The sequence below is a fragment of the Strix uralensis genome, chromosome 3 (assembly GCF_047716275.1).
Source record: "Strix uralensis isolate ZFMK-TIS-50842 chromosome 3, bStrUra1, whole genome shotgun sequence".
NCBI classification, from domain to species: domain Eukaryota; kingdom Metazoa; phylum Chordata; class Aves; order Strigiformes; family Strigidae; genus Strix; species Strix uralensis.
In genome coordinates, this window is record NC_133974.1 from 101907556 (window position 1) to 102051734 (window position 144179).

The window sequence follows — 144179 nt, forward strand, 5'->3', positions numbered from 1 at the left end:
TGTTCTGTAAGCAAATAATAATAATAATAATACAGTTTAAGTAATATGAGAACACCAAGAAAGTGGTCAGTTCTACATTCACTTGTGTTCTGCGTTCTTCATAAATTAATATTTATGGAACTATTAGGAGGCTTCAGCCAAAAATAAAGACCACCCAGAGCAAGGTTTCGATTTTAGTATTCTAGGCACAGGTCATTAAAAAAAAACTTACAAAAAAGCCTTCTTCTGCAACATGTACAGTACATGGATTTTCATGCATATCACTCACTAGGCGTGTGAAGCATATTCCATTCCTAAAAAATTACAATTCATGCTTTTATAATTCATTTACTATTTTTCACCAGGGAGAAATCATCCTCTCTACCATGCAGGCCAGAAATAGAACAAGAAAAAAGGCAGCAGGAAGGGGACTGTGTCTTGCAGAATTATACAGACCAGTTTAAAATCTTCCTACTTTTTAATTAGTTATCTAGAAAGTGAAATTGAGACTTTTTTTTTTTTTTTTTTTTAATTGTAACTAAGTATCTGGCACCTTCAATCTTGCTACTTGTATCAATAATTATATTAATCCTTGGCATAGTGACTAATAAACTAGGATATCCCCTGGATCAAGTAATTATCCCCAAAACCTATCTGAAATATTATAGCGTCATTGTGGTCCTCACAGATAGTTTTGGTTAAATGAGCTAGTGATCTCCAAACAGTTCTTGGCAGACAGGCAATCCCAGCTGGTTGCCTTGTTAACTACACCAGAAGAGAGTCCAAATGCAAAACCAGTGAGGAGAGCAACCACCTCCAGCAGGGCTGGGGTGGCCTGAAGTCGCAGGTGGCTCCAAGCTAAGGACCACTTACAAGGCATTCAGGGATAGACTACACGATGTCATAGCGGTGGAGCAAGCACATAAACCCTCTGTCTCCAAGTAGCATTGCAGGATGATTGCGGGAGAAAAGCTAACAGTTATTTTTATAATAACCTCCTGCCAGGCTCCTCAGTCACTGAGCCCATTATGCTTATCACCGTTGTTAGCATGTGATTAACTGCTGGAGTATCTGTGAAGCTGCTCCTCTCATGCAGGGTAGGATTCCACTTAACTTTTTTAATTAAAAGCAGCAGCTGATACCTCATGGAAGGCATTCTTTGTGAAGACAATATGGACCCTGTCTGTGCTACGTGCTTGCCATAGTCCTCTGTCCCTATTTGACATCATTTGGTAGTTTTTCCTGAACACAGTTTTGATATGTGCAAAGAGCAACATCAGTGCTGAGGCAAGCTGAGCACTAAGGCTTTGGCTTGTCTAGACCACAAACAAAATGATATCCAGGAATGATATAAAGGCTTTACTAGAGAATAGTTTTGTCAGATTCTAATTTTAAATGGTTCTGGTCTGAAGTTTGGTAGTGGGGCAGGACAGTGTTGGTCCCAGAAGATCAAGTATTTCAGCTGTCCTCTTATCTCTCTCTTCGGAAGTCTTCTCAAGGCAGTATATTCTTTTCAGTCCTTCTAGATATCTATGCCAGATATCACACCAAAGCCATAACTTTGCTTTCAAGTAAGACCACTCCAACAGCATGAAGGCTCTGCCCTGCCTGTTTCTGTCTCCATCATGCACCAGCCAGGCCTGAATCTTGGGCTCCAAGGAGTCTCCTGAGATCTGCCCTGGATCCAGCTATACCTCATGGAGATCAGAAATGGAGAGGGAGCTGTGTTCCTAACGACGATAGATTTTCTTCTTATAGAAAAATAGGAAATATCTCAGAGTACAAGTAATATGTTTGATTAGAACAACTAATATCCTCAGAACAAATGTCAAACTTGCAGGCACAGAAGAAGCCCTTCTTCAGGACTGGAACAGAAACACAAAATTTCAAAACAAAGGCCAAGTAAATTTGATTCATTATGATATCTTAACCTTTAAGACATCTGAGAGAAAATTAGTCTTCTTCCTGTCTACAGCCACTTGACTGCTGTCTCTGCAGCCTTCAATAGTCTTTCCTCTGCTTTGTAGTGTCTGACTGAAAAGCCTCGTTGTTAAAGTGAGTCTCAGTACACACAGACAAGTCTTACATGTAGGAAAATCCAGGCTTTTCTTCATTTTACCTTTTTTGCTTTACTTAATTTTTATGGTTATAAAATGCCAATTGGTTGGTATTTCTGTTGCTTTGTACATGTCCTGCATCAAAGAGATCTCTACCCCCTGATCAATGATTGCACCAAAAGTTCTGGGAGGTCTAAAGTGCTCCATGGAGTAAAGGGCGGGGTTGGGAATAGAGAATCTGGGGAGGAAAAAAGTTTGGCTTAAACAGGAAAAAAATTATTACACTTAAAAGGAGTTTACTTAGGCAGAGTTATTCATTGTGGACTACATAATTTTGGACATTGAAATTTAGAGAAATTGGACAATCTCAGAACTTGCCCAAATTCAGAGTCTGGTAAACACTGGAGATAAAAAGTCTGTGGTGAGCAGAAAATTCTCCCAACTGCAGTTGGCTGCTCCCATGCTGGAACAATGCATACCCACAAATAGCAAGTAACCAAAACACTTTCCATTTCTTAATAGGCTGTCTGCTGTTAATTATTTTAGTTGCTTACTGGGAACAATAGAGGTGGATTGGAAATGATGGCTCAGAAATTATAAGAAATAAATAAGTAACTTTTTTAATGTTTTGGACTTTACTAGTATATAATGCCTCTCACCAGAAGATCTCAAAACACTTAGAAAAGGGTAACTATTAGTATTATATTCAATTTACAAGCTAGTAGAGAGGGGCTAGGAAGTTAGCATGGTGTTTAACTTTGAACAGGGTGCAGGGATGGCTTTTGCAACAGCTATTTATAGAGGATTTACACGACTGTAGTGTTTATTGTGTCTTTCAATAAAAAGCAGCTGCAGAAACACACAGCTGGCAAGCTTCAGTACCTGTGAGGTACTGAAGACATTATCCAGAAAACTGATGCACAGGTACAAGGAGATTCACATGCTCTCTGTAGCACTTTAAGTATTGCTTTTCTAACAAAAGTCTGAACTAATTTTAAATGTTTATGTTGTTTATGTTCAAAATTCTCTTCCTCCGCCTGTTTAAAGCCAGATCCTCATCCTCATATAAATCATCTGACCACATTGTTCAAGTTCTTTGACTAGGTCTTTGCTGCAGAGTTCTGCAGGCTCTGGTACAGGCATTGTTCCTAGCGATTCTCTCATCCATACACAAAAATATTTCTTCAAGGTTAACAGTACTATTAACCCAGATTTGCTTGTGTAGCTACTCATGTGGGCTAGAGGCTGTGTACTGATTGAGCTCTAGCTGACATGGGACCTACTTTCTCATGAGAAAACAGTGCAAAAATTGACTCTATGACCCCTTCAATCCTCTTACAGACCCCTTTCTATGAGTCCATGATGCCCCTCACTTCTGCACACTAGCAATGTAGGCTCTATACTGTCTCTGTATACACATCATGTAAGAGACACGCAAAGAAAGGATCAAAGATGTGACCATAAGCGGAACATCTGCTTCTGCCCATGATCTGTTTTCCTTGACATTTTCTTATCTCACATGCCTTTCATAAACTCCAGAACTTTCAAACCAATCCCTCCTGTCTTCCACTGCATTATCCTGTCCTGTGCTAAAAGAATGAATGCAATTTATATGTATCTAGAGATTAAGACCTCATGGAGAGGTTGCAAAGGAGATGTGACCACTATTATAGCCAAAGGGCTAAAACAACACTGATGAAATTGCTGCCTAAATAAGAAGATGTGGTAAGTTTTATGTCCTATTTTAAATTGTTTATATTTTTTATTTAGGTTTCTGTAGGAGATGAGTTGGGGCTTAGAACTTTATTCTTTAAGGGAGTCTCTTGTGAGAGGCCATGTATAGGTCAGCAAAACTTGCCTTATTAAGAAAGAATAAAGAGAAAAAAAAAGATGAAAAGAGCCTGGAGATGCTTTGATTGAAAAGAGCATGCTCAACTGCAAAACTGCATCATGTCTTTTTATCTGGTGAAACAGTGGTTTCTGTGCTCACTGACTCTACTTCAAATCCTACTCCTAAGATTTCATAGTGGGGCTCATCCAAAAGCCATCAGGATCACTTCCATGGTTTTCTGTGAGCTTTGTATTGGACTCAGCCCACATGTGTCCAATTAAAATGGTCACTCAGACTCGTGAAATCATCTTCCTTTCATTCTCTTGCAGGTTTCTCAGGACAATATGATATGCATTCTCCATCAACAACGCCAAGAGTAGTGGATGCATAAAAAAAACCACTGGCACCAAACAGCTAATACATTAGATTTTGCCATAACTTCACACTGTGTTCAATCCTATTGACGTCAGTTCTGTGCAGTATTTGGCCCTAGATTTTCCCACAATGGGATCCCATTCTTCTTGCATGAGAATATGTCTTGGACAAATTGCCATGTCACATGCATTCAAAGGGCCATGATAAACCCTCCATCTTTGCACAGGGCTCCCAATTACATCAAAGGAATTTCTGCATACAAAACAAGGGTAAAATATGCCTCTAATTTAAGGTTAAATTATACCGTTAAGGCATGGGCTAAAATAAGAAGCAGCAAAGAAGCTGAACCACATTAGGGAGCACATCCAAAGCACTGTGTCTCAGAAAAAATACAATCCATTATACTACAAGCATTTGGCACAAATAGGGAAGAATTTGTGATGTGTCTTTTCAGGGAACAAGCTATCTCCTTTCCTTCCTACCAGGCATCCCCACTGGAATGCAGAGAAAGAAGAAATTAATGATTTAATATGCTCTTTACCTCTCTTTCACACTGATTCCAGGCAAAGACTTGTGGGTCTGGTCCCCGATTCCCTCACTTCAGCCATCTACAAAGACTGTGAAAAGACAAGGATGCTCTTACTCTCTCTTCCTCCGTCCACTGTATATGCACTTCTAACATGAACAATTTAGTTTGCAGGGGTAAAAAACTCCAAAATTGGTTTAGCAGTGAATATTCTGATGGTATATGGGATTATATGGAAGAAATGTCATGCATGTGTGTATGTTCCCTGCATATGCAAGTATGATTACAAAAATAAAGATGAATTATTATCTGTAAGAGTCTAAGATAATAATTTAAGTAGATGTTGACAACAGCACAAGCTCCCTAAACCAGAATAAAATTTGAAATGCAACTTTCATTTGAGAATATTATGAAAATACAACCAAGAAGGAGATTCTGTAGGGACAGATATTTGCTGTCACTTTTTAAATATTGTGTGCAAAATAAAAGTAAAGGCAAAGGTGGCAGAATCAGCTCCCTGCTCAGTCTTTTATTTCTCTTTTCTTTCATCTTAAATATGTTGTCCAGACACCAGTAGCAGGTACCTCAAGAGTTCATCTATGGAAGACTCACAAGTGACACCATGCCGGGAGCTGCTAGACTTCTATCAGGTTGCATTTTCTGGAGTAAGAAATAGGATCACTACATCCCCCAAGATTTTAGAACTATTCATTGTAACTCAGTTTGCTCATTGCTATCCACAGAGATATCAAAAATATAGTCATTTGGAAGATTTGGGGTAGAAGACTCTAAATTGTGTTATGGGAGGATTTTAAGGAGGATTCAGTGGATTCAAGTAATTTATGATTGCATTTGACCTTAATTGGGGTATCCCAAGGTCATACATATAAAAAGCGATGCCTCTTTCCACAACTTTGGTTTTATTAAAAACTCCTTGTATAGTTCATGACAGTTTTAACTTTTCACAAGACAGTCACAAATTAGAATCATCTTCCTTGCAGGCCTGCTAATGGAAATCCCCTCATAGAGTTATTAGTCACTGTCTTACAATAGCTTCTTGTCTCTAAGTACTTTGATGTTGTACATAAGAGCCGTGGATCAATTACATTCATTTTTCCCATTACCAGGCAAATATTTGGACATTTTCTGTTGAGTTGATTCAAGGCAGAACTAAACCAAAGGAGTTGCATACTGTGCAGACATTTCTAACCTTCAGAAGCTGAAGGTTTTGTGACCTGGGAGAATTAATAGATGTTTATTCTAGCAGGATAAATGGAAAAAGACCATTTCTATTTTAGGGAGATAAATGAAAAGCAGGGAAGATGGGGTTTGTTATGACAAAATTTTCACAAGTGGCATGCCGAAATGAGGAAAAGCAGTTATGTATTTATATTATAATCCTCACGGAATGTTTGTCAAGAAAGACTCAAGTGGCAAAACACATTAGTAATTGTTGTGTTTCCTCACTTATCAAAACAAGTATTTCCGCTAGAACTAGTCTGCTAAGGTTGTCTCCATTTGAAAGGTTCAAAATACACCTATCTTCTGCAGTGAAAATCCAGAACTTTTTCATTAAGATGTGATTTCTTCCAACAAGAAGAACACATATAGCTATTTCTCCTTGCCTGTTTCAAACAATAGCTGTAAGTCTTCCACCACTGTGTCAGAAACATATTCTGAAAATATTTCATTTGCCAGGATTCTTCTGCAGAACAGAATAAGGAAGGCAAGCCAGCTGGCATGCCCAGCAGTGGCAATCTCAAGTGCTTACCACGCTCAGGAATGTTATAAAGCAAGAGCAAACAGACGGCATTCTCCAAACATGGTGCTGCAGTTATTCCTCAGCTGGTACTGCTCTTCTAAACTTACTCAAGTTTGCTACTAACATTTATGGGAATTTTGGCTCAAAGAAGGGTTTCATTGAGAAGAGACTAGTGCTTGATTTGGTCATCAATTTTTCATTAAATCTTTTTTCAGCAGACAAGACAGATTCCCTGAAACCACTTTTTCCATAATATGGAGAGGAATTTCTGTGACTGTGTTATAGACAAACTGTCTGTTAATTCGTCTGTATTACTGCCCTGGTACTGGGGATTAGAGTGTGTCAGCTGCATGGAAAGATGGAACAGCAACTTGTATGTGCTTCGCTCTCTTCCATCAGAGACCAGGAACTGCCGAATGATAGAGGTGGTAGGGGGTAACCCCAAAAGAGGATTCCTCCCCAGGAAGACTGTGTGCTAGCCTGTGAGGCAAAAAGACATTTCATTTTGTCTAAAAATTCAGGAAACTTAGATGATGAAATTATTGTCTATATTATCTAAGCAGGTTTTAGAGACATTCAAAGAATGAACATGTGAATGGATAAAGTATTTCATGTTCATTGCAAAAACATGGTTATGATTTTTTCTGATGGAGTTTTAATATTTTTATTTAAGCCTTTCTGAAATAATTTGAGCTTCTTATCAAGTATTTCCATTGACTGAAAACCCGGCTTTCAGCCAGAAAACATTCTTTGAAAAATGACAGCATTTCAATCAGTCTATAAATTGTATCATTAATGTTGTGTGTTTGGAATAGAAAATTAGTCCAGTTTGAACCGGGAAAAAGAAAACAATTAAAAACTTGGACATGCAATTGTTTACAAGTCCTTAAAATCTGTTTGTGAGCCTTGGTACAAAATTATCATATCTGTCATTTCCAAGAGAATATCTTATGTCACAAATGTCAATGTGTTTGAATAGGAGAAGGTGCAGTTTAACACTGCTATCTGCTGTGACTGCCAGGAAAGGCATAATCATGGTTATCTGAAGGACTGATGCTGTTCCATTTCTGTAAATCTGAGTCAGGAGAAATACCACTGTAATCAATGGACTGTACAATTGTACAGATAGCAGCACAAGGGTGCCCCAAACACATTGTGTTTTGCACATTTTATCTTTCTTTACCCATTTTCCTGGCTTCACCTCCTTTTCTTTATTCCTTAAAATGAAGGACTGTGAAGAGCTACAACTGGAAACAGCCTTATCACAGGAACCACTCTCAAATCAATGTGTCTTCTATTAGGCATTGTCTTGAAACTGCCTGGCAGGACTTGAACTGAGGACAAGAGAAGTCAGTGCATTATTGCATTAAGCCTATTGTGATTTGTAGCTTAAAATGCGTTATTTAATTTTCATTAAAAATGGATTTGCAGCATATGCATTTTCAAAAAATAGGATGAAATTTACTGTCTCTTTCCATTTCTGGCTCAAGCACTTTGTTGGAGGCATCATCATTCATCACAATGTCATCTCATGATTATTATTTTGCCTGCTGGGTAGAGGCATTTTAGTTAAAAGTGAAAGCACCAATTGTGCTAACTATAATTATATGTTTGCAGTACATTGAAGAAAATAGATGTGGTCTGGGACTTAAGTTAAAAGCACAAATTCTGTGAGGTGCTGTGAACATCCTGCCAGATGCTGTGCAACCTCAGTTTCCATCCAGGGTGACGGAAAGCTAACGTGCCTCGTCTTTTTCAGGGTCAGACCACTGACGATTAAACAATTCTAGCAAATATGATCTCATTCTTATTTGTCTGGGACATTATGAAACACAACATGAAGGAAGTTCAGATGTGGTAGCAGAATACAAAGCACTAACACACCCAGCGTGGTGCTTGAAATGTGTTCCTTTATAATCCTATATTTCCCAGACAAACACTTGTAAACATTGAAGTAAAACAAAACACATTTCCTTTTTATGAAAAAAATGCCTTAAAAACCACAGGATTAACAACACCAGGGAAGGACAATCCCCTGAAGGGCCTAAATCTTGTTTCCAAAACTTGGGCTGAGTTAACTGTGTTCAAGCTGAAATTTTTGATGATAGAGCATGAAAACATTTTTTTAAAAAGACATATCATGGTCAAATATACCCTGAATAGATTCTGAAGTGATACCTCATGATTTGATCACTCTTACTGATTACAGAGGACATTCCAATGGTCAGGGTGGGAAATGGACATCCTGGATTTGATTTCTGGCTTGGCTGCAGGTTTTCCTGCATACACAGGAGCAACTCACTTTGTCCTGTGTCATGGAGTCGTGGCTAAAGAAAATAAATCACATTCTGCTTCCTTTGACAGAAGCAATACAGGTGGGAGAACTTACCTGTCACTCCTGTCCCCACCCAAAAGCAAAATAAATGCTGAAGATATAAAAGCTGGTAATACTAAACTATTTACACAGTAAAGCGAATATCATTGTGGAAAAATTCCCTGTGGTCAGTTGTTTTGTTTGTTGAATCACATTATTTTTGAAGGTAGACAGAAAGTGATGAAATTATTTAACAGGTTTTTATCCAAATGTTCCAAAAGGCTCCTCCTTTAGGCCTTTCTTTCATGTTTCTCCTGCCCAGACCGTGCCCAGTCATCCAGTCAGAAAACTATCAGACGAATGAGCATCCCTGGAAATGAGGAAGATTACATAGACAAAAAGACTAGTTCATTGGGTGAAAACATAAGAAATATAACACAGGCCCAGACCAGTATCTCTTTGACAGTGTTTTATCTCTGGCAGCAGGTTCAATTAAGGTTGGGCTCATCCTGTACCTTTCTTCTGAGTGTCTGCTCTTCAGCTATTGCCTACTTCCCATCTTCCAACGTTTAGCAACTTAAGTACTTGCTGAGACAGAGGCAGCATGTAAACCACCACTTACTAATACCCAACAAAGCATACGATCTTCATGAATTTGTCTAATCCAGTAACATCAGGGGAAAAAATCTTCAACTGCTTGTCCTTTACAGCATCCATCCCACAGCAAGGAGTTCCACAATTAATGATGTGCTGAACAAAAAATCACTTCCTTTTTGTATATTTTCCTGTTGTCTAATAAGATGGCCCTTAGTTCCCATACTGTTTCAAAAGTTTCATATCTTCATAATTTTAGATATTTTCACTATGCTACCTTTTCAGTCATCAGTTTTGCAAGTGAAGGGTGTCATCTTTTTAGACTCCTTTATAGAAATAAACTCCTCTGATTATTCTTGTTCCCATTATCTATACCTTTCATGTTATCCTGACACTACTGCTGATTTGATCAATCACAATGACAGTTGATTGACTGACAATTTCATATTTGAATTATTCCAAATCTCCAGTGTGAATACCATCTATTGTTACTGATTTGTGTGGTACTGATTTACTCTAAAATCTCTGATGCTCCGATCTGGGAATTTGCACAGACCCATTTTGTGTAAAGAATGACCCCAGTGTGAAAGACTCCCACCTCATTTACAGCAGGAACCAGTGCAAATAATTCATTTAGCTTTTCCATAATGTCTTTATCTTCCTTTGCTGCTTCTTGTCATCCTGCAAACTGTCTAACTGTACTGCTTCTGATGTATATACAAAAGGCTTTACTGTTAGCTCTCATTACTTCTGTGAGCTGCTTCCACTAATATTTTTGGCCTGCTTTGCTGTGGTTTAACATTTATTTTGCTGGGGATTATACTCTTCCTCTGTTTTCTTTCTTTGGACACAAATTCCATATTTTGGAAGATGTCTCTTCATTTTGAATGGTGTCTATTACACTGCTGTTTAACTATGCCAGTTGCTTCTGGCTGTGGCTCATTCAGGGTCCATTTTTATCCATGCTATTGATGACTGACATACATTTATTGTTTTAAAAATATGCATGTTACCTGCAAATATTTTACTCCTTTAACTGCTATTTCGAATTCTCCCTTAAAGAGCTTCCTCATTTTTACATAATTCCCCAACTCACTGCTTTTCAGAAGTATCTTGCTGGAGACTTTTATGTTACTAATGAACCCAAAAGTCTCCAAATTTCTTTTTAAGTGTTCACTAAGCATAGAAATCAGATAACAAAACAAAGTAATGAAAGGGCCTAAGGAAAGTTGTCATGAAAAACCTTCTCCATCTGATTCACATACTAACTCAGAGGTTAATGTTCCATCAGTGTTTGTTTCATAAATTTGCACAGATCTACATTAACATCATCCATAGAATCTTTGGGGCGGAGTAGCAGGTGACAAATGTAGAACCTACCATTCTATAAGAACTTGAAGTGAGTATTTTTTGTTGCTCCTGAAAGTACAGTAATGTAGATTTCTATTATATTAAATCTTAGCAGACAATATGTGATCAAGGTACCATACTGAATTCTTTGTCCTCTACGAAAGGATTTGTTATTATCTTTGTGAAAACTCAAAGCATAATTAGATTCTGATTCCTGGCTAAATGCAAGCATTGGTTTGGTTGCATATATTTCACCTTTCATGCAAGATGCAGTATGGTAAACCTCCTTCAGCAAATCTGTTTGTGAAGACTACAAATTAAGCCACAATAGTTTCTAACTGCAACTTCAGCCTTTGTGGAGAGCATTAGGAAAATCGCAGAGTTTTTGCGCTGTCTCTCTTAGCAAGTTATACATGGAAATGCAACGCAATGTAAATGTAAGGGGCACATATTACTGCGGCTACTAAAAAGAATGCAATACAAATAATGTCATGTTTGCATAAAACCTGGGACTTGACAGCTATGTTGTTAAGTATGACTTGATCCTTTTGCAGGAATATGACCATGCTTGTGCCATGTCAAATTTCTTTTCTTTAGTATCTGTAAATGTAAGTAAGTATTTATGAAGCTACTTCTCTGTATTTCTATCTGCTTTAAATAACAAGTGAATCTTTATTTCTTTTTAGAGGTCACATTATGTGTCTTTCACAAACAGGAGAATTTATGTAGATAACGTACCACCTACATACTATATGCATATGCAAGTGTATATAAATACATGTTTAAGGTTGCTTATGCATATATGTTCTACATGCATAATGGTGCAAAATAGATGGGGTTTTTTTCAAGAGAGTAGGATGACAGTATTCCTGCCAATGGGAAAGAAGAGCTGACTTAGTTCATTTTCCACTTTGAGATTTGAATCCTGTAAAAAAGCCAGTAATTTTTGAAAAATGGAAGAAATAAGACGAGAAGACTGGAAAAATAGATGTCACTGTACATGACACATAAAAATGCAATCCTATTCAAGAAAAATGTCTGTTCAGAAATTTTCCAATGTGATGTGATTTTTTTGGTATGAAAGCTTGAGTAGAGTATAACACTGAAGTAAATCTCACAATTCAAATAATGTATTATGGACCTAATCAGTTTATTTTAAATTAAATTTAAATTCAATTTTTTTTTTAATTAAAGAATTGCTTACGAGAGCAAAAGACATGCATAAAGGAGAGCTTTTATCAGAGATCTTGTAATAAGCCTAGTTCTGAACTCTGTGAAGCAAAGTGCATAGCCCACAGCCATTGACCTAGAAATCACTGCTCTGAAATGATCTGGGGAAAGCTGACACTATCCTTCCATATTTGTCAGAGATTCTAGTGTCTGGTGATCAAAAATTGCTTGAAACCATTCATTATATTTATGGTTTTGCATCTCACAATAACGTCGAACCAATTTTTGTACTATGGAATGAGTAAAAAGCAATGAAACAGCAAAGACAGAAAGACTTGTATGTTTAGCCAGAGCCACGGTGGCAGCATGAGTAATCTAAGCTTCAAACAGTATCATTCTGCAGCTAGATAAATCAATGAATACAGACAGAAACAATCTAAGTCTATTTTAGACAGCCTAATGATAAGTAGTTTTTTCTAATAGCTTGTCAGACTTCAACCTGTCAAGTCTGAAGATTTAGGGACACTGATTCACTGGAGATTTCCTGATTGCATTCCTGCTGGGCTATCTATGAATCACAATAGGAGACTCCTAGGAAAAGGGGAGAAAATGGATCTCCTTTAGGCCTTTATGAGACACAGGTTATTGTCATGCCTCGACTAAATCCTAATTACTCTGATTAACAATGCAAGCCTGTCACTACTCATGCATAATAGTGAAAAAGTTTGCAGTAATGACTCTGAAATTCTGGCACTTCTGCTCAGGCCTTCACACGTGCCTTGCTGGGGCTTTGTCTGCCCTGCGTGCCATTCACCCAGCTGCTGTTTCCAAAATAACGTTGCCAGGGTGAGTTCCATTTGCAATGCAGACCAGACCTGAACATACTCAGTGGGATCAACTGACTCACAAGATGAGCTGCAGGATCTAAAACATATTGAGAAGTCACTGGCTCTGCATATCAGATTTCTTGCTTCTTCATTATACTAACTTCCCTCTGAAAATCAAAGTTCTATGGTAGGTTGCTATTCAAATGTAATGGCATCTTTCTGTATATATATACATTTTTAGTATCTGTCTCAGAGCTTTGTAACTGCTTAGCTGTTAAATATCTTTGAGTTATAATGGAAATAATATTTCAGGCAAGTGTCTGCAACAGCACATAGGAGGAAATGGCCAACAGTTTAGTGAGAGGTATAGCATCTCTTTTATTGAGGAAAAAAAGAAAACGCTTTTAAAATAGAGGAACAACTTTATTTCTAGGGAAAAAGTGTATTTTGAGATGCTTACTCTAGGGCAGTAGATTGCAGTCATCTATACCGCTTTGTTCATGTCCAGAAACACTTGCCCTTTCATTTTATATTAACAGCATGGTCTAATCTTGCTGTCATTGAAACGGACAGCAAAATTCTCTAACAAAGCCCTGGTACCTCTGAAATTGCCAGCAAAATTCCCATTAGTATCGGTGGCCAGGTCCAGTGCCAGGGAGGCATGGGCCTGGTGTCCAGGGGACACAGGGAGGACATGGTGGAGACAAGGGAGAAAAGGTTGTGTCCTGACACAAAATTCAGCAGTGGCCAGGGTGTGGGACTGGATCTGGGAACTCAGTTTAGATGTGCACAGTAAGGATGAATGTCACTGATACTGGTTTAAGGTGGAAACGTGTTCCTCCATCTCCGACCAGTAAGCCTTGGCTCCTGCTGTCAGCGCTCAGCACCTCGCGAGATTAACCACCAGTGTAACACACCTCTTACTCCTCACCTCTGCGCTCAAATAAATGCATTAAACAGAAAGTGTTGGAGTGTTCAGCAATGAAGCCTATAAAATTAAATCCTCAGTTACACTCCAGTAGAAAAAAACAGTCATAATTAAAATTCTTACTTATCTTTTCCCCTATTTTAAAGGACTTATCCTGGGAACTGCTGGGTGCTTTCTTGCCACATCCTCCGGCTGAGGGCACACAACTCTGAAAGAACGCTTTATCCTGGAAGAACAGAAAATACTGCCACTTCTTCTGTACATATGTGAATATATGCATGATCTTTCATTCTGCCTCTCAGTCAGTGCATTTCTTGGGCCTCTCGGGCTTGGATTTTATCAGGTGATCAATTGAAAAGGAGGGGACATTCACCTTGTTTAAAACAAAATTTCAAATCAAAACATAAGAAAACAAAATACAGTAATGCTCTGCTTTGAAAATACAGGGCTGTTTGCCTGTCAGAAGAAGCATGCTGCTTTCATTACACTTTCTCTGGAAACACCCCGGGCAGCCTGGCCAGCTGGCAGGCCTCTGCCCCCTTCCCAGCGAGCTGGAAGCCCATGGTGCTTGGTGCCCAGGCGCCGGGCAGTGCTGCCTGCCTGGCCGGCAGCTAAAAGGACTGACCGGCAGGAAGGCAGGCACCGACACACACTGCCCCGTTTTGCCAGGTATTCGGAAATATTGATGTTTCGTTCCAGCACAGAACAAAACGAAATGTTGACAACCTGGAATTTCCCACAAAACAGACGTTTCCTTTTCTGGCCAGCTCTAACATACACACAGACACAGACACACACATGCGCACACACACATATTTGCAGAAGTATTAACTGCTATGTAATGACACCAGACTATATGCCTACTTCCACCATGTGGTATGGAGGGAATCCAGCCCTCAAAAATCCTGTGTTACAGCAGCCATCAGAGAGCCACTCGGCCTGGAAAGCAGTTTGGTGGCATAACTCCTTCTTCATGGAGCAACCCGGAGCTTTGTGCTATGTCAGGGTGTGAAGCATCTGCTGTGGAGGAAGGAGAGCACTGCGTGTCTGAGGAGCCTACAGACAGTGACTCGACACAGCACAGTCTGTTACTTACAGAACAAAGTGCAAGAAAGGCATCACTGTGTGGATCAGCAGTGACTCTTTCTCCATTCCCTGTGAGTCCTTTTTTTTTTTTTTTTTTTTTTTTTTTTTACAGAAGCAGTTGCAAAGTGCCAAAAGCTATCAAGAAGTCTGTGTTACATCAGGCAAACTAAGTGTACTGACCCTCTGAGCTAGCCCACAGGGAAGAACAACAGGAGGGAGATTGCAGAGGAAGATAGGACTACTTAAGTAGCAATTCATTGTGAACCACTTTTCTAAGCTGTTGATAGAAGCATTAAGTGTGAGAGAGGAAGGGGACTTATCTTCTTGCCCAAGCAGAACCCTAATGACTCCTTAATGACTGCTAAATAATGTTGCCAATAATCTCCCTTTAATTATACAGCTCTAGTATGTCCTAAAAAGGAAACACCAAAGGCATCTGGAGTCCTTACATACCCAGTAGTCCCTTAGCCTAGTTCTGTAAAATGCATGTGGATATGTAGCATGAGTTATCACCTGGAAGATAATTCACTTCCCATCCTTCATCTCATCTGAAACATTCACTTATGTGAAATAAATTTGCTCAGCTCTTGATGCAGCCATCAATAAATGCAAAGTCTGTTGTAGCTTGTGAACATCCAGGTAGGCTCTCCTCAAGACAGAAATATATGTGATTTCACAAATCTACTTTGATAGAAACGTTTGATAGAAATGCTCTTCAGAAACGTTTTATCTTTGACCAGGAGGGACTACAAAAGCAGGGCGTTTAATGAACACAGCACCACTTCATGTGAAAATTTGAGGAGTATTTTTCAAACAGATGCCTATTGTAAGAGCTGGTGACTTGCACAATGGGCTTTTTAAAAGCCTGAAAAAATGAATTCCCTCTTTATCATTGTTAATTTTTTTACAAATGCTGAAAATAGGCTGGTCTTTGAAATAACAGCTTAATAGTACATCATGTGTGCAACAGGCTAAGGAGAGTATTTTATTTAAGCACAAAAATCTATTTTTGGCTTAATATTCCAAAGCTTTTCTAATTCTCGTTTCACTAAAATACTTCTTCAGGCACAGCCCAGATGCTGGCCAATACAAACACTGGTTTCATCTGGAATATTCAGCAAGCTAATTGATAAAAAACATGGCATAATAGGTGAAGGGTCTGTCATTTGACTTCCACCACCAGCTCAGGAGACTTATTGTTATTATAAATAATACAAATTAGGGAAACACAAAGAACCGGATTTCCACTTACTGTGTGGAAAGAGTGCCAAATTCTGGATTTTGGGATTAAATTGTAATGTGCAAGCCAGCGAAGCAGGAATTAAGAGCACCTCCAGAACTGTATTTTTATGAAAACATAGTGTGATTTCAACCAACAGCTAGTGCATGTTTAATTTTATCCATGTGTGTTAAATATGCTGCCTTTAAAGCTCCAGCTGATGATCTTTTTTAGTTGTTTTTTTGGTAAATTTGCAGACCGTCACCTGTCCTACCCCTCATTTACATGTATACAGCAGGAGAAGTAGAAGTGTAGGTGGGAAAAGTCACAAACCAGAGTATTACCTTAAATCAGATGGGAATTATATTATAAAGCAAAGGAGGGGTTATGCTAAGTAGCAGTCAAAAAACGGTCCCATGTTAGCATCTTATAAACCTGATGATAAGCATTGATTCCAAATGGGGAAGACATGAGCTAGTGCAAGGAGCAGACCTGTCTGCAAGAGCTACCTTTCCTGTGCTTCCAGGGCAAGGGCTAATCGCCACCCCCCTCGGAAGGGTATAACAACAGTGCCAGACAGTGCACCCAATTATAATACAAAACTAATAGCTTTACAGAAGCACTAGTAAAAGAGGCACAGTCACATCTACTCATCTTATTGCAAATATCACAGAAATCTGAGGGAGTGCAGGTCACAGCTGATGGCAAGCTCATGTAGTGTGGAGCTGGCCTCCCCAGTTCTCCGAGTGAGGTCCCCTGGAAAAGGGCAGGCAGGGAGGGGGCAGGCAGCAGTCTCCTTCCCAGCACCCAGCAGCTTCCTTTCCCAGTGCAATGGATATGGAGAAGAAAAACAAAACCGAGCAGGAGATGCCAAGAGAAGAAGTTCGGTGCAGAATACAAGTCCCAAAGGGCGATGGGAAATGAGGAAAGGCTCTGTATTCCTCCAGTGGAAAATATTAGAGCATGTACACAGTCTGAAATGCCCTTATTAGACAAGCAGCAGCCATTTCTCTTTTCCTAACCTCATTTTTTTCCATTAAAAAATAAAATAAAATTGGCCAGTTGATGTGATTCAGCTCCTGAACTGGCTTTTCTAGAGGTAACGCTTCCTGTCTGAAGTACTGTTTCTGGCTGGATGGATTTCCTGGCTGAGATTTTCAAAGTCACCTAGGGAACCTGCATGTTCACACATGTATCATGAATTTAAGCAGGAACTGTCATCTGAACCCCATGAGCAGATGTGAAATATTCTTTTTTTTATCCCTCTCTTCACATACTCTTTATTTGCTGCATCTTTTATCAGTCTCTTTGCTGTTTTATTCTTTCTTTTCATACTTTCTCCTTCCACTAAGACTCCTGACATTTCACTCCCTATGATTTTTTTTTTCTCTCTTTTTACCCTATAGCTACCAGCTTCTTCTGTGCCTTTGACTTTCCGTTGTCTCCAGATGCTCGCTCTCTTCATTATCACTCCTTTGTATCTATCACCAGTCTGTCTTGCCTGGCCAGTTGCCTCACATACAAAAGCTGAACCAGCTCTCCTGTTCCCAATATGACTTATAAAATGGGAATTAATTTCAATGCTCCCTTCCCAGCAGGAAGGCTGTATAGATCATCCAAGCTCCATGCAAGAACATCAACATAACTGCAGAAAGACCCTCTGCAATATTCTGTGGGATCATGGGGCAGGGAGGAAGAGAGACTGGGTGAAGAGAAATTGGCATACATCTGCTTTTCTTGGTCACAAATCACTATCTATATGATGTTCAAATGGCTTTGAACATTGATACATGCACCAGGTTGACCCACAATGTCCCAGATTTTCCACTGACATCTCTAGTGTGCTACAAAGACAAACTGGTGACTTACTTTGTAGGTTCAGCCACCTGCTTGACCATGAATTCCCAGGAGTGCTCTGTATGCATCCCTGTGTATGCAAATGTCAGGCTTTGTACCCACTCTGTACCACTGATTTAGAGTTTCCTCTCCTGTATCCAGATTATTTGTGAAGAAAAATGGGAGGGTACAAGCAGCCCCTGTTCCAAATGGGTTTCAAGTATTCTCACGAATGCAGTTGTGTCTTTAATACTGTTCCCAGTCTGGAACACAAGCATACTGAAAATAATAATTCAGGTAGTTGAATGCACTTTTGCTTCATTATTCAGAGAAAAACTATGCACTGATGTTGAGCCATGTGACATGTCATTATGCATTTGGCTCCATAGGCACAAAACCCAATCACTAAATATAAAAATGTCTAAAAAGTTATAAACATAGACTAATTTTTAATGAAAAAAGAGAAAATTAATGTGTCTGACTATATATCCAAGACATTCAATATTTTAATTCTACATTTTAGCCTAACACCCAAACCACTGCACAACTTCTTACTTTAAAATATTTAGGTCCTTTGAGGTCAAGGCTTCTTTTTGCAATACTTAGTTACAAAAAGCTGTTAGAGTCTGCCAATTCTACAGTGCAAAATTTATAGCAACAGGTCAAAAGACAGTTCCTAGAGGAATTCAGCAGCCCTTTGTAGTAAATCAGCAGTCATGTCTTTGATAAATGTCTCCTGAGTCCAGCAGTAACTGTTCCTCGGTGCTGAAAGATAAAACAGTGGACTTGTATGAGGCATGTAGTTTAGTGAAAAACACACAGCAACAAGGAACTGGTAAATAAGTTCTGAGGAAGTTAAGGTTAACCCAGTGCTCATGAACACTGAACTTAATGGCTCTGGAAAACAAGATGGAAGCCTACCTGGGCACGTGAATTCAAGTATGCTGCTCGGGTGTAAAATGTGCAGCCCCTTGAAGGATAATAAGACAATTGCTCTAACCCAAATGATGGATATAAAACTTTTTAATGTAGATAAAACCCTCTCCAGACCTTCCTATTTTGACAGTGTCACAGAATTCTGCATTCAGCCTGCTACTTGATAATTCTGTTAAGACACAGGCCCTACAAGCATAGAGCAGGGGTTCCTCCAGACTCCATTTTAACGTCCCAGGGGCCAGTCCTGCAGCTGCAACCGATACCGAGTAACCTCCACTTATAAGGCCACTGTTCACACAAAGCTCTTTTTTGCCTTTCATGGCCAGATTTGCTCTACTGATCAACTGTACTCAAGCCAGTGGGAATATTTTTCACGGCCTTAACCAGGTCCATGAAGAGATGTCACAGACTAAAGAGGCACAGAAGGGCCACTGGCTGGCTTGGAAGGATGAGGGTGAGGTTTCTGGGTCAGTTTTCACCCAGCAGAAGCAGTGCTCCCCTGGGAGGTGTCAGAGCAGCCCAGCATTTCAACACCACGAGAGAGTAGGCAACATCGGAAGCTACCACAGCCTGTTTGCAGCCTGTCAGTGCCTCATCATTTTAACTTCAGAGAGGGTGAGAGCTGATTAAGTCACACACTTTCGCGGGTAGTCAGGGCTCTGGTACCCTCACCCCTTGGGCAGGGTAAGGTTTTGAATGATGGGAGTACTTTGTCGTTGCAGTTGTTCACCAGTTTCTACCACTAGGATAGTATAGGGGAGGATGCCGGTGGCTGCAGCAGAAGGAAAATGAATAGGCCATATAATTCCTCTGGCTGAGATTTATGGGCCCATCTCATCAAGACTAAATTGGTGGTGTAGACTCAAATGAAAACTAGGTGTGAGGAGCAGCTTAATTTGACAGCATGAAAATTTGTCCCCTGCTGGCAAACAAATCTCTTTACTTTTTCTATTAAAAAAATTCAGTCTAGTTAAAAACCTGGATTAACTCCCATCCAAGCCATCAGAAAAGTCAGTCCAGTTAAAAAACTGGATTAACTCCCATCCAAGCCATCAGATCATCATCCAGGTACTGGAACCATGCTAGGAAAAATATTATTTCATATTCTTTTCTTCCCAACTCAGTATCTGGCCTCTTTCCACCAGGAGAGGAAAGGCCTCCCTCTGAGAGGAATAACACCAAGCCCTCAGTGACTTTTTTTGCACTTTTTTGAGGATTTCTTATTATAATTCATTTTTGGTGACATTTCATGTATATTATCTCAGGGGCAAGTGCCCATCTAGACTGGTTCATTAAGGATTTTCTGAAAATGCCCTGGGATTTCTGGTAATCGCCTTCTGTACCTACTAATGAGGGAGATTGTCTTTACAATAGGAAACAGAGCACATGACTATTTCTGAAATAGTTCATTAACTATGCCCTTATAGCTGAGCCAAAATTACTTACATACAAGCACGGATTCTGGATAAAAGTGACTGTATTCAGGGCTAGTCATTTACACAGGGAAGTTCCTCCAACATAATAAATTATACCAGAAGAGATACAGAGGAATCATTATTTTTGGAGAAGCAACATTTAAAAGTTCCCTCTGTGGATTCACACTTAATGCAAACGATACAGGAGGAAGCTATTTTGTGGTCTGGAGAAGGAAAAGTTTTAAAACATGATAAAGTGCAGGACTAATGAAGCACTGAGATCTGCAGTGTCTCTTGCCTCTTTATATCTACCGTATATTACTAAATACAATACAATAAAACTTCACGCAGGGGGACCAATGAATAAAGACATAAAATGCATCATTATGGCATACTCTAAGGCCATTTTAAAGTTCTTTTTGTTGATGTAAAATAATATAGGCTACCTAGGACTATAACTAGACTGTATGAATAAACATAATACAGATGAATCTAAGATTTGTAGGGAAGAGATCTCATGGTGTCTACATTGCTGATGGTTGTGAGAAAGAGACCTTATTATTATGTAATTCTAGATTCCCAGTCTGAAGAGGACACACTCAAGTCTGCTGTTCTAGTGCATTCTATACTACTAAAATGTTATTTTTTCTCCCAAATTCCTGTGAAAACCTAGGAGCTCTGGTTCTTTTTAGATCCCAGATGAAATGCTGAAGCCCAGCATTTCCCCTCCCTCCCTTCTCTATCCCGTTTCCAGTGACATGCACAGCCTGCACCATCCTGTTTTGCCCTAAAGATCCTCCAGCACATTCAGCCGGCAATGCTCAATGGTGTGGAGGAATCAGACTGAGTTCCTTAAAAAAATCCTTTCCTATTATCTGAGTGAAGTTTCCTTGAATACAGTAGTCCTTATTATCTTCCTTACACATCTGCACAGAGATATTGGACAATTTAACCCCAAATTGGAAAGATGAAACAGAATAAAAATGTATTTCCACATCCACAAAGTATAAACTATCCAGGACTCAGATCTCCTGGTTTATGGTGCCTCCACGCTATCTCAGAGCAATACAGCTTGCTTACATGAAAATTTGCTGCAGTCTAGTGTTACCAAATCTTCTCTGTCAAGCAATTTCTACTTGCCAGGCTCCTAACACACCCCCCATACTAATACCTAGGTTTCCATCAAAACCAAACATGCTTTTAAAACGTAACCTAAACCATCAGCAAGTACATATTTATGCATGCCCTAGTAAGCCAGCTGGCCTTTTCTGCTTAACCTAGCTGACAAAGCTGCATGAGACAGTGTTCCCAATCAAAGATGCTTGGCTGCGGATACATTTCCAGTGAGCAAATTAATCCAGACTTTGAGTACCGTTAGAACCTTTCTGGTTAATATTTTATCAGGAAAAAAAAAAAAAGAAAAAGAAAAAGACCCCACAGAACAAATATGCACAAGGTACACCACTATATAAACAGGAAACTAAGAACAAAAGTTTCACAAACACTTTTAGGAACCTTACTGTGCCTACCTGATTAACCTCTGCAGTACTCTGACATTACTGTACTTGGGAATACTAAAGAAAGAAACTTAAGTAGATTAGGTGTGTAGTTCAGTATCTTTGGGGAGGGGACAAATGGTAAAATGTATGTCATCGCGGGTTCTGCCCACGTTTATGCCCATAACATCTTATTCATGCCTGTGGCTGGGCATGTAGGTAGGTGCGTACCCAGCCTTTTCTACAGATGGAAGTATCTAAAAGCTTCTCTGTGTTTTAACTTTTGTATTTGAAAATAAAAGTGTTTGGTAGCTGAATTTCAACCATCTGAGCCTTGAAACCCACAGGAAGGCAGCTCTAAAAAGCAAACCGAAAGGGAGCCCCTTTCCCTACCTCCTTCCCTGCGGTGCTCTCTGAGCTGGCTGGAGCAGCACAAAGCTTGCCTCCGGTCTGGCCTATAGCTTACGTAAACACATTTCTAACTTTCATAAAGCTGATGTCAGACAGCATGAAAGAATAGATGAGTAAATGAGGGATATAAGGTTAATGGGTGCTTGAAATCCAGAGTTTCAGAAGTTTGTTTCAGGTGCTCCTATTCCTCCCTTCTTGCCCCTTGCTCCCTCCCCTTCCAATTTCCATGGCTTTGCAACCACATTTGTCTCCCTTTTAACATACCTTTCTCTCCCCTGCTGCTGTGGAAAAGACTCCCACAAACCACAAGATAAACTAATTTAGGACCACTTTTTCTGAAGTGCTGAGTTCCCATTTAGGTCCCCAGACACCTGCCAGATTTTGTTGTTGGGTATTGAATATTTTTGGAAAATCTAACATTTATTTACATGTTTAACTGGGATATGAGGTCTTTTAAGATTCTGGTTGTAGTCTGGGGTCCTATGATCCCTTGACTAAAACTGAAGACACACAAGGATTAGGAAAAGGAACTACATATAAATTGCTAACAAAGCAGTATCATAGCCTGTGCAGACAAAAATGTTTTTTTTTTCTCTTCTGGAGTCTGTTATATTCATAACCTACTTTTATGTTATTTACAACAGAAATAAACCATAATGAACTACAGAAATAAATCAGAGTGGACCAGGCAGAGAAATAATTATTGACTCTACCTTGCTAACAGTTCTACATTATTGAGTGAACTGCACTTTGTTATAATGGTTTTGTTGCAATAGTTCATCTCTGCTACTTTCTAAGTGTCTCACTAGAATATTTTCTTCGTGCAGAATGCTAAGAAAGGAGGATATAGCGTTCTGTAGCATTGCCTTTTGAATTGATGTATGTTGTGACAGTCATCCCAACTCTCATGCTTAGAAACATCTCAGGTGTCCCAAAGTCATGATATTTTCAAAACCCTTAAGTCACCATTGACTTATTATTTACCTCCCACCTTTGAAATCCATTTGAGGTCACATTACCAAGTACTTGTCCACTTGTAAGGCTGGAAATGCAGCCGTACAAAAAAGAAATCTGGGATTCACAGATAATCATTTGAGTACAGGAACTAAGGATTTACTTGTGAGACTCATGATAAAATCCTGAGAGCTGGCAACATTGACAGTGTGATTGTTACTGCAATTAATGAGAGTTTCAGGAACACTCACAGGAGATAATAGTCCCTCTGTGTGCAAAACATTTTTCCCATAAAACTGCTATAGAGCTTAGCTTGTATGTAGCTGCCAACATGAATTAGTCAAGAACAATTCATGTCAAATGATCCTTATTTCCTACCCTAGTAAGGCAAGAGATTTTACAGAAGAGCAGCGTAAGATGCTATATGTCAGCTTCAGAAAGTTTTTTTATATTGTCTCAGGTGATATTAACATAAGCAAATTAAGGAAACAAAATAATTGATCCAAGACATGTGCTTATATGATTCAAAACTATTGTATAGAATTTGCTGAAAAAACATACTTAAAAAGAAATGAGCAATGGCTCATTGTCAGACTACAAGGCTGTATAATGAAGAATTTCCTAGACATCCCTCCTGGGTCAGTTTAATATTTTCATTGATGAAATTGCTTCTTACATTTTCAAGCAATGGGAAAGCTTAGAGGGGCTGCAGGCACATTGAAGAGCAAGACTAGGCTTCAGAATGACAGAGAAAGTGGTCAAATGGTCTGAAAACATAGTAGGATGTAATCCTAAAAAAGAATAGTAGTAGGATGCAATTTAATATGCACAATGGCAGGGCTCTAAACAGTCAGGAGTAACTATTTGTACACATGCAGAACAGGTAATGATTGCTTCTGCAGAAAAGGTTTTGGGGATAATAGCAGATAAAAGCTAGATATGATACCATGCAGTTGGAAATTTTTTTAAAAAAAGGGTTGGGGGGAAGGAAAACATCATATTGCATTGTATAAACACTTTTGTTGGAATAAAGTAACAATCCTTCTTCTCTGACTAGTGCTGCCAAAACTGTAAGTGAAGTTCTGTTCCAAGTTTTAGGCACTGGATTTCAAGGAAGAGGTAAACCCATAAAAAGACAGAATTGAAGAGAAATTACAATAATCTTCAAATATATACAAGGTAGCACAAGAAAGAACAGTCTTACAGTGACTAGGACTGAAAAATATAATGAATCTAAGTAACAACAGTGCAGATTTAGGTTAGTCTTTAGCTTTAGGACAATTTCCAGTAAAGATAAACAACTTTTATAAGAGCAATAATTAGACAACCTAATGAAAGAAATTACATATTTAAAATAAAATAAGCTCGTTTTGTAGTGTACGATTCTTGATGAACATCAATCAAAGGGATAAGTTCATGTCACATCACATGCAAACTACACCAGGAAGCTACTTGTAGTGCAGTTAAACAAAGTTTGCAATTAAAAAAATGATGCAGAGGTACAAGTTAGGGAGTAGGTGTATTTTAGTATTTGTTAATACTGTGCCAAAAAAACTAAGAGTACCTAGATCACTCTGTTTCCAACTATTTGTTTTCAGTTATTGCTTCAGGTTTACTCTGTTATGCACTGACTCAAATTAGCTGAGTGGCTATTTGTGGAACTGGAATCAGAGACATAAATAACTAAACTAGTCTAGGCCAGTCCATAGGGAGAATTTAATTTTAGCTATAGTGTTAGATAATTTAATGTTTTTTGGTTTTTTTCAATATCAATGTCTCAAAATATACCTATGTGAAATTTTGGCCTATCAGTCGGAGGATCTGAAAAACTGAAAAGAAATTCAATTGAGACCAAATAAGTTTTCCAGAGAAACACTCACAGATCAAGCTGGATATTATTCACATTTTCTTAGATAACCAACAAAAACCCAAATGTTGAATAAATTAATAAATCAGGTCTTTTATAGATGTAAAAGGTGCACAGTCCCCTTTCTCCATTTTGCATATCACCTTTAGGTGTATGGTGGCTACAGTTTCAACTAAATACACTGAGGAGCTGAACAGGTTGCAAAAAGATGAGAATCTCACTGAACTTGTTATTAGTATGCCCTGTTTTTAGTAAATCTAAAAATTCAAAAAGGAAATTAAGAAGTTAATTGAATCTGCGTATTGTAACAATAGCCAAAGGCAAAGAAGATGTACTGATGTTAGATAATAACGTTTCATTTCTTTCCTGTCCTGAAAGGTGATATGTGTTATAAATAATGCCCCTTGGCACAAGAGTTTGCTGGAATGTACTGGTTTAGCATGGATCAGTGATCTTAAAGCTTTCTAAAGTGGGTGCAAATGTCAGTCCACTGAGTAATGAGCACCAGGGAGGATTGTTCCCTACAGGATCTGTCTAAATAAATACGAAACTACTAGCTGTCACTCTGAAAATAGGGTCAAAGGCTATTTTTTTTCATCTGATTGCTTGTTTGTCAAGCATGCAAAACAATACATAAAACATAAGGAAATGAGGAAATACCGACCGGCATATGGCAGAGCTTTATGAGACTGAGCAGTGTGTAGAACTGTTCCTGAACAGTCATATGAAAGTCATGAAAATTACTTTCTTTCTTTCCCAGAAAGAAATTTTGTAACTGCATTGTGGATATGCATTTGCACCAGTATTTGGACTAAGACTGTTTTCAAACAAATATTTTGGGAGTATTTTAGAAGAGAAATCTGTGTGGCTGAATGACTGCTCATTTCTCATGAACAGCTGATTACTCTATGACAAAGGGGATTTTTTTAATCTTGTGATCTGCAGAGCCATAGAAGCCCATGCACTACCTCTATCTGCGACTCTATGAGAGGTGACAAAGAAAGCAAAAAAAAATTGTCCACAGGCTTAAATGCAGAATGCCATACCTTCACTAGACGAGTGCTAGAGGACCAGAAGTTGAAAATATTTGAAAACCATTGAACTAAACCATAATCAAATAGTTTGCTAAAAATACAGAGGCTGAGATATACTCACCAAGAAGCCATCACCTACTACCTTCAGTGAGAGCTTGGATGGATCCCTAGTTCAAAGCCCATTGGAGTTGATGTAAGTCATTCAGAGACTTCAATGGATGTGGCTGTACTTGAATAACAAAGTAATTTTATAAAATATAAATTTGTTTGCAAGAAATTCATGTATAGAAGAGGAACAAAATTCATCAAATACATATCTTCATGTAAATAATTTGCCCTAAATCCAGTGCTTACCTAATTTCCCTCAAAACTTCTGTGTAATATCTGCAAACCTACACTGTAAACTAAATGGAGTAAAACTGAATTCCAGCATTCCATGGAGTTCTTTTTGAAGGTTTTATATGCTACATATACACTATATTCATATTTAAAACAGCTGTTTAACATATGAGGATTTTACTACTTAGTTTACTTCTACCATTTTTCCATTAATAAATTCACCATATATGCAGGCCTACGAACAGTCTAAAACAGACCCAAATGTTCTAAATACACAGTCAGTTCATTAATAAATGATAATAAAGAAAAAGGAAAAGTACAGTTTTTCTATTCATGTCAGCTGAAAAGATACAAGCGAAACAGACTGATATCATCCAATCTCACAGACCACAGGAATAAAAGCATGTAAGCCTTCAACTAGCAAAAAAAAAACCCAAAATCACATATTTTAAAAAAGCTTAAAGAAAATTCCAGAAGAATATAATTAGAGACACATCTTTTCCTAGTTCTGGTCTTGCTCTATTCTCAGTGTCAGGTAATGCAGGTGTATTTCCTAAAACAAAATCATACCCTAAGATTTTCAAATGTACCTAGGGATCACCTTGGCTCTACAGAAACCAGCGGCATGATGTCTCCGTTCAAACATATAAAACCAAAGGCACCAAAAGCTACTACTCTTTTAAGAAACTCTGGGTCATAAAAACGGCTGCTTTCAGATTCATTGTTAATATTGAGCCTAACAACCTAACTTTATACAGTTCAGAGAGTCTGTGAGCCCTTGCTGCCAGCACAGACACACTCACCCGTTCTACTTAGACTCAATGGCAAGCTGTGCTGCAGGTCTGCTCTGGGTGGAGATGGCAAACAGATGAGTTCCCACACTTGTATGCATTTGGGTTCTTTTGGGCAATTTTAGATGAATTCAGAGGTCACTGGAAAGTGAACCCTGACAGTTCAGAATGCTTAAATTACAAGGAAAAAAGCAAACAAACTTGACCCCCACTCTTCATGATGGCTCTGACAATTGTGAAATTAAAGAAAAAGAAAAAAAAAAAGAGGAAATTACTGAAGGTTTGATAGGAAAAAGCAGTTTATATGCAGCATATAGTATTATATCCTTCTGTGAAACAGGGAGATTAAAATCCACTGTATCTTGCAGTTTTCCTAATTCTTTCTTCTCCCCCTAAAAATCCATGGACTCAGGATGAGCAGGACAAGCGTGGTGCACACTAAGCATTCCAATTCTTTTGAAAGGAGCGTTTTGCTAGTGGAAAATGTGCTGTCTCTTTGATTGCAAATGTAGTTGATTGTGAGGAGAATGAAAGGATGACCTATGACATGACCTGCTAGCGCAATAAGGTCATTTTTTTTTCCCCCTCCTCACACAAAAGATAAGAGGCTGACTGCTTACAAAGTGTTCTGGCAAATGGACAAATTAGGACTGCTTGGACTCCCGCTCCGGTCAGGCAAGTTATTCTAAGTGAAGATAAGTGAAAGTTTAAAATGTTTTGAGGAGGAGGCAGACTGCAAGCTTTCATTCCTGTCCCAAATGGATGGATTGTGAAGGAAGAGAGCTGTGCAAAAATGACTGGCCCAGGAGTTTCAGATTTCAGACTTGAAGTTTCTGCAGCTGAGTCGCAGAGATGGGGAGGACAGGATGGCTATGTGGGTGCAATGTCGGACAGCACCGACTCAAGACAGCAAGCCTCAGTTTGACTCCCAGCTTGACCATTTGTTTTCTGTGAGGCACCATGCAAGAATAGACAGGCAGATAAAATCCACCTTTGAGGCACAAGCCAGATCCTGGGTAAAATTCATACAGCTACATTACCATAGCGTTGCATTTAAATAACATCTGTCCATTTAGGACAACTCTGGCATCATGAAAATTCAACTTTATGGCTTTCAAATCCAAATTTGCATTGGCTGGCCAGGTCAGTGCATGGGGAATTTTCTGTCCATGTGTGCCCACATGTATAAACATACCCCTGATCTACTTTCAGACCAACATTTCAAGCTCTGCACGAGTCAGGGAAAATATTTTCATACCTCAGTGGTGTGTTATGAGATAAAATTATCTGTGAGTGAGAAGTGTTCAGATAGGACCATGCTGTTCATTTATACACCTAGCTAGAAAACTGAGATTCTTTTTAGCAAAACTAGGGTCAGGTTTCAATTGAACCCTCAGTGAGGGCTATGGTTTGGGTGAAAGTTCCCTGGTTCCAACAAATAAACAGCCTAAAGCTCAATCATTTTAACACAGAATTGCTTTGAGATTTGGGGTTTGAACCCTAACCCTCAGTACAGAATTCCTGAGTATGAACTCATTCAAACCAAAGCCAAAACAAAGGTTTTCATGAAACCCAGGAAGCCTGAAACACCAACTTTCTTACTAGTGCTACAAAGCAAGCTCCAGAAAACCACAGAAAAGCCCAAACACCACAAAAAAATTAAACAGATGGAAAATGTCATTTTATGGAAATGCTTATTTCTTCCTACAAATCTGGCAGGTTCTCTAATTTCTGTTTGATCTGCTTCAGAAATATAGAGTATCAGTAAAGTTCCACCTAAAGTTTATCCAGCATGCACCTGGTACGAGCTGCAAATCAAGGAACTATCCCATTGAAAGAAGAATCTTAATCACCCACCATAGGGTGACAGGCCAGATAGATGTTTTCAACACATTCATGGAAAGCTATCAAATGTGGTGTCATGTGATTTCACTTCACAAACTTTTTTTTGATGGAAATGGAATATTTTTGGGAAGTTCTGAAAAACTTGCAAAATAAGACATGTATCCCAGCATCACCCTGATGAGCCAGATTTGCACCATCTGACAGAATGTCACTGTCAATTTGTTTGGGCTCTAGTCCAGAAGAATCTTCAAGCAAGTATTCAACTCCAAGTATGGCAGCAATCTTGTCCAAGAATTCATATGTTTTAAATGAAGAACTTTCTTTAGTGCTTCACAGAGGCTGGAGCTACATTAAGAGATAAGTGAAAGGTAAACCTGAAGCTCACTCTTGCATAAAGTACAAGCACAGACCTTTCCTTTTTAGTACTTTTCTCAGTAATCAAAATGAGCATATAAATGAACTTCTTAGCCCTGTCAAAATTGAATATGTGACACAGAATAAGCAACAAGAATGATTCTGCCCCCCCACACTGCACACAGTTCCCATTCTCTTTTGGTGGAAATTGTGGGAAAATTCAGCCCTGTGCATCTGTCAAGCCAAGTCTTCATCTATGACCACAACAATGGAGATAGAGGATCTGGAGATCATTTCCCTCAACAGTCTTGGACATGCTGATATCATCATGATGCTGTAGAGCATCCATATCTCCTATGTCATGATTCTATCGCTAAAATATGTGGGTATATCTGCACAGTGATTCATCATTAGGTTAAATTGAGTAAAGTCAAATAGAAACTTTTATTGCCCCTTGTTTTAGAATATAACAGAAAGTACTTGACATCTGGTCTCTTTTAATGGCATCTGGAGTTGTGTCTAAGCAGATACTGCAAATTCAGTTTCTTCAATTGCATTTGAATTTCAGTACAAGTTATTTTAGCAGAGACACAAACTCTTCATTTTAGAACTAGTTAAACTTACAAAGCAAGAAGACAGACACTCTCTGAAGCTCCTTTGGTTAAAATCAGTGTCTGTACACTGTACACCCTTTGATCTCTGGACAACAAAGAGCAACCTCAACTTAGAGGCAGGATGAGGAGAAGATGAGGAAATAAAACATTCATTGAAAGGGACTATCAGCTGCCATTCAATCTGAGTGGGACACTTCCTGCTACTTTTTCGGATTGCTTTTTGATTTCTAGCTTGTTTTTGTTTTTCTTTCGGGGGGGGGGGGGGGGACGGGGACGGGACGGGGACGGGACGGGACTTATCAGCAGCTTCTGACACATTTCATATGAGCCATTCCACTGTTCTACAGCCTCCACTCAGCATTATCTTCTAACCTCCAGCAATCATTTGGAGACCCCCCTGCTTTGGGTGTGGAACTGCTCCTGACAGACACAGAACTACATGTGTTAGGGTTCACTGGGAAGGAGACTGTGCAGATTCACAGATCTCATGGCTAGTGCATGGGCATGGGCTTGTACTCTCAAATACTTCTGCTGTCTTCAGTGTAACTAGTTACATGAATTATATGAATAAAAATTCACAAAATCTGACTCATGAAGAATACACAAGGGGTTTTAGTAGTTAATTCCAGCTTTGCAGGGACTGAGCCCTAACTCAGCAATCAGCAATTAGTTTGGATACAGTATCAAATTCATAAAGCTACTGTGTTTTGATCACTAGAAGGGACAGAGATCTATGTAGTTACCACCTATCAGTTGCAGTATAGCATCAAAGCGCCAAACTGATGAAGTTAGAGGCAGAAAGACCAAGACTAAAACTCACTGACTTTTAAACTATATCAGTTTACAACTGGGACAGACTTAAGACAGATATGGCCAATAACCAACAGTTACTGCAGCTCTGCTGCCAGGCAGTAACTTACTAAGTTATAAATATAACTCAGCTGTCTGTCTGAACCCTAGCACATTCAGTTAATGAACACTCGTTAATTTTTTTTAACCATGCTGAGATTTCTATTAGAAGCACGCGATTTGGGTTTTTGAACACGGCTGCTGGTCTTTGGAAAAAGAGGAGGAAGTTATTTAACTTTTTCTCATGCATAGAGAAAAATAAGTGTTTAGAGTTTCTTCTTGTTTTCCTGATTACTATTGAATGGCTCCCACACTCACTTCCAAAAGGCATTTATCCTCAGCTCATTACAGATACTGTTACAATTTAGCAAGGAAAACAATGACTTCCAGGAGCACCTTGACTCTGTGTTCTAGCTGCCCAAATATTGCTAACCTACAAAGTGCAAAATAAGGGTTTTAGAACATGTAACATGTGGCGACAGAACAGAATATTTGCAAGTATATTGGTGCACTGCAAGAACATCAGCAACAATAGGATAAGCTGTATCTCTGCTCATTGGGCCAAATTCTGCTGCCTGTTTTCAATGCAGTTACCCCAGCAAATCAGCTGAGTGACTCCCGATTTATACTCATGTAATGGAAAGCAGAATCTGACTCACCATATGGAATCCATTTGGAAAGTCTACTTGTGAGTTTTATCTACAGCTTATTGAATTGTTCATTTTTCTTATTTCTGTTTTTCTTGGTTTCATTGCAGGTTGATAAGCATTCTGAATGCCTGCTGAGGACTAAAGTTATTATTAAACATCTGAAAGTAAAGGTACCTAGAGAACTAGATGGGCTATCCTATTTCCAAAACACCATCCAAGTTTCTTTTTGTTGTTACCACACAGAACTCTGACCCAAATCATCACCAGCCTGAAGGGAAAACACGAGAGTATAAATAAGTTATAAAAGAGTATTTACCTCTTGAATAACCTATTCAGGACCTGCTGTATGTTTATACAATCATAGTTGTTGCAGAACGGGAGGAATTCTGCTCCTCAGGCTGAATGCTCTGCAGCCCTCAAACAATGAGCTCTGCGGCTCCTGAGCACTGCAGCCCCTGCTCCCAGGGGGTTTCCACACGTCTGGATTTCTTCCACAGCCACGGTGCCGGGTTCACCACAGACCCCATGCCCATCACACAGGTTACAATAGACACAACAGGCTGACAAACCAGTGTGGCTCCCATCTTACCGAGGATGCTCTCAAGCATCCAAAGAGAAATCTTGTGACACTAAATGTCGGCTGGATTGCCACATCAGGAATGTCTTCACTGGGGTTCTCTGTTCTGACAGCTTTGGGAACAGACAGCAAAACAAAGATCTATGTAATCCTGACCAAATCAATGGGCACAAGATTTTCACTGCTTATTCCAGTGAAAGGCCTGGGATGGAGCTCATGGTGGCATTTGAACCCTAACTGTATTTTTTTTACAGAGAACGGCAGAGTATGCATATGTGGAAAATAATTTTGAACCTATGCCCTTAAGATACAGTTAAACATTTCATTAATTCCTTCTTAAAAACCACAGATGTAATATTTTCATTCAAAAGGTGGAATTGATCCTAAAACATAATGGTTTTTTTAAGGTATAACCTTCAGTTATGTGGGGGTTTTGTATGAAATAAAGGAACAGATAAAGTCAGTAATACAAACTATTGGCCCATAACTAAATGTTGAATAATCTTATATTTGGAGAGTGCTGTTTTAGGATTTCATACACCTATTATCATTCAATGGAAGCAGAATAATCTTCCTTACACAAGTAAACAAGGAACATGATAAATAGCAATTACAACAATTGAACATTTTTTATCAGTGCAACCTCCTACAAGATTAGAAAGAAAAGACAAGCAAATTCTGTTCAGCACAACTCTAGATTTTCATGAAATTGCGAAACTTTCTAGAAATTACTAGGAGGTGAACAAAGCCAGTCCTATGCCAATATTTAAACATGATGAATGAGACACGGTAGAAATAGGTCTGAATAGTTGGCATTGTACTCTACAGATAAAGAAACAAAGAAAAATTATTTAATTAGTGTCAACTAGTCAAAGGAAAAGCTTAGGTCTAATATCCTCTTCTAAGCATAGAGGCAAGAAGCAACAAGTTTGGCTGATAAAAGTAGTACCAGTGTAATATAGCAAGATTTATGAAAGCCATTTTATGTTAATAGCCAGTGACATTTTGAATAAGAAATGAGCACTCTGTTAAATTTATTCAGCCTTGCAAAATAGCCTGAAGCTGGACAACTGAATAGGTCTCCAAAGGGAAATGAGAAAAGGAAAATCGATTTTTAGTTTTACAGAGCTGAAATAAGCTTGCACAGTCATATCCCTGTCTGTTTATTTCATGAGAAAGTTGAAGATGACACAGAAAAAAAATACTTAGGAAACCAGTTCACAGATGCAGAGTCACCTGGACTGCTGTGTGAAAAAGGCATGGTTATAAATCTGAGTTCCAGTTGGGCCAAGTGCAGGACACCAGCTATGCAAAGTGAATGCTGCCAAGACAGCAGACTACATCTGGCAAGTTGTAGCTCTGGAAATACTTGGGGTCTGGAGGTGTCCCTAATGCTATGCTATGGCTGAAAGGGTTAATTTATTTGAGGATTAGATGAAGAAATAGGATAGTAATAAACAGGACAAGGAAAGTCACCGTACATTTACTTTTGGAACTGGTGTCCAACTCTGTACTGAGTACTGAGGAACCATGAAGAGTGCAGAAAACACTTGGAGAAATGAAACAAAGGACTGAAATTTTTGCCTTATACTGAAACACTCAGGAACTCAACAGATTCCTGTGTCAAGGAGAATATAAAAGGGTGACTTGCTTGGCAACACAAATGTTGTAATTCTTCAGAGTTGCAAAAGATCAAGTTATAAGAAGCTTAACTGTCTGAGCACTGGAGATAGACGAATTCTGTACAATGACTGATTAGCCACTAGGACAGCTTAATAAGGTTATAGCAAATTCCCATCATAGGCCATTTAAAATCAGGACTAGAATCTTTTCTAAATCAGATGCTTCTTTTGGAATGAGAAATAGCTTATGAAAGTTCTATGTCTAAGTTATGCTGGAGGTCAGACAAAATTATTATGCTCCCTCCACCTGGTTTCATAGTGTCCCAGTAGAAGTCCCAGAATTAAGCTTCCAAAGGGAAGGAGCTGGCCTCTTAACATGTCTAGCTAACATTTCTTTGAAACGTGTTTGGTTCTGATTGACAAAATGCATCCTTCAATGCAGCATACTTTTTTTTTTTAAACCTTACCACTAAATTTAACAACCAGACTTTTTTAGTTTTGACTGTCTTCAGCAGGAACACTTCACTTCTTAGGAAGAAGCTGTCCTCTGAGCAGCTGGTAAATTAGACAAATTCCCGTATAAAAGAAATTTCGGACTGAGAGGAAAAGACTTTGTGCAAGATTAGATTAACATAACTATTTATTTCCAAAAGGAAAGACCTAAAGGACAATGCCATAACATGTGTATCAAGTCACTTGTCTCAGTTCCAGAACTAATTACTATTACAAATATTGACTCTGCGCATCCTGCTAGCAATCCAACAAGATGTCACTTACTAAATTTTTTGTTGAATCGGTCCCAGCCTCAGATCTATATGAGGCTGTTCTACTGATGTTTATACAGACCTCAGGCCAGAGCAAGTGATTAACTCCGGCTGCTTTGACTGCTTTAGCAACACAAAATATCTATAAGCTGGACCTGATGACTACATTTACTGAGTTTATTGTTTGTCTCATCAGTGAATTTGCTGTAGGTGAAGATCTACAGAGGCCTTTATTTTATAATTATTTTTCCAGCTCTCAGAGTTTTCAAATTTATCTTTCTTGGCACAAATGAAGGGGGAAAATAGTGAATAAAGGAGTGATGTTTTTCCTTCTAGCAAGTTTTTTCAGTGGTACAAGACCTTGCTAAAAAGTTTAGCAAAGCAAAATGAACTATACTAGAAGATAATTCTGTTAGGTGATGAAACTCCTCTTCCTCTTCTCTGAAAAAAACAGAAATGTTCTTTCTTTTGTGGAAAAATTGGGGAATTCTCTGTTTTATTCTTATTTGATACCAGTGTCAAGACACTTTATAGCCTCTGTTAGTATCTTACATTTCTCCATCTTCTGGATAACACCGGATGAAAACAAAATTATATGACATAAATACACAGACTAAAAACACAGCCTATGGAATACAAAATCTAGATCAGCTTTGGCAACATCTCAGCCAAAAAAAAAAAAAAGAAAATCCCCAAAAGTCAAAACACTTAATCAGGACATTTCTAAAATCACATGCTTTGGCTTTTCTTCTTAAAATGAATTTTTTACTTTCAATTAAATTGACCTAAATCTTATAAGTAGAGTAAAAAAAAAGGAAGTTAAGTAACACCTCAGATAGGGTTTCTACATGTTAAAAATGTTGGATCTCTTAAAATTATCTCCATTCCTTTTTCCTTTCATTCCTTTTTTTCATAATGCAGCTGTGGAATGGAGAAATCCATTATTCATATATGCAGGGCTAGAATTCCTCTACTAAACCAGTGATACTATTTTTTCTAGAATAATTTTAATACATATTTGAATTCCACACAATCAGATGGGGAAAATTCATGCCTTCAGCTAAGTTCACATGCCTTAAACTGTTGGTGATAATTATTTTGAAATGTACCATGTCCTACGTGGTGAAAAAGCATCAGACACAGTTCCTTCTGAAAGGCTGAGTTTGCCAATTTAACTTTGAGTAAACAATTTGTCAGTGTCTAACCCTTGTGGATCTATTTGCCCTGCTACATATTTGCTGCCATTAAAAATGCTGAGGGTTAAAAAATGACACCTCAGCATGAAGCATATCTAATATTGCATCTGAAGCACTGCTTTTCCTTACTCAACAAAGAGTGCATATTAGACTATGTAAAAGTGTCTACTTTCAAAGGCATGAATCCCCATGCTATGCTAACTCAGAAGTGTTTAGAAATGTCAGCCTTCTCTGGAAGTGAATTGTGTAACTATACTTCAGACACAAATGCTTAATGTTGCTTAAGCTCAATTTGTGGAAAGTAAATACAAACTCTAATTTTAGCTTTATTTATTTTATTTCTTATTTTTTTATGGGAGGATTCTTCTCTTTTCTTTCCACCGATACTATAGGATCTTCTTAACCAATATTTTTAATAAGAGAATATTTAATCATCAATCAAATAGAATAACTACTGATTATTTTAGTAGTAGGAACTCATTAATTCAGCTCACATGGGGATGTATATTTTGGGTTGACTTCATACTCTGTGGAAAAAATACTTTTACTTTTTTGGAAATCTCCTACTAACCAGATTTTTAAAACCTCATTTAAACAAAAATAATAATGTCTGTGTAAGATGCTTGTTTATTAGTTTTCTCAAAGGACCCTACAGGAGTATGAGTCCAGTGCTATCTTCCCAGTGGGAAAATAAGATGAGAAAGGAATAAGAAATTTTTTTCTAGATACCAAACCTGGTGATGAACATGCTGGGTGTTCGCACAACACTTGATTTGGACATGAATTCAGCAGAGAAGGAAGATAAGGGACTGCAGCACAGTCAGAGACACTGTTGGGAAGGCAGTGTGTGGTATCGCTTTGAGACGGTTAGAAATTACTCTTTTCCAAGCAGTCATGTATGTCTATTGGGAGCAGAACACCATTTCACATTGTACCTGAGACCCAGGACTAAGACTGAATGGTATGCCGGTAAAAGGAAGTTTATTTTCTTTGTATTGGCAATATAGAATTTGAACTTACTCATCTTTTCATCAAATTAGTAGTGGAGCAGACAGTAGACAGTTTATCATGTAGACCATCTTACATCTGACACTTACAATTCACGTTGTCCAAATTCAGCACTTTATTTTGGCAAGCCGTTATGTGTTCAGCCTTTTGGTCTTTACTTCTTGGACGATTCAGAGTACAGTAATTCAGGAAGTAATATTTTAAATCATCCAGTACAAGAAATGAGGCCACCTTCTCATATGCTGTTGCAACCATCCAAAGCTATTCCTTTCATGGTCTAAAAGAAAGGGGAAGGGATAGAAAAATGTTTGGAGGGAACTGCCAGCAAATGCCATACATTTTGTATTTCATTTTTCAGTCTTTTTTAGTGTTCAACTGCCCCAAGGTCTGAAGCCTTTCATTTAATAAGATGTTATTAATTTTGGAAACAACACCAGATCCAATCTTCTTGCCAAGTAGACAGGCCTGTTTTGATATCTTAGTAATGAATAGCACCTTCAGCCTTGACTATTACTAACTCTTGTAACCCTAAGCTGGCATCATTATAATGTTCATAGGTCTTTTCTTTCCACAGCAAAAGAATGAAAGATTTTATCAAGGCATGAAGTACATTCCAGCAGTATGGACAATTTCTTTATTGCTGAAAGTGTAGTTTTAAAAATCTATAGAACCTCTTATGAACAAAAAATTCCTTATACAGCTGTATTGTGTTGTTTCCACATTTGTTTAAACACAGGAGTCTGGCTAAGGAATATACAAACGATTCATAAAAACATGCCTATGTTACACATGTGTGAACCACATGGAGAGTAACATGTGGATTTCAAACTCAGAGCATGGGTTTGCCTTTTTATAACTATCTGAAGTAAGAATATTCTAAGTAGGGACATTTTTTCAATAATATTTTTGAAACCTTAACCTCAGAGGGTATCAAAAATGTCTCTCATGAGATATGGGGACACACATATTGCAGGCAGCTGTTTGGAAAAGATAACACCCAGCTGAAAAAGCAAAAGGGATGAAGTGCCCGCAGATCATTCCTTTCAGTAAGAAAACCATACCTGGAAGACTGAGCAGACGTATCCTCCATTTACTTCCATATCTATTAACTGCACTCTAAATTCCTGATCCAAATGTAAAAGTTAGCTTATTCTGTTGACAATATATTATATAAAGTCAACCAGGAAATAGAAGTCATAGTTCACATAGTCACTGACAGCAATGAAGATCCTCACTTTTATATATGGCAACATTGGCTTTGAGCTTCAGTTCGGTGAAATCAGTTCAGGACTTTCCACTGTCTTTGGAAAGCATTGGGTCAACCTGTCTATCAAGATTCTTGCACTGATGTTACATGTTTGAAAAATGCAACCTTTCAGACTAGTGGTAACTGCTTGTATCAAAAAAGGTGCTTATTATTGCCCAAAGAGGTAACATACAGTTGCTGACTATTAATTTTACTCTCATAAGTTAGGATGTAAGGTTTCTCTGTTTATCAGTCACACAAACATGCAAGGACATTAGCTCCAACCCAGTTATGCTCAATGCTCAACCAATAGAGGTCAAATGAAGCTCTACCCTCTTCACATGCAGTCTCTATCAAAGTTTTCCTTAAGCCTCTTGACTTTCAGTTTAACCTAAACTATAAATCATCCTAATTTCTTAATTTGTGTGTGTGAACCGAATTACTCTGGGTAGCACTGTATCTGCATTGGTATATTCCACAGTGCAATAAATAATGACAGGAATCTGTGTATTAGTTGTGGCTGAGAGAGGAGTTCTGCGTCTGCTCTTAGGACCTGACAAGGTGGTCTTTCACAAGCGGGCATCTAATCAACACTGGAATGCTGTTCCTTGTGCTGCAATATTTTCTCCAGTGTTTTGTTATAGAGTATTACATCTAAGAGCAAAGAATCATTACATTAATGTTAATCCAGGCTATTTTATAAAATGCTTCTTGGTTTTGCACTGTGCTTTTGCTTTTATGAAAATGCTCTACCACAGTATAATACCAAGAAAGCTCATTCTGGGGTAGGTGCAAACTTAAATTCAGAGAGCATTAACAGTAAATTCGGTTGAATGATTTCAAAGGCAACAAAAGCAAGTTTTCACAGGTTCAGACACTGTGCTAATGAGGACAGCAAAGAGACTATAGTGAAAAAATATGTGAGCAGCAAAGGCAGGAAAGACAACAAAGATAGAAGGAGAAAGAACATGAATAGGTTTTGATAGATAAGGAAGGAGAAAAGCTCCACTGTTTTCAGATAGCGTAAATGAAATGAGAGTCCTTCCTAGAGATCTCACTGGTCTTGTTATAAATGAAGAAAATGAGGTAAGAAGGTATCAGCAATGTAGGCTCCAACCCCAAGTCCATCTTTACACATTGTTGATGGAAGGGAAGGGAAAGGGATATGGATGGACATAATGTGGGTGCCATCACATAAAAATCAGGACTAAAATAAGATCTAATATTTCCTTACGAGAAAACCACAGCATGGTGCAAATAAAGTAAAGCAATACTCTAGCAGTCAGAATAGTGACAAATGGCAACCCTGAGGGTTTCTGTTACGCCTCTTGATTTGGGATTGAGAACTGTGATAACTATTGACAAAAACTGAGATGTATCTGGAGACCAATAGGTGCAGCTGTGGAAAACAACCACCCTGAAACAGAGCCTAAATCACCTGGCCCTCTGAGGCCAGGATAGCTGAAGTGGTGGCTGATCCCATATGCCAGAGCTGCCCTGCCCTGCGTCAGCGGACAGGAGACTGAGCGTGCTCCAGTGGAGACATCAAAAGTGCAAGCCACATATGTAACTGTTATCATGGAAAGTATATATTCCCATTGGCTCCACTGTCAGATACTCCGAAGCCATGGAAAATGCCACAAAAGATAAGCCATAAACCTCTTTGTTCGTTCCACTTGTTTAAACTGTTGTCTGCTCTGTTCTGCAAGGTCTTTATCAGAGCCATTCCTACAAAAGGCATCAGTCTGCTTCTGATAAGTATTGCTGATTTCATTACTGCTGAAGGATTGCTAGGGGCATTTATTTCTGAACAATGAACAATGGGCTATCAACAGCATGTAATCAGTGATTTATCCACCTATCTATTAAGATACTTAGTTAAATTCTCAGCTCCTGCTGCCTGTTGGTATTTGAATCACAACTCCATCTGGTCATAAAAACACAAGAGCTTGGAGTGATGGAGTACTCTGGATCCCACTGCCTCAAACACAGGCAGTCTCAGGACTCAGCAGAGCTTAGCAAGCTTGGAAAATTCTAGTTTACCCTCTCAGGCTTGGCATCATTTGCAGGGAGGATCAAGCAGCAGAGGGAATCCTGGGATCATTATTTATTCTAACAATATTCAATTTTTATAGCACAAAATGCTGAGTAAGAGCAACATCAGTGCATACCATATTTCTGCATTTGCAGAAATACTTTCTTGACTTGAATGCTAGCAGAACAAACAAAAATTTCCATGGCCTTGAAGGGGAGGGGAGAAAAGGAAGTAGATCAGATCCTGTGTTTGTCAAAGGAGAATTAAAGAGAAGGCATCTCTGCCAGGGTCTTAGTGATGGACAAATATGGTATTATCTCAAATACACCAAAGTCACTGGCACACTGTGAGATTCATAAAAGTCAGATTATATGCTATCCATCTGAATATTTTTGAAAACTGTAGTTGCAATGTCATCAACAAAAAAATATTTTTGTCTGTTCTTTACTAGCTAGTATAATTTTGGAGAAAATAAAATTGTACTGGAAATTCCCACTCAGCAAAATCTAATTTTTAAGATGATGTGCCACTTGGTTTCCTACAGTTGCACTAGAAACATCTGTCAGAAAAGGTTACTTCTTGATCTGTGTTTAAAAAAATTTCCTCCTCAACCCTCTTCATTAATCTTCAGAGACATTAGCATTAGCAATAGTTCATTTAATGTATTTCAAAAACAAAAGTTGAAGAATGATCGGTGGGAGATTATTTTGTTGATAATTACACAGTGTCAATAATAGCTCTGTAGCTAAAGCTGTTGTAATAAACCTGGCTTTTAGCTCTTCTTAATTATCCAGGGTAACACAGTTCACTAAGCATGTCACTTGGCACAACTCCTTGCAAAGCAGAATTTTCCTGAAAAGTTTGTTTATAAAAGAGGTAGGGAAAAAAAGGGGGGCTGGAAGTGAAAGACCCAAAGCTGGCAAGCACAATTGCCCATTGACACGCAGGCCCTAATCTTACGCTGAACAGCTGAGGGAGGTATCACTAGATGAAGCCATCCAGTTTAGAGCCAGGAGACTGCCTGGCTTAATGGTAAGACGCAATGCAGTCCCACAGTGCATGGCTCTGAGCTGGGGAGCAGTAAGGGACAAGTGCAGCTTGGAACTACAGCATTTTGCAGAGGTCTCGAGGGTACCCAAGATGATTCCCTTGTAGCTACACTGAACTTTAATGCCAGACAGTATAAAAATGCCCAATCCATCCTGAATGCACTGCCAATATTTTTGTAGAGTTCACTGAGTTTTGAATCTGATCCATTAAATATGATGAAAATGAACCTGCTGCTACCTGTGACAACCAGGTTTAAAAACCCCCAGTTTTACTTCTCTGTTATTTGGCACTGCCGTGCTTACTAGCTAAGATTGCTCATTGCATGAACAGGTGTAAGAGCAAATAAAACCTTTAAACTTTGCGTTCATTATCAAGAGACCATCTAACACTGCCTGCACTCAGGGATGTTTAATTAAAAATAAATGTGTCACTGTTTAACAGAGCACTCCAATCTTATTACCCACAGAGCTAGCTGCATGGGACATAAGACTCATTTAAATGTATCATCCCTCTGAAAGATTTTGAGGGTTTTTTTCTGATGTTAAATTTTTCTTTAACTGTAATTGCATGATACAACAGAGGTTTATACATGTCATCAGTTTGTCTGAATAGTAAAAAATCTTTAGGACCAACAAAAAGAAAATCAGGAATGTTGTAAAAACATTTCTGATTTTCACCCTTCATTTTTACAAGGGACATTTTCAAATTTAAACAACTTCAACCACTCTACCCAGGTGAATTTTGAATGTGAAATTTTACTCTTGTAAAATTTTTTTAAAATTAATTAGTTTATTGAGTTTACTATTTAATTAATATTTATAAGCATTAAATGAGTCCTAGTGACAGGCAAATGAATTGAAATAAAAGAATTTCTACCCAGAATCAAAGATGTGCATCTGATTTTTAGTCTTTTGAAATCTAAGCAATTTGAAGTTATATGGAGTTAGCAATGAAACTACAGCTATTTCTAATTATTACTGTGTCTGACAGGATGCACATGTTTATAGAATAATCTGTGCATAACATGAAAAAGCTCTTTTTACTGTTTTTGAAACAGTGTTTACATCAAAGTAAAACATATGTGTGATAAAAGAACAAAGCAGAAATCCCTAGTTGCTAGTCCTATTTGAGAACTATATATAGGATATTTACAACATTTTTTGGTGTGGTAGAACTCTGTGTGTCAGGATGATTAATTAACAGACATGAAAAGTTAAAGGACCATGAAGTACTGAGGAGGATATGGCATCTCCTAAACTATCAGGATAGGTAGAAAGGAACACTAGGATTTGCCAGGGGCTTGCTGCAAAGTTTTATTATTACCCAAAAGGCACCTGGGCCCAAAGAATCAAATGGAAGCAATTTTACAGATCAAATGAGATAAACTATGTGAAAAAATTGTGAGTAACTAGTTTACTCAAAGGACTTGTAACAGGATCTGGAGCTTTCATCCTAGCCCAATTAACAGTGACCAAGACTAGGTCTCATCAGGAATAAATTGGGCAGATGTTCCCATCACAAAATCACCACTACAGCTGACACCAATTGACTTTCTTATTGGTTGTGTCAACAAAGAGCCAATGATTACATGACTATGAAATATTGTCCTTCCAAAAAGACTTTAGGATGGCTGAAGTATGATGTCTAGACTGTCTAAACTGGGAACAGACATTGCTTAGGCTCCTGTTCGAAGAACTGTAATTGGCCTGATTCTTTTATTGGACACAGATATTGTAAATCAGGATTGCTGATTTACAACAGCTCCAATGATATCCATGGAAATAGTTCAACATAAAATCTGTGGATGGAAGGACTGGGTTGGGTCACCAGGTAGAGGGGGCTCTTCATTTTTTTCATGCAATAAGTTGCATGCAGTGTCACCTGAGGAAGGAGAGGCTTCCCTGCTGTGCATCCCTCCTATCAAGAGTTCAGCTGGTAATGCTGTTGAGCAACAAAAGAAGAGTCTGACCAAACATTTTGTTGGCAAATGTGAAATGCTTTGCTAATAAGCCTTCTAGTTCCTCAATGGGGTAAGATACACAATGATAAATATGCCCCCTCTTGCTCTCTGAATACTGTTTTTTAGCCATTCAGATACATAAAGGTATATTTCGAATTATCCTAATTTTACTTCACTTTTTCTCTCATGTTTTCCATACCTTCCATTAGTTCTATGATCAGAATAATATTTAGTTAGCTAAAATGACATGGTTTAAGTGTGACTACTGTGTCTGGAGATAATGTGAGCAAATGTCGGCGTAAAATTTATAGGTACGGAAACATAAATAATTCTTTAATGAGTACTTTCAATCTTAACATAATCAGTGGGAAACTAAAGCAGTTGGTGTCCCCCCCCAACCATGGAAATATAAACTCACAGCTGGGTTGGTTGATCAGTGAAAAACTTCATTTTGGATAAGAGCCATTTTTAAGCAAAGAGCTGTTTACTTAGCCAGGGAAGTTTGGCTGTAGCGAGTAGACATCAGAATTGTTTATTATTGGAACCCAGAAGCACATTAATTATGTGATTTGAGTGACTGGGTAGCATCAGCCCCGCAGGTTTTGCACGTCAAATGCCCTGATCTCGCATGGCGTAAACTGACCCCTGAAGTGCGTGTCTGTGCACTAGAGGTTAAAGGAAGACTCTCGTCCATCCCCACCCAGGGTCTGCCAGGGTGGCTGCATGGCAAATTTATGTTTTGGGGAGATCAGAGCACTTTGATATACTGCATAGGGCAGCAGCGTAGCTTCAATTTCACTTACATGTTGTGATTTCCTATGAAAGATCATCTGTCATTGGGAGTTCTTGTAACACATTTGCAAATAAGGTCAAACAATTTGTTCAGAGGTGAACACGGTAAGTATAAACACATTGTAAATATTTGAGTATGAGTTTAATGGTGTTTGAGAGGCTCACACAAAAAACCTCACAAATAAAATCACTATATTTAAAAACAAATTAGAAACTTGCACATTATTTTAGCCTTTGGTGGGCATTCATCATCATTACAGACATTTCTGTTTATTTGGGTTTGTGTTGGGGAAAAGGGAACGTTTAGAAAGGCCCAGCAAGGGCAGGCAGCGTGATATGGTGGTGCTGGCTGGGCCCTGCCAGCCAGGCCTCGGGGCTCCCTCCAGCCCCTCCAAATAGCAGTTGCCACCACAGGCCTGTGTCCTCCGCCACGTAGGGGACCGACCATGTCGTCCCACACAAAAACCCATTAGGCTTGCCCACAAATATTTTTGGAGAGCAATTATAGTGTACAGGAGCACTAGCTTTGGTTTAGTGACACTCTTGAAGGGGATCAGCCCAGCAATGGGCAGTGAAGGAATGCAGGCTGTGCGGGCAGCACAGGCCTTGCAGCGCTCCTTGGCTCTCTGGGTGGGGAACAAATGGTGTTTCTGTATGAAAAACAGTTCATGATCGTCTGTGCTGCATTTCATGGAGGCACTTCACACTCTGGGGAAGATAAAGGGAAGCTAACGCCCCAAAAAACCTACCTTAGTACCACTGTTCTGAGGACTGGTGAAACCCCTGATTTACCTGAGACATATCAATCAAAGCACTAATGGGAACTTCTTGTAAATTGCACTTTGATGTGCCATCCCCAGTCCTGCCACAACCTCTGTAGAGAAGGCTTCTTAGAGAAACACTTATGGCCATATTCCAGTACACTCCTGACAAGGAAATTTCTTTCACAAGGGCTTTCAAGTCCCCTTCATACCACTACATATTCATATGGCTTTTGGAGAGAAGAATTCAAATATTTCCAGGGTATCTCCCTCAAATTTACATCCACGAGTAGTCTCCAAGGAAAGCTAGATTTGAAGAGTATTAAAACTATTAATTTCAAATTCCAAAATGGTTAAAAAAATCGCCTTGAAGTAAGTCTGAGAGTCACGATAGGTCTGCAATATCCATCTTCCAGTTGTTTGTATGGAGCCCAACCCTGCAAACACTTCTGCACATAAAATGAGGAACACCATACCTGAATGTAGACATTTCCAAGTTTATGTCTCCAGCTAATAAACTCTTTGAAACAGAGAACTATGTGTATGTGGAGCAGTATCTAAAGCATCTGGCACATTTGGGGGGCATTATAATAAATCATAATATTAACTGTGTATAAATATGCAAGTTGCATTATATGAAAAATGTAAAATGCAGTGAATTAAAATATAAATATATAGGTGGGACTCTAGCATCAAAAGCAACCTCTCTGTCCAGTGAAATACTATAAATGGTATAGGTAAAGAATTCCAGTTCATTAATCTTACTTTTGATCTTCTTGAGTGAAATTCACCCCAGGGTTTCATTTGATGTCTCCTGAAGCCACATTATAAATCACATGATACATACACACAAAGATAATTATTTTGCTAAGGTTTAAGCTAAGTATTCCACTGCCATGTTGCCATTTTTCAGATTTATTTTCTTCTTTCGTGGCATGATAAATTGCAACGCTTGGATACACTTCCTACCTGTTACAAGGTACTGTAAAAAAAAATGGTTTCTAGGTGCCAAAATATCAGGGAGTGCTAGCAGCAGCTTTGGGACCTCTGCATTAGTAAGCCTGCATGTGGATAGCCCATTTCCTTTGTGGCTGCGGCTGGAGGAGAGAGCACCACACAGCCTTTCACAGCTCCTCAGGGAAGGGTGAGCTATTGCGTAGGGACTGACCTTCCTGTCAGCCTGTGAGACACCATAAACCAAAACTGGTGGAGGACTGGACTTAAACTGTTTCTTCTCAGCCAAGATCACACCCTTCTGGAGATTGCTTTGTCCCAGCACAGAAGTGTGAGCTGCTGCAGTAATTCTGCCATGAATGAGAGCCTTTCTTTTGAGTCATATACTTTTGTTTCCAGTCTACGGTGTCTTGGCTTACTACTGTGCTGGGGATTATCCCTGCAAAAAGCCAGAGCCTAGAAAATGAGCCATTTTCAGCAGCTATGAAACTAGGTTTTTAAAAAGTGTTTCCCTTTTTATATATATATATATATATATTAATATATATATATAAAATTGGTTTCACTACAGTGAAGCTAAGTAAATTATTATAATAATAAAAATAATATAATAACATATTTTAATACTTTAATGTAATAGGAAAATGTACTACCAATAATATTATCATTAATATTACCATTAGTAGTAGTAGTAGTAGCGTAATACTCAGTTAAAGCTTCATTTTTCTGGGTGCCGATCAAACATAATGAATTAGACTGTCTTTTTTCCAAGCAGCAAAAACCTCAACCTTACAGGAAACTCCATGCAGACAAATCCCAAATGAACTCAGAAAAGTCGTTGACAGCTTGGGGAAATGACCCAGCAATGGCTGTGTCAGGACTGGGATCCAAGTAGGGCCAGAGGAGAACTGATGAGGAAGAAAAGGTGGGAACCATTACACATGTATGAGGAGAAGTTTATATCAACAGTTTGGATTCGATTTTCTCCTCTCCTACCCTCAAAATCCTACCAAAACCACTGCAGGCAGGAGCAGAGTCATATGGGTACAATTTATGGCAGAATTTGGCACAGACAGTGTGTTTCTCCATTCTGCTGGACTGGGATCCCTCAAAAGTCTGATCAACTAATTCATAAATGTCTTGTGTAGTTATATTGTCCTGTATTAATGTAAGTGAGATAATATATTGTTATTATTTCATAAGATCTAATACAAAGTTAATGAAAAAAAATCCTTGGCACTGCAGAAGCTGTGAAACCATACACACTTAAAAGAAAATACTGTAACACAGAGCAGCTCTGAACTCTTTAACATTTTTTAAAAATTCCTCCAGTCCTGAAGGGTCTCTGGAATTTCTTTCATACTGGAGCACTGAATGTTACACACCAGAGACTAGGCTGGAATCATGTCCTTTGCTCATCCCTTTAATGCCTTACTTTTGAGTCTCCCATGGTTGTACTTCTTTCATCAGGGCCCCTAAAAGAGGATTGACAGTGACACAAACAGATCTACCTCTGACTACATCATATGTTATCTTTCAGCCTTTCTTCATCAGAACCAGACAGTTCAGGTTCTATGTTAAAGCTTGAAATGCTGTGCCCTGGCTTAGAGATATCAGCCCTCCCTCCTCCCCATACGCCTTCTAGTAGCATCCTGAAGTACATGTCAGGCTTGGGGCTCTGTTAAGACTCATTTAACTCACTGTTGGCTACAGAAATCCTTAAAAAGCCCCATATTCTGTAAAAGTATGAAGTTTATAAAGATGTATCAGACTGAGTGGGGCAACAGGTTCGAAGTGTGCCAGCAGAGAGAGCAGAGTTCATGTCTGTGAAGAATTTGTTTTGCTTCCTTTCCCAGATTTGTTTCAAGGCTACGGATACCTGGAGGGGTGGCCCAAAAGAGGTGAGTCAGTAGGATATGCAATTTAACACAGGGAAAGATGGGAAAATCTTTATGGAAAAGCCAAATGGAAATAAAAAGGAAAAACAATCAGAGAAACACCACAGGGCAGGGAGAGTGAGGCTGCAGGAAAGCCATGAGGAAAACTTGAGGTTGGAAAGAGTATGGAAGCAGGAAGAATGGCCACACTGTAGCAGGCACAGGACAGACAAACTAAACTTCTGGAGTTATTACTGCCCCAACTGTTTCCCCTGAAATGAGAGCCAGTTTAAACAATCTGGCCTGAAAAACTGCAGCAGGTCAGCAGCTGAGTCACAAACTGGTCTTTCTTGCTTCATGATAATGATTCATGACACAAAGGCGGAGTCATTGGTATATCTTCATCCACCCAAATCCAATCTGATGCTGTAAATCTGCCCAAAATCTAGTTTTAACGGCTGCAGTGGGGGAGGATAAAAAAGATTTTGCCTTTTTCAGGATGAAAATAAACTTAGCAGAATTAGCTATCTCATGTGAAAAGAAACCCCACTTGCCAGAGTCACTTTATTTAAAGCTTTTGATTGACCTGAGAGACTTCCTAAACTTTCTTTCTTCTGCCTCCCACTCCCCACACCATAAGACTCTATTTTATTTTTAGATGTATGATGACAATAAATTTAAAAATCTTGGATCTCTCAGCTCACTCTTCCTAGTTGGCGCCTCATTTGAGTAATGGGTCATGAAGTTGACATTCCTCCAGTGATGTATTGCTTGCTAGAGTGACACTGACCAGGAAACACAGGTCAAATAGTCTTTTTAATTTAATCTTTTACAGCTAGAGATGAGAATGCTATAAAAAAATGCAAAAGACGATATCCATGTGATACTCTCGCTGGGGAGAGTATCCATGGGGGAAAGAGAGACAACATCAGGAGCCATGGAGAGCTATATCTTAGGAAACATGGCTTATTTTGGGGACAAGCCAAAGACAAAATACCGAGTGAGAGGGAAATGACGGAGAGGTTCTGGGGAATTTTTCACTAGCTGATTACCTTCTGTTTAAAGGTTTGGCTCCAACTTCTTTTTAGGTGGCTTCATCCAGAACACCCTTCACTGCAGAGGAAAACTGTTACTTCTGGGAAGTTAAAGCTGAGTACATTACACTTGGCTTTCTGTCTGTGATTTTGATTAATAGTGTTTCTTAAAATATGTGTTGTTTCTGTTAGGCCATTACTCCTGATGCCACAGTCCTGAAGTTTCTTAGATTGCTGCAATTTATTACACTCTTAAAGTTTAGTGTCCTCTTAACTTCATGAGGAACTGGAGTCCACGCAAACAAGAACATACAAAAAAAAAAAAAAAAAAAGTTAATTCTTTAGCAAGCCACTACCACTTTGCATAGGATTATGAGTTTGTTAACCATTTAAACAGCCAACTTCAGTGTGTCAATTTTTATATCAGTTTCCACTCCACCTGATGGAATAAAGTTTGTCTGATGCAATTCTATTTGTTATACAATTTGAGTAGTCATTCCCCAAAACCAAAGAACAGAAGTGCTCCTTTTCAAAGTTCTGAATCCCTTTCCCCAACATTGCTTTGTCATTTTATTATTCCCCAGGCTGCATACAAGATATGTCCTTATTCTTTAACTCCTTCCAGCTTTTCAGTCTTTTTGTCCCTCTTTCACTGAAACAGAAAGGTTTGTAAAACTATCATCAGGAAACCCACACACCAACGCCTGTCTTGAATGAGCAGAGACACATGTGCTTGTACTTGCTAAGGATACTGCTATAGTCTCAGCAATATGATTCCAGAAGGGAGATTAGTAGTTTTGACAACTGTCATAGATGAAGGGCCATATTTCTGCTCAATTCATAATAGTACTTTTTGTTGTTGTTTCAGTCCCACATGTTGTTTACACTGATCCATCTCTTCATGCAGAAAACCAAATGTCTATATTTCATCTTTGCTGAAGTCACCCCATAGCATTTTAAAGTTGAGGAAGAAATTCTGACACTGCTACTCATTCATCACTGACATTGGAAAATTGTGAGATATTATGAGAATGTCTCAAGAAAGAAAAATGTTTATATTTGACTTCTCATTTCTTGACCCTCAGAGGTTATTTGCTTCATATTTTCAACTTTTATCCACATGCTGGAAGGCTAGCAATTCACTCTAGTTAATGGAAGCTTAGATTCTCATGAACTTCCCTTATTCCAGCAGCTGGGGCACAGAAAAAAACAAATAGCACAAGACTTTGTGATAAAACTGAAAAGCTTGGCAACACTTTTGCCTCCTGCTGATTAGCTCTTTACTCCATGAGTAATCTGATATAAACCAATGGAGTAAGTCACCAGTAGATAGTATTCACTCTGAGTAAAGCTGGCAGAAATATGCCCTGTTTGACACAAAACATGCTGAAAAAAAGCTCCCAGCCTGATAGTCTTGGTTATAGGATATACACTGTATACAGTGTATGCACATATATACACATACATATAACTATATACACACATATACCAACACTCTTAAAAATACTGCACCAGGTTCTGAACTAAATAGCACTACTTGGGTTATGGTTCCAGTATGAACACACCTTCTTAAATAAAACATCAGTGATCTTAAATCAAGTGAACTGTATCTGTATGAAAAGAAAGGAATTTGTTTATGGCCTCCTAAATGCCAAACTGCCACAGAAAGACCACAACTGTGTGATCAAAAGATGATACACATGAATTGACACACATATACCAGGTTGGCTAGAGGAAGCATTGCTTGCATCTTATAATTACAAAACCCTGGTTTTTAGAACATTTAGATTTTTTGGTAGTACAGATTCCTTGATATATAATAAATACATGTGGCAGCCTGTCATTTAGACAGAACACTTGAAAAACCTCTTTCTCGCTCTTCTATTTGGTCACTGATTTTGAAGCTACTTGTAAGGTCTTAATTGCCTTTTAAACTTTAGTTGCCTCTGTCAAATTTACTTGAAATCAGCTAGTGTTGTAAAAAAGATTATTGTGGGGACACACAATGTGACTGCAAAATAAGAAAAAAGAAAAAGGCATTTATTCAGCTAATAGAAGTAATTCTGGCTTATTTCTGTACTCTATCACAAATCCCCATGAGAAGCACTAGCTGGCATTTGTAAATGGCAGCTGCTGCCTATGAGCCAGCACAATCAATCTTCATGCTACTGCATCTATCCACATAAGAATAATCAGTGACTGTGAATCAACAGGCTGACACATGTACCATTTATTCCTATCCACTTAGAAGTATCAAAATAACAGCTCACCAAGGCAAGAAAGAAGGCAGTAACTTCTTATTTTCATGTCGTATCTAATATGAATACAGTAATTTAATACACGGCATTTACAAAATCTTGTCTTACACATTCATCTCACTTTATTGGTTTGATATATTCAGAGACAAACGAAACCAACCCAATAGACAATATTACATTAATGTCTTAGTCATTCTGAACTTTGATATCAACTGCAGTCTGGAAAAATGGTGATTTATAAACTGGTATTTGGTTTCAAACGTATGATCCTATTTAAAAGGATCAGATTATGAAGACCGGAGTATGAATTCCCCAGAGCATTTATATTACTGACTATAAGACAAAGTTCTGCTAAATTATATGGCATTGCCATCACTGGTAACATATTTAAGGGTAGAATTTTTACATGTACATAGATTTAGAAAAGATATCTTTCTACTGGGGATAAAAAAAAATAAATAAAGGAAAATAAATAGATGGTACAATCCTTACCAATCACAAGACAGTAGCATTTCGTCAGGAAAAATTGAGGCATTGTTCTAAAGCTGGGAAGTTCCTATGTAGATTTGAAAAGCCAAATCAATCCAAACCTTTTTCTACTCAAGTACCACAGAGAACCCCTATTCAATTTTGAATCTAATGACCATGTTCTGCAGTGACATGTGCCAATGGCTCACAAATTGACTACTATTAATACTAGATAAAGTAGTATTTCCTTAATTTAAATGTCCTGAATGTATTGCATCTGAGTTCAATCAGATGCCTTGTTATGTTTATACAGTGGGGCAAAGAAGAAAGAAATGGATGGCTACTCTTTTCATTGTTAGTCATCATTTTGTGTTTAAAATCACATTTTAGTCTCAAGCCAGTCATTTTCCGCTCATGGGCTGTGGACAAAGGGATTCACAGACTACTTTGTAAAAAGTCTGCAGAAGGTAACTGCAACAAACAATGTCAATGGATCTCATGAAAATGGGTTTCCATCTCTCATGCTGAAAAGGACTGACCATGCATCTGGTAAGCATATGCTTATTTTAAGCATATAAGAAACCCACAAATTTGAATGTGGGCACTCCAAAGCTTAAATTTAAGAAAGCATATTTTGCTTGATATTTTGTTAACCTCGTCTTTTGAATGTTAAATGGCCATAGTCAAAGTAATCGTTCATGTGAATCTTCACACAACTTTGACTAGATTTCTCATTCTTCTCCAGACACTTTCTATGCATAGCATGTCAATTTGTATTGAGGCATCCAGAACTGAGCTGTGGTGCAACTGGAAATGTATCATTCATAGTTTTCTATTAAATCATTATTACAGTGAGATATTACTGCTGTAAAGTATTTCTCTAATCCTTCTCTTTGTTAGTTTATTTTGGAAAGGAGTATTCATTAAGCTGTAATACCCAAAATGATTCATATCTGTTTCCTCAGGGAACCATGTTAGATCAAAATCCATTACAATAATGAGAAGTTTATTATATTTTCTAACACATACTACTTTTCATTAGAGCTGCCAGAATGCTGATAGATGGATGAAAAAATTAATGCTTTGGGCAAATACAAGTATTTCTAGGAGTCCTCCAATCCAGAATCATTTGTTAACAAATTGCATTAAATCTCTTTTTCAAACAAAATTCAAATAATGAACAGCAGCCCAACATGTTTTCTTATTGCTCTTTTAATTTAAAATTAGCTATTTACTATGAATACCAAGCATCCTATATGTTGGCAACTTCACTTGCTATTTATTTTATTTCAAAACCTCTCACAAAGGGTGCTGTCAGAAGCCTTTTGAAATTCCACGTAAATTATGTTCGAAAGATACATTTTGTTTCTTACTTTATGCACTTTTTCAGGGAATTTTTGAAAGATAGAGCAGCACAATTTGCCCTTACAGAAGCTGTGTCAGTTGGTCCTTATCGTATTATGCTTATCTTAATGTGTAATCTAGTCTTGAAGTAGATTCCATTTGAGGTCTTATCTTTCCCAACTAGAGCAGATTAAAGAGGAAAGTCTTTGTTCAGTGAAGTGCTGTGACTTACTTGCTCTCAAATCCTTGGAATTCAGAGACAGAGGCCTGCAAGACCGCTGTCTAGCAAAAGGTTTTATGCACTTGCTTAACCCTGAGCACAAAAAGTCTCACTGCAGCCAGCGGCTCTCTCTCTTGCTTAAAATTACATGTGTGATCAAATACCTTCCAAGCTGTACTGAGCAAGTAAAAAACCTGAACCTTGGGTGAAAAAAAACAGCAGAATGCAACTGTCTCAGGCAATTAGCACTTTTTTGCCACTTTCAATATAGTTTTCATAAACCATACACAACGCTCAGACCATTCGGAAGCTTTCTCTTTTAAATACCCTATTTCATTAGTTCTAACTTCTTCAAACACAATTTCTGTCATACCTGAGGAACTGCCAAATGTTTCCAGAAGAATCACATGATGAGAACATTTCTTGGTGAGAAAAATGAAAAAAGAAAACTTGTGCCTGAATTTTCCAAAGCCTGTTAGGAGTTCTGTCTAAATTTCTGTTTTCCTCAGATGTACAGCTTTGAAAAGAACCCTACGCCTAACACCAAACTGACAGAATTAGCCTTTTCGACATTTTTCCAGTGACTAGTGGAAAATATGCCCCCTCTATTCCACCTTCTACTATATCTCTTCCTGTGAGGTTGTTTAGTTTCGCTGTGTTAGCATCCAATGCAAGTCATTTTTGCTGCGTGTAACTGGGTCTTTTAACTGTTGTAAACCCTTTGAAGTTTCCTCTTTCTGCAAAGAGGTCAACGCGGTCTTTCTTTTGCCCTTTCAAAAGGACCTTTCATTCATTCCTGTGTTTGGTCAAGTTGTTGTGGGTTCTGCTCTGGCCTGGCACCATGAGTCCCCCCCTACACAAGCAATTGCTGCTTTCGTTGCTACTGCTGTTTGTACTCCTTATTGCTTCTTTCATTTATCTTCACTGACACACCAAAGGAAAGAGGGGGCTGAAAGGGGAGAATTTGGCTGTAAGCTAAATGGATTGCATGTTATATTTCATGGAAGTCTGGCAGGAAGAGTTGAGTGATCTCAAGAGTTTCAGGAATATTTTTGTTCCTATTGTGCAAATCAATCAAAGCGCGGCTCAGCCCGGGCTGCCCGCCCCCCAACAGCCCAGAGCAGAGCTTGCTGCATTGTCAACAAAGGTTTGAATAGAACAAAAGTCTCCCAAGTGGACATTGCATTCACTTGATGGGGTCACATATTACCCAACATTTAATAAAACTCACATGAATTTGAAAAGGATTCCCAGATAGATCGATGACTGGAAAAGCAATAAATTTAGCCAGTAGAAGGGATGCCCTAAAATCAAGGTGATACTGTTACATGTGGCAGTTACTCTTCTGTGTAGATATTAAATATCATGGGTGTCTTGGGACTATTAGAATGAATTCTTGACAAATAAACATATCTACCACTTTCCTGTGATGCTTTAACCCCTGCTCTGGATCTGTCATGGAGGAATTTGTTTGGAGTGGGTTCCTTTTTCCCAAGCCTTCATCCACAATACCAGCTGGGTGGTTGGTGTGGATCTGCTGCAGCTTTATGTGCTTCTCTGTGACAAAAACGTAAACCCAGCAGAGCTGGCAGCTTCAGAAACAGTGAGGCTCCAGCAACACCTAAGTTACTGCTTGGACAGAGATGTGCCCAGCAGATCACTCTCCCTCCCTTCATGCCAGAGCACTGTCCTAACCTTTTCTGAAAAACAGAACAACCACTGCCCTGCCTCTCTCATCCTGACTTTTTCTTTTAAGCCCAGGAGATCCCCAGGATCTCCTCAAAGTTATAGCCACTTTGCTAAGCTAGTCTTCCATCAGGCCCTGATAAAAAGGTGATTTTAGTAATCCTGTTGCTATTAAAGTAACAAACTCTTAAATTCTGACACAACATATGAGATTTTAATTTCATGCCTGAAAACAGAGTGAGAAATAATGACTCTGCATTCTTTGTGAATGCATGGCCTTAGGCTATCTAAAGAACATAAGGCCATATGATGTGTCACTGTTCAAAAATTCAAAAGGAATCCAAAGGAGTACTTTGTGCTTGTTCCTCCCACTTTATCTGGTTCACCACTAGCTTTGGCAATCCCTGTCACAAGTGAGAGCTGAGGGAATGCTGAGTCTGGAGTCATCACTCAGCTAACAAGTTAGTGCTTCTGCAAGATACATGGCAGCTCGCTGACTGCCAGCACCTTATTTTGGACACAAGTCAGACTAGAAAGAGAGAACGGATGCAAGAGCTTGCAAAAACTTGTGGCTCTGGGCAGTCCTCCATTCTGAAAAAAACCTTCATGTGCCCAGTTTGGGTTTTGAAGGGCAAAGCTTGTAATCTTATTTGACTGAACCTCTTGCATTTGGGGGTCATATTAATCACCCCTCGCTGCAGCATGCCACAAAATATACCATTCATTTGGAGTGTTTGCTTTTTAGTAACTCATTTTCTCAGTACAAATATATGTCCAATTAATGCATCTATGAGAGGAGGAATATGCAGGTAGAATTTTAAATCAATATAAATATGGAATATGGGGAACATAAAGATCAGAAGAAAATCCCGGAAAAGGGACATCTAGGTACATACTTTGAATATAAGGATTATTTTCATACTGTTCTGTTCTTTGTCTTTAAAGAGTAATCATTTCTTTTTAGTAAAATATTCAAGATTAAATTTTCCAGCTGGCTGCCCGAATTCTTTCCACCAATGCCATGTTTCTGCAGCCAGAAGAGCAATAGTGCACAATATGTGCATAGGTTTACCTTTACCCATTGTTACGTGCAGTTACTCTGTAGAGTAATTTCATCTGGATGGTATAGAAAACCAAATTTTGACTTTACTGGAAAGGCTGAGATTTTCAGAAGAGTTTAGGGATTTAATCCTGATAAATATAGGTGACAGTTACTGTTTGGCTACAATAATAATTTCAAAAATCTCAGCCTGAAAAGCCCATGTGACAGCTATCAGTTCAAGAATCTAGCAGAAAAATTGTATTCTTGTGGGGACTTTGCAGAGGCAGTCTGAAAACCACAGTTAAAAAACATTTTAAAACAGAACAAAATTTTACCGCCTTGGAAATTGAGAACTCAGACGCCCAGATGGTGTATTTCATAAATACTGAACAAAACCAGGATCTTTGAAGAGCATGCACTTTTCCAATATAAAGCCCGCAACAGCACTACAGGGCTGCCCCTGTTTGAAGCCACTTGATCCATCCCAGCCATGAGCAGTAACGCGATAGAAGAAAACACTCTTACCTGGCACACTTCTGCATTCCAGCAAGGATGCTAACTGTTGAATCCACAGACACTAAACTAGAAGTTGTTACTAACAAAAAGTAAATAATCTGCCTAAAGTGCACAGCTGTTTTCAAGCTCTTGGATCTATAGATGGACGAACAGGTACACGGGCTATACTTTTACTATTAACCTCAGAGTTAATTGTTCGATTCTCGGCCTGCACCATCAGTTATCAAACCAACTTTGTTGACTAGTACTGAATGAGCTGTTATGTACTGGATGTCAAAACAGAGGTATGCTGATAAGAAAAAATATGTGCCTAAAACTCATCTGCTGTTGAAAACCTTCAGAGCAAAAGGTAAATACTTTTTTTGCTGTGTCTTAAAAGAAATTTATGAAATAAACAAATAAATAATTAACAGATGATCATGAAAAAAATAATTATATTGCCATCAATGCATTTTAAAATATTTAAACCTGATTCTGACTATCTTACATGCTTTCCATTTGGCATTTACCACGCCTGACTATCTTACATGCTTTTCATTTAGCATGTAACAAACCCTCTTGAGTCTGATTAAATGTGAGCTAAAATTAAATACATCCTCTTTCCACCAAACACTATTCTGATTTGCATTGGTTTGGTCCTTGGTTAGTTTGGTAAAGGAGGTTGGAGGATAGTTTTAAATCTGTTCTGACCAGAAGCTGGCACACCCCACTGAGGGTAGGAGCGGGGTGAGGGAGCATAAGGAGGGGATGGAGGCGGAGGCAGGCATGGGATGCACACCACATCCCAGAATGCAAAACCCTGCAGGAGAAATTACCTTCAGCTTCAGTCAGGGCTCTGGCAAGCCCATGAGACTTTGTTTGATTAAATTTGCCTCTTTTCTCAATACATGCAAGTCAACCACAACTCAGTCCACTCAGTCAGATGTGCTTTAAATTTTTGGCTGGAGTCACTGATAAGCACGTTTGGGTTGTGCTGCTTAGAGAAGATTCGCCAAAAGGCTTCAGATTGATTTGGCTCTGTTTCTGCACTGAATGTGTGAACAAATGCATCCGGAAGGAATCATTTCATGTTTATGTTGAAATGTGTTTCCTCAAGTTTTCCAGTAACTCACTTTCTGCAAATATTTGAGCCGGTAAAATCTGATCACACAAACATTATGGAAAGCAAACACCAAAGAGCTGTGAGCCAAATAAATTAATTTAAAATCCGGGGAGAACATTCACAGAATTCAATTGGTATCACTATCTGTAGCTCCTGAGAAAAAGAGATCTCAATTCCTCTTGCTGAATGCGTGCTATCTGGTGTAATTAACTAAGAAGCTGATGGATCAAGGATTTGAGCCCCAAGTCTGGGATATACTGTAAGGGGTGAGTAGTGAGGAATATTTCTGACTGCTTAAGCTTGGACTTAGCCTGCTGTGCAACTGTAGTCTCACAGGGCTTTTGTGTGTAGGGGCTGTGCTGAATCTAGAACTGTGCAGTTATAAAATACCATTATACAATCATTTAAATGTGGGTAATTTAAACTAGGCCTCCTGCATTTTGTGGTTCCTACACTTTTCCCTTTGTTTTTTTAAACTTTATTGATTTATTTATTTTCTATTTGAATTCTGGAATGTAATCAGCTGGAAAACCAGGCACGCAGAAAACAGCACTGTGGGGCTTCCAGCACTGCCCCAGGAAACGCTGGGGCACCTTGACTTTGCCTGGTATCAGGAGGCACTCAGCACCTAGCATGACTGGCCAGTGTAAATGAATGCTGGCAGGAGACTGATACACTGGGATTAAAGGTGATATATAATTAGTCCATATGACTTTTGTTGATAATAATTACAGGTAACTGGCTGCATTCTGCGAATCCAAATGACTGTCACTGTGCACTGAGGGCATATGTTATCTGCAAAGGTTTCATATTTCATTTCAAACAAGGAGTTATCCATTAATAAAACAGAAAGCGATTACATTAATGTGCTCTCTGCCAAGACTGCCTAGCAAAACACGTGCAGAGCTTTTTTGCCAGTGCTTCCCCACTGAGCGGCACTGCCCCTGCGCCTCCCCTCTGCAGCACAGCCAGGCACGGGAGGGCTCCCAGGGAATGATAGAAACGCCTGAGTAATTCACTGCAGGGAAATGCAACAAGTAAATACTTGAACTGTGGTGTCCAGTGAAAAGGAAACAAGACCATCTTGCGGTGGGAGAAGGGGCATGAAAAGATGTTAATCGCATGAGCAGTAATCTCTTTGGCTGTTCAGTGTGCCACACTTGGGCTTTGTTTGCCTTGACTTATCTGGCTTACTTATCCCAATCTGTGTGATCATGGAGGTGGTGGAGGGCCTCTTTAAGTGTGCACGAGATCAGCTACTGGAGAAGGGCAATGAAACGTTAAGGAGGAAAGGTGGTATCATAAAAAAAAAAAGCAAGCTTCAAGGCCACCTATCTAGACAAAAGGGCTCAGACAGGCAATAAAAGCAGAAAATCATTGAGACAGCAATGAATTATGAAGGCTATTAAAACCCACAACTGAATTTACAGAATCAACTTCCCCTGATGTATTATAAAAATGCTTTTCCCCAGGAACTGGAGATACCAAAATTTGTATTGCAGATTAATTACAGCTTTATTTAGCAGAACCAGGGAGGGGGAGTTCAGCTCAGTCAAAATAATGTGGATATTAATAGTGTTAAACTTTCCGAATCTCAAAAACTGACAGGAAATCATTAACATTACATTTAACAATTTCAGGTACTTCTGGTTTTGAACTCCAATTTTATTATTTATGGAATCTTGATTGCAGAAAAAACATACCCAGCACTTGTATTTAGATTCTGTTTACAAAGGAGTTCTGTGTTCTCCCTGGAACTTGCATAAGAACAGAAAAGTAGATTATGTGGTTTCTTAATAGTTCTTCACAAAGAGTCTTCTGTTTCTGACAAATGGTTTATGCAAATGTATTCTCTGTACCGCTTCAAGCAGTACTCATGGAAAAATGACATTTTGCAATAGGGAACAATGAATATTCAATGTGCCATTTCTTAGGTGAGCTAACGGACAGCTTGTATTCCACAGCCGCTGCCATTCTCTAATTTTGAAATTTTGACAGAGGGCAGGGAAGTATCAGCTGGTACTGGGAACTGAAAAGCCCTGGCTTTCAGCACTTCCAACAGTATTCCAAGAAAGGCAATTTGGGACTTTAAATTGCAGACTAGAAGAAAATTTTCGGTTTCTGCAATCTCAACCAAAGGGCTGTTTTACAAAGGGCGGTACGGATAAAAAAAACTAGCTGCATCCTTGAAGTCATAGCTACTGCTGGACCATGGAAGGGCAAGAGGGTGAAGGCTTCACAAAAGCCTCCCACAGATATTAATCCCTGGCATGAATGGCATAAAAAAGAGGCAATTTGGAATGTACAGGCTGTATCTTACAAGCCTTATTCATACAAGCAGGCCCGCTGAAGTCAATGGCTTTGTTTGTATTGGGCTGGGACTTGCCTGAGAGCAAAGGCTGCATGAGGAGCCCTCATTTTGCAGTCTAGTTCAGAAAGGATGGGTTGGCAGTGGGAATTTGACCTTTTCATGACAAAACCGACTTAAGCCATCCGTTCACATACAACTGCTATGTATAAAAGACAGTGTTAATTTGATAGAGAGCAAGTAACCAAAAGGAGTAAGAAAGGCAAGTTAAAGTAGCTATAATGTAAATGTCTTAAGCCTCCTTTGCCTCTCTTGCACCTCATGTGACAGCAATAAGCTTTTTGAGTTGAGTCCCATGAGTGAACATAACAGTTTAGGGAAAATAGGAAGGCTTCATTCTCTCCTTCTCTCTTCTGCACTCCTGCAGTTTTTCGCAAACGTTTTTCTGGTTTGGAGATAGGATGCGAGTTGTTCGCACAAGTTATTGTTCCCAAGAGTAAGGGAATCTCAGGTTGTCCAATTCCTTAGCCATTTGTATTTTGTTCTTAGTAGTCTTCTATGGTTACCAGAAAGCTACATAACTGTATCTTTGAAACTTAGACATTTGGAGATAAAGAATCGTTCATAAAATCTTCATGCAGATTGAAAAGAAGATCAGATCTCTTACATTCATTTACAGCAAAGGTATTCATTGTATGAAGCAGAGTAATTAATACCTTTGATCAACGGGCTTTTCAAGTTTATCACATTAAGTGCAACTGGAGATTGGAAAACAATTTCATGCATATAAATGTCTTCTAGTAAGTACAGTTGATTAACAGGTGACCTCAAAAGAGAGATTTTGGACATGCTTTAAGACCTGCATTCCAAAGAGTGAATTTAACAGTAATGCTGTAAAAAAATAGACACATTATATATTTCATTTCCACACAGTCGTCTGAAGTTAATAGATCAAATTCAGTGTTCAGTTACCTCACCATAATTCCTGAATTAGTTCAACCTATAATCCATTCATTCAACAAGGTAATTGTGTCTCAGAACTCAGCAACTAAGATTGGAGATCCTGCACTACAGGATCAGATAGCACTGAATCTGCCTCAGTTGTTTTTGCAAACTATGTCCAGAAAAATCAGAAACTTATTGCTTAGGCCAGATCTATATAATAGTAATATATGTCAAAAAGATTGCAGTATTGCACTTTTTTTTTTTTAGTTCCATCAGCAGAGGTGCTTTAAGAAACTTTCCTAACTAACTGTTGAAGAGGTAATAAAAAATTCCAATCTACACGTAGCAATATCACCCACTGCTAGAGGTTTAAATTAATCTTCAAGGATGGTAAAAAGCCCTACCTTCTTTGTGGACGTTGAGGGTTTGCTAAGTATATGTTTTTAATGGCCTTATGTGGACTGACTGTGCTAATATCAAGATTCTAAGCGGAGCATTGTTTCCAACTTCCCTTGGACTGCATTTCTGGCTGATGAACAAACAAATATTGAAAGTAATTCACAGAGGAAAAAAATTACTGAAAACACCAAAGCCGTGTTCCATTTGTAGATTTAATTAAGATATCATGTCAATAGAAAAGCACTCAGTCACAGAATAACGATTTCCTGCTGCTGTATATGCATTGAGCCAAAGCTGAGGAGTTTATTTTCAAAGTAGGAGATGCTAGTCCTGCCACAGCTGCCAAGACAAGTGATATGACACTCTTGTAGATAATGTCTGGAGTTGGTTTAATAATTTAACCTCATGGAAATCCTGAACTGCTGCTTGACAGAGGAGGAGAGTGTCAGAAAAAAGGTCAGGTCTGTACTTACTCTTCCCTGGGGTCAGTTGCTGGCCACTGTCAGACATTGCAGTCGGGGTGATTGGCTTTTTGGTCAGACCCATCAGGGTCATTTTGGAGCAGATGAAAGTTGCCTGGGTGACAGACTCTCCATGTCACTACAGCTTTGGATATCTAACTTCATGTGATAGTTTGAAAGCCAACAGGACCTTCTGAAATCTAATTGCTGCTTAGTGTGGGGGAAGGTATTGGAGTTTGTTTCCTCTGCCCAGTTTGCTTACATGGCACCATTCAGGAAAAGTCCAACTTATCCCTAAACTAATTCGCGTGGTGAAGGTTGAGAGTTTTCACAGTGTAAACCCATGACCAACAAGCTGCACTGCTTGCTATGGGTCACAGACGGGAAAGAGAAGGAACTTAGAGAGGACAGAGTATGTGGAGTACTCCAAGAGCTCCCCAGGGGGCTATGGTCCTCTCAGACCTGTACAGTGCCTAAACAGGTAAGGAAAGCCTTCTGCAACATGTACCTAGGGCCAGAGTGAAAGAGAGATTCGGGATGCCAAATCCAGTCCCAATCACTCTTTCCTTCACTGGTGCATTCAGATCAGGCTATGCACAGCAGAGGCTTTAGACCAGCTAACGCATTTTTAGCAAGTAAAAGGCCAGCTAGGTTGTTTTCAGCAAATAAAAGTAAGTTGTTATTCTGATTTGCAATTTCCAGGGACTATTCCCTTCTGATGAATAAATCAGTATGTATGGATGCATCTTAAACAGTAAATGAAAGTCCTCAGTTTGCCCAAATTATTGCATGTCAAGTTGTAGCTAAAAAGGCAGTATTCTCATCTCTCCATCAGGCTACTTCATTTGTTATAAATAAAAACTTGAGTCAGACAAAGCCAGAAAACACTGTCCCCCAATACCTTTCCCCAGACAGGCACAGATAGGTGCTATTATGATTTCAAATCACATTTCTGACACTGAGCCTAACGTGAATGGCTTAAAACTTGACCAGAATCAATACCGAGACTGTAACAGAAATTGGAGTGTAAACTTGGGCTCCTATTATTGTAACCTCAAAGTTACTCTCAAATTCCTTCTTGGAAGTCATGCTTGTCCTACTTAGAAAGATACTAAAATACTTCTTATATAACTGCTCAGGAAAAGCTGTACATGGGGAATAAACTCCTGAGCTGGCATTAATTTCATTTTACTCTAGTGTTCTGCAATATGACATATTTTACATCAGCTCCACTGCGTAAGGTTCTTCTATCTATCAACTTAAAGAGAAAAGTTTGACATTAAATTTATTTCTTGGATAATATACTGGATGCTTCTGAAGTCTACAATGAAGCATGAAGTGATAGTGTCTGTTGAAGCCATCAGTTCTTATTGACAAGTCTGGTTAAATTATCAGGTTGTATGTAATTTTATTTGAGTGTAGGAAAATGAAGGTTATAGCCAAGAGCTTGGTGGGGTTTTCTTTCCTGAGATGATGATTTATTCATTTTGGCTTCAATAGCTACGGTGTCAGGCGTATTTTATATTTTTCCAACTTTGACACTTCAAACATTTGATTTCCCTTTGCAACTTCCAACCTAAAACATGTTTCCCATTATAGATATTCAAGTGACTGCCTTGCACACACTGACTCATGAAGCTGGTTTTTATTTTCACAAAATATATAACCCTATTTGAATAAAATACAGATGGTGTCCAATACATGAAACACAGCAAATTTGCCATTCCCTCCTTCATCCCCTCTGTGTTCCGTTCCCCAGATTTTCTGTGGCTGTATGAAATCTTATCAGCCTCAACAGCTCCGAGGGGATATGGCAACAGAAATTTGATGCCATTCATATATGGTTTGCTACAATAAATTATGTGCAGTTTTTTAATTATTAGTATTTTTCTGTAGGATTCTGCATCTCGAGCTCCGCTTTAAAGTAAGCTGCATGCCCCTTGGAAGGCACTGAACAGCCAGCTTCACATGGTCCTGTGGTAGAGTTTGAATTAAGGGCAATCAACATGGAATATGGCACCAAATAACTTTCCAGGTGACAGCTGGAGCAGATTCAGTGGCCTCTTACATTGCCAAACAATTCAGAAGGAAAAAAAAAGGCAATATTAGTATAGTAAATTAACTGAATACATTAGTAAAAACTGCTGAAATTAGTTGAAGCAGAATTGTTCTGGGTTTGCTATGAAAACATAAGTATACACCATAGTATACACATGCATAAAGTTTACTTAGAATGCACAAGATGTAGGTTTTTGAATAAGATTCTATCAGCATCACTAGATGGCATTGGAGGGTGCTTTATCTCATCATAGGAAAAAGGTAGCTTTTGCCAGCAGTCCATAGTAATTTTTATTAGGAACACTAGTAGTTAAGGAATTTATTCCAAGCAAGCTGAAGGCATCTTCTATGTAACTTTGGTGAGGGAATTGCAACACGAAGCAAGAACCAAGTCCGGCTGAGCAGTCACCGTATTGCTGCAGTTTTCTTCTGTCACACACAAGGGGTCTACCATCTCTGAGCTAGAACTGGAAGACTGAGATTTGGGCAGAAATAAATTGCAAAGTGTACCATAGAAACTGAGAACTGATATTGCATGGGCTGGTGACTTCAAAGAGGTAAGAGTTAATCTGTTCCTGAGATTTAGAGTGGAATTTTTGGTACTGCATATTTGGTTTTCCCCCACAGCAAATTATACAAATATTATTATATAAATGGTATCTCTGGTTTTCTTACACCTTTTTTACTATATAGTTCTCATGTCTCTTTTCTATTACTTTTAGAATGAGATATGTTTGACATCCTGTGATATTTTTGATTAGCATCAACATCCACTTTGGAATTACTGCTAATTTCAGTCACCTACTATTGTCCATTGGTTGTTACTGCAAAGAAGCCATGCAGAATCAGTTGCACTACAGCTACAGTGGTTTCTGAATTGCAAGATTATTATTACACTTATAGAGTTCTCTTTTATTCATACTCTTTAGTAGTTGGTAAAAAGAAGCAAAGAGGAGTTTGTTCCCATATGAACACATGATTCTAGCTCAGTCTTTAAGAAACGGGACTGTATATCAGAATAATTAAAGGTCATGGAACATGTATTGCAATATAAGGCAGCAAAATGGTGATTTCTTTTCACATCTGACACATTGACCCACAATCTAAGTCATTAAACGTTTCAATTCTCTGGGTAGACTGTGCAGAGTCTGTTTTCAAATTCATTGCCTATACAACAAAATGAGCATTATTTTTTGCCTCTGTAATATTCTCTCTGCTTAAGAGCTGGTTTTTATCAAAATTCTAAAATGAAGCAGAAATCAGAGCTGTATACAGATGAAAACCTGACATTTAATTGAAGTGTTTCCATTCCTCAAACAGGCTCTAGGTTTGTTACTCTTGGGAACTAAAGGACAGGACAGTAAAACATGTAGAAATAGTAGCATTCATGTTGATTAACAGCTTGCGTCCAAGAATGAGGTAATACCTGCTAGTAAGTCATATAAGGTTTTTAATAGGTCATGAACTCGTACAAATCCAAGGTCTTGTATAAAACATTAAGTGCACCCACTTCTAAAAGTGCCGCTGTGCCCCTGGTCATCTATTTGTCAGACTGGCTGCTCCACATTCCTTCCAGTGTATTTATAGAAAGCTGCAGTTCGTAAATGCCAATTTGTACCATTATCTTCATACATGCCAGGTACTTGTAATATTGAAAACTGGAAATTGTTCTTAGGGCATACTTGAAGTCGGCAGGAGGATGATAAATAAGAATGGCATTATACCTGTTAAACAGTGAGTGTAAATGTGTAGAAATCTTATTCCTTTCCTAAGATTATTTATTCAAGAGTATGTCTTTAATTTGCTGTGTCTTGCTAAAGCTTCCACCTTAAAGTAAGGTAACTCTTCATGTTGTCATTGCTTAACTGTCACAGGAACCTACACAGGTGCTCACACGTGTGTGTATATATGGGAAAATCAGTGTATTTTTCCTCACTTATATAGTTCAAACATTTAGGTCCAAGAAGAAGGTTTTACTAAGTTCCCACTCCACCGATGATACTTTAAAATCTAACAGTCTGATTCTGTTTTGTGTAAACATTAATCAAGGATTAACTGAATTACACTGGTAAAATCAAACTAAGATCTGCCTTTATCATTTCAAGTAGCCAAGTTTAGTCTTCCTTCTCAGCTTCACAGTCATTTGCTGAAAAACTGTGGTTAGCAGCAATTTTTTGTTTAAAAACCACAATTTCTAATAAATGTGTTGTTTGCCCTCTGGCTTGACATCAGACAGTTCCATAATGAGGGCGGCTCCTACTGAATTATATTTCCCCTCTGTTTGCATGGGGAAGTGGGGCACCTATTACACAATTTACAAAGGCTATTGTTGATCGCATGCAACTACAAAGGGAAGAGCTACAACATTTTGTTTCCTTCACATTTTTAAAATGCAGCTTTTAAAAGCATACATGTCAACTTGAAGAAAATCACTTGTACTTACTTGCAAGCAACTTACTCATTAGAATTAAAATGCCCAGGTCCATGTCTGCGCTGAAGAAAGGATATGGACTCTATGTGCCCTCGGAGCTCTCAGAGGCAGTCAGCCCGAGTCAGCCTGGTGTGTCTCGCTCCTGCTTAAAACTCAGAGAGAGAAAAAAAAAAATGTTTTCTTAAGAAAAAAAAGGATCAAATGATCACATCTCAAAAATCATTAAGAAGGGTATGATTATAAAGTCTTTATATACTGCCTGCTTTTCACACATCTTCCTCTTCTTTGAGCCCCATTTTCTTCTTTCTGCAGTTGATTGATGAAAACTTCAGTCAAGCCTTCTCGACCCAAATCTGTCTGACTTCTTTCAACAGTGTTTCACATTTTGACCAAAAGGTTAGGGATATGTTTCCCTGGAAAAAATTGTGAATAGTCTTGCCACTCCATTTTTCCTTTTTTTTTTCCCCAATAGTAGGTTTTAGCCAGTCTTCAAAGAATTTAGTGCTAAAGAATACAAGATAAGGCTCTCCCTACTAAAGTCTGAACATCCCTGGATTCATATATTTCTTCCTGACAGGCAACATAACATGATCTCTGGATGTTCACTATCACCTTCCATATGCTTTGAATTACAAGTCCTCTAAATCATTTTCTTAATCTAAATTATTATCAACAAGAGTGTCTTTTTTTCTCTAAATAGTGCATGAAGGCGTGAGGCCTTATAAGCAGTAACTGAGTCAGCACCAGTAGAAGTGGAATAACAGTATCTATTTTGTCTCCCTTCGATTCTCCTAGTAACACATGCCTCCTGCATGTCCCCGGGTGTCTGTTAGAGCAGGCTGTGGGAGAGCAGCCCTGAAGGGCAGTCCCGTGGAGAGATGCTGGGGCTCTGCTCTCCATAACCATTGCAGAGAGAGCCCATGTGGGTAGCTATGTTTTCCAGGATGTTTGTCTGTGACTGACTGATTAGTCTCTGAGCCTACTCAGAGCTCACCTGGTATGAACAGAAGGCTGCATTGATGACTTATGAGCTGTGGTACAAGTTGATAAGGTGACTTTCAGAGGCAGGGACAAGGTCTTCACTGTGCACCTACCACGTGACCAGGACAGTGGTCCCCAACAGTTACACCACTGGCAATAGGAAGACCTGCCTCCACTCCAAGCTGCTGTCCTCCCTGCACCCCACTCTGCCATCCTTCTCACAGATCTTACAGGAAACTTGGTTGTCACGGCTGGCAGAAGTACTAAGCAAAATACCTCAGTGAAGCAGGGAGAGGCAGGGCAAAGCACATTAGGAATAGTTGTACTTACACTAAACTCCTTTATCTCATGTTGAAAGAACATCTCTCTCAGATTCTTCACCAGTGTCTCACTGCCCATCCAACCCCCTTCACTCTCTATACAAACTTACCAGAGCTCCTCAGCTGGCAACAGGGCCCACTTGTTTTCAGGCTTTCTCTCAGAGTGATGAATGCTCATGGTGGTGTCACTAATTTCACCACAGATTTCTCTTAGATGCAATGTGAGCTGTAACAACCTGTTTCTGGAGCTGAATACATGAGACCTCAGTTTTCCACTTAAAAAGATGCAATGAAGTTGGGGAGAAAGTTTTGAAAAATGACCAAAGAGAAAACAGTAGGCTCAGACAAGATACAGAAAAATATAAGAACACATTTTTATTTTGGTCTAAGCAAAGACCAAAGCTCTCGGCATGTCTCCACTACAACCCTCAGGATGTCAGGCCAGAGGTGATGCTGAGCAGTGCCCACTTCGTTGTCTGGAGTCTGTTCCCAGTGGTGGGGCTAGCGTCACCCCTTCACCGAACCATCACAGAGACTAGGCAGTTCTGGGAGGTGCTCCGAGTCGCAGCCCGCCTGGGGCAATGCGGTGCTGGATCGGACCAAACGCTCAGCACAACCCCGCTCAGCACAACCCCTCGCAGAGCTGCAGCACCCACTGCCTCACGCAGCTCTCACTTCTCCAGATGAACTCAACATCCTGTTTAGCACTTCATTTTGTGCACAGCCAATTGGTTTTCACTGAGGAAATAAGCTCTCCCTGTTCAGCATGACACATACATAAATACATATACACATACACACACGTGCATGTGCGCAGGCAGACATCAGTCGTTTAAAGTCCTGTGGGTGTCTTCTTTCATATTTCCACCTTGTGGCTTGAGGAAGCCAGGAAATGTAAAAAGCAGTCAAAATGTTAGGAGGAAAAACAGATAGAAATGCCTTTTCCACAGAAAATGTGGAGCAGCTCCCAGACTGACTGGCCCAGACCTGCCAGCTCACTTTGCGCCTTGCTTTCCTCCTCCTCCTCCTCTACTGTGGCTTCTCAGGGGTTTCCATGCCACAAGCGCCAGCCAGGCACTTTGCTGAATCAGAACCACTGCTGCCAAAGACACTTTCTGCCCATAAATTCAGACTTTTACCAGTGCTTATTACAGCTATTAAATCCACTTATTGTAGCATCACGCCTCTCTTATTAAGATTTTAATCAGCATTTCCAATGGAAAGCCTTACTCTCAAAGAGTTATAAAACTGCTTGTATAAAGTTGATTACCACTGAAATTCAGAATCCAGCTTCTTGGCTTACAGCTATGTTTCTTTCTTGTTTACTTGATCTCTGTTTGCAAAAGCTGATGTAAATTGGTTTGGCAAGTTTGTTTAATTCCAGGGATAAACAATTCCTGACTTAAGAGGCATTTTTTTCCGGTGCACAGAAAGTGATGGAATTAAATTATACTAAGTTACCCGACTACAACATTAAAAAATTACCATGGATATCTTTCTTTTTCTTTTAAATGTTATTTTTTACCTAGGAATGCAACTAATTTAACCATTCATGTTGTTTTTAAACACTGAGTATTTTTGGAACAGTGTACAGTGCTTAATGGGAAGGTAATCACAGGAGGTTAAAGACTTTAAAAATACATAGCAGCACCTCAGTGCCAACAACCCATATCACTTCAACGAACTGTGCAGTATGTGTTGGCATGATTTATGTAGCAATTTTAAAAGAATCTGTAGTGTTTGTTTATTACCACATCATGATTGATGGGTTCCTAAGTGCACAGCGACACAATCAGCTGAGCTATTACAGTTGGGAGTTTGATAATTTGTGAGTTACAGCCATTACAGCATGTCATTTCAGTCAATTGCCAGAAGTTGTTAGGGTATCAGTGACCTCAGAGAAACCGCGCTGAGACGAGACCTGCTGCTGACAGTGTCACTGTCGGACCACTTCTCCTGCATGGTCACACTGCTGGCCGGCTTCCCTGGCTCTCCTACTCTCCCATTCCCTGACCCTCCTTGGTAAAGAAAATACACCCCCTGCTTCGGGACAGGCAACTGCGTAGACAAAGCCACCACGTACCCCAGAAACACACCCTTCACTGGGAGCCACTGGAACAACCTCAGCTCCTTCCTGGAAAAAGCATCCCAGGCTTAAGTTTACATACAATACCTCTAAGTCTTCACTAGACTTAGGCATTTATTTGCAACACAAAAAAATTGACTATGAAAGAAACTGTATTTATCTTTTATTGGGTTTTTTTTACAAAAATAAACAATTTGAGAAACAAAAGCACATTTTTTTTCCTGACTGTACAAACTACAAAACAGTATGACATTGGTCACTTTAGCATTTACTTTATTGCTTTCACTGAAAGCAAATTCTCTAGACACACCATGCCTGTAAGATGCATTTTGTATAGAATTAAGGCTAGCATTCATTTGACATTATTAAGGTCATTTACTTCATTCATTCTAAGAATTAGCAAGCGGTGCCTTAGAAAACCAAGGATTTGATCATAAAAAATACTAATAACTGCAAGATAGTCATTAAACTAGTACTGTTCCACCAGCTGGATTGCTTTGCCAGTCTGTCAAAGATGTGGCTTCCTGAACAATTCAAACTCAATTCAACAAAAGTCTTAAGCACAGGCTTAATTGTAAGCATATGCTTAGGCCTATCCCTATTCAGCAAAGCACTCGGCACTTGGGTCCAAGTCCCTACCCTTTCAGTGGGACTATTCATATGCTTATGTGATTTGCTAGACCTACATAATGATTCGCTCTTTTAAATTAAAAATTAAACTCTATGATAACATTGGAAGCAAAAATGAAAATTAGCTACAGTCTTGCGATTCTAAACATAACCAATTCCTTCCTTTTGACAAATATGCTGGCACTGCATATTTGATAGCTTTAACACAAGTGCTGATTGTCTTCAGTAACGTTTGCTATTCAGCTTACAAACTGATATGCTTCAGTTGCTCTGTTGTGATTGTACGTGCCCATATAAATATCAGCGTGGAGGATACAGACTTCCCATAGAAATGATCAACTTTCATCCCTGTACACACATGTATAGGTCAGAAACGTTATGCTAACCTTGGTTAGAAAAGCCAGAGCTGCCAGCTGATTTATAACCAAAATTATATCCTAACAGTGTATCATATCTTGTATTTTGCTTTGTTCTAAAAAAAAAAATCACATTTTCAAAATGTTGTTTTATTGCACATTCATCCTGGTCATGCAGGTTATTTCTTTAAAGTTTTGTTTGGCACTCTATAGATTAGAATGAGTAATAGTGCAATTATCTCTCCAGCCACAGCCTCCTTCTACCTAACAGCTGCCTATATTTATACACAAACAGCTCTTGTCACTCACATGTCAGACTGAGCCACTTTAGGTGTCAGTCTGTCACCTTCACATATGTTATCTTGTCAGGATCAGGCATGATATGATTTGAGGCCATCTTGAAGAAGACAAGTTGCCGACCTGCACCGAATAGGAGAAGGGGTGGGGGGGAGGGGAAAAAAAAATTAGAAGTGATGAGCAAAAGGTTGCCTACCTTAAAATATTGACATTTCATATTCTTCTTCAACCTATGCATTCTTCAGGCAATCCAAGACTGAACTCTCTCTTAATGTCAACTGGTACAAACCTGAAATGCTTTTGTCTAAATTGACACTGAATGTGCCCTGGTTTCAGTACCTTTATCTAATTATGGTCAAGATATGGCTGTGCACAGCTAATACAGTAAATGAAGGAAAGGTCTGAAGACACAAATTTCACATGATCTTTAAAAAAGTATTTAAAGACTCTCCCACTGATAAAAACAGGCTTGAGTTCAGGGCTTAAATGAAGGACATTAATTTGATTGTACAGGAACAGAATCACCTTTGCATGCTTGAATCTTTACAAAACTGATCAGTGCGATGTATGTTAAACACAACTTTCTCTGAAATAGCTCTTGCTGGTCACTTTGTAGCTCTGGGTTTTAAACAAGCTGGAACAAGGTTTCAACTCCTCATACAAAAAGCACCAGCAAGGGCTAACAGCCTATGGCACGTGCCATATACACATCCGAGGGCAGTGGGGCCTGGATTTGGTAAGGTTTCCCTCACCAGCTTTTGCGGGAGCCACAGCACAGTTCTTGTATCTCCCCATCCTTACTGACCTGGCATCTTATTCACACCCCTGCCTCTTGCTGAGTACCTGCCGTCACACAGACCTGCACTGTCTTGTCTTTCCTTGAAGCAGAGGCCACAGAGATCCTTCCCACATCTGATTAACTTCCCTCTCTCTAAACTTTAGAAAATCAAATGCTATTTACTCCCAGCCTGCCTCTCTAGGGGGCTCCCATAACACTATTTTCTTAAAAAGTATCATATGGCAAACAGGATGCCTCAACTACTGAGCAAATTTCCATGCTGCGGGTTTCAGGGACTCAAATGCTCATGCATCAGAAATGACACAGTAAAGGGAGTCATAAATAAGACTAGAACCATTGCTACTACATCTCATTTGCTTTTAATATTGTAACCTGAGACAGGAGCTGCTCTAAACTTCCTATGAATTTCCCTGTGCTATAATAATTGGTTTTTTAGTATATTAATTAACTTCAATAGTCTGACTACAGGTAGTCTGACATGATGGCCTAGTAGTCACAGGTTAGCCACAGGCAAGGTTAATATAAATTAGTTTTTTCTAGGTTCCATGAAAGTCTCTGTTCACACCTTCCAGAAGCACAAAAAAGACAGAAAGCCGTAGCAGTACACTGCCTAAAACACTCTGAAACATATGAACTGTCTGTAGTTTCTACTTGTTTGTGATGCTTTCAGAGCTGAGGACCTGGCTAGGCATGTATGTAAGCCTGGCTGTGGTGTGTATTTATGTTGCTCAGCTAAGCACAACTAAAGCACCCAACTGCACACAAGGTAGATTTTGACTTTAAGGTTAAGGCATGTTGTGATCGCAGGTGTACAGACAGAAAGCTGAGCCTCCAAGACCAAATAACTTGCCACACTGAAGTCTGTGGCAGTGCAAGGACTTCAATCAGCTTTCCCAAGCTGTGGCTAGCATCAGCCACCCTTCCTCTCAAAGACAGGAGCAGAAAATGGCAATTGCAGGCAGGGGAGCAGCCCTGTGCGTGGGGAGACGACACACAGCAGTCACGGGATGGGAAAGGGCACGTGTCCACAACCAGCCACCACAGAAGAAAAACTCAGCCTGACTCCAGTGGGGGTTTTATCTCTGGGGAAGATTACGAAAGGACGTGGACTTGGTCCACTGCTCTTAGAGGCACAAACATGTCTTTTTTCTTTACCCTTCAGGGGTTGCAGCATGCTCAGGGGAACACTGCTGGATGAGCTGCCGGGTCCAGCCGCAGGGGCATGCAGCTCCCCTGGGCACACAGGGAAGGGGTGCAGGGTTGTGAGCCGGCTGGGGCACCCAGCTCTTTGAACCCCTCAGCCACTCCAGAGATGCAACTACTGGAGATTTGTAGCAGAGACTTGTAACATTTTTGTTTCTCAGATTGCTCTGGAGTTGCTTGAAAGTCTAGTGCAGAAGCAGCAAGCCAGGGCCAATTCTCTGCTTGATGTCAATCGGCACCGACTGCCTGCCTTCAGGGGAACCACACTGGGACTGCCAGGCCCACAGGCCTTTTGGAAAATGTATTTCTCTTTTCAACGAGTGTATTCTTTTAGACAAGAAAATGAGTTGTGGTAGCAAATGGGATTCTCCCCTGGAACTACTGCTATTTCTACTTCTACATCTACCTGGTTTTAAACCCTCCCTTCTCGCTGTCCTTTAGCCAAAGCCCTACTGCTAGAAGCACAGTGTTCCCACCAGCGACAGGGCATCTCTGACACCAGCCGGGAAGTCCCAGCTAGACGCACAGGAGAACCTGTTTGGTTTTGTGTCAAATTGCAACAACCATATGGCTTGGAAAGATTTATTTAAATCCAGATGTTGGACCATGTCCTGCACATTTAACTGCAGAAACAGGTCACTGGCTTTTGCTGTTGTTTCTGCTGCTTTTAAAATAAAGTTTCAGATCCCGCAGCTTGGAGACCTATGGTCCATATGCTGTAGCCCCCTGACGTCAGCTCCTCTGAGCCTGTCCGCAGGTTCCTGCTCCCCTGGCAGCTGGCAAAGGGAACCCCCACCAAAACCAAAACTGCCTCAGCTGGAGCTTCAGAAACTATCCCACCTCTAGCTGTTGCTGGTGGCTCCCACAGCCCATCACAGCACACTCCCCAAACTGCATTAAAACACTTAAAGCAGCCAGAATACATGACTGCTGCTGCTTCTGTTCTGCAGCATCCACGACCTACCTGTCCAAGTTGTCTCGTTAGTTAGGACGAAAGCTTTGCACTGGGAGTAGCTGTCACAGATCTCAATGGCTTCGTTGACGTCAAACACGGAGAGAAGACAGCCCTTATGATGGTAAGATGGCCAGCATCTGTAGTTCTCATCGGGAATAAAAGCTTCAGGCACCCGTCTGTACTCTGCAAATAACCAGAGCAAAGCAATTGTTTTGAATGCTCCAGCAAACTGCCCGTTTTTAACAAGCAAGGTTTATTATAACAACTTAGAGGCAGGATATATGATGGAAAAGGTGACGGCCTAGACTGTACCAGCCCTGGTTTACTCCCAAACGTGTTTATAGCTCTGCACCTTACTTTTCTTTTCCTTTCCTCCTTTCTTCTTCTCACCTTTTTTTCCAGAAAGCGTCTGTAAATAAACAGTCTGTGCACAAAACCCTTTCCCCTTCCCCACTGCGTAGGCGAGGCTTTGGTTTTATTAGGAGTTTTACAGGAAGAATGTCCCATTGAATAAACAGCATCCACTTGAATGAACTGACTCACTGTCCTAGTTCTTAACAGTGAGCGGGATTGTCGGGGTGAGACCTGACCAGGCGTTCCCAGCCCTCCCTCCCCCTCAGAAGAGCATGCTATTTTCCTCCAGCTCCTTTAGAGATGGAAGAAAAGACAGGCTTTTAATTAAGCAAACTTTTTTTGCTTCCTCAGATTAGCACAAAAGGGGAGTCGCTTGATGGGCCTCCGAAGAGAAGAAAAAAAAAAGTAGCGGGAGCATGTCAGCGCGGTCCTCGCCCAGCGCCTCCGCGCTGCCCTGCCGATTACTCCTCTCCCTTGGCTGCCGTTCAGTCTCACTTGCCTTTATGAGCTGCCTCTTGTTCTCTGTTCACAGCTCCTCTCACTTTCCCAGCCGCTGACAGGGGGTTCTCTAATGAATGCATCAGCAAATTCGACTAATCATTTATAAACATTTCTATTTAGCATCCAGACGCACAAATTGATGGTTCCCCCCTGTCTCTCCCTGCCACATCCTTTTCAAAAAAATAAATAACATTCTATATTTCTTCTAATTGTAACTATTATGGAAACCAGACCTGCCGGCCCTGACTCACAGCCTATTCTTAAGTCACTTTGGTTCAGACATTTTCTGCCTGACATTGCAGATTCAGCCTGCTAATATTTCAGGCAGCACATTGTATGAACACCACCGAGTCAGAGGCAAGTGCGTCTACTACTCTAAACCGCCAGTATTTCAACTGGGAAAAGAAGTACACACCCACAAGTGCTCATTCACACCACACAGTCTGAAATAGTGGGAAATGAATGCAGTGAATGCATTTTTCTTTAAGCCTAGCTCATTAAAAGCATCATAAGAAACATTCACAAACAAGAGGCAAAATCAGAGCTGATCATGTCCCACTTAAATCAAAAGCAAAAAAGTTTTCATGAATTCAGAAAACACAGACTCACTCAGACAAAGAAAAAACAAAACAAAACAAAAAGACAGTTTACATTTCACATGGTCATGTCTCCATGAAAAATATATATGTATTTTTCTGAAGAAAAGTCACAGCATCAATCAAACTGCTACTGGCTGGATTTTTTTTTTTTTAATTTCTGTATAAACTGTAGAGTGTAACAATAGCTGAATGTAACTGAACAGTATTCTCTTATCTATATTGTACCTCACACCCAAGGTCAGTAAAATGGTATGTGCAAATGGAATGCAAAAAAATTAATTCACGATTGTCAGCATCATATAAAACTATCTGTTTCAGTGTGCGTGCCACGTTGACTGGATATAAAACGTGACTACTCATAACTTCTCTGCATGGCTACAGAAGCGCCACCTAACACTGCACTGTGACAGAGCCCACACCACAGAGGACGTTCACAGAATGAGGGCACTTGCTGCAGCACAAGAAGATGAAGCATCTGCCTGATTCTCCACGTCAGCAGGGAGCGTGCCCCAACCCCTGGACTTTCCCGAGTGTGCTCTCAGAGCCTGCAGGGCTCCAGGCCAGGCCCGAGAAGGAGCTGCAGAATCCCTCAGTATGCCGTCAGGGCACTAAGCTGAGCAGACCCACGTCACATAGTGTATTTTTCTCCATGCAAGACAGAAGCCCATCTGGAAGGCCCTTAATTTGGATTATTGTTCAATTTTTAAACTCTTCTCTGCACATATGCCTGTTAATATGCCTATAGCACTTTCCTTCTTCTCAACACTGTCAGGGGTTAGGCTCTCAGCTGACATAAACAAATTTCAAAAGAGCAGCAGTGATTTATGTGACCTCAGGCTCTATGAGAGGTAGGAGATAAAGTTCTCCCTTTCCATTGACTTTTTCCAAGGTGACTGAGCCTGGTAAATCATTTGGGCAGCTCGGACACATTTATGGATGGAGTTGGGCCAGCAATAACTGTGATGGTGAGGTCCTGGCTTGCGAGTGCAAGAGAGGATGGAAACCTCCACGCCAGTACTTAGGGTGGTCTCATCATGCAGCAAAGCCCTGTGGCTGTCCTCACCCTCCTTGCTGCTCCCTGCCAGCTCCTACACAAGGGAAGCCACCACCATCTGCAACGACTCATGGGAACAGGGTAGTGTGACAGGTACACAGCAGCATGACTTACAAACAAAGAGCATTTTCCTTGGCTGGGAGATCACCAAGCACCAGACAGGTGAAAATACAGCCACTGGAGTCTAAGTAAAAGCACAGAGTCACACAGGCTGCACAAAGGCACCTTCTGGCAGCTCCCTCAAACTGGCACAGATTGCTCAATACCTGCAGTCTGGGGATTGGAGCATCCTGCCTACGCTGCCTGTGGGGAGGGGAGTGGGATGCAGTGAGGGGGAAAGGCAGGAAGGCAGCCCCTCTCCCCATTTGCATGGCAGGCAGCAGGGGCGGCTGCATGGGAGTGCCCTCCCCCAGGAGCATCCCAATGGGCAGGTGGCCACAAGAAGCAGAGAGCAGGACACCCGATGGCCCCACACCCTGGCTCATGCTCCCAAACCAGCCAGGTGTTCCCGCCACCCCAGGAAGCCTACACAGGATCTCCCGTTAAACTATTACAGTCAGAACTGATCAGAAACTCACTGCAACACCAACCAAGCGCTGGTCTGAGGAAACCACACTTCTCTCCAAAACTCACTTTATCTCGAGCAGAGCAAGATAGCTGCCTTACCCGTCCACATGACAAAGGCAAATATCCCTGGAATCTCTTGTTTACACAGCGACAAATTAGGGAGCTGACCCCTTAGCCCTTATTTGTAGAAGCTGTGAAGACATGCACTCCTCTCACGTGAACTAGAAGGATGCTCCTGAGAGATGCCCCTCTATCAAGATGTGCCCCAGCAGTGACATTAGCCCCAGCCCACAAGAGAGCTGGGCTTCCCCTACACCTTTAAATGATCATCTTGATCACTACAGTTCAGTTACTTGCTCCATTAAGCAATACTCCACTGGTTTAAAGACAGCTCCAGCTCAGGTTTTCGCCCTGCTAAGACCTGAAACTTGCTTAAATGGAGTCCATGGAATTTGAAGGCTCACAGCAGTAAATCACATCATAAAAAGGTCAAAGTTCTGGTCAATTTCCAGACTAATGGTGTTTAAAACCAATAAATACTTGCCTAATACTATAAATGCAGTCATAAATTTACACTTTTGCGTACATACACATAGCTTGACACACAGTACATGAAGTCTAATCAAGGTAATGGCAAGAAATAGATCAGAGAAATGCAAGACGCTCCTACCAGTATCACAATGGAAAAAGAATCCTTTTCTCCATCTATTGGTTTTGTGAGGATTGAAGCAAATAAATGCAATGCAGTAAACCTGATCTTGATGTCACTTACAACAGATTTACTCCAGCTTCACATATGGGAGCTGATTCCCTGCTCACAGTTATACAAATAAACCCTATTAGGAAACATTTTTCCTGCCCTGTAAACATTTTGAAACTTCAAAATATCTTGCTATGCTGAATCTGGGCAATCCTCAAAAGTTTTGAGATATTTTTAATAGTTTTAAAATATTTTTACAAGTTTGTTCTGGTCAATCAAAACATGCTGTTTCCATCAGGCCAAAGTCTTCTCAGAAGTTTCTTACAGTGCTAGCCAGCCCCCACAACGGCCACAGTGATCTACAAACTGAGCACCTTCTTGTGACAGGTAAGAGAGGCATCTTTAAAAGCAATCTGCAGCATCACAGACCAGTGCAACAGCTATAAAAGAAAGCCAGTGCTTTAAAATCTTATTCTAAATTGTTTCCATCAAAAATCACCTGCGTTGTCCCAAAGCCGACTACAATCTATAAACATACTCATTTACACTGTACTAGACTGAATCATATAAATAACTCCACAAGTATATAATAAACTATGTGAAACCGCCTGTGGTTTCCCCCTTTTAGCTTGTTTGAGTCACCCTGAATCTGACTTTAATCAGTCCTAATGACCATTTATTTCAGCCACAGCAGCCAGATTGCATTTTTACTACCAACTACAGCTACTCATTGGAAATTTGCCCAGTTCTCTTTTCTAGTTATCACCTGCCAATACACCGTGGGTCAATGACACAGACACAGTAATGTTCATCGTGGAGAGAGAAATTATGCTGCTCCTTTTCCTCCCTCCTCTTTACCTCCACTCTCGAGAGGAACACTGGCAGTCGCCTCTGGATTTGCTTTTAATTGCTTTGCTTACAAGTAAGCAGAAAGAGCCTAATCTTGCCAATCTCAGCAAAAAGTGGTATTGAGCAGTGTTTTGATCTACAAACAGTCCCCACCGATTGCCAGGGAGCTTATGGAGAACATAATCAGATCCTAAATAGACAATAATACACTTATGTTTTTAGTATGCTTCATTTTATGCTGAAATTTTCCTCCTGCTTCAATACCTCACATTTAAACATGCTTCTGACAATGAGCCTCGCAAAACCGTATGTGCAGTTGCGCTACGGAAAGCTATTTTTTGGTATGTCTGAGAAAATGACATGCTAGGCGTATCCCGTGTGTCTCTGCTTTCAATCATTTCTGACGAATCCCAACTGTTTGGAAGGACAGACAGGCCTGGCAGGACACGGGTTTGCCGTCAGACCAGGAGATAGCCCTGCTTCTCTGGTGAGTATTTCAGTCCTTTGGCTCTTTCCCGCGTGCAGGCTGGAAGCGAAGTAAGGCTTGCCGCTTTTTATATGCTTCTATTGTGCTTACAGTAGAGCCATATTTAAATCGGTATGCAGGCTGTCACCGAAACACAAATAAATAAGGAGAAGAACGACATGTTCCCTTACATTTTATTCCCATTAACATGACACAGCTGGAGTGTTTTTCCTGCCTCGTGCCCCACGTCCCAGGGCCGCTCACCGGGCTGCGGAATTGCTCTGCACCCGTGGCCACCTCTGTGCTGCACACCAATTCACTGAAGGCAATGAGCCCAAATTAGTGCCACAGATGCCTGTAAGCTGCATCTGGCCCACTCGCTCATAAAAACAATGATGCTGATGATGGATGAGCCAAAAGGTGTCTAGGGACACGTGTGCGGGGAATTTATGCTTAAAGACAGATGCCTACAGGATTTGTAAAAGACAGTCAGTGACTTCTTTAGTGTTCTTCAAAGGAGCTGAGGATCAAACCCACCAGCAAAAAGCATTTTGCTGTACGTTGCCAAGTCAGACCTGTAGAAGTTTAGCAACAGCAAAACACGTTGCTCAGTGAATAGTGTATATGGTTTGCACGACAGTGGAGACACGTTTGAGCAACCACCAACTGGTCAGTATCCAGCTATACAGCCCCACTGTATTTCCAGTGCTGTATGGGTGCAAAGCAACCTGCTCCTCTATCCCTCTGTGTGCTGGGACTGCCCAGCTGCTGCTGCGAAAGCCCTCTGTGCAAGGCAGGGCGTAGAGGGAGCCTTTCTGCCCATGCTCGCAACCCTGTGCACCTTTCCCCCTCAGCTGGCCACCAAGCAGCCTGAACGTCCCTGGGAAAGAAACACAGAACACACGAGTGCCAGACAAAGCACGAATATGGGCTTCAAGGACCGGGCTGGAGGATATTCCTCCAAGCACCTTCAGCAGCATACTTTTAGCCTTCACATTGTGGCCTGCCATAGGATACACAAACTGCCTCAAACAATATTCCAGCAACCTTGCAAAATTTCTCTCTCGCATATACACATGTGTATGAACACCACCCCCCCACCACCACTCCGATTTCAGTAATTCTTGGGTGGATTTACAATTTCCTAAGCAGGTTGCTATAGTGATCCTGCAGAATATTTTTTTCTAAACACTGTTGTACTGTAAATGTTTACATACAGCATAATCCTGCCAAATTGCCTTAAGACAAAGGAAAACACAAAGTGTCTTTGCTTTATGTCCAGCCTTGCAGCTTTTTTAGCACTGAGAATGTACTTTCAACTAACAACAGCAGCTAATTATGCCTTTCTGTGGGCTTGCACACCCTCAGGCCTAATAATGGGTCATCTATTAGCTTTAATGAATAACAAAGCTATCCGATTTACTAGTGTTAGCTGATTTCACGCATTTCTGAGTAAATTCTGAGTTAACTGAAGGGCTGGGGCTTAGCTCAAGGGCCAGACACCCAGTTGGTACAAATCAGTGTCACTTGATTGAAGTAATAAAAATGTTGATACTAGGGCAGGACTTTACTGATGAACACCAGTAGATTTTTTTTATAGTCCTCTTAATCTGGATAATTAATGGAACGATTTAATCATTTTTAGATAACATACGTCAGAAGAAATACATGGTTCCTGTTTAGTTCACATTCTTCTGGATTCCAGCAAGAGAGACCAACAGTCAATGGAATATAAAAGTATTTGTTCATGGTGTTGTTTTAAACACTGTAATGTTCCTATATCAACATTAACAGTAGTGTGATTTATGATTACAGAACACATACATAGCTATCAAATGTCTCCCGCGCCTCTACTCTGTTTCTAAGATACTAAAGCAAAGTCCAGAGCATAATATAATTTACAGCACTATAAAATCTTTTACAACTGAAGCACAGTGAAAGCTTAATATCCAAGACCTTCTGTAATATGACTATGTCATCTTGTTAAATTTTATTCATGGGAACACTAGGGTTGACAAGAACTTTCTTCATGTCACTTCCCTACTGATTATCAATATTGCCTTTCTGCACACTTCATGGTGCTCATAGGAGGAGGTCTTCCTTTCAAAAACATAGGTCCAAATAGATAACAGACTGTTTCCTGAAAATTTACGTTTTAGCTATGGCCTTAGATAACTTGTCCAAGATGATGATCTCTTCTTCCCTAGTATGAATTTACAATGCTCTCTCCAAGACAATGTATAATTCAAAGCATTTAGACCTAAGACATATTCTGAAGACTGTTACCTGAACCTTCTGTGGTTTCCTTTCCCAAAAAAAGAAAAACCAAAATCTTGCAATTCTTGGATCTGGATTCTCTTCTAGTTCTGCTTTTAGGATTTCAAAATAGATCACACACCAGAAAGGCCTTATTTTGTCACAACCCTTTAGATGTCAGAGGAGACTGGCATAGTTAATTCTTGTCATTTCTACTGTTTGAGAGAGCAAAAGTCCTGGGAGCCAAGTCACCTTGTGAGATTTCCATCATCTGCAGTAAAATCGATGCGAACTTGTGCCTGCTCAATCTCAGCACACCACCCTATGAACACAAAGCTCTGATTAACTCTGATCCAGCCTGAGAAGCAAACCATCATCTCTAGTTTTATCTTAACCTAGCACTCTCCTTGAACTTTCATTATGCTGTAGGGTAAGGCAGAAAAGATTTTTTAAAATCCCATAGTCTTAAAAATGTTTCTTTGCTTTCAGAGTAACACAGTGTCATCCTAGACCCCAAACAGGGCTAGAGCAGCATCTCAGCTGACAGCCTGGGAAAGTATCAAGTTGTGCCTTTTCACCCTTCTCTCTTCATCTCCTACCCACCAAGAGTTATACAAAATATTTGTCTGCTCAGCTGTTCAGCCCTGATTTCAGAGGTCAGGACACCAGCTCAGCTGGGAACATCCTGACAGCAGAAGAGGTTGATCACTTGGACACCAGTCGCTTTCAGCACCACTGTCACCCCCTCCTGCAACTTCACTGTACCACAGAGGTATTTCCCATTCCATAATCTCTGGTTAATTTCTAATTAATACTTTCTAATTCCATAATCTTTGGACTGAGAATATTAAAAATTAATTCTAGCATGGTATTACCAGACAAATACCAGTTGAGGAAGGAATATTTGGAATAAAAGTGATATGAATGGGTAGGTAGGCAGATTTGCACCCTCACAATATGACTTCTTCATACTTTTCTGGCAAGGAAAAGGAGCCTTAAAATAGAAATAAATTACAACACCTTTTCTGTTTGGTTAAAGTAGCCTTGGAACAAACAAGAAACAGGCCTGCACGTCTTAAAGGTGTGGCAGCTAAGTCTGAAAACACATCTCATCTAAGTGTAATTCCCACCAAGATATCTGATTCCTCAGGCTTGCCATTGGTTGAGAACATTTTCCTATCAAGTAATTCAATATCACACTCATGGTCCTTAATGTAGACTGGCAAAACATGTTACGCAAAGCATCTACAGATTTTCAACATCTTTGTTCATGCTATAGAGTGCCTAAGTCCATGAGCACTGTCCTACAAATAAAAAGGGCTCCTTGCACCAGAAGGGTGTTACTAACCATGAACATGGGTAGTGGATTCTGCGTTATATTATCCAGAACTCTACGGAATTAAACTAACACAAAAAAGTGTAATTATTACAGTAGCCAAATATACATGGAGCTCTGCTCCATATTAGTAGAAACCTGCACTGTTACATTTACTACCACTGTCCTAAGCTTCCCTCCCTGAGATTCTTTATAAACATGACAGCCCTCTAAAATACAAAACTTCATCTTGTCTTGATACGGCAGTTAAATCTGGAATCAACCAGCATCACAGAAAAACTTCAGCCCTCCTGGCACTTCTTCAACAAAGGACGTGTTTGTACTATTGATTGTACTGCTGAAAATAATTTTGCTGTGTTGACAGGCATCACTCAGCACAGATTGTGATGAAAAGCTGAAAATTAGAAAGTTAAATGAACACCTGCAACAATCTTCCTGCCAATTTTACAACAAAATAAATATTGAATTATTCTGATAAGTGGGTCAAATTCATCCCTGGTGTCATGGCCCTTTGAGGTTAACAGCACTACGACAGGAATGAATTTGGCTCCCATGTCTCTTTCACAGAGCAAATGCTTCACTGAACTTTCAAACCCCCTGTGCCAACATTCATCTTCATTTAGAACCCATCTTTCCCTCTTTACTGAGCTTTTGCAGCAAAGCCATAATTTTCCTATCAACTTGCAGTCAATTATGTTGACAGTTTGACATGAATACTGTACATACACAAAAATAATTTGCAAAACAGCTTTTTCAATTGTTAGACTTAACAGTCATTTCCATCATACATAATCTTCTTTGACATGTATAATTCCACCAACTATCCTTCCGGGAAGAATACACATCCCTCCGTATCATAGCTGCTTAAATAGCATTTTACATACCTGTGGTGCTGCAGAGATTTTATGAAAAAGATACTATTATGCAGCTTCATTTTCATCCCACCTTTTTTTTTTCTTTTTTATTCTATTGCTAGCAGACAGCTCAGGGACACCTTATTTTTCTTTTGCAAAGCAAGCAAAAATTTTATTTTTTCAATCTAGAAGTGCTTATGTAGCAAGAAATAAGTAAGTCCCAGGAAATCCAGAGAGGGCTACAGCGTCTTGATTAGATTGTCTGCAACTCATGTTTGGGGAGGTTCTGACACTCTAACAGCAGAGAAGTGTGTAGATGTGATGAAAAACATTTTCTGCACATCTGCTACAGAGAGCAATGCTCCATTGGATTTCCTTATCCCTATTACAGCCTGCGCACACCTATGGATGCGCAACTACCTCATTTAGTAAGGAGGGCTTCAGAAGGCTCCCAGGAAAGAATAAGCAGATAACAGATAATCACATGCATTATTTCAAGGGCCACTGAACCCAGTCTTTTGTCTGTTTGCCCTTTCAAACCTCAAAACAAAAACAAAATCTCTGATTTTAAGTTTTGAGAAAGACCACTTTACCAGCTTTCGGCATCCGGGTTGTGTTCTGTAGGTACTCTCCACTCTTATACAGATTCAAAACTCTCTCTAGCTGAGCAGCTGTCTCATCTATTCCCCAGTGAAGTTCTCCTTTAAAAGCACAGGAAAAGAATGAGTTAGATGAGGAGCACATGACAAAACAAGGTTGCATTCGAATAAAGCCCTGAGCATCAGAGCCCAGCGGCGCCCTGCTCTGCAACGTTTGTTGTGATGTGGACATGAAGTCCACGAGTTACTACAAATTGGGTTTCATACCTGCCATGAGCCAGGCATGTCAAAGGCAGGCTTGTCCAGCTGGGAAACCCTGGCAGAAAACACTGCAGTGAGCTCCCAACAAGAGACAAACTTTAGCCAATATAGGGAACTCCAAAGCCTTTGCTTGTTACTTAGCTATAGCCCAGCACTCCTCGTTGAATACACACAGTACAAGGTATAAAACTCCTAGAACAATGCTCCAAAACCCCTCAAATCAAATTTACAGGCACATGCAACTACTCTTATCCCAAAGGCCCCCACCTTGGTAATTAGTAAAGATCTATGATAATGTCACTTGCCTCTGACTTCTGAGGTATTAAGCACCACTGGTACCATTGGCAATGGGGAGGTATTCTGTTTTAATCATTAAAATTCCCCCTGCCAGAGTCAGGGGTTCCTCCAGATCCTGCAAGGAATTGCATTCTGATGCAGTTCACTGCAGTGCTGAGGTGTTAGGAGGAAGTAAATACGTCTGTGAAGCCTAGATAAAAATCTCAAAGTGGGATTTCTCTGGTATATGAGGCCATTCTTGCCTTCTCTGTATTGTGGAAACTTTATCCTGGATAGAAACAAAATCTGGTTCTATTGCAGTGAACATAAAAGCAGCATTCTCCTCATCCCAGACATGATAGTCACCTTAAAAAGGAAATACTTAGCATTACCATGTTTATTGCAATTACCTGTTGCATTGACTATCTTATCCAGTAATGGTCTCAGTGAGGATGGAGCACTGTGTGGAAGAAGATATGTAAAAAAGAACCTGCAATGGAAAAGTAACCCATATTGAAAAATTTAAAAAAGAATTTACAAATGTCTGGTAACTCTGAACAACATAACGAATAAAATTCCTATTGCTTATAAATCACTGACCCATTCAGGAAATATAATGATATTCTATAGTCAAATAAATACATAGCTGAGACTATTCACACAGCTGTCTGGCATACCTAGACCACGCTGTTATACACAAGGCTGCCTTGTAACTACATGTAAATGTTCCATTAATACAGAAATTTGCTGTGAAGCCCGATGGATTGTGACTATTTGCAAAGTTGTCTGTACTTCAACAAACTAAAAGGATGCCATCAAGTCTTGCGGTTTTTTTCAAAGCTTGAAAGTGCATAAATCAAATTTCTGCTAATTTCAAATAATTTACTATTATTTTATTTTCTGCAGTTTTCTTAAGACTTTCAAATGAATTGCCAGGAAAAAGCCGCCTTCTATTGTTTTAATGTCACTGCAATTCAGAATGCCTTCTCTGTTCTCATCATTTATCTAAATTCAAGATGCATTCATGTAGATAGTCACTGATGGATGTATATTCTCCATTTTAACATTTTTAATTACAGAAGAAAAAAAATATGCCTTTACCATCACTTTAAGTACACTTAATTTTCGCACTGTTCCTTTAAATTTCTATTACTCTGCCAATATTATAACCTATTGCAAATTCAGTGTCATAGCAACCTAAGATGGAGATGGACAGTTCAGGATCTGACAATATAAAGAGAACTATCAGACATAAATATTAGGTAATGAGCAGAACAGGAACACAATTGGGAAATTGCCCTGCTTTACACCTAACCTGCAAAGCAAAGTAAATGCTTTTTCATAAACAGAGACCATATGGTCAAACATAAACCTCCAGGGACTCATGCTGAGGAGGGAGACTAGCAGACGTCTTACATAAGCACAAATTAAAAAATTAAGTTACTGATAGCAAAACTTGATCAGACACATGTATTATTGGGCTGACGTATTCTGCTTACACAATGAATGTTTCCCTGAAATTGTAACTCCCTTTTTCATCCCTTACAAAAATAGTATTTATGATTTTCCTAAGAGAGATTATCCCCAGGTAGGTTTTCTTAGCAATGACTATGAAACAGCCAGTATAAATACATACAGAAGTCTGAAGAGCAGCATCACATCTGTAATGAATACTTTGGTAAATTTTACCTCACTTTTTTTGCTTCGAGATTATCTACAAAGCAGAGTCTGACTGATTGTGAATAGTTCTTTGCAAAAATTCAGTAGCTAAATTTACTTTGCTAAATGATGGATGGATGAGAGTCATAGACGTTACTGTTTTTGCACGGCTATAGAAATAGATGACTTGTTTTAATGCAAACACCCACATGTGAAATTCTGACATGTAGAGACACTGGCATCTGCACAGCTTAATTGCAGGAACATTTGCTGTTCATTGATTCCAGGGCCAGTGGCATGCCTTGTGATCTGCATTAACACACATTGTCAGATCCTTTTACATTTGTTCCTACAGCCTTGTTTTTCCTTTCTTTTTTCTTTTTCAGAACTATCTGATCTTAATTTAAGAACTGTCAATGATGAAGAATTCATCTCAGCCATTGGTTAATAGTTCAAAATATTAATTATTCTTGCTTTTAAAACTGTCTGGTGCTTTGAAAATTGTTCCTCCAAACATTTGGAGGAAAACCCATAGAGACACATTTGTGACAGAAGTCAAATGAAAGTCAAGATGGGTCAGTTCTTGTAGAGTTTTTTCCAAAATGTTTTCTCTCATTTAATTATTTACCTCATAAGCAAACCAGCTAGATAGGCTAATTACGCTTTCAAGGCTAGGGCCTGTTATATTTTAAAATTACAAGGGGTTTATGCATTGTTTGACATATTGCTGCTTTTAACTTCTAAACAGCACCAGCAACCCTTTACCGAGGGCGATCTCTACTCCTACACAGTGCATCCACAAAAATATGAAATTTAGTAGCCTACCCTTAATGAAGTGAGGATTTAGCCTTCCAAGACAAGTGCACAGAGTTTGTTGCAAAAGCCCTACCTAGCATGGGTGGTCGCAGCCTACTATAGCATGAATCAGCTGTTGAACAAAAACTCACTGTCTCTATCGAATTAAGCAAAAGCAGGGTCTGAAAGCACTGAGGCACTGTGCGTGTGCTACACACTGGTGCGTGGTTCCAAGGCAATATTAAGAACTGTAATAGCAAAAGATTGCTTCCTTCAGTGAGACCAGCAACCTGCCGCAAGCCCACCACACCACAGACATATCCCCACTTACGACCAAGATGGATGAGTGCCTATTAAAGGTTTCTTAGCCAGACAAGTAAAACAGTCTTAACCAAAAGCTAGCAAGCTAAGCAAGATCTTTAAGCCAAGCAAATGGAAACGGAAAATTTTGCAGGACACACTCAAAGCTGCACTGCACAACTGCAGATGGCTGTCATGTGGTGCAGCCCATTTCAGTGTGGTCAGCTAATGCAACACATATGCTGGTGAGCACCCTGGGACCAAAGCAGAAGACTCTCTTTGGAGCAGCCTCTCCTCGCTGTGGTCTGGCAGGCAGTGAATGGCATGATACTTGAAAGGGAAGTCTAAGAAATAAGCACACCATTATGGCATTGCTTTGAGATCCTCCATCCTCCTATCTGGATCAGACAAGGCGGCCGCCTGCCCCAGCGGCACCCATCAGCCGAAGCAGCAGTGGTCAGCCGAAGCAGCGGTGGCAGGAGGAGCACGGCATTGAGCATCAGCTACTGCCTCCCTGGAAAGCAGTGACATGGCTCTCCCAGCATCCCACACAGCCCTCGGAGGGGAGTGATGGCCAACGAGGGAGAGCTGACACCACAAACACAAAGCCATCGCCCAGAAGGACTCCACTGTAAGTTCGAAGAAACCATTAAAATCAAATTTGGAAGATGGACGTGTCTGTTATAACCCTACCACGGCAGGCTCTAGTGAGGCAGGGAGCATTGAGCCACAGTGCAGGATGAGAGTTGAGCTCTAACTCTGCGTCCAAAGCCAGCCTTTTGCTCAGCCAGTGGTGAAAAACATGAGATGACTCCTCTTAACTCACACCAAAGAAGAGCTGCCTGAATCGTCTCATCACAGAGCCAGTGGGCCCGCATCTCCACAGGCACCTCTGTTTCACTACTGTGAAACTCTCTACTTGTGTGAAGAATTCAGTGGGATTAAGCCAATGTAAAATTAGACTGAGGGGTGAATCACACTCAAAGCACGCAAAACATTTCCAAAGTTATAAATGCTGTTATTTTCACAAATGAAATAATTATTCATGGCTTCACTTACTCTTGGTTAACGGTTCTGAGACAATATGTACTCGTTGATGTGAGTAACTATAAAGGATGCTGGAGACTTTTTGTGCCCACTTTCAATTCTCTTTCACCTTATTTGACCATGTACCTGTAGGCGTTGTAGAGATTCCTCTTTTCGTTCATACTCTGACACCGTCCCTCAACCGAACAGGGCAGGGTGAAGTTCCTCGCGGGGAATTCCATGAAGCAGTCACTGTTACTGGTGCAAGAGCTCTCCTCAATGCTGGCATCATCCAGATCCGTCACCTTCAGTTCCCCATCCACAATCACAAACTGCCGAGGGCGAAAATCCAGTAATGTCACAGAGCCAAGCGGAGAGTGAGCCAAATAATGCAGAAGCCGAACTAAGCTGAGACATATCTGAAATGCAAAAACGCAGGTACCTTGCATTATTTTCTCAGCACAAAGTATATAAATGAAACCACTTTAGCTGAAGATATGTTCATAAATACATGACTTAATGTGTTATAACTTATTCTTAAAACTGAATCCTGCAACTAAGGTATTTTTCATAGGATTAACATAGTTGATTGCAAAACCCTTAGAGACTTGAAACAAAAATAAGCTTCTTTACCAGTGCTTTCCCACACTATTCTTGAAGCAAAGCTCATTGCTCTTGAAGCAAAGCTCTTGCTTTTAATAGAAATAAAAGCATTAAGTTTTAATAACACATTACGCACAGGCCTTGACCACGCAGCCTGATTCTGCTCTTTTACAAACTCCAGGTCTGGAAGTTCTGGCCCAACTGCTCTGCGCCCACGCCTGGAGCTCCAACAGCAGACAGTGTCTGTATTGCCTCTGTACTGATCCCACCTTTTGACTGCTTTTATAATTTTTTTTTCCACTGGTTCCTCTTACATTTGCCTTTTTCCAGGGGAGAAAGAAGCAAATTCCCAGAAAGAGGAGCTCCACAGTTCCTCTGTAACTCTTTGCAGTGCCTCAGGGTAAGTGTATATGTCCGTCTACCCTGGTGGACCTTCATGTGGCACTTGGAGGCTGGGGTGGGAGCTCTGTGCTGATGCTGCACTTTTCAATTGCAGGTTAGAAACTTGAGTAACTATTACTAGGCAGCAAACTCGATGAATGTTGAACTCAGCCCCCTTACCAAAGTACTGTTTTCAATTTGTGCATTCCTTTAGAGTCCACTATGTAATGTATTAATGTAAATGTAGCATTAATATGAACACAGTTAAATGCTGGAATTTTTATTCTATGTATTAAATTAATAACAGGTCTTATTCAGTCTAGCAAGCTTTTTATTGTTTATACATAATCTTTGTTTTCTGTTAAAATACACTGTTAAGGCCACGTGCATTGAAGTAGTCAAATCCAGACTCAGTCTCGGGGCATAAATGGTATACTCAGGGAAGAACCTAAGTGCGTCCTTCATAAGAAAGCTGAGCATGTCTGAAGTTATCCCTCACAGACCCTTCGCCTGTAGGACATTAGGACTACCTTGCACTTCTATAATCATTTCCTTTCTTGACCAGACTAGAACATATCCTACTTAATGGATACTACAGTTCACATGGAGGTGCCTGTAGGTGCCGATGAACACAGGCCCAGTTACGGGACGCCAGAGTTGACCACCCTTCCTTCCTCTGGAAGGACACAGGATTCGTGTATGTGCCATCCCACAATATGCTGTATATAAAAGGCACATCCCGCCCAAACTAACCTATAGTACACGTATCTTCAATTGCCAATGAACCCAGAATTTAGGTTGAATAAAAACATAGGTTGTCATCTGAAATTATTGCCTTTTCTCAAATGCCAACAAGCCCCTGCTCCTGTGCTGGAAACTTCTGTGACAACCCCAATGGGCTGCTGCCCTCTGGGCCTGCTGTCAGGCTGGGACTGCAAACGTCCCTGGACCACAAGCTTTAAGCACACAGATGAAGGCTTTGCTCAGTATCACACACCTCTGCTGAGCATAGTAGTGCTGATCCGGGGAGCAAGCTTACTGCCAAGTCCTTCAACACAAGGAAATTATTATTTGTAGGAATAAGATCAAATATTTACACATCTGATTTCAGGACTGGACCACAAACAAGTCTCACTTGTCAAGAAGATATGATTTTACTTCCTCCTTCTCAGCGTTGGTTGCATCCTAGACAAGCTGATGAGCATGACATTATCTAAGACCTCATTACAGCAGTCACAGGAATGTTTCATAGGTAATTCCACCTCTGTAAATCAGCTCAGCACCTTCATCCAATTCTTCTTCATCTCCCCTTGCAATTGCTCACTCAGAAATATCCATGCTGGAAGGAAACTTCCCTGTTTATTACCCATAATCTATCTCTTGGTCATTTACTTTGTATGCAGTTGCCATCACAGTTCGTTGTTTGCATTCCCTGGGTGAGACGTGCTGAAGACAGGTCCTGTATTTCGGGAGCTGTGACAAATACCGTTCTACTGCTTATTAAGAGCGTACTTCTTTCAGGAAAAGGGAGCTGAAGCTTAGCAGCAGGAACATACTTGCTCCATCTATATTAGTAAAATAAACTCTGCCAAGGAACATTCCTGGGCACAGAAACTTGATCCCACACGCACACTTGCTAGCATGGTCTCTGGCCCGGGTCTGACCGGGGCCAAGGCTGTTCTCCTGCACAATCCCCAGACGCAATCCAGAAGGCAGCACGACCCAGGAATCATTTCCAATGGGCATCCTGTGTGCAGCCTGCCACCTTCAGAGCGTGCAAGAATTCTATAGCACAGATGTGGGCTGCAACTTGCTGGTTCGTCTCTGAGATCAGTCAGGCACACTTTTAATTTTCTGGTACAGATGTAGCTATGCAATCCAAAGTGGTTTAGATGAACACTGCTGCTGCCTTGCAACGTCTTAGGGAGTTAACCTCAGCCAACAACACATCCCAATATACACTGAGTGATACAGCGCTGTCTTGATCAAAGCATTGCTGCAGTCTGGCTTCATTTTGGACAAATTAAGTGTGACCTTGGTAAATTGCCAATGCCGTGGTCAACCCAGGTTTGAGATTGGTGTACATTTAGTAACAGATGAACAGAGCATGAAGCAGTAGAAAACAATTCTAAAACCAACCTATGATAAGGATCAGGAGAGAAACCTAACATCCTTCTATTGTTTAAATCCCAGTTGCAGAGCACAATGCTCAACGTCAAAAAACCTGTGCCTTAAGCTTCCACAAGTAAGAAATGTTTGAAGATATCATGTAAAGAGCATATAACCAGCTACAATGACAGACAAAATCGTACAGTATCGTAAACACCTGCAGAAAGGGAGCGCTAAATGTTGTTTCTAAACCAAGGTGTAATCATATGCAAAGCAAATGTTTAATAAATGTGAATTGCACTGCATAGTACATAACCCCTGGTTCATGCTTGATGCTATTTTGTATTCATCACTCTCTTAGAAGTCCTTTTAAAACAGTTGTTACTCACTCGAAATCTGTCTTCCCAGGAAGTCTGTAAAAGCTGAATCATCTCTAAAGGCGAGCCTAGTTCAGTGATGGTCGTCAGTGTGTCTGGGATGTCATTGCTATCTTGGTAGCAATAGCCATAGAGCTGAAAAAAAATCATGACCAGGCAATATCAGTGTAATGTATCTCAGCATGCTTTTACATTTCTCTGTGGATGAGGTGCAAAGTAAGCATTTCTTATAAGGCTCTGAGCTCTACACATTGTATGTCGCCATCAATAGCTTTTGTGTCCTCTCATTTGAGGAACACTCCCTTGAAACTCCCAAATTAGCTAGCAGAGCCTCTTGTGGGCATCATACAGCACAAGGCCAGTGAGGTGCCCCCTGCATAACCTTCTGTACAGGATCTTATCTCAGTTAATGTTGTATTGGGTTTGTACGGCAAGGTAGTGGGGGGGCTTACAGGGGTGGCTTCTGTGAGAAGCTGCTAGAAGCTTCCCCCATATCTGATCGAGCGAATGCCAGCTGGCTCCAAGACAGACCCACCGCTGGCCAAGGCTGAGCCCATCGGCCATGGTGGTAGCGCCTCTGGGATAACATATTTAAGAAGGGGGGGAAAAAAAGCCTGTACAACACAGCAGCAGTCAGAAGAGAGGAGTGAGAACATGTGAGAGAAACTGCTCCCACGCTGGAGCAGTTCATGAAGAACTGCAGCCATGGAAAGGACTCAGGTTGAAGTTCATGGAGGACTGTCTCCCATGGGAGGGACCCCACGCTGGAGCAGGACAAGAGTGTGAGGAGTCCTCCCCCTGAGAAGAAAGGAGCAGCAGAAACAATGTGTAATGAACTGACCACAACCCCCATTCCTTTTGCCCCTGCACCGCTTGGGGTGAGGAGGTAGAGAAATCAGGAGTGAAGTTGAGCCTGGGAAGAAGGGAAGTGTGGGGGGAAGGTGTTTTTAAGATTTGGGTTTATTTCTCATTATCCTACTCTGATTTGATTGGTAATAAATTAATTTTTCCCCAAGTTGAGTCTGTTTTGTCCATGATGGTAACTGCTGAGTGATCTCACTGCCTTTGTCTTGACTCACAAGCCTTTTGTTATATTTTCTCTCCCCTGTCCAGCTGAGGAGGGGAGTGATAGAGCAGCTTTGGTGGGCACCTGGCATCCAGCCAGGGTCAATCCACCACAAATGTTTAAGAAAAAAAAAATAAATTTAAAATATCCATGAATGCAGAAACAGAATTCTATCTGAGAAAAATTAGTTTAGCCTACGCAATACCTGGCTAAATAAGACTGATTTTCTGCTTAAAAGACATCACAAAATAGCTTTTAGTGACATTGCCCATAGGACTACTGTTTGTGCATTGAGTGGCAATGTGTATTTCAATGACACGGGAGCTTGAAAAGCAATTGAAATGCCCAAACTCATCTTTTTCCAGCCAGAAATTGCCTCTCAGTATACTTGATAGACTTTTGTGTGCAGTATCATTAAAGAAGGGCAAATACTCCAAAATACTATCTGTCAGTAGCTTCTTCAATTCAAAAGCATTTAAATGGCAATTTCAGACACGCTGCAGCTCCTTCTTGTATTTGCTTTCCAAGGACATTTGAATGATTAATTTCCACTTGCACAAATAATTTCAGAAGAAGAATATTTAAAGACTGTGGAGAAGAGATATCTTGCTTTATATGGAGCGGGACAATGTCTGACAGGGCTGGAGGACAGACTTTTACAAACTCCCTGCCAAGCCCTGGCAGAGAGGCAGTTAAATGAGCCTGATAAGGATCTGATTGCAACTTTCCAGCCAGAACAGCATGCACATGAAATAAAATTAAATGTAATCTCTGCCCCCAGTCAAATAAACAATACAGTTAAAGCGGCTGTGTGAAAATGCAGCATTAAAAAATGCTTTGCTGCTACTCCTCTACTGCCTTGTCCTGAGTCATCTGACTTTTCAAACCTCTTTCAGTTCTAAAAAGCTCAGGGAAGATGATGGGGGTCTCCTCTGAGCTGAGGGGACTCGGACAAGGCCCTGCAGAAGCAGCCAGGCTGATGCAGACCTTTTGGGGACCAACCCCAATTCACCAGGAGAGCAGAGAGCCAGACCAGCAAGTGCCATCGCTGGAGGGAGCGGGGTGAGGCTGAACACAAACCGCTGCAAGCAAATTGGAGTATCAAGCACATTCTTACGGCTTGTGACCCTCCCAAACAGAAAAGCAAAGACCAGGCTAAAGTCAGCAAATGCAGGATTTGTTATGAACCGTTCTGCTAGCTCTGACTGTAGCTGTCTACATTTAAAGGAAAAAAGGGTGCCAAAAAATGTAAAAGAAGTAAACAGTTTTTCTTTTTGGTGTAAAAATGGCACTGTATTTCAAAACAGCTGCTTAATCATGGACATTAACCTAAACAAAAAAAAAAAAAAAGAGCTGGAAGATTTTATTTTAAAACATGCTGAAAAGGTTTTGGAATTGATGCACAACAGAGAATTTGTGATAGATGCCAGTATGAACATTTAAAGTAGGAAAAGGGACCTTTCTCTTTACTGCCACTACCATGACAAAGATTGCAACAGCAATCATTTCTTAATCTAGAGCCATTCAGGCTATACTTGGGTTTGTTCCTTATGGTCTGTGGCACCGTTTTTGTGCAGCTTATTGACAGGAGTTAAGTCTTTGTATGCTGCAAACTATCTTAGAGGATCACATCAGCACAATTCTATTTAAGCCTTCTGAACTAACAAAAAAATAATTTAAATGAAAAGATTTAATACAATATATATATTTTCTCAGAGACAAGCTGGATTCTGCAGTTCTTACTAGGTATTTTACATCTCCCTTGTGTGGGGGCAGACTAAGGAGGCAGGATGAAGCTCAGTAGTTTTGAAAACCCCCACTTCTCAGTGTCAAAATCTAACATCTGTTTCTGTATCATCTGCAGAGTTCAGCTCTTCTCTTTAGCACAGTAATACTATCCATTGGGGGAAAAGCCATAAGGGAAATTAGCAAGCAATCCAGACTGGGAAATAACAGTATCACAGTAACTGTTGGTTCACAGTAACACGGAATACAGAAAAGCTATCAGTCTTCCTTAGACGTTCTCGTTTGTGAAAAACATTCCAGGAACAGAAATACAGAAGATGAACAACAATTACACATTCATTTCATTAGAAAAACATAATATATACATATCTGTACATATAAAATACTGAGAAATTAGTCTTATTGTCTATTTATGTGCACATGAACAGAGAAGTAGAAATGAATTATAGTATCTATTTGTGTCTTATTTTTTCTCAATCCATGAATGCCAGTAGTAATAATAATGATTTAGATTTGTTCTCAGCGAGCTGGAACTTTGCTCCTAAGTAATTCTTTCATTTTAGTATCCAATTTGTACCTTGGCAAAAGCCTTCACTGCCCGAGTATCTGAGTATTCGGTGTATATTTTACTATATTAATACCCATTTAATCACTTCAGTCATTGTGGAAGCTTAAATGACCTGATCCAGTTTTGGTTTCATATTAAATTGCTCTTTATTCTCACAAGAAAATTTTCCTGCATGAGTACTGCTGAACTTAATCAATCTTACAAGCTGAAAAACACAGTACTGAGCAAGTTAGTGTAGGTCTAACTCAAAAAATATATAATCTAACCTGAGCTCTTTATTGCTTTTACTTAAGTGAAACCTCTCCAGATGCAGTGTTATTACATAATTATATAGAGTTATAAAAGCACAGAAGTCTGAGATATAAAGGATTTATTGGGCTGCATTTATACTTTTCTAAACGAACTCCTGAAACTAAATGCAAAAATGTACATGTAATTACATGGCCATATTTGTATGTGCAATTACCATGATTACAAACTGGGCAAGTCCCAACAGCCAGTTAAGCATCTAAAATGGTTACATTCATCCCCTCCTGATGAACCACCACCCAGCATACAGATGTTACAAAATGCAGAACATATATAGATGCAAAATATTCAAAGACACTAATTTTTAGGCCTTTCGTTTCGGAAGCCAACTTATTAAGACACAAAAACAAGTACAGAGGTATTACCCAAAATACTTTTTTTCCCCTTCCTTTTGTTTTTGTCCAATCCATTTTAAGGTCTGAAATGAGACAAAATGGTTTGTATTCCCAGACAGTGAAGTAAGAAACAGATAGCTGGATGCATACAATAACAAGAAAAATAACCACACGGGGAAACTGAATATAGCTGGAAGCAAAAGATGAGCCAAAATATCTCCTCTATCTGAAATTCTATTAGGTTGGACATCATTCTCAGCTTCACAAAGCTACACGTTAGATATATTCAAGAGTGATGGTTTTCATACGCGTTTTCAGCATGGTTCCAATTAAATGAATGGAAAGAAATACAATCCCACATCTTTTTGGTATCTCGAGTCACTGCATTTAAATGCCACCCCAATATATTTTTGCGTAGAATCTAATAGCAAACAGTCACAACACTGGGATGACTTTCTGTCTGTTTAGAAGAACGTATGCCAGATATGAAATGTTGACTTGTTCTCACATCGTGTGCCGTAATTCATTTCAAGTAGCCCTGTTTACCGAATCCTTCCCGCACTGGATTTTCTCAGTCATAAAGGCTGTGTCCTGCGTTAGTCTTTACGCACCCAAAACTCCCACTGACTTCAATAGTTTCTGGCATGCTGGGCATACAGGGTCAGCCCCTGAAAAAGTTATATTGCTTTGTGGGAGCCCATGTCCCTACAGCCGGTCAGTTCACCTCCCTTTACAACTCCCTTTTACTACAAATTATGGGGACAGAGGTGCCCCTTTCAGAGGAGCTGGGGCAGGGGGAGGGCAAAAGCAGAGGTCAGCCCCTACACAAAAGCCGACAAGCTTACTGAATAAAAACACAAAATAAAGGAGCTTATTAAGCTGTCATCAGCAGGGTAAGTCTGTGCAAACAACAAGCCCTCCTGCATTAGCGTAGGAACCCTAGCTGGACTTTTAGAAAAATAAATGTCAAGCCAGAACCTCTGCCGAAGTGTTACATTTCATTTATAGAGGTTGCTCAGTCAGGATCGGTAGGACTGGCCACCTTCCCCAAGCGGGGCTCCGGCCACTGTTGCCAACCAGGGCTCTGCCAGCTCAGCTCTGCCCCGCTGCCGGCTGCAGCAGGATTGCTGCCCCGGCTACTGGAGGGCAAAACTCTCTGTACAGATCATGTGATTTCCCTAAAAATTACAACACGTGGTGAATCTTTTTTCTTTGCCTTGTTAGTTTTTAGCCCTTAATGTTCACAATCTTCAGATTTTCTCTACAACCACAAAAGCTGGAAATTTCCCCCTTTTTTCTTTAATGAACATGAGATTTCCATTACTTCAGGAACAGGAACTTCAAGAACACTATTACCAGCCGTAATACAAGTGACAGGCTCAACTGCATTATACCAGAAGTAATTTCTACAAATCTAATCCTCTTCTCTTTTAATTTGGACTTGCCCAAATTTACTACAATAAGACCTAACTGCTGCCCACAACAGAAAAGAGCAATTAAAAAAAATCACCTCACTTTTATGAAGAGCAACAGTAGTCAGCTCTTGCCACAGACTTTCTTTTCAAAAATACACGGACACAGGGTTACTTAATCAAAACTGGTTGTGTCGAGATTGTATTTGCTAGTGACTTGGTGCCCAGGGGAAATAAAAAGCTCCCACGGATATTGGTAGCCATTTGATGAGCCATTTGTTTGAGCTGCTACATGTCCCAACCAGAACAGCACATTTTAGAAGCTCTTGCTACTTTATTGCTATCAAAGTGAATGTAGTATTTTTTATGCAACCAATCCTTGGATTCACCTTTCGTTCCTGGAGCACTGGGACAGTCCCTGCAAGAGCAGGAACTCCCAGCACTGCCGGATACATCTATGATTTACCAATACATGATTTGAGACATTTATGTCAGTCTAAGATCTATTCATCCCTCAGGTTTTAAATATTTCCCTTCATTGCTGATTGTAGATACATATATAAATATACACCCATATACATACAAGCACATATATATGTATATATTTGTATATGTCTGTTTCTATATATAATATATACACATGATATTTGCATCTATATTTTAATATGTTGTTTAATATATTTTAAAATATATTAAAATATCTTTTATATATTGCCACACCTACTCAGTCTAAAAACATCTGCAAACCTGCAACACGTATCTCCTTGGAAAAAGGATGAGTTCCCTGAAAGGCCTAAACTTAGTAAATATTGATCCAATGTCAGTCTTCCTGCTACAGGATATATAGAGACAGTGCATGAGAAGTGAATTGATTTTCCTCATTGAAATCTAGCAATCAAGCTCTGCCAAGTGCCCAGCCTCATAGGAAAAAGACTTTCACACAGGGCATCCCCAGCACCACACAGAACCTCTTAAGAACGGGACCAAAACTGTGTGCTGACAGCAGTGGGGCAGGATTTCCTCTGCTGCTGGATACTGGAATCAAGAGCAAGCAGTGAGTAATTCAAATGTTAAACTCTAAATTCACACTCTGCCTAGGCTTTTATTTATAAATGCATTATTATGATTAGCACTAAACTCCAGAAGAGCTAGAAGGTACAAAAATCTCATACCCGGCAGCATGTTACTAAACATGGAAGTTCATTAATAAAAAAATTGGAATGTATTATTTAGAAACACACATATCTATATCTAACCATGTCTGTAGGTATATCCACAGAGGTCCACAGAAATCTCCATATATTTTATATGTATGTGTATACACATCCATACATACCTGCCATTATGACATATTGGCTATAATCTTATGATTTAGTAACATTATCTCCCTTTTACTCTCCCTGCTTTCTTTACACTTTGAAGTGGAAAATTCTTCTACTAAAAACATTTACAGCACTTTGAATTTGCATTGGCTGCACAAGCTCAAGGCCCAACCCTGCAAATATTTAGTCACACAAGTAGCCTACTCTTACAAAGCCTTCCAGTGAAGACAAATAGATCACTCATAACCATGATTTCAAGGGAAATGGGCTGGTATCACTGGAGGCTCAGTTCATTATCTTGTAAATAGCCAGACCAGAAGCTCCCCTGACCTCCATCCACAGCCACTGCATTCAGTTCTACTGCACCACAAGTTTAACCCTTCGTTATGATGTGATTTTGCATTACAAAACTATCAAATAACCTCTGTGCATCACGTTTGAGAAAGCTTGACTTGGATTCATTACACCCATCTGTATAACTCTTCTTTCTTAGGTATGAGTCATATCACTTTGCACCTTATCATGGTGAGCTTTAAAATAAGCTTGGAGTCTACCTGCAGCTACATAGTCCAAGAACAAAGCAACTCTTTCCAAACTATGTTGTTCCAAATTTGGCCTAAACCGATACAAAACACCCATGTTTGATGTCTACTACCTAAACTGAGTGGCTCAGCCAAGTGTGACGAAAAATAACAACTCCTTTAAAATTAGTCAAGAGTCAATATTAGTATTAGCATAGTGTCTGTGAGAACTAGTTCTTGTCAAGTTTTTCATGGCCATCATAGAAATGAAAAATTGCAAAGGCATCTATCTGAACCATCAGATGACTGTGTTGGCACAAAAATCCATGAAAAAGACCATTAAAAAACCCAGCTTGCATATCTGGCACAGACATCTGACTTCATAAACCAGGGCTGCAATACTTCCAAGCAGGGTTCCAGCTCACACCTGAATCCACCAATGCTCTCTGTGTCCATGCAGTGAGCAGAGGGCTGGAGAAGCAGAACTCTGCCAGCCCTGGTGTGCCCTTCCAGGGGTCACCTCCTGCATCCTTGGCCAACCACCACAGCCCTACCTGCCCTTCCCAAAATACAGCTGCAACCAGAAGAGAGCAGATGTGCAAAAGGGCCACAAGGATCTGTTGCAAGAATAGAATAGCATAGCATAGGAATAGCATAGCATAGGAATAGCATAGCATAGAATATTTCAATTGGAAGGGACCTACAGCAATCACCTAGTCTAACTTCCTGACCACTTCAGGGCTGACCAAAAGTTAAAGCACGTTATTAAGGGCATTGTCCAAATGCCTCTTAAACACTGACGGGCTTGGGGCATTGACCACCTCCCTAGGAAGTCTGTTCCAGTGTTTGAGCACCTTCTCGGTAAAAAAATGCTTCCTAATGTCAAATTTGAACTTCCCCTGGTGCAGCACTGAACCATTCCCACAGATCCTGTCACTGGATACCATGAAGAGGTTTACCTAGATACCCCACATTTGGGGGGGTGGGGAGTGAAAAGAGAAGCTCTAAAAACCACATGCTTTCCCTTGCAATTCTGAATTGCAGAATTTATTTCCAGGCCAGGATATTCACAGGGTGGATTGGCCTTGTCCACTCATTGTTGCCCCTCTGAAAAAGGCAAGCTGCAAGGGAGAACTTGATCAGTGGTCACCACAGCATCCTGTGGTGACCAGTGATCTCCCTGAGCCACTGCGCAGAAGGAGCAGCGCTGGGCTCCCCTGAAGGAAACTGGATGAGGTTGCAAGTCATCAGCTCCCATAAAGGAGGCAGAAATTCAAACCAGAGTCTTCTGGAATGATTTACATGGCACATAAAACTGAGAAGCAATCATAGAAATCATTCAACAAATGATTGGGATTAGTTTTATGAATGCTGCTTTCAAAAGGATGGACGATGTAGCCCTTTTAACTTACGTGATGGCACATGCCTTAACGGGAAGCTATTCCTGCCAACAGCTTTGCAAGTTGAACACCCTCTGCCATCCCATGAAATTCAATGGGAAAAACTGTTATTTGGTGACTTCAGCATCAAGACGTACAGCTTGCCTTCCAGTGACATGAACAGTTAAGAGTTGGTTTGCAATTGTATCAGCTCTGTGCTTCCAGCAGCTCCGGAGCTCTTGTTAACAGATCCTTTCTTCACTCTTAAAAGTGCAGTATAACATCTGGGCCTTTTGGGAAGCAGTCTCGCAATAAAGAAGCACTTTGTGTAATTCTTCTTTCCTCGCCAAACCGCATCTGTCTGCTCTCTCTGCCCTTCTCCACTCCACCCGGAGCTCCTTGGGGCTGTGGGGACATCTGTTAGCAGCAGTGAGCTGTCTCCACCGAGCCATCAGTAGGTGGCACTGCCTGCTTTTTTCTCTCCACCCACATAAGTGTCCAGTGCTGACACCCTATATCGACCAACAACAATTTTGAAAGATGCTCAATTGACTTAGACACCTCATCTCCTGCAAGGTGTGTCTATGGGAACGTCAAGCACTGGAGTGACCTGGACAAACACGCAGCTCCATCTCTGCTTGCCGGGCAGCGGCGGTGGCAGCTTTTCCAGAGAAAGAAGGTGGCGAGCAAGGAGTGCAAACCTCTCCTGCTGCCCCAACAGGATTTGGCAGGCTCACCTGCCCAGGACATGAAGCTTCTAATGCCAGTTAAACAGATGGTGTCAAGCTTGGTCTTGTACTGTGTGTGGTGGCCTCATTCATCTTTAGCCAACCTGTCCCAAGAGCAGCTCAAATGAGCTATGTCAGAGAAGTATTAGAAAAAAATCCCAGTCTAAAATGACCGTCCTATTTGCAGCAACCCCCTAGAGATGACTGCATGTGGAGCGCATGGTCAGACCCCAGGCAGCCCCAGCCTAGAAGGTTAATTCTCATTAGACACTTGGTTTTGGAAGGTTTGCTCCCAAGAGCTGTGAACCTCTGCTGTCCCATCCAAAATTCAGAACAACAAATTCTCCCTGTAGTCACCCACCAGCTGGTATCAGCAATCACAGTGGTCTTCTCAGGCCAGCAGTTCTCAAAGTTGTCATGGTCAAACTCCAGCCAACTGCAGATCAAGGCTTGCTGCTGGGAATCCTGTACCATCGCCACCACAAAGGGGATTTAATGCCCACCCGCTGGCAACAGGGAAGAGGTCCCTGAGTAGCTGTTTCCACCATGGCTTGATCTCCCCTTCCCCCCTCCTTTCTGTGAAAACAACAGTGGATTCACACAAGAAGGATGGGGAAGGACCAGACCTTCAAGAGTCCATCCGCTCTCTACGCAAATGTATTTGCATTGGAAATTAATTGTATATTGACTTTCTTCAGACTTGGAAAGACTGTCTACTTCCACTTGGAATAAGCAAACTGTATACAAAGCTTCACTATTTTAATTATCACATTAAAATTAAAACTGCCCTATCTTGCTGGCTGTGCATATGTATAGGGAAACCATGGGGTAAAGTGTCTGTTAATTATCACATGTAAAGAAAAGAAAATCGTATTTAAAAATAGGTATTTAAAAATATCATGACCCACTAGCACATCTTAAGTCTCTTGAACTTGTCAACAGCAAGTGATGTATTATTTTCAGTACTATTTTATTCAATTAATTTTCTAAGTGATAAATATTTTCACTGTAATCATGACCATTTAAAACAAATCAATAAAACAAAAAAGCTAGTGCTAACTGAATCAATTAATGTAGAAACTGCTTTGCCAGCACAACTTGGATGGTGACTTTTTCAGTGCTGATGCCATCCCAGTATTTCATCTGCGTTATTTCATCTGCATGTTTTAACTTTACACTAAAGCTAAATAAGCCAAATGAAACGGCCTTGTCTGGGCAGTCAGCAAACCGCTGGTTCTGTTAGCAGCTGGTGTCTTCCACTGGCTTCAGACAAAGCCAACCCTCTTCCTTCAGCTTTTGTGGTTGTTTTTAAGAAAGCAGTAGCTCCTTCTTAAATGAATCACTGTGAACTCGCACTAGCAGTGCTGGTAAATAGCTGTCACAGAAATAAGCTTGCACTTTTCCAAACGTCTGCAGTTTCAAAGCTTCCCTCCCTCCTCTTCAGCTTCAGCAATGCAAAAGGAAGAAAGAATGCCTCCAAAGAACCGCTTATGCCCATGAATGGCAACACCCTTCATTCTGATACTCCAGGGCTATAATTACAGTATTACAGTAAATCAAACATTGCCTTTGTGTCTTTACAATCGCGCTCATTGTTTGAAATTAACTGCAAATGGTTTGATTTTCTTTTCTTCCTCAAATACGGGCAGGGAGGAATTAAAGCACACTAAATCATCTTCCCCGCTAAAATGCACGGAAAGCCAGGATTCAGACAGCAGCATTTGAACTTTGTGAGAAAAGAAACCGCAGCACGGAGGGAAAGGAAGAGATCAGGCACCGCATTTGACACAGAGCGACTGCAGAGCAATTAGCGGGCCGCTAAATCCTCTGTTACAATAAATCAGTGACCCAGTTCCCCCTCTTCCCCGGTGCCCTTCATTATAAAATCAGCTTTAATGAACTAGCCCACTCTTCCCCGCTCCAAAGCAAAGAGATTTCCACCGCAGCCTGCACCTGCCCTGCCCAGCGGCTGCCGCGCCAGGGAGCCCGGGGCAGGCCCGGCGAGCTGCGGCGGCCACTGCGGGGTCACAGGGGGCCACGGCCCAGCGCTGGCACTCCGGCGGGCGTGCGAGTGATGGGCAGAGCACGGGAATAAAAAGTAGGAAGGCAAGTTGCCTTCTCTTCTGCGCTGGCTAACGCGAAAGCACTCTCCCTCTTGCCGGTTTTCCACGTTTCTTTCGACAGACTTGATTCGCCACATCTGCCGGAGCTGACACATCTGGCGCTCTCCCCAGGCGGAGGGCACAGTGGATATGTCAACATGTTGTCTGAAAGCAGTGGTACTTTCTGGAAAGAGCTCTTTTCCCCTCTATCAAATATTGTACAATAATCAAGTCTTTTAAAAGGATGGCTTAAAAAAAAAAAAAAAAAGCTGATTTTGACAAGAGACAGGCCAGAATGGGAACTGCTGAGACAGTAAAGAACAAGCCTGTTATCTTACAAGCTACACTTCAGGCTGTCAGCTGCCAGAGATTTACAGGAAAACCCCCTTTCCTAGGACTGAACCCACACGAAACTTTATTTCCAGCAAAAGAAACTCATGAACGCGCTCACCCCGAACAGCCCCTGCCCGCGATGCCCGGGAAGGGGGGGCCGGGCGCGGAGGAGGGCGAGGCAGCCGTCGGGGGGGGGCGGCCACCGCGCCCCGGCCCACGGCGCCCTGTGTGGACGCGGCCGCGGGCCCCGCGGCGTGGGGAGGCGGAGGAAGACCTCCCGCCTGACTCGGGCAGTCCCGGTCCCCCTCCGTCGCCGGGAGGGGAGCTGCGGGGACGCCGCCGGCCCCGGCCGGGGGGTGAGGGGGGGGAATGGGCAGCCGGGGGGGTGCCGGGTCCCGCCGCGGCGCGGAGGGAAAAGCATCGCCCGTCTCCGTACCCCAAACCCTCCCGGCTCCCCAGTTCCCGCCCCGGGCCAGGGCTGCTGCAGGCTGCCCGCCAGCCCTGCCCTCCCCCAGCACCCTGCAGGGTGGCAGGGGGGTGCCAGGTCCTTCGGGCTATTTATAGCAGCCGGCTCGTATTTGGGTATGCCTGGAGCCGCTGGGGAGGCGGGGGGGGGGGTGTGAAGGAGCGAAAAAAGAGGTAAGGAGCAAAGGCAGAAAAGCTGCCGGCCTTTGCTGGCCCAGCAGATGTTGTGTCGTGCCTTTGTCATCTGTTGGCAGTACACTGGTCCGAGTGCTCCAGTGAAAGCTGAAGCGCCTGTCAAAGGCCAGAGGAGGGGGAGATGTTGGCTTCTGAACCGATCTCCTCTCCCACGGCAGCAAACCCTGGACAGTGATTTCTAAGCCCTGGTCTGGCTTCCGCTGAAAACAAGCTAAAAATCAGTCTTGAGGTCGGTAGATCCCGTTCCCTTTAAGATTTTAATAGAGGCATAATCAATAAATTTCACACTGCCCGCTGGTGCCCATTTTCTGCACCGGTTTCACGACTCCAGCATGACACCAGAGACCTATTCCTGGCCCATGCAGCAGCCCCGACTGTGCCTAGATAAAGCCTGTCAGGTCGATTTGTAGAGTCTCCTCTCAAGGTAATGTCTTACCAAAAGTTTAGCCCTCACTCACGCCGTAGTAACCTCGCCTCGTGCCTCTCTAGAATGAAACACCTTAAACAAAAAAGGTGGGTGATGTGCAGGGGCTCAGGGCTCTTCTGGTCCCGGCCAGGCAGCTCTGCCAGAGGCTGATGGAGCCAGAGGGCAGACAAAAGAAAACTCGATGACAAAATCGGAACGAAACGGGAAACGTGTTTCTGATTTAAGTGTAATCTATTTTTAAATTGGGTGGCATGTAAATATGAAGCCCTAATTAACACCCGGGATTTTTGCCCATGAGAGTATTCTCTGGGCGTGTTTCCTCTCCTCCCGACACTTGTGGAAGCGCCTGGTCCAGCCCCGGCCCTCCTCGCAGAGGGACACCCCACGTCTCGCCTTCACTTCCCCCTCCGGAGCCCACCCGACATCACAAAACGGGGGGGCGGGGGGTGTGAATCGCTGCGGCTCCCCCAAGCTTTGCTGCAGAGGGAGCGGTGCTGCAGGCAACTGCCGCAGCGCTGCCCGCCCCGCGGCCAGCGTTTCCCCTGCCCGCACACGCGGAAACACCGCGGCGGCCGCTCGGAACCCCTCACAGGCAACGCGGCCCCCTTCCATTTCGTGAGGAGGGTTAATCCGAATGAATGCCAGATTAATCTCTCCAGAGCGGAAAACCACACGCGAGTAACACAGGAAAGAAATACTAGTGTCTACCAGAATGACCCGCAACTTGAAAAACACACGCTTCGAGCTCAACCTGGCCAACTCGCTTCCACTGAGCAAGAAAAACAATCTTGGTGGAAAAAAAAAAAAATCCCCTCTGCGTTTCCAACTGTAGGGTGTATTTCCTGCTGTCAACTCAATCAGTAACGATGGCTGCACCCGAGCACGGGTTTCCCAAAGAGAATTCATCACAGCAACAGAGGCGCAATCAACATCCTTACTAGGAGCCCAGCTTTTTGCAGTTTCCTAGGTGGTGTTCTCCTCGCGTATTATAGACCGGGCACCTCACAGGAAAGAATATGGAAAGGGAAAAGAAGGAAGGAAGCAAGCAAGCAAGCAAGCAAGCTTGGGTAATATCTATTTTCTTGTCGTGGATAAATCATGACTACCCTTTCTTTGAACAGTATATGAAACTCGAGAGCTTTGATCGTTGGGATCTGAAGTTCTCGTGGGGGAGCTGGTACTCCTGTTGCTGCCGCTGCTGAAGAAACACAAACCTCCTTTACTCGACTCAGTTCAAAAAGCACCTACTGTGAGACCGTCTGGTCCAACGTTCATTTTTTATTCTACTGCAACGCTCACGCTATGCGAAACGCAATAGGAATTTCCATACCCGCATTTACATCCAAATGGACCCGTTGAGATTCATGCTGATGCGTAACAGTCCGACTATGCAGCCCTGCTGGCAAGTGCCGCGCTGCCGGCGCGCTGACTAACGAGCCCAACACCCAGTCTGTCCCAGCTGGTCGCCCCGTGGGCCGATCCGTGGGCCAGAGCTGCGTGGATCCAGCAGGGCGCCGGCCAAGAGGCTGCGCCCGCCGGGAGCCCCGCAGAGGCTGCCAGGGGTGCCCCCTCCGCCTCCTCCTCGCCAGGGGTGCGCGGGGCGACCGGCCCTTGCGTTCAGGACGGCCTTTACCTCCCCCACTCGGGGAGTGCTCTCGAATCTCCGAGTCCTTCCTCTGCCCCCTCCCCACCTCGGTATTCATTTTCTTGAGGAGGAGGAGCAGCCGGAACGCCAGCCGCACGGCCGGCCGCGGCGGGAGGATGCCGGGGAGGCGGCGGGGGGACGCGCCGCACCCCGCGCCCTTCCCCGGGCCGGCGCGCCCCGCCGGGGCGAATCACTTGCCGGCGGGGGGCCGGCGCCCACCGACGCGCCTCCAGCCTTCCCCGCGGACCCGCCGCGGGGCGGGGAGGCGAGGAGCCGCCGCACCCGCAGGGGCGTCGGTCCCAGCAACCGCCTGCCCCCTGCCGCGGCTCCCCACGGGCCGTGGGGGGACGGTAGACCCCCGGGGGCTCCGCGGCCCGTCCCCGTCCCGCCGGGGAGCGCCTACCACCCCCCCCCCAGTCCCTCGTCCCGCTCCCCGCGGCCACTGGGGCCGGCGGGCGGTAGCACCGACAGGTTGCGGGCAGCGGGGCCGAGTAGGCGGCGGGGGAGCAGCGCGTCGCGTCCGGCCGCGCAGGAGCCGCGTACCTGCAGGACGTTGGCGTGGCGCAGCCGCTGCAGCAGGATCATCTCCTTGACGATCTTGTAGGCGGCCAGGCGGTAGCAGTCCCCCAGGGCGGAGAACTGCCGCACGCAGCGGGCGATGTCGTGCCCGCCGAAATCCACCGCCTTCAGCGCCACGGCCAGCGTGCGGTTAAGGACCGCCTTGTAGACAGCCTTGGTGTACCCCGAGCCCAAGTACTGCACGCCGCTGACATTGCGGATGTCGCGACAGCCCAGCAGCGGCGGCTCCAGCGAAAGCTCGGCCGAGGCGCCGGCCCGCGGCCCCGCCGCCGCCGCTCGGCCCCGCGGCCCCGGCGGCCGCGGCTGCTCCGCCGAGGTGCGCGGCGGCGCCAGGTCCATCAGGCGCCGCTCCCGCGGCCGCAGCGCCCGCCGCCCCGCCGCCGCCGCCCGGTGCTGCCGGTAGCGCAGCACCTCCTCGTAGCGCTCCCGGATCTGCCGCGCCAGCGCGGCCCGGCCGCCGCCGCCCTCCTCCGCCGGCGGGTAGAGGGGGGCGCCGGGCGGGGAGGGGGGCGGCGGGCGCTCGGAGCCGGGGATGAAGAGGACGTTGAGCAGGGTGCCCAGGAGGAAGGCGAGGCAGCAGCCAGCCGCCACCGCCGTCTTCCTGCGCCTCATCTCCACTTCGCTGCCGGCTTGTCCAGCCTTTCGGGCTTCGCTCCTCTCGCCCCTTCCCCGGGATCCAGCTCCGAGGCTGCTTTTTTTTTTTTTTCTCCTTTCCCCCCCACCCCCTTCTTTTTTTTTTTTTTTTTCCCCCCCCTCCGGGTTGTGCCGCCGGCAGAGCGGCCCCGGGCGCTCAGCCGGAGCTCAGCCCCTCACGGCGCGCCCGCATGACACTTGCCTCCCTGCTTTTAAGCCTCTGAAGCACTTATTATTAGCGGGACGCGGAGGAGGGCGGGGGGGCGGGGGGGATCCCCGGCTCGCTACCCCCGCCGACGCGCACTGATTGACAGCCCGGCCCTTCCCGCGGCCCGGCCGAGCAGCAGGGGGGCCTGGGAAACGTAGTCCCCCGCGGAAGCCCCGGCGGCCGCCGGCGAGCCCGGCAGCCGGGACTACATCTCCCAGGCTCGGCCGAGGCCCCGCGGGGAAGGCGCGGCGGGGGGGCGGGACGGGGCGGAGCGGGCGGGCCGACCCCCCCCTCCCCGGACACCCCCACACCCCCCTCCCCGACGGACGCCGCGGCCCCGTCGCCGCCGGGAGCTGCTGGGCAGGGCGGGCCCCGGGCGCTGCCGCCGGGCGAGGCGGGAGCTGCGCGGCCGCGGCCCTTCCCACGCGTGTCCGCGCGGCGCGGTGGCAGCGGTTTGTGCGGGATGCTCGTGTCACCGACCCTGTCAGCCGCGGAGGGCGGGGGGCACAAGCACCCCCCTACCCACAGAGCCACACAAAGGAGGGGGGTTCGATGCCTTTTCCCCACCTCCTTCCTCTCCTCCAAAATAAAGCGAAACGAGGCGGCTGCAGCCAAGAGCTGCGGGTTCATGATTTGGGGTGAAAACTGCATCGTTGGGGTCTGGGTCGCGCCCTCCCCCCCCCCCCCCCCCCCCCCGCCGGCGGCACAATGCGGGCGCGGAGGAGGGCTGGGGTGCGTGTCACCCACACGAGACTACAGCCACAAATCACGGTCTCGGCATGGGGTAGCCCCTGCCCTGTTGGAAATGTGAATTGCAGGGGTGAGTGCTAATGACATGGTTATCCATCAAGCCCACATTACGATGCTGTTAGCAACTAATTAACAAATACAATCAGCCCGCGAAACTTCCACAAAGGAAAGACCATCAACAAGAGAAAAGCCGTAAAGAGTCAGGCGAGGCAAAGTTCACCACAATGGAAGCGGGAAATCATTTCCAATAAGGGAAAGGGACGAGCCATTTAGGTAATACACATCGGACATACTGGGGGGGGGGGGGGGGGGGTGGAAGAGGAAAAAAAAGGGAGGGGGTGAAAGAAAAAAGAAATCGGCGACTGCTGCCGGCAGCCAGCCTGCTGGGATCGCCGGCGTTTCCTCCAGCACCGACAGAAAGCAGAGCTCGGGGCAGCTCAGTCCCCGGCCGGCCCCGGGGCAGCGCCGGGGGACCGGCGGCAGCCCGGGAAGAGGCGGGGGCCGCCTCCGGCGGGATCGTGAGAGCCCGACCGTCCCTCCCTCCCTCCCTCCCTCCCAGCAGCCTGGCCTTTCTGCCCCCCTCCGCAGGCACCGGCGGCACGGCACGGCGCGGCCGCGGCCCCGCACACCGGGCGGGCGGAGCCGGACCGGCCGGCCCTTCCCAGCGGGGCTCCCGCAGCCCGGCACTAACCGCCACATAAAAATAACGGGGAGGCGCGTAATCACCAATTAAAATAAAAATAATACGGGGGGGGGGGGGGGCTGTGCCCGGTGGGGCAGCAGGTCCCGGTCCCGTCGTGTCGCCCAGCCCCCGCACCCCGCTGTGCGCACTTCCGCGGCCGCTGCGCACCGCCCCGCGGTACTCGCTCCGCCCGCCGGGGAGGTGCCACCTGCCCCCCGCCCTGCGGCTGCGGGGGACCACGAGGTGGGGGGGAAGCACGCCGCGGGTGTTGAGGAGCCGGGCTTTTATGTTTGGTGTATCCCAGAGGAGTTCTTCTTGTGGGTTTTTTTCCCCCCCTAATCGTTTCTGTTCTTACCTAGCGGGAGCAGCGGGTTCTTTACCCTTCAGCCATGCCAGGGCAGCTGCGTGACAGACTTCCCGAGCCAGCCCCTGTTCCTGCTGCGGCCAGTGGGATTTCACGGGTGTAGAGGAGGACGGGTTGCGGGCCGGGATAATTTTTTTTGCAAAGTAAGCGGGTTCATATGCAGTGCATTTCCAAAGCTGTTGGGGACACCTGCAGCCCTCCCTGCTTTGAGTGGGACCCACCCAGCCCCGCAGGCGGCGGGAGATCGGGTTCCCTTCCCGCCGTAGGTTTGGGAGATCTCAATGTACCGGATCTCCCCTGGTGTGGAGCCCTTCCCCCCCAACCACCCCTCCCCGGCAGGGCGAGAGCTCCCGAGGAGACACCGTGCAATATTATCCAGCCCTTCATCTTCAATCGCACGTTGCAGGTCAAGTCGCCGCGGAGGGGGTCCTGCGCGTCCTCCGGGGAAATCCCGGCGGTTTGCCCGCGGGCGCTGGAAATGTGCGGGCTCGGCGGGATTTACGGTTTAGCCGATGCCGGCCGACGCGCTCTGTGACTGCGCGGAGAGAGTCGGAATAAAGCGGGAGCGGTCGTGCGAGCCCAGGGAGGGGGCGGCGCTGGAAGCGTTCACCGCAAGCCGTGTGATCTCTGCGGAGTGTTTCTTACAGGCCAAACCGGGGGCGACCCGAGGCCAGCAACCTCCTGGCGAAAGGGCGGGGAGCCGGCTCCTGCGAGGGGTTGTGCCCGCCACGGAAGCGGAGTGTGCCTCGGTGGGTGCGGGCAGCCCCGGGGGGGCGGTGCCAAGAGAGGGGGAAGCTTGCTTTGCCAGGTACCTCGCACGGCACCTGCACCCCCGGGTGCTTTGGGCAGCGGGTGCGTTTGGGGGGGGGGGGGTGCACATCTCCCCCAGGTGGAGGCAGCGCTCACTCTTCTCGCAGGACGGGAAGGGGAGAGTCTGCAGCGAAATGGGGGGGTCGGGCGTTGCTGGTCACCGGGAGGAGGCAGCGATTGAAGGAGAGCAGCCCCAGGGGCCGGGGGGCAAAGCTGCCCTTCTTCTGCCTTCCCCCCAGAAGGGCGCCGGGCAGCCGCGGAGGTTGCGCGTCGTCGCTGGCGCGCCGTGTTTGCGCCGTTTACGGGAACACAACCGGGCTGCAAAACAGATGCTCCGCGACCCATTAAAGCGGGCCACCTGTTTTTCCCATCACGCCCCATCTCAAAGCCGGTTTTCTTCATTATATCCCTCCCGACAGATACCATGAAATACATCACTCCTTTAGATATGGGAGCCGACCTCTGGAGGACGACTTGCGCGGAGCACTTTGATGTCGAGAGCCAGATTTCAAAAGACACAAAGCCCCTTCCATGTTTCTCATTACCCCGCGCCCGGGGTCCGCCGCTGATGAGGGCGGCGATGCCGGGGCGAGACGGGCGGCTGGTCAAGGAGGGGCTGCCGCCCTCCTCAAACCGCGCTGCCAGGAGCGCCGACGCGGGGGCATAAACTGCGCTACCGACTCAAGCCAACGGCGAGCTGCGGCGAGCAGCCCGTGGCGGCGCGGAAAGGGGGCTGGGGCCTTTTCTGCGCCCGCAGGCGCGGCCCCGCCGCAGGCCGGTGCGCTGGGGGCCCTACAGACCTCGGCAACACTTCTGCTCGCATGCGAGGCTTTTATCTCGGCAGCGCAGTCGGAAAAGCTGAATCACCGCGGAGAGAGTGAGGACTGAAGGGTATTTTTTTCATAGGCAACAGGCTGCTCTTGATTTGATCTTCACAGTCCCTATTTCTATCAGTATTCCTCAAGCTGAGGGATCAAACACGGAAAAATTAAAACCATGCCACCACGCTAAATAAGATTAAGATCGTGGCAATGTATTGACTGCTCCTTGGGGAAATCATTTTGTTGCTGCAGGAGCCATGGCCGGTCTGGAGGCAAAGCTTGTGTTTCAGGAATGGGCGACGGGAAAGAGAGGTTTGGGAGTCTGCATCCAGTCTCCAGCAGCCATCCTCCTGTCTGCCTCCATGCTCCCAGTCCAGCTGCATCGACATCGCTCACCGATGGAGTCAATGAAATTTGCCAAGCTAAGCTCAACTATCCCTGTTTTTATACCCACAAGCAAGCACCCTTAAGTGAGTTCCACTGTTGGTCTCAGGGGATTTTGACTCCAGGCCTCAAAAAGGAAGTCCCACATTTTCAAGCATGGGTAGCTTCAAGATCTTGCTTAAAAACCACAACTGGAAACATGTTTGTGGGAGCTGGAATTCTTCAGAGCTTCTGCTGGGGAAGTTTGTTCTTCCAGAAGTGTTCTGTGCTCACATCACTGCCCTTTGACACTCAGGAGTTAATTTTTTTTGAAAGGACTTCATAACCTTTTGAATTCCTGGCCACCTGTTCTGGCTGCTTATGTGGAAGGAGAGCTTTTTTTGGAAAGCCCAGTCTTAGCCGTGAGGCCAGAAGTCCCTTGAAAACACGAGTCCACGTCCTGCATGCCTTTCTGCTGAGGACTCCTCCATGTCCAACCTCTCCGTCATTCCCAGCTTTGCCAAGGTCTTGTCAGCTTTCAGGGCAGGGTGGAAAGCCTCTCTTTCCTCAGGGATGTGGGGCCAGTGGTGGGCCCTCGGATGTGTATATTTTGTAGCCTTTTGTAAGTTTTCTTACCTGGCAAAATCTTTGTAGTGCTTTTTACTTTAAACGAGATCTCTTTTTTTTGATGTTGTTTCTTCCTTTTCACTTCAGGAAACCCACTCCCTTGTATATTTGAAGCAAACTGAGATGCAGCCAATTGTATTAGTTCTGGCTGGAGCAAAAATGCATAATGAAACACTGGATGTGTGGTGTGAGTCCAAAATAAATGGTCACTAGCAGAGCCAGCAAAAACCTGCAAGCACAGACAGTCTGCAAAAAAATGGAAAAGCTTGGACTCTACCTGCGGTGCTCTGCATTTTTCCAAAGGGAAAAATGAACTTTGGGGTTTAGAGAGCTTAGGAAGAAATGCTGGGGCACTGTGCCTTTTTGATTACATTTGTGAATTGTGATGATTCTTGCATTTTTTGTGAATACAGCATCTGTAAGTGAGAGAAGGTGTTTTATCTCCTAACCTGTATTCTCAAAGCAGAACAGTTTGGTTTTTATGTGCCAGATGTCAGTGTGCCCTGATTTTTCAGGCAGTTGGGATTAAAGCTTCGCTGTATCAGAGAGGTGTTACAAGGGTAACTCCATTAATGCATGTGGAAATCTGGTACCGCAGTGATAAAGACCCTGTAAATATTTACACAGACAGGCAAGCTCATGGAAATTTTACATTAGCTTAACTTCATTACAAGGGAGTAGTTGAGAAAGTCAGCAGTACATTACATTCGCTTTTATTTTTAATTAAACATTGACAACATAGCTGGTGCTGCTTCAAGCCACAAGATTCAGAGGGTCACTGCTCTAAATATTTTACAATCTGCAGGGAAATATCAGGTCTCAAGCAAAGGAAAAAAGTAACATAGCCGCTATAAAAATAAATCTTGCCAGTCAGACCTTTTACACTTTTAAGAGTTAATAAAATAGTGGGTAAAGAACAACCAGAGGATATAATTTATTTGGACATTCAAAAGCCTTTTGATAAACACCCATACAAGCAACTGTTAAGGAAACTTGGTAACCACAGAGTGAGAGGTAAAAGTCCTGTCATGGATTAAAATCTGGTTATAAATGGGTATGGAATAAATGGCCAATTCTGGTAGGGAAAGAGATTAATAATGAGGTGCCCTAGAGAGCAGGACTCAGACCAATATTGTTTAATGCTTTATTAATAACCTGGGGGTGAATAGTGAAGTGGCAAAAGTTGATGTCAATAGAAAAGTACTTAGCTTAGGTCAGGAACAACTTCAGAAGAATTTAATAAAATGGCAGGACCATGTGCAGAAGTATGAGGGCAGCTTGGAAAGTGCCTTCAAAACCTACAACAGCACTCCTGCTCCTCCTGGCACGTGGGGCTGTCGCACGTCTCTACAAAGGTGAGGGGATGTAAACTGAGGACAGGCAGATGTTTCCAAACATCCCAGGTTTTTCACTCCTCCCAAGCATTTCACTCCTCCCAGTTGCTGCCCAGATCCCCTAGTTCATTATGCCAGGAGGAAAGACTGAGCTCCCACATGGCAGACCCCTCTACCAGTCTGTGAACAATATCCCCGTGAGCTCCTCCAGTAACTGTTAAGAGTTCTCACGGCTGATCCTTCCCTAAGGATGTACCAGAAGCTCTAGGTCACCTCTCACAGGCATTTCAAAAATTACATATTTGGTCTGATGAGCATGACATGGCAGCAAGCCTCAAGTCTGCTTAGTCTAAGAACGTAAGCTCCTGGGTGCCGCCTGGCACCTGGAAAAACAAAACCTGCCAGCACAACTGCGGTGCAAACACCTATATGAAAATAGTAGTCACACCATCTAATGTGTAACGTGGTAGAGGCACAGGCAGTTGCCAGAATTTACAGCCATTGAGCTTCTGGGTGAGTTGTTTAGGTGAGTTGCTTACTCTGTGGCTTTTTCCTCCCACTGATTTCACTCTTGCGTTGTGGCTGTGTCTTGCTGGACCATGTTGATGTGAACTGTAACATCATGACCTGGCACAGGCCTGCAACCTCTTTATTTGAGTGCAAGCTCTTTATTTGAGCCTGGTACATGGTCAAATGTACTTACCAGCAGTCTGGATGACGTTCGATGGTATCTTTGTGTTAATCTCATTGCTGCCAGTCCTCTGTTGCAACTGTTCTGTCTTCTCCATGATGCCACCCAAACACAGTGCAGGCTGTGATGGCTTTTGAAGGTAATGACATTCATGGAAACGAAGAAATAGCATTCATGGCTGTTTTCCACAGGGATTTATTATTGTTTTGTTTTTAACCAGTGGGTCATTTCCAAGGATACTATTCTGGAAAAGAAAGTAACTCATAAAGAAAGATTTTTAAAAATCCTCTTGATATGACTTGGAAAGTATTTTGAAGTAGCAGCCACAAAAGAAATTGTTTTTAAATCCCTTCTTTCATCTCATGATTTATATTACATTACAAATGCCCCATGTCCCCAGTGTTGGTACCCCAGAGTAGTAGGTGGGGCAGCAGTGCTGCTCACAGAGGGCTCTGTTCCCAAAGGGAACTAGGAGTCGTCACACCCTGGGTGGCAAGTGGGAAGTCCACATGCACGTGGGAAGTGACTTATCTCTGATCCTGCAGCACCCAAGAGACAACGCAGGGCTCCCCCCGCTCAGTGAATCACACCACCTAGCCTTGTCCCCACATTTGTAGTTCACTCCAAGCTCTTCATGGCTTGTGGGCACTCTTGGGATTCTTAATTTTTCTTTTTGTAATTTGAAATGAAAAACCATACACACATGCACATAATGTCCATTCAGCCTAATAAACAATAACCTAATACTTTAACACAGGGGGGTGGGCTCCAAGTGTGAGTAGGCTTCATTTGTGGAGCTTTATGAATTGACATCAAATGAGGACCTTCTCAGAATTGAAGGAACAGCTTCAGCAGCACTGGTCTAACCACCCAGCATGTGTAACCAGGGCTTCTGCCAAGGATCAGGTCAGAAAAGAGTGATTTTGCAGGCCAGGAGTGCATGCTGTATTTGCTGCTCAGCCTGAGGTGTGATTCTCTCTGGCCTTGGTTCACAGAGTTATTATGGGAAGCAAAATCACGGTAACATCTGCAATAAGTATGATACTACGTGAGCATAGTGCACGGTCATGCAAACGTGAAGGTCAGTCACTGCATGGATTGGGATTGATGGTTTAAAATCAGTACATTTTGCCATTAGCACTATCACTTTTCTCCATAAGTACCATCCAAAGAAGAGCTTTGGGAGCTTGTTCTGGAGAATCGGGGTAGGCCGGAGTCTGGGGCAACCCATGGCTGTGGGCAGCTGCAGCATTAAAGCAAGAAAGACTAAATCTCAAGTATTTGACTTCAGTGCGTGGAGGCATTGCCCCGGCGTTTCCCTGGAAGTGGCTGCCCTCTGCCTGCCTCACTGCCCCGGTGCTGGGGGAGGTACAGCTGCCTCCGCTGTGTCTTTAGTGCTCACCTCTCCAGGCTCTCCTTCGGGTCTCTTGTCTTTCCCATCTTCACCACTGAGTCTGCTTCTCCCAGCACACCCCCTTTTCCTTCCAAGCAGCAAACCCCTCCAGTCATCCCTTCTGCTTCTCCCTCCTGCCAGCAGAGAAAATGGCAGTTTCTCAGCCCTGGCCTCCTCCTCCTTCTCCGGGCTTTTGGGGGCTGCAGCGTCCGGCTGCAGCAACTGGGCCACTTCCAGCAGGGCAATGCTTATTCCTTTCTTCCTGAATCCCAGAACAACTAGCAAAGGCTGGCATTTTGTTAATCTGGGCATAATTAATCACCACCAGTGTTTTTATTTAAATTCTTCTGTTTCCATAGTCTTGAAGAGCTTTAGGAGCTGTGAGCTTTTATGTGTGATTGTAGAAGATACTGATGCGGATATTTTGCCAGGCCGTAAAATCCTTTGCAGCGGTAGTAGTTTTTTTAGAGGGCTTAAACAATTTTGGATTAAAATCAGGACAGAAATACAAGGGCCAGACTGGAGAGGTCCAGAGGAGGTTGTCTGAATCTTAGTTGTTCCAGCAGCATAGAGCAATGGAAAGGATCAGGAGCAGAGTATTTTGTACTCAGAAGACAATTTCTTGCTATCTACCAGTTCACAAACACATGGCAAAGAGGAAGACGTGAATCTGTAATTTATTCCTGTGCCTTTGGTATCTACCTCCAAGGATGCTGGCAGGATAATTGCAGTAGTGGTTCTCAGAGAGGGGAATGCGGTACTTTCTAAGAAAGAACCCAAGACTGTCCGGGAAAGATGTCAGGTCGCTTTACAGCCTCCCGTTTGAATAGACAAGATGTTTGAATTATTTCTGAGTCACTTAAAAAAAAAAAGGCATGTGAAAATGTCAGAGAATTTCCTCTTTCCCTTTCCCACCCAAATACAAAATCAAATAAAAGCAAACACATGGGACACAAATATAAGAGCAGCCCCCTCTGCACATATTCTCTGAGATACACAGGCTGTTTCCAGATGTATGGATTAGACCTCATCCAACTACTGCTTAAAGCTCAGCCTTAGCATATTGACTGAATACTCACCGAGTTGGAAACTTCTGGGAAAACTAACGCACTCGGTGGTCAGGCTCCCACCTTTGGCTGTGATACTGGTTGCTGTGCCTGTTTTGTGACGCTGTTGCCATCTCTTCCTTCCAGCTAGGTCATTTTCAAGCCTGCTAAAGTATAGATTAAAAGTCCTTGGAGTGTAATTAAAAATTAAAAATAAATTACATGATTTTTTCTTTTGCCTGAATATTTTAAAATCAACTGTTGTTATAGTATAGGAAATGCATAGCCCTGTGTGAGCAGTGAAGCACACTCATGGTGAAAAATCACAGCATCAACACTGTGTCGTGTATAAAAAAAACAACTGCATCGTGAAAAAAAACCAAACACAAGTGTGTAAAAGCACTTCAGGATCTGCACTAAACGGTTCAGGATTTTCACACATTGTGTGGACGAATATAACTACTTTTGCTAACTGAATATTTGTGTGTGTGGTTGGACTTCGGAAGGGAATTTTTCAGACATAAATACGCCTGCAGTAATAGTAAGTACATGGGCAATAGGGCATCACTGTGCTTGTGCAGGGCTCATGCCCTAGGCTGTAGTTGTTACTGCCTAACATGGTGCTTAGCATTTTTGGTCCTGATTCCAATCCTAACCTGCTTCAGCACTGATCTCTTATTTTTGAGTGATATTGGTATGAATAAGGTTAGACCAAGGTTCTTGGGGCTGTGGATGTACAAGAGGCAAGATGGCTTTACAACAGCCAACTTTACAGTGCCTTGTCACTCATAGGATTTTTATCTTCACATAATGCACCAGAAAAGCCTGGGCATCCCAAGAGAGAGAACTAACTGCAAATGGGGGGCAGGACAACTGTCAGGCTGAGAAAAGAGCCACTTAAGCTCATCAGCAAGTACAGAGTGCAATCTAGAGTTAGGTCCCTGGCCTAAGGCTGAAAGGTGACATCTCTGCACCTGGGATTCAGACACTGAAACACCCCTGGGCAGGTAGCTCCCATGAAAAAGCAGAGTCTGAGGCTCAGTACTGCTAGCTCATTGTGCAGCCTGGTAGTTAGAACTGTACTGCAATCCAGGAGACCTCCCCACTTGAATCCCTGTACTGCCTGACCGGAGTTCCTCCCTTGTCCCTCACCAGGAGTACTCTGGCAGGAGAGTACATGATGGGATTCCCTCCATCATGACTACTCATGATGGGTTGTATATTAGTTTTATTACAGAAATTATTCTGTACTCTGGTGTCTTTTATCACCTGCTGCATAAAATAATGGAGACTCAGTCCCTGGTTAAACGGTGGACAGAAGAAGCAGAGACACACAGCAGGCACATTTCCAGCAGCTGGGGCACGTTTAACACTAACAAGACAAAAGGTGGATTTAAAGGCCAGCCTGCTGACATCAGCTCTAGGAAAGTAGATGCACTGACTCACAGACCCGGGGGGAGATGCCCTGCTGTGCTCTGCAAGGCTGGCTGAGCCCCCAGGGTGGCTGCAGAGCCAGGCCCTCCCCTGGTGCTCAGGCCTGCATGGCTTGGCATGTGCCCCGTGGGAACGGGAGCACCCCGTGGCCTTGGCTGGCAGGGACTGACCTGCTAATGGGGTTTGGGCACCCCTGGGTTAAGGGCCGAAAGGATTTCTGAGGATTTTTCAAGTTCTGAAGCTTTCAGGTACTTAGAGAGGCAGGTAATGACTACATCTCTCTGTGGAGGTGTTTTTCTCACAGCATTTTGCAGACAGATATATCCTCAGTTAAATGTGGTTACACATTGCAGGGGGCTTTTTATTCCCACCTTTCTCTAAAGCATAATAGATACCAGCCAATAAAGTCAGCAGCATTGTTTTGCAAGTAGAAAAACTGGATAATTATGTGGGCAATCCCTTTATTATTCATAAAATATTCCTTGATAATTTGACTCTATCTTGAGATTTAAAAGAACCTCAATATGCTGTTATTCAGAAAAAACAACCAACCAACTTTAAAAATTTAGTCCTCAAATCTAGGTCAAAGACCGGAGCCACCTTTGAATTGAGCAAAATCACATTGGTCTCAACTGCTTTTCCAGAAATGCTGAGAATTTTACATTCTTTGAGCACCCCGATGGGCTGAAAATATTCCTGAGAGATTAGCAGGCTCTCAGCTACTGCTCCAATTCATAGAAATTAAACCTTCCATCATCTGGTTTTTATATTTGGAAAATGTCAGCTATACTTCCTATCACGTATATTGTTGCTTCAATGCACTGAGCCTTCTGTGAATTTCAAAACACATAACTCAGCTCTCAAGCATTTCTTTTGTAAATATTGATAATGGTTTCAAGTTCTTTATTAAATAACTTTTTAATGAGTTTGAGGACAAAGAACTATTTTTTCACAGTCTCACGAAGATAAGAATCATAACATATCTTTCTGTACCATGGAACACATGGTTTTCAATACTTCATTGTGCAGCACAGGTTTTCCTCACTTTTAAAAAGTTTACTTAAACAAAAAAAGCCCCACAATTATAAGAAATAAAATCTAAGCAGGCCATACTAAAATGTCCGAAATCGCATGCAAATGCAATGTGACAGCTTTGCAGGTCAGTGCTTGCTGACATTTGGAGCAGCATTAGAAAGGTCTCTTTACCCCTTTAATCTAACAGCAAGAAGAACTACAAAATGCCACCATCACTCCTTAATAAGGTTCAATGTATAGACGTCTCCTTGCTCAGTGTTATTTATTGCCCACGTTTTTACCAGAAAGGATCCCTGTGTATACACTTAGGATTGAAGACAATAAAATATTATGGCGAGGTTCACCAGGGGAAGTTTCCAGGGAGAGGTTTTTTATCAGTTTACAGGCATGGTCAAAGTCCTGCAGCGGAGCTCCTCTTTAGAGCGGGCTGTAAACAATTTACATGGAAGTCTTCAGGGTGCCTTGAAAAATATTAAGTTATAGAAGTTCTGACCTCTGTCTTCTAGACCTGTCCCAGAGGACTGATGTTTACTAGCAAGCATGCAGCTCTCTAGGAAACTGCATACTGTCACTGGAAGTAGGGTTATTTTTTTAATACATTTCAATTAAAAGTTGGACTGGGTAGCAGTATACTAAATCAAATATGCTGTACAACTAATTTTCTCTATATAAACCCAAATGTTTACCTTTGAACTTAAAAATGTTGCCTTCAGGCATATAGTGTTCCAGCCAGCTGTAGTTTAAACGCATGGTGCAGGTTCTGTAGCTTGCTTCTTCATTCAACACTCAAAATCATTCGTGTTTGCTAAGCGGAATTAAAAGCCAGCTAGGAACAGATTACTGGTCCCCTGATATTAGCCTTTCTTCTCACACGTTCCCTTGAAGACTTTCAGGTCTAATAATAACATTTTCCTGTGCTGGTCCTATTTACAGCTTGAAACCTTAATGACGATCCATTTGAAATGTAAATACTTGGTCTTATTTGCATGTTTATTCAAGGGAATTTGTATTGAATCATTTAGCTGTGACTACAAACAGAGGTCAAGAGTCAAACAAAGAAGTTTAGGTGAATTTAAGGTACTGTTTTAGGCCTGGCCCACAGCTGGACATGTTGCCAAAATTGTGCTATCCCAGAAGGCTAAGAGAAACCTCCAGCCTCTCCAGTCTCCACCTGCACAATTCTTCTTGTTAAAATTAAATACAAGGCCACGTATTGGCACTTCTGGTTGTTTTTGGTTTGGTTTGTTCTTTTTCCCTGCAGTCAGGATGGCAACAAAGCCACAGAACATCTCTATTACACATGTAACCAAAAGATAAGGGTTGGTAAAGGAGCTGTTGTTGATTACTGGCTAGCAGGTTCTTATTTGCATCTATTTTGATGCTGTGACTTGGCTGCAGGGTTTAGGATGTGTTAGGACACCAAGAGCATTCCAAAGGTATCTTTTCAGCCGTTTCCAGTTAAGGAGTATATGTTACCGAGTTGTGAATTAGAAGAACCATTCAATCTTCCATCTTTGTCATTGTGCCAACACACGGGAAATGACCTCGTCCTAAAAGCTGAGCACCTGCAACTCTCATTAAGATCCATCTAATGTCACCCATTGCTTTTCAGATTTCTAAAAGGGCCTCTTACAATCTACCTGCTTCAAATTCCCTGAGGATTTATTGGCTCAGAATGCAGATTACTTGTCTTGGTATCAGGGATTTCCTTTCTTTTGAACAGGAACATAAAACCACAAAGAAAGTCTAAACTCAAGTAATGTGAAAATATTGTGTTTGATTCCAACCCATACATTCAAAGTTACAGCTGAATCTCTGACTTTAACTTGAAATGCGATGCCTTAACTCTGCATATGATCTTACAGCATATAAAATGTTTGGAAGCCTTTGAAAAACCGGAAATATTCTTGGCTTTGGTTGTGCTTTTATTATTATACTTTCTTTAATGCGTTTATAGTTGGTGCAATAGATCTTTACATTTATCAAGCTTGGGTAGCAAGACTCGTGAAATCTGTGTCGTTACTGATTGTAATGGCAGTACACTGTCAAGTCTGTTTTGCACTTTAGAGATGATGTATCTTTAGGTGAGAAGATTCTCATGTGTAGATGGTATAGTCCAAAAGCTTGATCTAAATCTTACTGGAACCCTTCCAGTTTATTTCAGTGACATGCGGTACTAAAAGTTTGAAACGCTGAGCTCCTCTTTCTTAAGAGGTGAGCAGTAAAGTACAGGCACCTGCAACTTTACACTAGCCTGAAATTGCCCTACTTTCACCCTTTTAAATTCAGACAAAGCAATAAAATTTAATGTATATGTGCACTTACTGCATTAAAATTAATGGTTTCATTTCCAGACTGATTACTGACCATGATCTTAAATGAAATTAGTCCTCCTAGAAGATGGCTAAGAACCCTTAAAAGTGAATACAGGTTTTTTTAGACATAGCAAAAATGCAACATAGAGAGCAATGAAAATTTCATGCACAAATGCCTTAGTGATCTCATTTTTTTTCAGTAGGTCCTGACAAGAAATAATCTCAGAGCTCCATTCAACAGCTGACTCAAGTTTGAGTTAAATGGAAAAAAACCCAGTCGTCTTGAAAGGTTTAAATGTAATCCCTTCTAATGAAGAACTTGTTTTTTCCATTGTTCTATGTTCACTTTTAATCCTATCAGAAGTCTTCTGTAAGAACACCTAAGCAACTTTATATGTAGCTTATGTTAAAGAAGAGATCATACATTTATCGAGCATGCTCAGCAATGTTCTCCCAGGGGTGACTTTTGTATTATGAGAGTAAAACTTTAAAGCACGTAATTAATTAGCAGTCAAAGCTAGCTGCATGTGAATGGAAGTGAAGACCTTGTAATCAGACCAAATTAATACAGTCATGTGGTTTGCAGAGCCTGCAAGCTTACAGTTCCATTCAGCCAGATGCTGGGTGACTCTCAGAAGGGGGCAGTCCCTATCCTACAAGTCTGTTATTGCAAAGAAACCCTTTGCCATTCTGTGAAACAATCTTCAAGGATTTTAAATGATCCAAAAGCTGATGTTGTTACCCATACAAGTACTGATCAGAGGTTTACTCTTCAATCAGTCAACTTGAAATACATGGAATTCCTTCAAGGCTGAAATACGAATCAAGGGGAATTAATGTGTTCTCAGGTAAGACTTTAATAGATGGGAAAAGGTAACTGAACTAGGAGGTGACTGGAAAACATAGCATCAAATAACCTCGCTCTGAAATGAGTTCCGCTGGATGCTGCCAGTCCTTGCAGTCCTATTCAGAAGTTGGCAAAGCATTATATTCACAGCTAGTCATGGTGAACAGTTAAAGTATGATGGCATTGTTTATGCATGGGCTGTTTATTACACTTGCAGTGCTTTCTAATATAGTAATCTTTCCTGTTTTCCATTCATTATATGTGCTCATAATAGATGAGCGAAGTTGTGAAATGTGAGTTGTGTATCAAGCTTTGCAGAAACATCAAAAATATAGGGGTTCTCCCTGTGCATCTTCTGTCTAACATGTTGCTAGATATACATGCAGGCTACATACTTAGCCATCAACATCTAGCAGCCTTTACAAGTTTAGCAATCAACATCTGGAAAGTTGGCAGTACCAAACTCGGGATTTGGATTACAGCTTTTTTCACAAGGTGTGCAATTGTCCCAGGCAAATAAAGCCCTTAAGCCCCATAAAGAGCTTTAGAGTATGCAATTACTTTAAAGGACAACCATTTAAAGGACATTGAAAACCTCACAAAGTTTTACAGCCTTAGTGGCAAGACCTTCTGACTCTTAACTGCCAAACTCAAACCAATGACAACAGTTTGTCTCATGAGGGAAAAAATACCCTGGATGGATGTTCCTAATCCTACACATAGTTCAGTACTTGGGGATCTCTAGATAGAAGAGTACAGGTATTTTTCTTTAGTTCCTTCTATTAGTTACCTGTCAGGGAAAAAAAAGTTGTGTAGGTAACCCAACATTCCCCTTCTTTTGTCCTTGAATATCAGCTCTGCAGTGGTGCCAGAGAGCAGAAGCGTGTTTATATTATATTGCAACAATGAACTGAAGGACATATACCTGAACCTGATCACTCTACATAGAAAAGGCAGCACTGTAGCTAGGTCCTAGAGGGAAGAAGCCCTTCTGTAGGCTGTTTTCTTGTGCAAAAATAAAAACAATGCTGGTGAGCAGCTACTGCCATATTTCCTTTCCCAGACTGTCTTACGTAAAAAGAGACTCTCAACACATTCACCCAGTTCTTCTCACCTGAGGCAATGGACCTAGCAATTTCATCTATCAGTTACACCAAACCACAGCACACTCTTCTAAGCTTAGCTTGTTATTGTCTTTCAGGCTGCAGAATACTCAGGGCAATGGAACAGTTACTGGCACTATAAATGTTGTCAGACACTGAAGCTAGTAATATGCAACCTTATTTGAATTAAATTACCTCTTTAAGAGAGTCTGAAACCGGATGACTTCATATAATTCATTATGTTTAAGAAGGCGGTTTAGTGTGGCAAGTTAAAACCCATTAAATTGCTCTGTAGTTTTCTTGGCTGTGGTTGTTTTTCTTAAGTGAAAGTAATTAAACATAAATATTTACTAATATCCCAGGCTGTGAAACTCTATAGCCAGTAAGAGGAACAAGGAGAACCGACCCAGTGTTGGCTTCCTATGTTAATACCCCACGCTGGCTGAAACGTGCTTGCCGACTTTTCCACAAACAGGGCCAGCCAATGTGGAGCTCTGGTGGGGAATTCAGAAGCTGAGCAGTTGAATTTATTTAAACAAGGGAAGGAAACCGCTACTCAGATGTGATCTTCTTTTTATACACAGGATTAATGTCATGGGCCGTAAGACACCACAAGTAAATTGGCTTTTTCCCTACTGATCCTGTCCAAACACCTGCACTGAAAATCTGTTATGTCAATGGGAAAAGTCCTGCCGAGTTGCATGGGTCCTGCATCAAGGCTGTGCTTTTACAAGCACTGCAGATGAGCATAGGGGAGCCCAGCCACAGAGGCAGCACTGCCTTTTCCTTCTGTAGCCACCCCACCTCACTGCTGCTAAACCATCTCCCTCTGGCCAGCATGAGTGGTGCTGTGCCCACGTGGAGAACCGATACCAGCAGACCAGGGTTGGTGCTGCCAGCTTAGCTTAAGGTTTCTGTTGCTGTAAAGCAAAAGCTCCCTCTTGCCAGACTACTGTAAAGCTGGTGAGATGGCAGACACTGGCAGAGGCAGCAAACTGTGTTAGTCTGAATAATATAAACTCCCAATACGTATGTTCTTTAGAGGCCTGTCAGGATGTCAGCAAATGGGTCCAGACTGGCCCAGCATGCCCAGTGAACATCTCAGGGTTAATATTCCACCTGAGACCTCTTCAGAACTGATTTTCGGAGACAGGTATAGCCTTGCAATATACTGTCTACTCTCTCTTTATACTCTATTTGAAATTAAGGGTTCTCTTGGAACTGTTTAGGACTCCAAGGTAACAGAACTAAGCAGAGTTAAATTATTTATATACTGTGCTACTTCACTAAGCTGATCTACGGACAGATTTTGCCCTTTCACAGACCAGGTCTACTTCACGCTTATAGTGAGACCTGTCTTCCCCAGAATCTGATAAAAGGACTCTCCTAAAAGTCCCAAGTCCTCCTATGTTGTCAGAAAAATGCAAATCTGCTTAGCTTGAAGAAGATATCAGTTGCTGGCCCAGGGGCACTACTCCCAAAGTGAGGTACCATGTGCCGTGAAAAAGAGCACAAAACCTTAAAGCAGATGGTGACTAGGAATGGACATATGCCTGATCCTCCGCCTTTCCTGTACCTGATGCTTTCTGTCACACATGCACAGCGGGACATGCGGGCACTCAGTGCCTCACAGCATCAGGCTGGGGCAGCGCAGCCTTTTCAGAGCAGGAGGTGTGGGAGGGTTTCCCAGCCCCGCGGGAGGATGCTGAACCCTTTACCCCCAGTGCAGCACTTCCATCACCTGACCTGCAGTGGGGCACTCTGGGGCCACAGCAGCACCCCTCAACTGAGGCCCAGTCAAACAACATTATTGAAAACATCATGGAACTCTACACCCAAGCAGCTCCGCTCGAACAGGTGTCAGACTTGAATTACACAGACAGGGGAGGTTTATTAGCAAACTCTTTGGTTGAGCTTTTACCTAGAGATCTTGTTGCTGCATGTTTAATACTGCTGATGTGGCTGTGACTTTTTAAGGCGAATGAGGAACACTGAGTTTTTGCATTCATATTTGCCATCCACACCCACCCAGAACAGACCATGGAAGGTTTGCCTGACAGGGTGCCCAGCGTGCAGGCAGAGAAGAGGATTAGAACAAGTGTAATTAATTTGTGAAGTGACTTTTTTTGTCCTGTGAAGTTAACAGCCCCATAAACTATCTTCCCTGTCAAGCAAGGAGATGTCGCATGAAGAGTGACGCTGCAGTCTTCCCCCCTTCCCACTGACCCCTTGGAAGACACGCCGCGAGGGTTCAAGTCACCCCCGAACCCATGTTTCATTGCATCTCCTGCCAAGCAGGGTGGCAGTTCATGCAAAGCATGCTGTTAAAACACATGATCTATTTCAGTCATGGTTAAGTCCAAAACCTTCTGCCAAGAGCGAGCTCGTTAAAAGCTGCTTTAGTCAGAAAGATGAAATACTAAGCTGCCTGCCTTTACAAGACAATAGCTCATAGGAGCTGAAAATCAGACATTTTCCTTCAGAATAAGATGGCTGGATCATTTCAGTCTTTTTGGGGCTGTAAAGCTCAAAGAAACTGCCAAAACGATTAAAAAAATGAGTTATATACGTGGCTGGGAAGCAATCTGTGCATTCTGCTGAAAGAGCTGACCCCACGCGTGCTGCCAGTGCTGCCATGCCGGCTGGGTGCCCGCAGCTCCGGGCCTTCTTCCTTGCCGGGCTTCTCCCTGGCACGCTGCTGCGGGGGCTTCTGGTGGGCAAAGCCTCATTTAACACAGGGCCCCTCTCTCTTTGGCAGCGCTACAGCCATGGGCTAATTTTTCTGCCGATAAGGATTGACAGTAAAAGAGGACATCTGATATTTGCTAAGGCTGTTGGGTATATAGGAAGAAAAACAGTTAAAACTGTATTTATTGAATGAACTAGCCCTTATCTAATTTATAAATTAGTCAGCCAGAGTGGCCTTCAGCCATATTACCTCAGGCTGAATCTTTGCCAGATCTTTGTCACTGATTCATCAGGATTTGATCAAATTGATACCTGAAAGGCAAATTGCCAACAAAAATTCAGGTCCAAAAGTGATAATTCAGTAGATGGCATGTTTTTATCTGAGGTACTACTAAGTGAATACCCAGAGCCAGGCTTAATACTTTTATCTGAAATCTAGAAGGCAGCTTTCCATAATCTGAGAGTCATCTTCTTTCGGCCTTCAACACACAGAGGACTCCTGGAGTCCAAGTAGCTTCATCTAGGAGCGTGCTCCGATTTTAACCCTTCCTATTCATACAGGAGATGGGTACAAGTGGAGCAACCTCTGGCTGGTTCTCAGAGCCAGGGAACAAGCCCGCAGTTGCCCTAAAGCTGTTGGTGAGCGTGAGCACAGGGCAAGCCTCTCGTGAAGCTGGGCTCCACGCCTGAGTTTCCGTGCCAGGGCGGGATTGCTGGGCAAGACCTGGCCTGCTGCAAGTGGCACTGAGAGCAGTGGCCCAGCCACAACCCTTGTGAACTGCCATGGCACTGCTGGGCAGAACAGAGAGAAAAATCTCTGCTAAAACAGAAAACATTCACACATTTATGTCCCAGGCAAATTTGGTTCCTAGTGCTGCCTAACAGCTGCCTTTTTTTCTCCTTTTCTTGCGCAAAGGCTCTAACAAACCCTCGCTAGATGTTGTAGCAAATCTGTTGCCAGCAAATTTGATAATTTCTGTACCTTCAGGGATTCTTCTACCAATTTATCCTTTTATTCTAATTGCTGTGGGTATTTCGGTGCGCAATGTAATTCAACCGAGCAAATAAGGAGAAAGATGAAAAGGATAAAAGTTTCTTTCCGTTGCTTTTAATTGGGAGTTTCCCCACAACCTGTGTGGCAGTAATAGGCTTAGAGTCTTATTTGTACAGTAATGCTTGATTTACTTGTTTCTCCCTTCTTCTTCCTTTCTCTTCCCATGGTGGCACATTATTGTTTCAAACCGCTGATCTTTGCTGTGGTCTCTTGTTTCCCACAACTTGCATTGCTGGGATGTTTACTTCCTGGATTTAATTCTAATTTAGCTACTACACTAATCCTTAAATAAATCTTTTTCAGTTCAACTCTTTCCCTTAACCCTATACACCAATGTTTACACTAATTTAAATAGGCAGGATATTAGATTAAAGTTAATTGAGGGAGTCAACATACTAACCCAGTTTCTACAGGTTTACACCCCTGAAGAAAATATTAAGAGCAGCCATATAAATTCCCCTTTCTCATAGTCAGAGTGAGGGGGAATACATTTGGAGAGTGACCCACTATTAGGCTTTGGGAATCCAAGTCATTTGTATCATAAGTTTCTCAAATCATCAAACATAATGTAAGACAACACATGTAGCTAAGCTGAATTCTCTAGCTTTCCCATTTCAAGGCTGACAGCTCAGGAAAGCTGTCTGAACATAGCCGGAGAAACTACAGGTTTCCATGAGAGCAAACGACAACATATTATCAGAGTGTAACAATGCATATAGTATTTCCAAACAGTACAACTAAAATGAGAAAAAAAAAAAAAATCTAAGAACTTGCGTTAAATGTTTTGAATGTTATGGTTTTTTAAAGAGACAAGACTGAATTTTTAAACCAGCTAATCTAGTAGTCCTATTTCCAGCTCACAAGTTATTAGACCACTACCTGTTGGTGCAAATTTTCACCTATAATTATGTGCAAGTATAATCTAAAGCATATAAGCATCTAAAAGCCAGTACAGTGATATCTAAATGATAAAAACATAATCAGATTTAATACAGACCAAAAAAACCCCAACAAAAACACATCAAAAAAAATTCTGTTCCACAGCCTTTTTTGTCTGAAGATAAGTTTATCCATCTTCTTGGTGTGCTGCAAGTTTCTTGTATAGTGAGGGAATGGAAGACTATGATGGGAACATTTTTGCTGGTTGCTATTTTTTTGTGATTTAGCACTGGCACTGAGATAGCAACTTCAAGTAATAACTTCATTATGTTCTGTATTGCACAGGTGTCTAGGAAAGTGGTTTATGAGTATTACTGCAGCTGTGTATTTAATTTCTGGTTTTAAGACATACAAAATGCCTAGCAATGGAGAGGATGCAGAGCTCTATATAAAATAAATATAGTTAATTCCACTCTACAAATCAATACCTATGAAATGTGTCCTTTTGAAAAATCAAAATCCACTTTTGACTACAACAGCCTGGAGTTCATGGAGCTGAAAGCCACACAGAGTCACATCCCTCTCCTTTTAAACTGCAAACACCTACCTTTCTTTCATATTTCCTTGTAACGAGTTGGATGCTGACTTACACCAATTAATAACACGGACCCAGGGTGAAAATCAGCAGCGAATGGCAGCAAATCAAATTCTGAACTCCTCCTATCAATCACTTGTCCATAGCCCACGCACATATTTATGTCATAAATTCACTCACTGTACTACGCTGAACCCTGTTAAACACTGAACGCTCTGGGGCAGAAGTTGTAGCTTTTCCCTGCCAGGTAGGTGTTTACGAGCCTGGTAGCACCAGAAGCGTTTCTGGAGCCCACAAACATAATTTAGCTGCAGTAATGTGAAATTACTGAGCCTGTCTCGTGCCGACATGTGTTATACGCAATTGTAAAAAGGAAAAAAAGTTTAACAGCTTAGCCACAAAGGAATGTTTATATCTGATTACACTAACTGCTAATTTAATGGTAGTTAATCAGTGGCATGTAATACAAGCCGAGCAGCCCAATGGATTTATTGATGAATGGCATTTAAAGTTGTTGTTAGAAAACTGGTGCAGTTGTTACATTCAACAAGCAGGCACAGAGACCTATCAAGCAGTAGCACAATTGCTAAGGGCAAATTTCTGCTTCAGTTCACAGTTTACAATCCTGAGTTACTCCAAATTTACACCAAACCAGTTGGGCCTGAAGCTCACACACTGGCCTGTCCTGCACAACGCAGAAAAGATCCCCTGAGGTTGATACCAGTAAGTGCCACAGTGCTGGGACAGGCTCTGAATTTCAGAAAAAAGCAGGCACCTTCCTGGAGCCTGTGTGCCGCTCCTACCTGCCTTCAGCCACTGGAATGAAAAATACCATAAACAAGAAGTCACCAGGGCTGCAACTTGAGGCTTAACTACTGGAGTGGGATTTTTACTCTTCATTTTTCAGGTGTGTCTGTGCCGTTCCCTACCAGCTACAGGTATATAAGCTGCAAGGGGCACATTTCTTCCCCCCCAAAGCCAGCGGGGTCTGAGGGATGGCTGCAGCCCTGGTGCAAATGCAGCCCTGGCAGCTGTACAACAACATCACTTCCCAGTGTGTGAACCTGCCTACACCTGGGCTGAGGGGGGCTATTTTAGGGGAGAGGGAAAGATAGGTACAGTAGAGCTGCCTTATCCCCTCTGGCAAGCATTGATTTTCCTGGATGCACACTCTTCACCTCCCCAAACCTGACCCATACATCTGCCACGTACCACACAGCTTGCTTTCCTTAGAATGAAATATGAGCAAAGGGAGTCTGCAAAGCAGCTCTGGAAGCAGATTCCCGTGGAGTGCATCCATGCCTGAGATTAAAAAGCAGATAAAAGTTCTTTAAAGAAGATCAGACTGAACCTTTTTACTCACAGAGGCTTCTCCTAGTGGCTGCTGCTCCCTGCTCTCCCCCAGAGCGCTGCAGTGTCCAGCTGTCCAGCCTCAGCCTCCTGACCCTTCAGCCAGCTGAAATCATCGGGAGTTTTCAGTCCTGATTTGGCTGGGATGAGGCCAGCTGCCAAGTGAGAGGCATCTGTAAAGGAGTAAAAAGTTGAAAATTGTGTCAGTTATTTATTAATGGGAGATCGTTTACTGAATGCTGCCAAAATTTAAGAGCTTCTGTTTCTTTGCGAGCTTCAGTTCCTTCTTGTGTAACTGTCAGGAATGTGTCCAGCATTGCTTATTTTATGAACAATTTTCTTTTATCATTTAACTGGAAGATTTCAAAGACACAAGATGGTGAGTTTTCAGGCTATTAGCAGTGGCCATAAGAACGTTAGGTAGAGAAAAAAAAAATCTGCACTTGGAGAGATCTGCTAAATGAGGTGCCTTGTGACCCAGCATTGTAACGATGGGGTGTTTGAGAAGGGCTTGCTTGAAACATAAAACCTGGTCAAAACCTTGATACTGTATTAAATTCACCTCTATGATATTATTGCAGGGAAAACAGAAAAACTGGCATGGCAATAATTTCTTGTTCAGAATTAAGAGTAAGCCAACCTTTAGAGGAGGCAGTTCATTAAATCACCTCTCTGCTTGAGGGCAAGCACAGGGAGCCCCAGTAGGCTTCCAGCTCCTGATGGAAATAGTAAGCTATGCTAAACCAGTTGCACCTTCCTGGTGCAATTTACTTATTTATAAAATCTACCATTAACATTATAACTCGTGTTTGATCCTGCCTGACACAGGTATAGAAATGCAATCTGAAAGTAAAAAAGAACAAGATACAGAAAAAGTAAACAAAACACAAGTGAAAAAGAAAAAGACGGGGGAATTAGGTCTGTCAGATATGGGAGCTTGGCTGGGGAGTTTCTGGATGACCCTCCCGTGGCAGCAGGATTGGGCACATGAAGTAGTTGATGGGGCTTATTAGTAAGAAAGACTTGCAAATTCTTCATGGATCTCAACAAAATTTACTTACTACCACCTTACTTGTAGCCCCTGTGAGGCTGGTGCATGCAGGCACATGGACGCTCACAAAGGACTGGGAGAGGTGGGATGAGATTCTTCTGTCCTCACCTTAGCCACTGAGAAGTCAGATATCTAACACAAGCTATGCATCTAGGCTTCCTTCCTCTGTAATCAACAGTCCATAGATGAGGTGGGATGAGACAATGCTCAGATGCTTTTTGCCCATTTCTGTGTCTAGTTGGAAGAATCAGCCATAGGAGATGCCTCTTCAGTGTGCAGAGCTGACTAGCTTCAGCTCGTGTGGCTGACTAGCAGTAGGTGAAATAATCCCCTTTGGATGGGTATTGCTCAACCTCACGCCCTTCCTCACTGCACTGCTCCCTAGGGTCACAGCTGGGAAAGCACACAGGCAGCTGCAGGCCCAGAATCAAAAGAAAGTCAGAATGCTTTTGGAGTTAAATGTCAAATGCAAACAAAACCACGGAGGTGTGCAAAAAAAGTATATAGATCTGAAGGTTTAGGCAACAAGCTTGCATTTTCCAGAAACAATGAGATTCTGATCTCCTGGGATCCACACTCAGCCAGCACAGGTCTAAAGTCCCCAGCAGCGTAAGGACAGTCAGCACCTTTCTTGGCGGGTTTGCTGGGACCAACAAGATAAGCAAGTTAAAGACAGGCTTTCTCCCTTCCCACCAGCTGGCGGCACCCTTCCTGAGAAAGTGCAGGAGCAGAGGAGGAACACCATGGTGGGGAGCTGGGGCCCAAGACATCCTTCGTTTTGGGATGAATCCCACAGAGATAGACCCTGGCAGCTCAGATCAGCACAGGGATTGCTGAGAGCAGCAGAACAGAAACCCAGCTTCTCCCACAGCCTTACAGGAACCCACCGATCTGTGGCCAAGAAACTTCTTAGTAGCATCACAAATGTTTATTAATGTTGTGAAGGATTCAAACACCAGTGTATCATCCAGTGTGGGAGACCTGAGCTCTGTACATAGCTCTGTCAGAGCAATCTATGAAGTCCTTTAGAAGAGAAACACTTGAATTAAATTAAACATAGGAATCTTTGCATTACCATAGCCAGAACCAGCGACATCCTGAGCAAAGTGCACTGCAAACCTATACTTGCAGCTGAGGTAGAGACCAAGTGCTTACAAACAGGTCTTCTGTGTCCCCTGTAGATGGAGACAAACATAAACCCGGACCCTTCACTTTCTTCTCAGCTCTTCCCCATCATTTGCCATTCATGTTGTGCCGGGCTAATTCCCTGTTCTGTGTATTTTTGTACAGATCATTAAAAAGTTATAGTGCTGGTCACTTCTCAGGCAAGAGGGAATATTCCGTACATAGGAGGTTTTGTTGCTTGTTTATTTCCAAAGCCAAATTTTTATTTCTTTCCAGCTCCGCATGTATAAAAGAGCAGCAGTGGTAGACACAGACCATGCTGTGGAATTTGTTGCTGGTCTGGTATAAACAGCCCATCTTGTGTATTGCCCTAATGTAAACAGCCAGTAGCCTATATAAACAACCAGCAGTTGAGCTCAGGCTAAATGAAGCCTCGAAGTATGTTTGAGCAGCAAGAAATCAAACATCAATACATGTATTTCCAACTTGTAAACTGTTGTTTCTCTGCTTGCCAGAAAGAATTCTCTTTTTTGCAAATTTCTTGGAAGTTTGACATTGTGCGGTTTGCGGTTTCCCCAAAGAGTGGGGTTGCCGGGGGACATTGCTGCTGTCTCATAGCCCTTCCTGCACCCATGGCTGAGCATCTCCTAAAATCAGGCTTCTCATGGAAGGAGGAGCACAGCAGCAGGGGCTGAAGGAGTCTCAGGGGACATGGGTTCAGCCCCAACATCCCCAAGGGGATTCTGCAAGTTTCAAAACTTCCAACTGAAAATAATTAAGTGAAACTGATTTGTTAGACCACATTTGCATATATGAATATCCATATCATCATCTTTTAGAACAGAACAGTTCTGAAAAGTTGTCTCATTTCTTAGAAAACTCCTCTTTATTTGGGGTAGAAGTCTATTAGAAAACAGCAGTCATTCAAAATTATGCCTTTTTTTTTCTCCTTTGAGATACAGCTCTCTCTGAAAATCCCAGCCATTCTTAAAGAAATATAAAAAATATTCTTTAAAACTCGGTTCACAGATCAAGATTAATCTTTACTATTGATTTGAGTACACGGCTGTTCTGCTGCTTTACTCTAAGGCAAATACTGAACTGAGCTGGAATTAAATGGAAATGGTGAAAGAGAAGGGAGGGAACACAAAGGGCAAATGAAAAGAGGACTAAAAGGGGGTTCCTTGTATAGCTATACTTAGTAACAGCAGAAGAAAAAAATAAATAGATGCAGTTATTTTGGGTGGCTGAGAGAAACTACAGAAAGAAAACAAACCTTTTATCTTGAAATAATCCATCTGACTTCAGCCCACCTTGGCAGATAGCTGTTTGCTCTCTGAGGAGAAAGGAACCAGATGGTTCTCATATTTCTAATGGCTGCATATCTACATGACAAACACCATCTCCGAGGTTAGCAGTAACTGCTGGAAGCATCACTGCTGTGTGTGGGGGTGAATGATTAAGAGAACATGAACATTTTCTTGTCTTCCCCCCCCCCCCCCCCCCCCCTTATTTTTTCCTTTTTTTTTCTTCCCCCTTCTCCCCTAAACCAGTCTGGTATGAGAAACACCCTCCCAGCAAGGGCTGCACATCAGACACCCAGGCTATATCTGGGCCTTCATGGGGTGGACGAAGGACTCTGGTTTAGTGTCAGTTCAGCACTTTTCACTAACTGGATTCATTGCAAGTGGACAGAGATGGTCCAAAAACAAGCTGTCTAGTGTAACCATGCCTCTTGCAAGACTGCTGACTTTTTGCATCATACCAAGAGTAAAAATCAGACAGAATTCAGCCTGAGGTGAACCCTGCTGGGGGATAATGCATTAGGTTTCTGTACTGCTGAACCATGTAATGAATCCCAGGGTTGGTGCTAATGCAAAACTAGTGGTGATGTGCTAAATGGTTTAACTGCTCATAAAATGGTGGCTAACCACCTGCCCAGTTTTTATCAGGCAGAGAAAGTTTAGCAGTAGTAATAAAACCAACTTATATTAAGGTATAGGGGCTAGTTCTAAACAGAAGGAGAAAACAAAACATAGTCATGTTACAAATAGGGAGTCAGAGGGGAAAGCAAGCTGAAGTCTTTCCCTTATTGTCCTGAATGAAACAGGCTGTCATTCAGAAGAGGGCTTCACAGCAAAAATGACACTTCACACTACCCTGAGCTCTCTTTAACTATTCATAGGAACTGACTGGAGTGAATGTTAAGAATCCACATACCCTGAAGCCTATCAGGATAGCTGCACCATTCAACCCTGCTTGGGGTAGTAACTGCATTTTCATTTCAGAAAAAAAGATATTGCCTCAAATTGCAGTGCTGTGTGAGAGAAACGCTCTAGGTGGCTTTTGAGAATGGAAACCTGTGTCTATCCTACTTTGGTTACATTTTCACAAAATAAAAGATAAAAAGCACTGTTAAAATAAGCTTACTTGAATATCAAATAATAACATGAGAAAAAAAGAAGAGATGCCTTAGCAAATATGAAATCTCACAGGCAGAATGGTTACTGCCAGAACAGGACTTAGAAATAATAAACTAAATTTAAATCTTTAAGACTGACTGAAGACTAACATAGAAATGTTACTACTCTGTTGTAGACTATCCAGTACTCCCTGTTTCAGAACCCAGTAAAATACATTCCCCCAGGTACTCAGAGAAGGAAAGTTGTGTATATTTATGAGATTCGGTGGTCTCCTGCATCACCCCATACATACCAGCTTACCCTTATATTGCAAGAAGTGTCGTATAGTGAACTGCAAGATCATCAGTTATTAAGAAAGCTTTGCTTAACTTCATTGCTTAATCCTTTACCCCCCATATTTCTTAAACTGCAGGTGAGGACAACCAATAGAGTCAAAGATACCCAGAAAAGTTCAGAAGCATCTTATAGTTTATGTAAGGCTATACTTTTCTAAAAGTACTAGTTATAATTAAGACCATTATTATGTAATTTAAGAAGCAAAAAAGTTAATTTATATAAGCTCTTATTGTCAGCAACTCTGTTTCTTAGATCAGAAAAAGTAAAAAAATCAGGCACCACTGTAAATACTTACACTAACTAACCAGGGCATGACCACTTATCTTTAACCACTCGTAAATCCCAGCTTCTGGAGGACTCTGCAGTGGGTGTATAAATTCAGATCTATTAATTACAGCTGCTTCCTATTTCCTCTACAGTATTAAAGATAGCAAGCTACTAGCAGACAGTAATGATGAGGGTCACCTGAGAAGAGGTATGCTCCTAATAGGTCACACAAAAAATTTAGAAAAACTCATCAACATAACTCTGAAGAGAATCTGAAAACCTGGATGTTTTTTCCAATAATAATATTATCTGGTGTGTGTATATATATATAAAATTATTCTTTCTCCTTATACAATTTGTTCACATTAAAAAAAGATGTCCTTTGATTATTTCTTTGCCAAAGGCTGGAAATCTAGAGTAAGACCTCCCAGATTTGGGAGGGGAGCAAGTAATATTTGTTCTCTTTTTTACAGGTCACTATGACCACCATCACCTCCCTGCTGCAGTTGCCTTCCCTCGCAGGTGATACACTGCTCTCTGCAGATGCTGTAAGGATGGGCACTCTAGTGCCAGCCACACTGGGATCCTGGGCACTAACATCCCTCTCTAAACTGGTGCTGAAAGTAATTACTTGTAAGCACACCAGAGCTGCTTAAAGCTGTTTCTGTAATATTCTTGACTTTATGGCAGGGGTTTTTTTAACCTAGAATTTCCAGAGGGAGTCTTCAGCAGCATCTTAAATTCAAAACAAGTGGACATAGAAGTGATATAACGATTTTAAAAGAGAATATTGGTGAACTAATTATCATTTGTTTAAAGGATGAAAGTACCATTAAGACACTTTTCTGTCACAGGAATACAGATTTCAGCCAAGCTCAATGGTCTTCAAGGTTTTCTGTGGATGAATTAAATCTTTTAAGGTCTCAGATGAGCAGGGTCATAGCTAAATATATGTTGTATCAGTATAAACTGTGCAACTGAAAAATTTTAAGTAATCAGTCTGGAATTATCTGCTTTTATTACTCACATGTTACAGAAAGCCAGCATGAAACTGCTTCTGAGTTTCAAACCATGGGTAGCCTTTGGGGACTATTTCAGGCTGCAACGGAACTTTCTGACACATGCAGATGTCTTCCCACACAGGAGCAAAGCATCAGGCTGGCTGGGGAAGGACAGCCTTGCTCTATGTCCCATGCCAGGCTTGGCGAGGGCATGTCTGAGGGTGTCTGATTTGCTCAGCGAAAGGGGCTAGGAATCAAGCTCAACCCCGCTCCTGGCTTGCCTGCACTGCCTCACTGCTGGCTTTTCTCGGGCTGTCTGGGGGGCTCCAACTGGCAGTCATCATGGAAGGGCAGCTCTGAGCTGTGGGGACCCGAGCTGGTGTGCACCAACCACGCTCCCGTGGGGCAGGAGTTTGACCCCAAACCTCTTAGCAGCACAGGCGTGGCTGGCTGAGACCCCAACCAGGGCAACATGTTAGCACAAACAAGAAATGATCATGCCTAAAGATAATCTTTCCATTGGCTTTTTTCTAGGCTGGTGAGGTTTTGGGCATGGGTTACTAAATCCCAGTGCTCACCTCGGAAGGTCAGTATTTTGGCATTACCAGAGACACTAAGGCTTATAGAAGCAGTCTGTCCAAGCTGCACTGTGGGCTGGGGTGGTGGCAGGTCTCAAGTGTCCTCGGGATCTAACAACAAATGCACCACTGTACTCATATTAATTAATACTCATTGTTTTAATAAACTTGCAGATGAAAAATATTGCAATGATTAAGGTATGCATTCCATTAGAAACATAGGGGTTGGAGATTTTAATCTCCATCTTTAGGAATCAGCTTTGTGTTCTTTTGTGTTTGTGATTCCAACAGCTCTAGCGTGATGGACATGCAGCAGAATGTAATTTAAAAGGAGAGGTTAAATAGTGTGAAATCAGGAATAACTGAAATTAAAACTTGACTAGAAAAGCAAAACTTTCATAATTAAACTTGTTTCAGTATGATGGATGGTTTTGATTTGCATAGACAACTCTGTGAGCATACATCTGGGTAATACCAAACTACTGTCCAGAAAACATGTCAAATGCTTTAAATTAGGGATTGTATTTTTAGTCTTTCCTTAGTTCCCTTATTATACATGTCATTTCAAGACAGTTGATTTGCTAGTTGCCATAAACCCTCTTTAAATATTCTCCACATCTAACAATATCACCAAAGGAAAGCTGAGTACTGAAAACCACCCCAGCCCAGTGTGATCTTTTTCCTCTGGAGAGCCTGTAAATGCTGCTCTCACAGCAGCAGCACCTGGCTCTGTAGTGGACTTTCCAGAGCAGTTGTATTTCTGACAGTTCAGATGGTTCAGACATTTGTATTGTTTCAGAGGTTTCAGTGACAAATCCATATCCTGAAACTCTGTACCGAACATCATGCTTATCATATGGCAAAGGAGTAGAGATTCTTGTTTATTATTAATAGCAGCCCATATAAACACAGGCCAAGTCCAGTCAGAGATGCTGCTCCCCACCCAGCATTCCTGTAGATTGCATTTGCCTGCTGTTTTTTACATTATCATTATTCATAGTCCTTCATTTTGCTCGGTTGTGAATGATGGACAGAAATGGACAATGCAGGAGGGTTTGGCGAGTGGATTTTAAAACATGTGGGAAGAATAGAAATGATATATCTACGGATACTCCCTCAGAGGTCTCAGCTCTCACACCATTAAAGAGGGACTTTTCCCAGAGAAGTGTGTCCTTTCTGGCAAGGAGGCTGAGGGAGGCAGAGGTTGGACTACCTAGTTTACACTTTTGGGGACTGGGCAGATTTTCACTTGACAGACACTTGTGGCATTAATACAAGTCTGGCCAATGTTACCTGCCTGGCTGGGTCTTCTGCCTTCAGTGCAAGAAAGTAAAGATATATTTTGATCTAAAGATATACATGCATATGTGTTTATACGTACACATATGTATGATTAATCCGTGCTTTTCCTTGTTTATAAAATACTTATAAAATACAAGGTTTTCAAGCCTAAGCTTGACCCTTTTTACTAGGCCCTCTACTTCATTCTCTGAGGAGCCCATGGTCTCCTCTGAAACATATTTCTTCAAAGGACATCACCTGAATGTGTACATATTCATGTGTCTCAATATGTATCTATATTTATATGTCTCTTTCTTTTTCCATATAGGTATTTAAATGGTTTTAAGTACTTATTGTTAGCTCTTTAGCTGATGTGCACCACCAACACAGGCAGTAGAAATAAATTCATAATTTCTCACAAGGATCGGACCGTTATATCTGTAGCTACAAATTCATCTTACTGAATTTTATTTTTATAGGCCACCTATCATCTAATGATGATATATCTGAATAGATATAATGCTTTGAGATAATAAGGTTAAGCTACCACACTGAGGAATGCAGTATAAATCTAGATGGGTAGAAAAAATAGAACGGGATTAGTGATGTTTTACAGCTTCTGTAAGACAGGAAAGTATATATCAGTAACTTCTAAAGAAGTACAAAGTTCCAGGTTCAAAAATTGGTATTCTTGCTCAATTGCCTGTGTCCTTTCAGCCTTTCTATTTATAAATGTTATTGTGTGTGTCTTCATTAGCCCCTTTTGAGAATAATCCTTAAAAGGTCAGTGCATTCATATGATATTAATACAGCATGTTTAAAAACATTTAACACTCTGCTACCCATAGGAGTAGGTAATTCTGATGGGTAAATATTTCAAGCAAAGCACATAAATTAGATTTTTCTGAGCTGGCAAGATGCATTCAAAAATTGGATGTTTTGGGAGACAGGCTCAATGAAGATTTTGTACCTTAAAATTCCTTTTATTTATAGCCTGTGATTTGATTACACTGTTGGATACCAATTATTCCAGAAGTTAATGAGCTGTGTAATTTCCCATAAAACAACAATCTCATGCAAAATATACTAGTAAAGGAAGCACTATAATTGTGTGGAGAAGTGGTTTTTTCTCCTTTTTTCCCATAACATAAACAAAAGGAAATGATTTCAAAGCAATTTTTTGAAATTATGTATAGTTAATAATTAACTATGCAAAACTGCTCAGCATGAGACAGATTCTCTAAGGAAGGGTAGTGAGAAAGAAAAAATCCTCAAAGTTAAAGAGAGAGTGAATTACATCCAGCAAAAGCTGTGGCCCAGGCTCTGAGGACTCTCCCAGGAAGAGAGGGATGCTGTGTAAAAATGCTTTCAATCTTCTCCCATGACCTTTGAGGCAGCAGGTCTCTAACAGCTGCAGCTTCTTCCTTTCTCTGAAAAGGAGCTACCATCTTCCCTACGTGACAGATCCAAACTGGAGTCCATCTGGCTGCTGCAAGACATGTTTTTGCTGTGCCCAAGGTGAAATAAAGTGCATCTGGGAGTACATTTCCCCAGATTTCCTCCTACCACGGGTGGCTCTGCACCTGCTGCCTGGCACTGTGGAGTACATACCGGTGCCTGCGCCCCAGCCCAGCAGCACTGGAAATAGACCACTCAACATTTGTTCAGAATACCTTACTGTGTATCTGGACATTTTTAAGGTAGTAAATTATACCCATCGTTGCCACAGAGAAAAATCACCAGCTTTCTTCTCCAGATAACTTATGGGAAGGGGCTTGAGCTGAAGATGCTCAGATGAACAGGATGCTCAGAGTAGAGAAAAGATAATTTTTCTCATTCAAATGGCACAGACCAAAATACTCTCTCAAACACCTCATTATTCCTATTAAGGTAACATTTTGATTTGAAACATCTGTGGGTTCTTGAGATCTGACTGAACCTGACATTCTCAACCTTTGGCAACTGTATTACGCCTGGCATGCATTTGTGTGTACATTTACCTTGGGGGAAAGGCAAGGAAGGGGTGAACATATTCTGGTAAAGTGGGATCCCTCTCCAAATTCCTCCTGGGTATAGCATACCAGCAACATCGCAGTCCTTCTGTTTGTGGGCAGTCCTGATGTCCATGCCAAGTAGGACTTGGTCTACAGCAAGTTTGAAGAATACATATTATACCTCCAGAATTATTTCCATAGATATAATTTCTAGCATTTCACCCAGAAGGGGCTACTGCCTTCCTTTACCTCTGCTAGATGACTGGTCCAGGCTGAAGCCGATCGAGCTGCTGTAAAACTAGATCCCTGCATTTCCTTCCCAAACAAATAGGTATCTTACCTACCAGTATCATCCTTCTTTTCCAAGATCATGAAGATTTTGACTACAAGCAGAAAAAAACCCAGAAAAACCCAAGCAAAAAGCCCCATGAATTAACAGGGAAAAAAAAAAAGGAAAAAACTTCTTTCTAACACAACAATAATTTAAAGCCCTACAAAATGAAGGAATTTCTGAAGAACTAACTAGACTTATCTCTGGTTAGCATAAAGGTATGCCTACTGCTAGGTCTTTGTATAGAAATCGTTGAGAAGGAAAAGATATATTCTCAGCAAAATAAAATGTTGTCAGCTCTTTAAGCCTTAGTGGGAACTGAAAATGTCAAGCTTATACCTGTTAGGCATCATTTAAATTGAAATATGGACCTCCTTCAGTCTTCAAAGTAATGCACTTCAGGTGATAATGATGGATTAATGTTGAGAGAAAATGACCTAGCAGCCTGTTAGTTACTTTTTTCAACTGAGTGGGAGCACACCAAATTTTTCATCGATCTGCCAATTGGAGACAGCTGAGAAATGACGACTGCACTTACTACATGGTTCGTACATAAATATTCACTGATGAGCACATTAAAATATGGGAAAGCAGAGGAACAGTTTTTTCAAACTCTGCTGCGTTTAGCCTTGTGTTCAAACAGCTATATATTTCTAAACAGTGAGGGTTTACAAGTTCAAAGAGCTGCTCCCTTCACAGTCAAGTTTCTTATAAGTTTCTTACAACATCACACAAATGCATTTTACAAGGCAACTCCGTTACTCACAAGATTAATTCAGTGCCCTTTAAACTGTGGGAGTCGTATTCAAATGTGGTTTAGATTAAAGTGATTTAGCATTATTCCAACATCCAACAACATGAATGTATGTTTTCAATGGATGAATCTGAAATCAGCTGTTCTGCATTGTTAAGCCTCTTACAACAAGCTGTTTGGATTGCTGGCTGCTCAGCACCCCAAAGGGACAGATTAATCTCTGAACTCTGTGGCTGACTCCTATTTAGAGTTCTCAAGTGTCTGCTGTTCATCTGGGCAGCCCTCAGACAAATAAGAGAATTTACAGGAATCAATAACAAGCAATTCCAGGCAAGAGTGTATTGGAAGTAACTCTTACCCTAGGCAGATGCAGAGACGGTAGCTGCACCCTTTGCTTTGTAAAACCCACCCTTGAGGTTGTCAGGGTCATCTGGAGTACTGAGGACACACAGTCTCACCAAAGTAATGAGGATTTTGCCTGAAATATGACATGTGCCATGCAGCCCAAAGTGATGCTGTGAAGAGCCCGCTCGCTTGGGAGCATAGGAAAAGGCCCATGAATGCACACTGTGATACACCCGGCCAGCAAGAACAGAGATAAAACAGCAAACCCTTCATAATGTTGTTAGTCATAAGTGATACAGTAGGAACAAAAAGGGGTTTCTTTCTGAACAGAACAGTTAGCTTTTCCACTTCAGAGACCAGAGAGAGATGACTTTTGTTACCTGGAGCACTGAAATGTGCAGGAAATGGGGCTCTGTGGATCACTCAGGCATTAAGCCTGTGAACATGAGATCTTTTCCAGAGAGACAAGTGAAAAGCATGAGAAAATAAATGTAATTCAATAACTGTTCAGAAGAGAAAAACTTTGCCTCTGCTCATCAGTGAAACCTAACAGTAATAGCAGGTGCATGAAAAGCAAATCCACCATGCGCATAAATGTGAAACAGGGACACCTTTGACCTTTGGGTCAAAATATGAGAGAGAGCCCATTAGATCATTAGTAAACAAAATCACCAATCTGTTGATGAATAAATAGTTTGAATTCAAGCTGGTGGTTGTTTCAGGGAGTCCTATTACTGACTATCATTGGCTACTGAGGTGAATTCCTGTTTACTAGTGCAAATGTGAACTACACAGTTGCTTACTGCAGTTCCTGCAGGTTGGCATGCACAGGAGTTTTAAAATGGAGGATTTTCCCAGCAGGATCTTCCAGCAATGTGCACATCACCTTTTTAAGGGGTCCTGCCAGCATTCACGGTCCTCTGGGTGCCTCACCCAGATTTTTGAGATCTCTGAAAAATGGAGAAAACAGATAAATCATGAGATAAAAAATAGACAGGAGATCCACGGTGACTGCAATAGCTCAAAGAACCACTGAGGCTACAGGGCAAATAAGCAGTCTTTCTTTTTTGAGTACATATTAGCACAGATGACATTAAAGGTGACTGGTAAGAAACAGCTTTCCTAGATGTGAGAGTAAGGGGTAAGTCAGTGATTGCACTGCTCTTCTGAACCTGGTCTTTCACCCACCTGCTGGTGCTTCCCACAGATTTGCTCCCTGCAGACACAGGAGATGGGCACGAGGCTGATGCAGCCAGGCGAAGGCACTGGGGCTCTGATGGAGCCTGTGGTGAAACTCAGAGGTGAGGTACCTGATCCACCAAAGCAGGTGGGGACATGCTATGTGATCCAAGACAAGGAATATTTCTGTAGACCTAGTTTGGCCCTTTAATGCTCTAGTTAATAATTAATGACAAACAAGTTTCTAGTGAATAATACAGTGAATAGAAAATAAAGGCAAGCTGTAATAAAGCAATGAATGTGACTTCTTATCAGGCAGAGGGGGAAGTTTAGTACTCTGTCCTTTACTGCTATTTTTCCCAAATGTTTTTTTCCTGCGGAATAAATGATTTCAAATCAAGCTAAGGGGAAAATACTCAAGCCACAGACAGGGCCCCCAGGATCTCTTTCTGATTTCTCGCAAATGTCAGTTTCTAATTCTAATAATCCACTGTTTGCTGGAGAGGCAGGATGAGGAACAAACAGGATTTTTTGCAGGTTATGGAATTTCTTTGGGATGCTGAAAATCTTATCCCACAGCCCTGCATATTTGCATAGGACATCCTAATCATTAGTCCTTTAAGCTGTCTTGTACCCATGCTGAGATTTCTGCTACCTTCAGTTATGTCAAGGAGACCCTAGGTGGCAAGGCATGATGCTGGCATTGCTTGACATGCAGATAACTCCATTGCCATTTTGGTATCGAGTCTGGCCAGGGACTCTGTGGGGAAGAACAACTCTTTCTTTGTATTCAGTGGCTGAAACCCAGCCCTTGCTGTCTGCATAGCAGGTCCCAAAACCCCCAGCAGGACCATGGTGATGACACAGAAGAGTCCCAGCATGTTGGCTGGGCAAAGCCAGTGTCAAAAGTCCAGTGGAGGTGAGAGGCTACAGGAGAGACATATACTTCGGGCAAGAGCACAAACAATGGGCCTCATCAGAGAGGTGCCACGGTGATGGAAAGATCAGTGCCTGAGATTTGAGAAGGGCTTTTTCTAGGAGCTGCACCAGTTTAGAGAGCACTCCCAGTGCTCTGCTCATGCTGGTGGCTGACTTGGCAGCGAAATGCACGTGGCTCCACCTCAGTCCCAGGGGAAGAGTGAGGTCATTATGAAGCTTTTGGCTTCTTCCCTCTATGGCGTGCCTTTCTTGGAGGACTTTTCCCTTTGCCTTGTGGTACTTATCCCAGTGGAAGACTAATGAGTCCTAGCTGTGGTACACAGAACGGCTCATTTTGGTTACCAGCTGCCATACCTGAGGTGTTGGTCCTGGTCTCAGCATCTGATCTTAGCAGAGGTCAGCTTGAATGCAGTTGTGAAAAATGCTGGCAGAACCAAAGGCCGGGCCGTTTTTTCTTCAGGACAGGAGTTTGTGTCCTCCATGCCCGAGGACACCACAGCCTGATATTTCATGGTTTCAAAGAAGGCTTGGAGATGAGGGAGGTAAGAGTACAAGGCCACAAAGTGGAATATGGGCTTTCACCAGCTAGAAGGGGAGGTCACTCTATTGCTTAGGGGATTGGTCAGCCACAGGATAGATGGGACCAGAGGCTCAGTTTCAGTTTTCCCTTTGGCAGGACGTGCTTGGAGGACTTGTGTTGAGGGGTTGTAAAGGCTGCCGGGCAATGAAATCTGGTCCAGGCACTTGTCACTTTATGAAAGCAGGACACAGTATCTGAAGATCCGTACATCTGAAGATGTACAAGAGGTGCTTATGCTAAAAACAATGAACAGGTCAATTAGAGAGTGAGGTCCTATGTCTCTACCACGGCAGATGGGAAAGGACTGAAGGAAGACCCTGCTGCCTTCTCATTGTTCTGAGTATTCATCTGTGAAGGATCCAGAGGCCGAGAGCAGACATGCAGCTCTTGATGAGGCTTATAGCTACCCCATTGTCAGATGCGTGCTGCCCATGTGCACCAGGCCTGGGATCTCCATTCAGGTGCTCGAGGAGGAGCCAGCAGATTTCCTGAGTTTGCGCTGAAGAAGTGTTGTGCGCTGCTCTTTGCTGTGTGCTCTGTGTCGGTGTGTCATCACTCTCATGCTAGTTTTTGGTTATCTACATGGGGAAGGGAGAACCAGTCTCCCACCACAAACAGCAATTGGCTAATTGTCCATAACTAAGTCTCCATCCGTAACTCCACACTCTTTCAGGAGTAATGGCAACACTTTAATCACTCCATGAATCAAAAAGGAGATCACAACATTAAATTAGTCCCTTTAAAAAAAATTTGCCATCTAACCTGTCCC

The 144179-nt window shown here is 42.0% G+C and overlaps 1 protein-coding gene and 2 long non-coding RNA genes across 4 annotated transcripts; all 3 read right to left on the reverse strand.

The window, feature by feature from the left end:
- Positions 1-18404: 18404 nt before the first annotated feature.
- On the reverse strand, positions 18405-65663 carry LOC141941863 (uncharacterized). Of its 2 annotated transcripts, none has more exons than XR_012628453.1 (4): positions 65536-65663; positions 36666-36853; positions 26089-26196; positions 18405-18619 (listed from the first exon to the last, which is right to left on the reverse strand). It is a non-coding gene; the product is annotated as an uncharacterized LOC141941863 (long non-coding RNA). The 2 variants fall into 2 exon arrangements; XR_012628452.1 differs by lacking the exon at positions 65536-65663 and adding an exon at positions 55829-55964.
- A 3393-nt stretch (positions 65664-69056) lies between these two features.
- PKDCC (protein kinase domain containing, cytoplasmic) lies at positions 69057-107022 on the reverse strand. Its single transcript, XM_074864846.1, has 7 exons — positions 106169-107022; positions 91085-91207; positions 87750-88021; positions 84233-84312; positions 83280-83387; positions 73160-73333; positions 69057-70316 (listed from the first exon to the last, which is right to left on the reverse strand). Exons 1-7 carry the CDS (start codon positions 106814-106816, stop codon positions 70231-70233), a joined length of 1491 nt encoding a protein of 496 aa, XP_074720947.1. The 5' UTR covers positions 106817-107022; the 3' UTR covers positions 69057-70230.
- An 8378-nt stretch (positions 107023-115400) lies between these two features.
- On the reverse strand, positions 115401-129251 carry LOC141941865 (uncharacterized). Its single transcript, XR_012628454.1, has 3 exons — positions 129240-129251; positions 115960-116090; positions 115401-115738 (listed from the first exon to the last, which is right to left on the reverse strand). It is a non-coding gene; the product is annotated as an uncharacterized LOC141941865 (long non-coding RNA).
- Between the last annotated feature and the right edge of the window lie 14928 nt (positions 129252-144179).

Coding starts and splice junctions, on each gene's coding strand:
- PKDCC (XM_074864846.1), bottom strand. CDS start 106,816: ATGAGGCGCAGGAAGACGGCGGTGGCGGCTGGCTGCTGCCTCGCCTTC. Junction 91,208..106,168: donor GCCACGCCAACGTCCTGCAG/GTACGCGGCTCC, acceptor ATTTTTTTTCAG/CTCTATGGCTATTGCTACCA. Junction 70,317..73,159: donor TAACGAGACAACTTGGACAG/GTAGGTCGTGGA, acceptor TATTCGGTGCAG/GTCGGCAACTTGTCTTCTTC.